Here is a 141,598-nt window from a genome sequence, read left to right on the forward strand (position 1 = left end):
AAAGTATCTGTGGTTGTACGATTGATACTAGATAGTATGTCACAATGAACTTGTCCTTATACGACCGATGCAACTGTCTCCCATAAAAAATGCCACACATACGAACCTTGCTCCTAAGGCAATCCCACACCCGTGGGGTATCTTACTCACCCTCATCAAATCAAACTTTAGAGTTTCATTATCATCGCTACTTTTAATACTCTCACACCACCAAGCACAAACATCATTTCACACTTTTCGCAATAACATGATTGACACAAGTAATTATCATGATTCGTCATTTATGTGTGGCAATCCTAAGCATACTAGTAGTCACAACAATCATCCAAACAATCATATTGTTGATGTTGGGGACCTTCTATTGTTTCAACAGAATTTAGGTAAATCAATTCATGGCATGTCATATACAAGCGTGAAAGTGCATCTAGCCTCTAAGTGTGATTTTGGTAATTAATGATAATACCTATGAACTAACAATGTTGTTGAGAATTGTTAGTAAGTTGTTTCATAGGTGATGCATGAAGAAGAGATATGCATCAAGATGAATGAGCTCTAGGTGATGTTCGGATAAATTAATGATAATACCTATGGACTAACAATATTATTGAGGATTTTTAGTAGGTTATTCCATAGGAGATGCATAAGTGATAAGACATGAATTTATTGAGGAATATCATGAAGCTAAAGATATGCATCAATATAAATGTGCTCTAGGTGATGCTCATGAAAAGAAGAAGAAGCTCAAGAAGATTGACAATAAGCGTGAAGGCTAAATTACTTGTGAAGATCAAGTAACTTAAGGTATAAAGTTGTTAATAAAGTTTTATGGACTAACTCATGTGTTTTATGCTTGATAGTGAGTTGTGGTTAGGATCCATAAGAAGGCATGAGTTGAATTGAGATATCCAATATGCCAAGAGTGAAGAATAAATATTGGATTCCATATATGATAAAGTGAATTCATTGAAGATACCAGATACAAAGTGATTTTCTATGGTAAGACGGTGAAAGGAAAGTAATGCTCGGTTGCGATGGACCATCTAGTGGTGAAGGGCAAGCAAAAGGCTTGGCGCTGAAGGACCAAGGCAGTGGAAAAGGGCGAGTGAAGATTTTGTGCCAATAGACCGTGTGAGGTCATGTGAAGCTATGGGTGATTCACATCAATCACATGAAGAATCAAGAAGAGATGGAGTGAATATTATATGAATGTTGACAACCCTCATGGTTTGAAAGAAAGAAGTGGTACTTGAAGGTATTCAATGGCTCAAAGTGGTTCAAACGAGTTTTTCATTTGAATTTGAGTATAGGTATGCCACACTATTAAGAGGGATGCAACATAAAATATTTTAACGTGTCTCAGTTCTCAAGAGTATCTAACCAACACAAAAGTGAGAGACACAAAACACCCACGAACACCGGTAACCTGTTTCAACTTGAGTTTATGTTGAGAGTTCGCTTTAGGAGTCCAGTGCTGAAAGTGTGAGTGTCCGAATCAGGTTTTAGAGTATTCCTAGTTTTATCCAATGTGTTTGAGATCGTGTTTTCTGGTGGTATAGGTAGCCCTTTGAATAAGCTTTTCGTAGTGTCCAAAATCGTCCAAATCGGACATCGGGATCAAAAGTTATCGCTGTTTTGTAAGGGTTAGTTGTGCTGATTCCGGAAGTTCCAGATTGGCCACAAGTTCCGGATGACATATGATTTGGGGGTTCTCTATCATGGTTTGAAGTTTCAATCTGGAAGTTCCGGATTGAACCCGGAAGTTCCGGATTTTGTGGTCAGTTTGGAGGTTCCGAACTTGATCCAGACAGGGGTCCTCGGGTGGGTCTAACATAAGTAATCTGGAAGTTCCGGATTGAACCCAGAAGTTATGTATTGAACTCGAAAGTTCTGTATTGTACTATCTGTTAGCTTTAACGACTTGTTTTTGGGGGTTGGGTATAAATACCCCCTCACACCTTATTTGTTGTGCTGCTGGTGCCTCCACAAAAATACTCAAAGCCAAAGCTATTAGAGCTCTCCCCTATCTGATTTAGTCTGAGATTTGAGAAGAAAAGTGAGTTGGGTTGAGAGATTAAAAGATTGAGTGCAAGTGAGTTAAACTCCATTCTTAAGCACTTGAGTTCATTGGCAAGAAGTTTGTCGTCGCGTTTGTTACTCTTGGAGCTTGAAGCTCCTAGATGGCTAGGTGTCGCTGGGGAGCACCCAAGGTTATGGTGTGTCGTGTGAAGTTTATGAAGGTTTGGATTTCACCTTCGCAAGGGAAGAAATCAAGAGTGAAAGCCCAAACTGAAGTGTGATCGACCTTGGTGAGGAAAAGGGTTGAAAGAGACCAAACTCAAGTGTGACTGAGCCACTCAACGGAGACGTAGGAACCTCAAGTGGGGGTGTCCGAACTTCAGGGAACAAATCGACGTGTCTCCTCTCTTGGTTTGCTTGTTCTTTGTGTTCTTGAGCTCATTAACCTTCATACTTGTTTTTGCTCGATCTTTGTGCTCGTACTTGTTTGACTGCAGGTGATTTGTGGAATAGCTATGGAATACTTCATGGAACGTGTGGTAACTTTTGGTTTGAGCTCAAACTCATTAGGAGTAGCTAGATCTTATTTTGTTGCTTTGTATAGTCAAAAGTTACGGATTGAACCCGGAAGTTTCAGTGAACAGTAATTTCAGAACTTTCGATTAGAGTTTTATTGCATATCTTTCTAGATTTGAATAATCTTTGTCGCACTCTAGGATTGTAACATTCACACTTATTTAAGGTGATTGTGCACTAGTTGAGCCTAGCAGATTTAGGATTTTCACTTGTGAAAAAATCGTTAGTTTATTTTTCGCTACAAGTTTAGACCAACGGTAAAAGGGGCCTTTTTTTTTTTTTGAAAAAACACATATTCACTCCCCTCTATGTGACATTATTATCCTTTCAAAATGAGGTTATAACTATCTTAGCATTTAAATTTAATATCCTAAGCGTGTATAATATTATAGTTTAAATTTGTCTCTATTGGTTGTGTTTGAAAACCTAGGTAGAATATGATCGAGAGGTGTAGAACTTGCCTTCATTGAAGTCTTTTTCTGCTCCTTCCACGTAGTTTGGGTCCTCATGTTCCTCCTCTAATGCTTCTTCCTCTAACATACATAAATTAACATCAATTAATTGTTTAATTGAATAATCCTACATGAACTCCAAGCATGGGATGAACACTAAGAGAGTTGAATCTGGTTGCTCTAGAGGGATAAACTCTCATGTTTATCTACTGCTATGTGAATCTAAATTATGACGACTAAGTGTGGTTAGCCGGCAAAAAACAGATTAAGTTATTATTCTATAATATTATGTGAATCTAAAGTATGAATACTAGGTGCAGTTATCTGGCAAAAACAAGATCAAGTTATTATGCTACACTATTAGATAGGTTTGAGAGAAAGTCTGATCAAATCATTATAACTAATTTAAAGTGTGCATGTCTGTCACTCTTCCTAGTTTATGATTATTTGACATTTTTACCTAATCATCAAGTATTTATTTATTAACTACACCAATTAAGTTACTATTTATCCTACTGAAGCTACTTATAGACTGACAACATGATTAATCACCTTCATCTACCTCCGAGTCTATCTAAGGAAATAAGCTAAAAGCTATAGATATCTATATGGTAAAATAAACTCAAATTTAATTCAATTCAATTAAAATTCAAATGAGCTTTAAAAATTATGAAATGGGTACGGTCGGATAGGTCTTGAATTTAGATGAATTTCAGTAGAAGAATCGTCGAAATTGTAGTTGAAACGGAGTAGTAATGGGATTGAAAAGGTTTGTGGGAAGGTTAATTCCAGAAAAAAAGAAAAATTGGAGAATATTCCTAAAATATGCTCTGAAAAAGGATTTTTGAATTTAATAAATATTTTTGAAAAACAAAAAATGGCTGAGACACTTACAGATGGGACCCACAATCAACAATCATGTTGACTAGGTCAATAGTCAACGGGTGGCACTGTTCTGTGGATCGGTTCACGGTTCTGTGGACTACAGGGGCTAGGGGGTTTTGGTGTGTGGTCCACAGTGAACTGTAGGGGGCACTTTTTGTTGAATGTCCGTAGACGAAGAGCGGTCCCTAAACCCATCACCCGTAGATATACCGATTACCTGCTGGCTATAGAGATTTTCGACACAGATAGACATATTCTAGTATACAACAGATACACTAGTAGACTAGTAGTTCAACATTGATTACCATCCACCTGGTGCGTCCTGTAAGGCTGTAACTGTATGTTTTCATATCTACTGAACTAGCAAGCCACTATCATAATATGTGAGTCTACTATAACAAGCAACAGCAATTTTTTTAAAAATGGGGAAAGTCCAAGATTCAGGAGCTTCTACGTATACATCAGGACACACTAGTCTATAATAAAATGCGTTAATTACAGAAAAGAAACATTTGATTCATGGATGGGGATTGGAATAAAGATGAAGCCAACCATCACTGGTAAAAAAAGGCGCTGTCCCAAGCCAAGCTCTTGTGGAGGTTCATGCCCAAAGCGTCCCGGGTTATTTCTAGTGCTTAAAACTTTATTTTTACTAGTCTCTAGATCAGTCATCGGTTCATATAAGTCTTACAACAAGTGACATTATAGTCATACAATAAAGAGGATGGTAAAGTAACTCCAGCAAACTAGTAATACATAAAGGATTATACTAAGGCATGCGAGAAACACAGTCCACAACACCAATGAGCACAATAGGACCAGCATGGTGAACAAGCCACTCTATAGGCAACTCGGGTGCGGATACGATCGAGACCTATTGGTCAGCCTCGCCGTCGGCGTCGATGAAGTCTGGATCTTCCTCTGAAATCATAAGCAAAGGTGAGTACAAACGTACTCAGCAAGTCCTAACCCTGACCCTACATCAAGGGGTATAATTACATACAATAATGACAAGGGTGAGGCAATAGGTTTAACTTTTGCGGAAAAACCAAGTTTATACATGCAAGAGTTTATTTTTATAAGGCAAGTTTTGTGAAAACATCATATCATCAATATTAAATGAAGGGGGTTTCGGCCGTGGTGGTAAGTCACCAGGACCCAAGTTTTAATATTGCCAGACCACTACTACAGAACAAGTTAAAAGTAGTGGCACATGAGTGCCGACTGTACTGGAACCAGAACTGAAGATGTATCCGTGTCGGTTCTTAAGCTTCCACGCGCGAACAATGAGCGAGCCGCAAAGAACCGGCACTGAAGCCATTTATCAGTGCCGGTTTTAGCCACGAATCGACACTGATAGTAAGTATCAGTATCAGTTCGAGCCACGAACTGACACTGATGATTGCTACTGTCGCGGCTTATTTTAAAAAAATTATAACTTTTTCACACGAAGTCGGATGGGGAAAAACTTTATATGAAAATTGTAGATCTCGACGAGATCTACAACTTTGTAGTTGATAAATTTTTAATTTGAGGTCATTAAATGCCCAAATAATCTTAACAGAGTTTCAGCTGTGTTCGATGACAACTCATCTTAAAAAATTCATAACATTTTCATACGAAGTCGGATGGAGACAAACTTTATATAAAAATTATAGCTCTTGATGAGATCTACAACTTTATAGTTGATCATTTTTTTATTTGAGGTCATTTAGAAGTCCATATAGTCATTCAAACGTTCGGTCAGAAGATGTCAAAAGGATTGATTTTGCTATTATAACCAAGAACGAACGATAGCTGAGATGGTTAGAGCGGTCACGTGCGAGGGTCTGCTGTGAGGTCGTGAGTTCGAGTCCTGGTTGCCGCATGCGAGAAAAAATTGTGTGATTTGTGCAGTCGGGAGAGCAGCGTGGCTGGTTGGGTGCCTCTAGTTGCAAAAAAAAATTCTTGCTTTTTTCGGCCCCAAAAAGTTTGAATCTGGGAAAACCATATCAGTACCGGTTGGTGGCTCCAACCAGCAGTGATATGGTTTTTAGTGCTGGTTCTAGACCCGACACTGATAGTCACTGACTATCAGTGCCGAGTAATCAGTGGCGGTTCAAAATCCATCACTGATGGTGATTTTGAACCGCCACTGATGTCGTGTTCTGCTGTAGTGGACACTCTATCCACAACAACTCACGGCAACTGTCATACCTATTTTTCCCAAAAATAGGCACACCTTGCCCACTCACACTTTAAGGAAACGCACACAACCCATGCTAGTTGTTGTGATCACATCATAGTTCGTCCATGATCGTGGACACAACAATTCGAATAGTTTTACCTCTATCAAGTGGTACACTTTACCCACAAGTTGAGTTTGGCACAAACTACCGTCGTGGCAGTGCGACTCAATAAAGTCATTACCCACCACAGCATCATCCCATTAGCTACCTACATAAGCTAACCAAGGGTTCCTGACCTTTACTAGGCCTACAACTGGGTCGACAAGTCTGCACATACTTGCATCTGCTCCATGGCCTCCCATTGCACTCCTGCCTCTGAATGACCAGTAGACTAGTTGGTGGGTTTAGACTAAGCCCTGCCTCATATATGGTCGAGTGACTGTACTGTGAAGACTAGGTAGATGTCACACCATCTCGGTCCTTAATTGAGCGAAAACATCTCCACAATAAGTTTGCCACACAAGCATCACTTAAACTCCCAAGACGTTTCTTATGGGAACCCTGATTTGCCCCAACTCTAACAGGTCATCTCTTATTAACATTATTCGATAAGCCTTTCCATTCCAACAACTCACACAACCCCAAGTCACCGTTTTCACATATTTCGCAACACTAATTAAGATTAAGCATGAAGTAACAATAAGGTACACAATCCTAAGCATACTAGTAACAAGGTTTTCGTTTAGCATAATAAAAGTTGCCGAGACGTCTATCCTAGGGATGCCAAGATTATATCCAAGTCAAAACCAATCAGGTTGGCTATTCTAATCAGGATGTAACTAGCTCAACATTTCAAATTATGCTGATAAATAATATTCTATGCAATTATCTGGTGGAAAAATAGCTGCTACGGGTTGTGGTGATAAAATCTAGGTTCAAAATCAGTAACAAGGGAAAGAGATTGATACTTGCCTCCGTTGAAGTCATTGAGGGGGTCCTACTCGAAGTTTTGCATTCCCGGCTCCTCCTCCTCCTCCTCGAACTCTCCAGTCTTTAAAAGCACGGCACACAAGCAACACAAACAAATAAAAATAAAATATAAATAAATTTGAAATAAATATAAAACTGTGGAAAATGATAGGATTTGATTTTAAATGAATATCGGTGAAAAAATTGTCGAAATCAGAGTTGAAACAGAGAAGAAACGAGTTTCTAAAAAATTAATCTTGGAAAAGGAAAAAGGTATTTTGCTAGCACTGTTCATATGAGCTATAACTGTACTACTGGGCTAGTACTGTGCTCTTGGGTTGGCTTGGGTTGATGGGTTGTGGCTGGGTTGCTATTGGATTGAGGTGGCCCAGCTCGGCCCAAGGAAGGGGGGCGACGACCGGAGGAGACCGTGTCAACGCCCAGGCCCACCTGTTAGGTTAACACAGAGAGAGAGAGAGATGACGATGGGGAGACGATGGAGGACAGCGCCAACGGCCAAAACGGCACCGGGTGGCACCGCCGCTCGGCCTCTGGCCCACGACGGTGAGCTCACCGGAGACTCACCGGAACAACCTTCTGGCCACCATTTATGACTACGAAAGCACTGGGAGAGAGAGAGGAGCACGGGGATCTTGTTTTGAACGGTGGCTGGACGAAAGAGGGGATGGGGAGGGCTGGTGATGAGCCGCCATGGCTGCGGCCTGCCGAGCTTGTGGGGAGCTCGGTAGGGGGCGAGGGAGAGGGAGTGGGTTGAGGGGGTGCTCTGGGTAGCTTGGCGGCGGCGAAGCTCGACCGATTGAAGAGATTGGGAGGGAGGGGCGGTCGGAGCTTGGTGGTGGAGAAAAGAGAGAGGAAGGGAGCACCTGTTCAGGATTGATGGTGAGCTACGAGGGGAGGAGGTGGCTCAAGCTGGCCTTTATATAGGCGGAGAGGGGAAGAGGATAGGCACGGCAATCAGCCGGCAATCGGGGAGACACTGGTCGTGGCATCCGGCTTTGGCTCTGCGGCGGGGTAGGCATCAACTTGCGCCAGTGTGCATGCATCCGAGCACAGAGGGAGCGAGGGAGAGAGAGAGAGAGAGAGGTGGGAGGGGAGACAAAATCATGGCCGTCGGTGACTTGCTACACACCCGTACGTGGCTCTATTCGCACGGAGGCTATGCGCTCGCCGCTGGCCTCTGTGCGTGGCGACCGTGTAGAGCGGGGAGGGGAGATAGGGAGGCAGAGGCGGTACGACAATTTGCCACAGCGGTCAGCAGCTGTCGGGGCTCGGGTGCGTGGAGGCGAGAGGAGGAAGAAGGGGCGCGGGCGGGCTGACACGAGTGGGCCACAGGAAGGAGGAAGAGAAGGAAAGGGAGAGTGGGCCGTGAGGTGAGCTAGACCGGATTGAAAGGAGAGAGGGAGAGAAGGAAAAAGAGAGGGCCAGTTGGATTGAGCCCATGCGGAGGAGGAAAGATAAAAGGTTTTGCAAATTGATTTGAAATAGGTTTCTTTTGAAGGATTTTTGGATTTGGAAGTTTCTAAAATTTGGGATGTTACAACGCCCGTCTTGATCTTCCACTACTTCGGAGACTCTGTTCATTGGGGGCATGCTCCTCCATCACACCATCGAAATCCATGGCCATGCCCGCCACCGCCGGAGGACAGCCGGTAGGCTCCAAATCAGAAGTTTTAGCATCCACACTAGCCCCTAGAAATCACGAGCATAGCCCTGTCAGAACCCCAAATCGTGGCCACGCCGCGCACCAATCAACGCCCAAACGCCGCGATTCCCCTCCCAAAAGGAAACCAAATTCGAAATAGGGCTAGGAGTAGAGATGGGGCGGCAAGGGCGGGGAGGCGGGGTGTGGTCTGGAGGTGGAGGCAGCGGGGCTGGTAGGCTGGAAGCGGGGTGCGGGGCTGTGTGTGGGTACAGTCTGGAGTCTCTGGAGGTGGTGGTCGGTTGGGCTGGCGGTCTGGACTCCAGAGACGGCGGGGCTAACGGGCTGGACTGGAGACACCGAGGCGGGTCGTGGGGTGTGTTTTGGAATCAAGAGGCGGTGTCGGGTGTGGCGAATGAGTGGCTGACTTGCTGAGCCGATGAGGTTTTATGGATGAGGGAAACTAGGGTTTGGAGGGTTAGGGCCCACCTGGCCACCTGTCAGAAAACTACATGAGTATACAAGTTTTGTGGGTATGTGTATGTCTTATCTATACCCGTACGTGTCTACCCATCATATAGTATTTTTCACCTACAAACATATTTGTGAGTAACAAATGATATCCGTACTCTATCCTATTCGGATATTTCTCCATGAATAATAGGATAAATTGCCATCCGTAGGCCCTGCATGTACTTCAGTACTGCAGCACTGTAGAAACGTGAGCATGCAGACATCTCTATCGATGCCATGCAGTCTCACCTAACTCGACTCCTTTAACACGATCTTTTGTTCCTACCTTGGTGCAAGTGCAAGCTCCGCGGGAGAATATAATGCGGTGGAGCATGCTGATTGAGTACAAGCACACGCATGGCGCTCTTTGGAGACGTCCATCCATGCATATGTCCGGCTCTTCCAATCTCGTGTTACGCTCAGGTTCGGTTCTAATATTTTGGTGATTCAGAACGAGATTAAAAATAGGATTTTATTATTAAATATAAATTATACAGATCTAATTTTTTTCAGTTTACTTTTGAACCGATATACACAATATATATATACATATGAGATCTTTGAATTTTGGAGACCCGAAGCGGTCGCACCGCTGGACCCCCCTCCGGACCAGCCCTGGTTACGCTGTTGTGCTAGCTAGCTAGTAGCTACCGACCACACGATCGAATGCTTGGGCCGCGCGCTGCTTTGCTTGCTCGATCGTTTCCTGATCGATATGAGCTGTTCGCGAATGCTTATACCAAAGATAGATAAGCAAAGCTTAGAATAATTTAGTTTTCTCAGCCTTTCTATATCCGTTATATATATACATGTCATCATGCATGCAGCCTCGTTAGCTCGATCGTTTACGTTACCTACCTTTCCTTGGCGCAAAAAGCGGCAGACGACGCCCCCGTTTTCTTGGGAGGAAAAGAGATAAGGGCAGTGACGCTGGGGTTTACGTAGCACGCAGGAGGTCGCGCGTCAAGATTCCAAGCCGGGGTCGCGGGGGCGTTCTCTTGCGGAGCACGGCCCAATCACCCCCGCTCCCTCGTCCGGCTGCGCGCTTATCTTGGCTGCACGCAGCCAGGCCCGGTCCCTCGTTCCCATTCCAGCAGCTCGCTCCCTTTCGACCGTTTTCTTGTTCTTTTCCCGTCGCCATCGGTAGTACGCTGATATTTTGGCGGCCGGCTGGAAGCTGGCAACAAAAAACGTGTCCAACTTGACTTGCACGTACGTGGACATCTCTATTCCTTTCTCTGTTTTCACGCGGTAAGGCCGCGTGCGTCAAATTTTCCAGTTTCTTCCCTTTTCATTTAGAAGGACAGCGATCGATCACGTTATAATAATGTTTCTGCTGGTTACCCTATCATAGTACACAAGTTTCAGGCTTATAACAGCTAGTATTCCTCTAGAATATCGTGGAACAAACATTCCAGCTACAATAATGGTTAGGTAAAGAATGGTCGACTTACGATCTTAAGATGTACTTCTAGAGCTAACAGATCTATAGTTGTTGGGTTTAGGTGATGCCAAATGGTAACAATGTGTACTATCAAGAATGATTATTAGAGGATATAAATAGCGTTTTACCAATTTCTTATAAAATAGATGTTTTTCTCCTTTTATCACCTAACTCACTAAAAAACCTAATAGCAGAAGCAAAACCAGAGAGAATAAAGTTGCTAAAAAAATATCTAAAAAAGCACATGGCTCTCATGGATATATAAGAATCTTAGGTTACATTAAAACTCATCTCACGGGTCATCGCCACAAAAGATAACAACCTAAGGAAAGAAACATTCGAAAAAAAGAAAAGATCACCGGTAAAAGAAATTATCTAAGTTGATAATCTAAAGGCAAAAAATTCAAGATCTATTTGTGTGTGTGTGTGTATATATATATGTGTGTGTGAATTTATACCTCTAGCAAGAAGAACAACTTTTCAAGGTGAATTTTTTTTAACTCAACAACCGGAATCAAAACACAACAGAAAAGATAAAAACTTTCAAACTTGCAAGGGAACTAATAGAGACAAACTAGAAGGAGATGGATACAAGCATAAGAGTAAATATAAATTTTATTGCTTGCAGATGTCAACCCTATTTTAGATGAATTACGAAGAATTTTTCTCACACAGTATAACGAAAATGATTATATTAGGTTATGATTGTGATTTTGGTGATTAATGATAATATAGTTATTTGGACTAACATATTTGTGAAGAATATATGTTAGTAGGTCTCATGGATGGAATACGTAAAGAAGTCACCGAAGTCGGGATAAAGTTTGGACTGAATTGGACAAGTCATAGAGATATTGTTCTCACCGAATAGTCCAGTGCAAAAAAGTTTGCACTCACCGGAGTATTTTATCTAGAGGTTGTTGAACTCACTGGATGATCCGGTGATCAGAAGGTTATACACGCGTGAGTGTTTTTACTCAGAAGAGGAAAATGAAGACCTCACCAAAAGGTCTGGTGTTCAAGGATTGTATACACCAGAGCATTTGTTGCAGAGGAGGTTGCAACTGTTGAAGACAGAAGATTAAGGCATCGGATGGTCTGGCGATGAAGCAAGTATGCACACTGGAGCATTTTACAGAGTGTATGAGAATTCCCAGAAGATGGTTGTCGGTGTATCAGGAACCGGGGGTCCCCGAATAGCGAGGCCAGGCCAGCCATCCGCCACATGGCGCCATCCAGCGAGGTCTCTCTTGTGGGATGAGAAAATCTCAAGTCCCGAGAAAATGTGCTCGGGGCCACAGTCAGTGGTCCCCGAGCACCCCAGTTCCCTGATGATCCACGAAGTCTAAGTACCGGGAAGAAAGTGTTCGGGGAAGTGCACAGTCACCCCCGAGCACCCTAGTCCTCCGATGATCAGAAGAGCTAAGTTCCGGGAGAGAGTGCTCGGGGCCGCAAGCGGCGGCCCCCGAGCACTCAGTTCCCCGAGGGACCGTACAAGAGTATTCGGGAGAGAGTGCTCGGGGCTGCACGTGGCAGCCCCCGAGCACTCGGTCCTCCGAGGGTCCATGCAAAAGTGCTCGGGGAGGCGAACGGTACCCCCGAGCACCCGGCACCCCGAGGACAAGGATAGGCATTCTCGGGAGAGAGTGCTCGAGGATGTGAACAGTACCCCCGAGCACTCGGTACCCCGACGACTCAGAAAGGCCCCCGAGGAGCCTGCCGATGAGGTGTCAACCAGCCAGAGGTCCGAGGCCGCATTTAATGAGCGTGCGTGGCCTGTCGCCTCCAACTGCTCCCGCCGCGCTCAGCGTCAGTTCCTGCCACGTTTTGGCAGAGAGGCGTGGGGTCATTAATTGCACAGGTCCCGTGCCATCCGGCTTGTCTCGGGATAACGTCGTGAGGATCAAGGCGTTCCATCTACCGCACTGCTGTGGCAGGGGAACAAGACAGGGCGAGCACGCCGGGTTGCTCTGCGGTTGCCCGGTGGGCCCTCTCCACGGCGCCCGTTGCCAGGGCATTTATGGTGACGGGCAACCGGGCGTGCGACGCATTTTCCACCCCCGGTCACTTCACCCAGAAGAAATGATGACGCCCTTTCCATTTATGACATCTCGGAACTCGAGCCCCCTCCTTTCCGTTCGGGGCATGTCGTGGCCAACAAGTACTTAAAATAGCCGGCAACACAGAAGCAAGAGGGACTCTCTCGGAGAAGACCAACAACGGCGAAAGAACACCAACCCCACAACGAACCAGACCAACGAAGAGAGACATTGTGAGCAAGGTTGAGCACAGTTCCAGCCGAAGAACAAGGAGCCTCAAGCTCTTAGTTAGGCCAATATTCTTGTAACCAGCAACATCCTTGAGGGACTTTATTAGGATAGTTATTGCATCCATACAGAAGTAGGGTATTACGCCCCCATGCGGCCCGAACCTGTCTAAATTCCGGTGCATTTATTTCTTCTTGCACTAGGTCGCTTCACCCCCACCACCGGCCGTTGCATTCATTCCCATTTATTTCTCCGACGAACTTATTCAGGATCATCCCCCCGGCCGAATCTCTAAAAAGGGGTCTCTCGGGATCCCTGTAACAGGAGTTAATCCTCCGGCAATTGTGTTGTACACATTGGAAGGTTCGGCGATGAAGGAATGACAACACCGGAGTATTTTCTAGAAGTGAAGAGATTGTCTCGGTCAGGCTCAAGTTTACTCACCGGATAGTCTGGTGATAGAAGTAAAGGATACATCGAACAATCCGGTGTTCAGAATATATTTGAGTTAGGTTCCAATAGCTAGTTACTAATGGTATACTCACCAGATGGTCCGATGCTTGAACTACTATTGTCACCAGATCATCCGGTATTCAGAGTAAAGTTGAGCCGTTGGAGCAATAGCTAGTTGGCGAGTTTGAGGCTACAAATAGTCACTGACTCGGCCATTTCGAGGGGCTGGAGTCCAGAAAATCTCATACACACCTGAGAAGATATCTAAGCTATCCAAGTTCTTAAAGTGTCCATCCAAAGTGATTAAGCACACCATTAAAGAGTGATTAGTATTTATAGGCCTAGATAAAAGTATTGCTAGGTACTGCAACCTAGAGAGTGGATCAAGGAGTGATCCAACCGTGTAACAAGAGGTACACCAGCATCTTGAAGTCTTGGTGACTTGCTGGTAACTTGTTGACCCTCCGATTTGGTGTGGAGTGGCCGCAAGAAGATTGTATGGGGATGCAGATACCCTTATCTTTGTGATTAAAGCTCTGAAGTGAAGACGGCGCACAAGTAACCGAAAGAGAGGTTAGTAGTGAGATCTTATCTTGGTGGCTTGGTGGCTCATCGTATTTTAGGCCTTGTCTTGGTGACTTGATAGCTCAAGAGCCGTGATCGGAAACGACTTGGCGACCGGGAGCATATTCTTTATGAAATTCTAACGTGGACTAGAGGTGGCTTATATGCCACCGATACCACAGGATACAAACCTCTGGTACCGAGTTTATCTCTCTACCTTATTTATATTTCTATATTTACATACCTGCAATTTACCTTGCTAAAATAGGTTGCAATCTTCTTGAGCAGTAGAGTAGACACACTAGATAAACCTAGAGCACATTTAAATAGAAAATTGAGATAGGTTTATCTTATGAAGTGTTTGGAGCCATTAGTTTTTAAGTATCATAATTTATCCCCCTCTTAGGATGTCACAGTTACTCACAATTAGTATCGGAGCCTCGTGCTCTTGATAGACTTAACATCCTAGAGAGTTGTGACGTCCGGAGTTGGGATGGATACTCATAGTGCTCACTTTTCGACGACACTAATTTCCTCTGTTAGAAAAGTCTAATAACTTGTTATTTGTAAGATAAAGATTTAGATGTGTGGAGAGTCGCCGAAAAAAGGAATGGGACCATGTGTCACCAACAAGAAGAAGCAATTAGATGCATTGGCAAAGAGTATTCTTTTATCATCTTTATGCGTTGATGCAGTTAATCATGTTTATTCTCTCACAAATGCATATAATATTTGTACTAATATTATTGAAATACATGAATGCATAAAGGATGTGCGCAATGAGAAATATTATGTGTTAGTCACTAATATCAATGACATCAAACAATTTTCCCACGAAAGTGCTAATGACATGTACTCACGTTTGAATATTCTTGTCAATGAGATTAATGTGCTAGGTTTGACGTAAATTGGAGATGATCAAGTGGTGAGAAGAATATTTCAAACTCTTCTTCCAAAGTACAAGTTGATAGTATTCATCATCTACGATAACCATGATATGAACAAGATGACTCCAAGCCAAGTTCTCGGCAAGATTACCGCTCATGAACTGACCATCAATATGGGGGTTGAAGCTTCTATCACATCCAGCACCAAGATCATTGCTCTCACAAGTAAGTAAGGTCAATACCAACACATAAAGCTAAGGATGAGGAGACAAGAGTAAGAGTCAAACTCAAGTGAAGATGATGATCAAGATGAAGAGAGTAATGAAAAGGATGATCAAACCACATGAAGTGATGAAGAAATCGATTTCAAGATGGCCAAGCTTTTCTCACAACTGAAGAAGAACATCACGAGGATTAATGCCAAGATTGATAATCCAATCTCCTTGAAAGACTTGATCAAAAAATTGATCATATCAAGAAAAATAAGAAGACCAAGCACAAGAAGGAGTCAAAAGGAAGAAGCAAAGCACTTGCAAGCATGAGAAGATGGATGAACGATAATAAAGAGTCAAGCTCAAGTGATGAAAGCCTCACCATCCTCTCTTCCAAGAGAAGCTCTTCTTTAAGATCATCATCATGCAAGTCAATACGCAGATCATCACATAAGTACCTTATGGCCAAATGTATGTAAAGCGATGTATGTGATGATGAATTTAATTAGGATTCACCCTCTCAAGAAGAACTTCTTGATTTGATCAATGATCAACAAAAGGCCTTAAAGAAACAATATAAAGAGCTAAATAAATTCAATACCCTTAATGATATGCATACTACCTTTGTGTCTAATTATGAATAATTATTGAGCAAATTCGAATTGCTAAACAAGAAGCATGAATAGCTTAAGGCAAAATTTGAGGGAATCGAATCTCAACCTAAGGTCACTTTGAAGCAATCTACCTCACTCTTTAATTTCAAACCTAAGGTAGATGCTTTCGCTTCTTTGTGAGGATTTAATTGATTTTTATAGCTCACCCCATTTGTAATGAGACATGTATTGAGAATGTTGTTGTATAACCATCTAATGAACTTATTGTACAAGAGAATGATGAGCTCAAGCAAGAAGTGAAGAAGCTCAAGTAAGACTTGGCAAGATTAAAGGGCAAGGTTCATGTTCAACCTCCTCAATATAACCATACTACCATAGTGAAGAAGCTGGCAGAGGGGTATACCGTGACATGCTTCAAGTAAAAAAAAAAACACAAGTCCTTCCAATCCAAGAAAGTCAAGAATGAGATCAAGGAGAATAAGAAGATGATGAATCTATCCAACAAGACCTCCAACATCTACACAATCCCAACTACAAGACTAAGACTAAAATTAACCACTACAAGCTCAAGAAGAAGAACAATGGCAAAGTAGTTGCACACATAGTTAGGAGAAAGGACCGGGGGTGGAACCAACCTATTTATGTGCCCAAATAAGTCATCAACAATATGAAGGGGCCCAATCAATTTGGGTTCCAAAGAAGACTTAAAGTCTACAAGTTGGCTCTGGGATTTGGAGACTTGACTCACAAGATGAAGTGAAGGTTCAAGCAAAGAAGTCAAGTATATAAAATTAAGCGTATTGATGAAGATCATGATCATCATATACCAAAATTCTCATCCAAAGGTAAACAAGGAAAATATAATAGATGCTAAATCCTCTAAATTAATGAATTCACTTGACTTGTCTAGAATTGCATGCTCTCAATTCAATTTATTATAATGCCTAGTGTAGGTTTTTCATATGATTGATTGTTTATGTTTCTCTCTTTTTTATGAACAATCTGCATGGTTTATTAGTTGTAGATTTCTTACATGGCACTAGTTTTATAATTGGTATTCTTTATGTGCCATAAACCAATATATAGGGTATTCTCCACATTATTATCAATAACAAGTGCATATCTCTCATAAGTATTTACCACTTGTGTGTACATTTAGGGGAAGCATATTGTATTTACCACTTGTGTGTACATTTAGGGGAAGCATATTCTATGAGTTATGATATTAAGACTAACATGTGTTACAAGTAATATCTTTTGTAGTCTCATGGAGTGATCAACAAGTCCTTGGAGATACTCAATGCTTAAAGGTTTAAATTGGTATCATTATCAATTCATTTCTATATTTAAGCTACCTCCATGCATGATATGATTTAAACTTTTTACCTCTACTTATTATCTAGTTGTGCATATATCGCTACTTTACTACAAGTGGTATTCACAAATGAATCTCATTATATGTATACACACATATAGGGGAGTTTAGGTTATATCATGTGAGCTTAATGAATTATGATACTTATTTATGTTTTTCAATTGATATCAATATTTTATATCCTTACAATTAGTATATCTTTTCAATTGGTATTAATTTCTCATAATTCTTCATAAGTAGTATCATTCATATGGATCATGTTTTATTAAGCTCTCTCCCAAATTCTCTAATGTTTTCTCTTGAGTTCAACATGTGTTTGTAGCCTTTTTGAGATTGTTGATAAAGAGGGAGAATTTTGAGACTAAAGATTATTGATAAAAGGGTATGCATCTCGGGTTGATAAAGGTGGAGAAACTCTTGGATGGGTCAATCAAAGGAGATAGTGACAATAGAGAAGAAGAAATAACTACCTACATGGCAGCCACAACAAAAAGGGGACATAATGTTGAGGAAAATTGTAGCAAAAAAAGAGATATAATGTTGGTAAGAACATGATTGTACTTACAATTGATATCATAATTTGGTCTTAACATGCATTTAAGAAAAGAGGTATGGGCTTATGAACTTTTGAAATCATGTATTATCTTAATTAGTATTATTTGCATTTTGCTTTGGTTGTGTAGCGAAAATGGCCCTATTAGGCCATGATTGTGATTTTGGTGATTAATGATAACATAGTCATTGAGACTAACATATTTATCAAGAATATATGTTAGTAGGTCTCATGGATGCAATACATGAAAAAACTACCGAAGCTGGGACAAAGTTTGGACTGAATTGGACAAGTCCTTGAGAAATTATTCTCATCCGATAGTCTGGTGCAGAGAGTTTGCACTCACCAGAGCATTTTGTCTAGAGGCTATTGAACTCACCGGATGTTCTGGTGATCAGAAGGTTATACACACCGAAGTATTTTTACTCAGAAAAGGAAAATGAAGACCTCACCGGAAGGTCTGTTGTTCAAGGATTGTATACGCCAGAGAATTTATTGCAGAGAAGGTTGCAACTATTGAAGATAGAAGATTAAAGCACCAGGTAGTCCGGCGATTAAGCAAGTATGCACATTGAAGCATTTAACAGAGTGCATGAGAATTCCCAGAAGATGGTGTTGTACACACCGGAAGGTCCGATGATGAAAGAATGATAACACCAGAATATTTTCTAGAAGTGAAGAGATTGACTCGGTCAGGCTCAAGTTTACTCACCAGATAGTTCGGTGATGGAAGTAAAGAATACATCGGATAATCTGGTATTTAGAATGTATTTTAGTGGGGTTCTAACGGCTAGTTGCTGATGGTGTACTCATCGGATAGTCTGATGTTTGTACTGCTGTTGTCACCGGATCATCCGATGTTCACAATAAAGTTGAGCCGTTAGAGCAATGGCTAGTTGGCGAGTTTGAGGCTATAAACACTCACCCACTCGGCCATTTGAAGGGGCTGGAGTCCAGCGAACCTCATACACACCTGAGAAGACATCCAAGCCATCTAAGTGCTTAAAATGTTTATCCAAAACGATTTAAGCATACCATTTGACAGTGATTCATGCTTATAGGAATAGAGAAAAGTGTTGCTAGGTGCTGCAACCTAAAGAGTGGATCAAGTAGTGATCTAACCGTGTACCAAAAGGTACGCCGGCACCTTAGAGTCTTGGTGATTCGCTGGTAACTTGTTGACCCTCCAACTTGGTGTGGAGCGACGACAAGAAGATTGTGCAGGGACATAGAGACATTTGTCTTTATGACTAAAGCTCCAAAGTGAAGACGACGCACAAGTGACCAGAAGAGATGTTAGTGGTGAGACATTGCCTTAGTGACTCATCGTGCTTGAGGCTTTATCTTGGTGACTTGGTAGCTCAAGAACTGTGATCGGAAGAGACTTAGCGGCTGAGAGTATATCCTTTGTGAAGCTCTAACGTGGACTATGTGTGGCTTGTGTGCCACTGATACCACAGGATAAAAATCCCTTAGGCCGAGTTTGTCTCTCTACCTTATTTACATTTTCATGTTTACATATTTGCAATTTATCCTACGAGAGTAGTGTCGGTGTATCAGGAACCGGGGGTCCTTGAGTCCCGAGGCCAGGCCAGCCGTCCGCCATGCGTCACCATCCTGCGAGGTCCCTCCTGCGGGATGAGGAAAACCTAAGTTCCGGAAGAAGGTGCTCGGGGCCACAGCCTCTGGTCCCCGAGCACCCCAGTTCCCCGATGACCCGCAGAGTCCAAGTACCGGGGAGAAAGTGCTCGGGGAGGTGCCCGCTCGCCCCCGAGTACCCTAGTCCCCCGATGGGCAGAAGAGCTAAGTACCGGGAGAGAGTGCTCAGGGCTGCACGTGGCAGCCCCCGAGCGCTCGGTTCCCCGAAGGTTCTACAGAAGTGCTCGGGAGAGAGTGCTCGGGGCTGCACGTGGCAGCCTCCGAGCACTCGGTTCCCCGAAGGTGCGTGCAAAGGTGCTCGGGAGAGGGTACTCGGGGTTGCACGTGGCTGCCCCCAAGAACTCGATTTCCCGAAGGTTCGCGCGAGGGCACCCGATGCCCCGACAACCCAGAAGGGCCCCCGAGGGGCCCGCCGACGAGGTGTCAACCAGTCAGAGGTCCAAGGCCACATTTAATGGGCATCTGCGGCCCGACATCCTGACATCCCCAAATGCTCCCACCGCAGTGTCAGTCCCTGCCATGCTTTGGCAGAGGGGCGTGGGTCCATTAATTGCACGGGTCCCGTCCCGTGTCATCCGGTGTATCTCGGGATAACGTTGCCAGGATCAAAGCGTTCCGCCTGCCACCCTGTCCTGGCAGAGGAACAAGACAGGGTGGGCGCGCCGGGTGCCTCTGTGGCTGCCCGGTGGGCCCTCTCAACGGCGCCCGGCGCCAGGGCGTCCACAGTGACGGGTGGTCGGACGCGCGCCGCATTTTTCCACCGCCCCTGTCACTTCGCCCAGAGGAAATGATGACGCCTTTCTCAGTCGTGGCGTCTTGGAACATGTGCCCCTTCTTTCCCGTTTGGGGTATGTCGTGGCCGGCGAGTGCATAAAAGGATGGGCGGATAGAAAAAAGAAGATCATCGAAGGTAGACCCGAACACACGAGAAAACATCCGAAGACAGATCGAGATGATCGAAGACATCATCCGAAGAACACCGCAAGCAAGCTTGAGCAGAGCTAGAACAAGGGAGCCTCAAGCTCTCAGTTAGATAATATATTCTTATAACCAGACATATCCCTGAGGGATCCTCTTCGGGGAAGGATATTGCATCCACACAAGAGTAGGGTATTACGCCCCCGTGCGGCCCGAACCTGTCTAAACTCCGGTGCATTTATTTCTCTTTGCACTAGGTTGATCTTCCCCCACCACCGGCCGTTGCATTTATTTCCACTTCCATTTATTTCTCCGACGAACTCATTCAGGATCATCCCCCCGGCCGAATCTCTAAAAAGGGGTCTCTCGGGATCCCTGTGACAGGAGTTCATCCTCCGATAAGTAGGTTGCAATCTTCTTGAGCGGTAGAGTAGACACACTAGATAAATTTAGAGCACATTTAGAGAGAAATTGAGATGAGTTTATCTTATGAAATTTTTAGAGCCATTAGTCTCTAAGTATCCTAATTCACCTCCTATTAGGATGTCATCGTTCCTCACATATAGCTCTCACCTAATGCATAAAATAATCACTCTTCTTCCTCTTCTCTAAAACCCTAATACAAAACTCTTATATGAATGACCCAAGAGGCTCAAGTGGCTGATTCAAAGGGCTCAACTAGCCATATCCCTCTATTTATAGTCTAAGTTCCTTGACTCCTAAGCTTCCTAGCTTGTTATCAAAATATCCATCTCTTGTAGTACACTACTATCTAACACCGAGAGTATTTTGGTCTATTTTCTCCTCCATCAATCGGAAGACCAAGATACCTTCATGACTTAGCTTTGTCTCGACGCAAGCTTCACGATGATGTCATGTGCACTTCCATTCTTCCCACAGTTTTAAGGTCAAACCGCAAAACCCCTTGCATGCTTCTCAAAGCGTAACTCACTGCCACTTGCTTGACTTCAAGCAAGCCTCTTGATGTCGACACGTGTACTCAGTCTTGCGATCTTGACCGCTGACAAGTCTCTCCTGCTCTCGATCTATCGGGCCGTCTTATCACTTGCACCGATATCCCTTTCGCTTGACTTTGTCAACACACCATTTTTATCCATCTTTCATGCTTTGCTTGACCTCCACGTGTACAGCTAGAATCACCTTTGACTCCGTCCAGCCTCCTTGATTGTCTAGCACAAGCACACCGCTTGGCCCCGATCGTCCTACTGTCGGCCATCAAGTTGCATCCATCACCTGTACAAAATAAGACAAGCAAACATATACTTCCAACTCCATTACGGATTAGTCAAAATCAACATCCTTAGTTGATCAGCGCATCACAAACAATTCATGAATGCCGGATGATCCAGCGTACACATCTCCTGAGCATTGGACCATCTAACGTGCTCAACCTCTCTATACTTGTTCTGCAACCTCTCTGCAAGAAATACCCCAGTGAAACATCTGGCATGTACTGCTCGAGCGCCAGACCATCCGGTGAGTATAAGTCACCAAGAGCCGATTTTCAGCCTCTCTGCAAGAGATGCTCCAGTGTGTATACTATTGAAGCGCCGAACCATCCGGTAGGTATACCAACTTTTGCTTCTAAGTTGGAAATGCTCCGACGTGAATCATATCTGAATGCTGGACCTTCTAGCGTTTCAATTTCTAAAGTGTCAAACCATTCAGCATGTACAATTTTCCTGAACTTAGAGACAAACACACTAACTCTAATTTTCTCTGCAACTTTGGTTAGTCATGATCATATTTGCAATACATAGACAAGTTATGCAATCTCACAAATCGACAAACTAAAGTAACAATTTTGTCGATCACTCATCACATATAAATCAAGACATATTTCCACTTTGTTTCTCATAATGCCACGATGGTAGTCATATAAACCCAATTCTTAATTTATGGACACCCTCTACTTCCAAAACCACAAATAGATACACTGTCAACATCTGGCTCCATACTTCCTCCGATCATCATCACTTCTCCACGTTCTAAATTTCTCTATTGTTGCTGCTGAAGCGTCTCTAAGAAGTTGCTAGCATTAGAGCTCCCCTTCCCTCCCTCCTTCGACATGGCATGCTAGCCTTCCCTCTCTCCCACCATTACAACATGCTCTTCTTTCCCTCGCTCCTCATTGTGCCACACTCGCCAGAATCCGTGGCTACTATACTCATGAGTTTAAGGTTGCCACGATGGTGCCCAATGTGCCCTGCACTCCCTGCATGCACGCCGATTCCCACTACAAAATGTACTGATGTCGATCAACCACCTCTACTCCTTGGGTTCAAAGTCAATTCAAAGCTTTGTTCCTAGGTGTAGACTTCTCCTGCGATGTGGTTGAAAGTTGATTTTAGCCAAATTATTACCACATTTGGTTGAACGTCCGAGCATAAATTGTGTGTTGGAAGCATGTCTTTGATTTCTAATCGATTTGATAATTGTAAAGTTCAAACTCAAGTTAATAGTGTAGTGAAAATGGCTCCATTAGGCAATGATTATGATTTTGATGATTAATGATAATATAGTCATTGGGAGTAACATGTTTGTCAAGAATATATATAATTAGTAGGTCTCATGGATGCAATGCATAAAGCAGCCATCGAAACCGGGATAAAGTTTGATTGAATTGGAGAAGTCTCATGGAAAATGACTACACCAGATAGTCCAGTGATTCCAAAGGTATACACACTAGAGCTTTCCCAGAAGGGTGAAAAACTGAGATAAAATCAGTTTGTTCACACCGGAAGGTTCAGTGCTAAGGAGTTTGCACACACCAGAATATTTTCACTCAGAGGAGGAAAGAAATGACTTCACCGGATAGTCTGGTAATCTTTATGCTCTACACACCGGAGCATTTATTCCAGAGAAGACTGGAACTCTACGAGGCTGAAGATCAATACACCGGAAGGTCTGGTGACTAGATGACAGTGCACACTGAAGTGTTTTATAGAGAGTTGCAAAGAGATGGAAATTAACACACCGGAAGGTCAGGTGATCAGAAGATGTACACATCGGATAATTTAATATTGAAGAAGTTGGCTCTGTCAGGCTCATGTATACATGATAGTCAAGTGATGGAGATGAAGTATTTACCAGATAATCCGTTGTTCAGAAGAAATTTGAGTGGAATTTCAATGTCTAGTATCTACTGATATACATACCGGATAATCCAATGCTTGTACTACTATTGTCATCGGATTATCCGTTGTTCATAGTAAAGTTGAGCCGTTGGAGCAACGGCTAGTCCGTGAGGTTGAGGCTATATATACCCCTCCACTCGTCCATTTGAAGGTGCCGGAGTCCAGATAATCCTTTATACACTTGAGAAGATATTCAAGCCATCAAAGTGCTAAATGTGATCATCCAATGCAATTTAGCACACCATTAGAGAGTTATTAGTGTTATTAGAACTAGAGAGAAGTGTTGCTAGGTGTTGCAACCTACATAGTGAATCAAGGAGAGATCCAACTGTATATCTAGAGGTACGTCGATACCTTAGAGTCTTGGTGACTCGCCGGTTTCCCGTGAACATGTCCCTCGCTGAGATGCATTTCTTTCCAAATGACCCTGATATCGATATACCGTACCGCAACATACTTATATGTTTAAGTATGCATTAGATTACTCTTAAAAAAGTATGCATTAGATTCCATATGAGACGAAGCTATGGCTCCTGTCCTGGCCGCTTCCTGAGGGGCAATTTCGAAGTTAAACATTCGCGGATGCAAAGGTGAGGCGGCGCCAGCGCCATAGGCGAGCTAAGCTGGAGTCCATCCCTCCCTCCCATAAAAGCCCAATCCCTCCACCCCACCTGCATATAAACGCTCGTGCTCGCAAACAAGCCGCGAGTTCGAGGCGTGGCGGCCCCTTCCGCATGTGGCATGCCGTAGCTCTGGTGTTGTAGTCCTCTTCCTCCGCCTGTCCATCTCGCGGTTCGAATCAGGCACCCCATTGCGAGCGAGCGACACAGCTGTTGCTAGACTCGAAGGAAGGGATCGGGCCTCCAGGGCTCGGGTTCCCAGGGGGGAGAGGAAGGGAGCGGCGGGCGATCGATCGTAGAGGCGGCTCGGGATCGGGTGAGTCCTCGTCTGATCTTTGTTCGAACTCCCCGTCCCTGAGTGATGGGCCTGCTTGCCTCCGCCTGTTGCCCCCGCGCCGCACCCGTCGTCGTCGTCGCTCACCGCGCACGTCCGCCTAATGCTGCAGGTCCCGGGGCCGGGGCGGCGTCTCGCGGCGGGGAAGTCGCGGTGGCGCATGAGCTCTGACGCCGCGGGCAGCCAGCGCAGAAGCAGCAGCAACCGCACGAGGGCCCAAGCAGCGATGCCGACCTCCTCGCCCTTCACCAGCGACGGCGGCGGCGGCGCGGGCTCCCCGACCCGCATCGAGCGCATGCTCCAGGAGCACAGCCGCCGCCACCTCTTCTCGTCGGCGTCGCCGGACGCGATGGACACCGACGCCGCCGAGCCCGCGTCCGCCTCCGCGGGGGCCTTCGCCGCGGACGGCGTGCAGTCGCCTGGAACTGCGTCGCCCGCCAACATGGACGACGCCGGCAGCGCGTCCGCGGGGTACGCCGCGCGCCCGCCGCTCGCCGGCTCCCGCAGCGGCTTCCGCCGCCTCGGCCTCCGCGGCATGAAGCAGCGCCTCCTTGTCGTCGCCAACCGCCTACCCGTCTCCGCCAACCGGCGCGGCGAGGACCAGTGGTCACTGGAGATCAGTGCCGGCGGCCTCGTCAGCGCCCTCCTCGGTAATTCCAAAATCTCGCCCTCCTCCCAAATGCGATGTGACGGAGAGATGCATGCATTACAATTCTGCACTAACAGCTGCCTATGTTGATACACAAATTTTCTGACGCTGCAGGCGTGAAGGACGTCGACGCCAAGTGGATCGGCTGGGCGGGCGTCAACGTCCCCGACGAGGTTGGCCAGCGAGCTCTCACCAGAGCACTCGCCGAGAAGGTTGGTTACAATTTGGGACAAATTCCATGTCGTCTGGACCAATAGAACAGTGACTTTTGTTATCACTCTAATAATTTGAGACATTTTTGTGGATTGATTGAACAAAGCAGAGGTGCATACCAGTGTTCCTGGATGAGGAGATTGTGCACCAGTACTACAATGGGTACTGCAACAACATCCTGTGGCCGCTGTTCCACTATCTAGGACTACCACAGGAGGACAGGCTGGCAACAACAAGGAACTTCGAGTCACAGTTCGACGCGTACAAGCGTGCTAACCAGATGTTCGCGGATGTTGTGTACCAGCACTACCAGGAAGGGGATGTAATTTGGTGCCATGACTACCACCTCATGTTCCTGCCCAAGTGCCTCAAGGACCACGACATCAACATGAAGGTCGGGTGGTTCCTGCACACGCCATTCCCATCATCAGAGATCTACCGGACGCTGCCATCCCGCTTGGAACTGCTTCGTTCCGTGCTATGTGCTGATTTAGTCGGGTGAGCATGCCATTCTATTTTGTGTCCGTTGTGCCTCTTGTTGAATTTTATTGTCAAAGCTGAGGAGCTTAGCTGAGCACCCCTTTTTTTCATGCTTGATTTAAGTCATCAAGTAACTTTTATGACTTTGACTATGCTTTTGTGCATGTAAGTGCTAATGGGTCTTAAAACATTCTTGTGGAATTGGTTATTTTTTTGTCCATAATAAAGTTACTTTCAGAGCAGTGTAGAATTAAATCCATTGAATTTTTCGTTCAGACAGTCATAGTGCCTAGGTATAAAAGCAAGTGAAAATGAAGTTTAAATTGGACAGACATGAAATTGCCGGTTCATTGATTGTATAACAGAGAGAAAGCAGTACTATAGATTGCGATACTTTTGTGATGTCTTACTATCGTGTAATAGGAATGTATCAGTGACAATATCGGTGATATATTTACCCTTTTATAGGTTTATTTGTTTTTGCTTTCAACTAACCTGACTAGTCACCCTTGAAGTTTGGATGCAGAACTGTTACCCATTTATCTTTCATTTTTCGCTAAACTTTAAAGGAATTTATTCCAGAAAGGCTAAAATAAAAAAAAAAACAAGAAAATGGATATGAAGTGATCTCTGTAGATGAAGTTATCAAATTGCAATTACTTCATGAATTATTTCATGGTGTTCTTACATAATTTCTTCTTCAGATTTCATACATATGACTATGCAAGGCATTTTGTGAGTGCATGCACTAGAATACTTGGACTTGAGGGTACCCCTGAGGGTGTGGAAGACCAAGGAAGACTAACCAGGGTTGCAGCGGTAAACATCGAAACTAATGTTTTTATGAGCTATGTTATATATGTGCTTAAAGTGTCCTATAAGCTTATTTCCACTCCCACAATAGTCTCTCAACTGTTTTACTCGCTATCTGTACAAAAAATGAACAACAGGATTCATATGCATCTTTTTTTCTTCTCATTTGATCATTTATGAGTTATCCAAAACATATTTGCGAAATGAATGATTCTTTTCACTCATTTGGCTGAAATCTTCAGTTTCCTATTGGGATAGACTCTGATCGTTTCAAGCGAGCATTGGAGCTTCCAGCAGTTCAAAGGCACATCAATGAATTAATGCATCGTTTTGCTGGTCGAAAGGTATGAAAACACTTGTCCTATACTTGCTCAGGGTCCAATTTAAAATTCATTATATAAATCAGACATGGAAATGAGTTCATTAATATATCTAGGTTCCATCTGATTAACTTGCCAAAATACATACTGCAAGATCCATCATCCAATTTTCGATTTATAGAATTGTGAATATGATATTTCTCTTTATGTGAGCTCCTTTGAAAATGTTTGCTTTGCAGCAGGGCGACCATTCCCTGTGCTGTCTACATCCAACTCTGTGTGATTTCTTTCTAAGCTAGAATAGACTTTATGGCTTTTTACTTTGTAATATTGTCAGCTAGCATGAGCAATTCACAGTAATCCTATGCCAGTTGCAGAATAGATGCATCTCTAGTTATGGCTTGTCTTCAGGATAAGAATTTGTTACACACGTTACACACGAATACAGGAAAAAGAGAGCATGTAGTACACGGTGTGCTTAAATTGTCTGCACTTTTGAATTGTTGCAGTTTACTTCTAGGTGATTATCTTGTTCATGAAAACTCATAACTCTTTGACTCTGATGAATAAATTCCATATCATTGTGCCTGAAACTTTACATTGAAATGGCTTTAATGAAAATAGACAATATTTGCCTGTCAATCAAATTACCTACAGAGCAATGGCTGGTTAATAATCTGTGGTTATAGTTGTGTGGTGGTACATTTCTCTGCATTTTATACAACAACACCACCAGTAGCCTTTTCTCCCAAAATCCAACTAAAAAGATGATGTGAAAACAATAATGATAATAAAGGTACTAGTAATAGTAACAAAATAAAAGTAATAACGGCATAAGGAGACTGACGCACAAGTTATGGTTCTGACACGTGGATTGCTAATTTCCACACGCTTCTATCCGTGGATAGTTCTTTAAGGATATTCCATTCCTTCAAATCTCTCTTTACAAACTCCTCCCATGTTAGGTTTGATCGACCTCTGCCTCTCTTCACATTATCAGCGCGCCTCAGTATCCCGCTATGCACATGTGACCCTGGAGGGCTCCGTTGGATATGTCCAAACCATCTCAACCGATGTTGGACAAGCTTTTTCTTCAATTGGTGCTACCCTTACCCTATCACGTATATCATTATTTCGGATCCGATCCTTTCTTGTATGGCCGCAAATCCATAGCAACATACGCATTTCTCTGCATTTTATCATAGTGATAAATTGATAAGCAGGGCAGTATTTCTGTTGTGCTTACTAAAACATGTATTATGTATTCACTGGTTGAACATTCCATGCACTTCAACAAAAAAGAGGCTACAGTACTGTAGGTGCTGAATGCCCTGGAAATCTCAGTTTTTCTTTTCTAATGTTAGCTGTGCACCACCTTCTCTTGGTGATAGGACACTGCTACTGAATTTTCCAATTTTGCTTCAGTTCTACCTGGTGCCTTTTAGTAGGTGTAAGTAATTGCCAGTCTCTACTTTTGTTTTTGTACATTTGCTATCACTAAAACTCCTTTTTTATTTTTTTTACTGATGTACCTTATCGTTTACCTTTGTAACGCCTTTAATTTTGGACTTTATTATTCTTGTTGGCATTAGATGATATCTCGATGTTCCTTATAGTTTTCTGCTGTTTGCTGATGTGATAGGTAATGCTTGGTGTTGATAGACTTGACATGATCAAGGGAATTCCACAAAAGATTTTGGCCTTTGAAAAGTTTCTTGAGGAAAACCCGGATTGGAATAATAGAGTTGTTCTACTGCAGATTGCTGTGCCAACAAGAACTGACGTCCCTGAGTGTATGAGCCCTTTCTGTGTTCTCCCCTTATCTTTTTATACTTGATGCAACTCTGCAGGCATGTGTACAGTATATAAGATGTATGAATATGATTTGTTTACTTTCATTCGTTCTTAATTTATCAGCCAGGTTTCTTCTTTATTGAATAAAATTCCTTATACAAGTTAACTGAAATGATCAGTTTTAGTAACATGTTCTTGTTCGGAGTAGGAGACTTTGTTAGGGTACTTGTTACATTTTCTCTAACAATGTTGCGAGTGTCTCTCGACCCCTTATTTTTGGCGGTGTTGGATGCTTTAAAGTATTGGGTGTAAAATTATTCACATTTTAGACCCTTTTACTGTTCTCTTTATCTTAATGAGCCCATATGTTTGTTTCTGGTTGATTATTATCGATAAGAAAATACGTCCTATACTCCTATTAGTAATCACTAGTCTCTTGTTTGTCGGAATTTGCTAGAGAGCATATATACCATGCATGAATGACTCATAGCGCCCACTTGTTGATTTGAAAGCGGGTTTAACATTCTTATGAGGGCCTTGCTTTTGCTCAAATGGATAAAACGAATTGTTTTATAACCTTATTTGCTAGTTTTGGCCATACTCCATATAACTGTTCTGCAAGTCTAACCTGATTGTTTCTGGTCACTGACTAACTGGTTTGCTATGATCTGCAGATCAAAAGCTTACAAGCCAAGTGCATGAAATTGTTGGGCGCATAAACGGTCGATTTGGAACATTGACTGCTGTCCCTATTCATCATCTGGTAGTTTTCGCAGTTTTCATTGCTACCTCCATAGCTGTCTTATGACCTAACTATACCTAAGCATTATGTTCACATCTTCTGTTGAGTAGGCACTAGCTACTAGTACCAAATACCCAACATATTGTTCTAATTTCGTAGAACTCATACTATCTATTTGGCTGTATGAAGTATTACAAATAAAGCATCAAGATTTCAGCAACTTGCATCAGAAAGGCTTCGAGCAAGGTTTTTTTTTTAAATCTGAAATAATGTGTTCCTTGCAGGACCGATCTCTTGATTTCCCTGCCTTGTGTGCTCTGTATGCAGTCACTGGTAATTGTTACAATTCTCTTGATACTGACATTTGGACCAATGAGATTGCTTCCACCCCATTATGCCGATTGTACGTTCCATCAGTAGTTTAGTGCCTTTTGTCATACTTGTCAATATTCTCTGTTTTTGTTTAGATGTGGCTCTTGTAACATCACTGAGAGATGGGATGAATCTTGTGAGCTATGAGTATGTTGCATGCCAAGAATCAAAGAAAGGAGTTCTGATACTGAGTGAGGTAACTGATCAATATCCATGTTGTATGTTGTCTTTTTGGGGAAATATTGTATTATATAAATGTGCTGCTATTACTGTGATTTCAGTTTGCTGGGGCAGCACAATCACTTGGAGCTGGTGCCATTCTAGTAAACCCTTGGAATATTACAGAAGTTGCAGACTCAATACATCATGCCTTGGAAATGGCATCCGATGAGAGAGAGAAACGGCACAGGCATAACTATGCTCATGTGACAACTCACACGGCTCAAGATTGGGCTGAAAATTTTGTATGGTGAGGTGCTCGTTTCCAATAGCTTGGTTTGTAGTTTGGTGGACCAAGTCTCTTTGGTTGTAAAGTTTGTTTGCAACTCAGACTTTCTGATGATTATCTCTCCCTTTTTCATGTAGTGAGCTAAATGATACGGTTGCTGAAGCACAACTGAGAACAAGACAAGTTCCTCCCAGTCTCCCCAGTCAAACAGCAATCCAACAATATCTGCGTTCCAAAAATCGTCTGCTCATATTGGTAATACTGTATTTTTTTTTCTTTCCTACTTGATAGGTGCAGGGTAATTGTGCATTCTAGTGTTATTTGGATATTCAAATTCAAAAACTGCTCGCTTGTTAGCTGATAGCAATTTCTCTCCATAATGTCACTTTGAGCAGTCACATATTTTGCTCTTATGCAATTATTGTCTTCACTCTGGCTGTAGCCTTACATTTTTTGCTAGACTAGATCATCATGACACATTTATGACATATTCAATTGTCCAGTGAAGTCCAGTGAAATTTTCACTTGGCATAAAAAGGCTTTCTGCACCGTTGCACTTTCAACTACTTCATGAATCACACACGCAAATGATGGATAATGTTTTTAGTTGCAATGAATGACCTTCATTGCACCTTAACAATAGCAACTGATATTCCTGTTATTTATCCATGTGATATGCAGGGTTTCAATTCAACATTGATTGAGCCAGTTGAATCATCCGGGAGAAGGGGTGGTGACCAAATCAAGGAAATGGAACTCAAGTTGCATCCTGACTTAAAGGTTCCTTTGAAAGCCCTCTGTGAGGACGAGCGTACTACAGTTATTGTTCTCAGTGGAAGTGACAGGAGTGTTCTTGATGAAGTAATACTCAGACCAGACCTGTTCCTTATCTAGATGTGATCGATTGACCACTATATTTCTCATCAGAACCAACATATCACTCCCTGTGTGCAGAATTTTGGAGAATTTGACATGTGGTTAGCGGCAGAGCATGGGATGTTTTTACGCCCAACCCACGGACAATGGATGACAACAATGCCTGAACATCTGAACATGGACTGGGTTGACAGTGTAAAGGTGCACCTATTTCTTGAATAATGTCCCGTTGTAACTTGTAACCATTTAATATACACCTTCTGATATCATTTTTCCCCAGCATGTTTTTGAATACTTCACAGAAAGAACCCCAAGATCTCATTTCGAGCACCGTGAAACGTCATTTGTGTGGAATTACAAGTATGCTGGTAAGTGTTTACTTCCATGTGTATTTTTTAAAATAAAAAGTGTTTGCGCCATAACATATTTAATATTATTTCTTCTTGCCTATTGCATAGATGTTGAATTTGGAAGACTACAAGCAAGAGATATGCTACAGCACTTGTGGACAGGTCCGATCTCAAATGCAGCTGTTGATGTTGTTCAAGGGAGTCGATCGGTTGAAGTTCGGTCTGTTGGAGTTACAAAGGTCAGTGGTTCAGTATGATGGTTCATGATGATGGATAGTTTTCTCCATATTTTGCTAGTTGAGGTTTTACACATTATTTGTTTTCTTTCTACAGGGTGCTGCAATTGATCGTATTCTAGGGGAGATAGTTCACAGCAAAAGCATGGTTACTCCAATTGACTATGTCCTATGTATAGGACACTTCCTTGGAAAGGTAATTCTGCAGTAAGTTCATGTTTGTGTTCCCATTTCTTAGTTCAGTAGATGGGATAATGAAAGCATCATAAACTTTTGAATGAAGAAATGAAAGGTAGAGAACTTTCGAATTGACATTTTCTTTTACACGTCCCAGAAATTTCAGTATTGTGTTTTTCAGAGAAAGTTATACTTACCTTTTTTATAGCAAAATGAAGGAAGATCAAAGGAAATTTGTATTGGCTGTATTTAATACTTGGGAAATGCTTCAAGCACAACCATTTGAGTGCAACTCGAGTACTCGAATGGTTTGTCCTTCTTTTTTTCTCTCTCTTTAGGCCTCTTGAGGCTTTGTATGTGGACTAGTTTTTTTCTTCTATCTTAATACAAAGGCGCGCAGATCTCATGCGTGTTCGAGAAGGGGGGGGGGGCAATACATAGGTATGGAAAAATAGAGATGGGAGTGGGTCAAAGTCAAACTGTCAAAGGGGAATATATCTTTCCTTTCTTTTACCTACTGGAACAATGGTAAAATCGTAAAATATCCTGTTACCTATATAAATCATTTTTAGGTTCACATATGAACCATTTTACGTCTTAAGGAGAATCATCAGTGTTCATAACAAATATTAAGTTTGATATTGTTATGTACATCAAAATATTGAGGGCCTCTTTATTCTAGCTTCTGCTTCTGGCTTCTCTGTTGTCAGAAGTCAGAACAAACGGGGTTTCTGAAAACTTGCTTTTATAGAAGTCGGAAGCCTGTTTCTAGGGAAAATGAACTAGAAACTGAGAAGCTAGCTGAGAGTAACTTTTCTGAGAAGTTGTGTACTGAGAAGTTAAAAATTTATTGTAAACGTCAACAACTAAAATCCAAAAATAGTTTTTCAGAAAAGCCACAAGCAGAAGTAGCAAACAAACGGGCCTTGAGTCCCTAATGGACCAATAGAAGCATCCTTGTCAATCAGCTGATGCAACAATGCAAAATGAGTCTAGCAATGCAAAAGTCAAAATCAATCAACAAAGTCCTTATGGATATGCTTCAGATCAAAATTGTTTTGCAAAGTAAACAATTTGCAATTGTATGAACTATTTGTTATGGAAATAACAATTCTAAGAAATGGTGGGACTTTCTGCATAGATCATGCATGTTTCCTACGTTCGTTTAAGAAGCGTTGGATAATTTCCATGTTCTACTGTAGGAATTCATTTATTTTAGGTCATTCATGTACTATCCTGATTCTTGATGAATTTCTACTTTAAGTTGTGGGGGGGGGGGGGGGGCGCTATTATCTTTGGCTTCATTTGGTAACATTCGCTTCCTCTTTTCAGGATGAGGACATCTATGTCTTTTTCGATCCTGAGTACCCTTCTGAATCAAAAGTAAAACCAGACGGTGGCTCAGCATCTCTAGACAGGAGGCCGAACGGAAGGCCGTCGAATGGCAGGAGCAATTCCAGGAACTCGCAATACAGGATACAGAAGGCACAGGCTGCATCTGAGAGGTCGTCTTCATCAAGTCACAGTACAAGTAGCAATCATGATTGGCGCGAAGGGTCTTCGGTTCTAGATCTGAAGGGTGAGAATTATTTCTCCTGCGCTGTTGGAAGGAAGCGGTCCAATGCCCGTTACCTGCTTAACTCATCAGAAGAGGTTGTCTCCTTCCTCAAGGAATTGGCAACAGCAACAGCTGGCTTCCAGTCTAACACTGCTGATTACATGTTCTTGGATAGAAAGTAAATATCTAGTCTCCAGGCTTCACCATCGAAGTATTAACTCTCAAAAATATCCATTTCTTATATGCACGACAGAGTTACACCGGTAGCTGGTCAGCATGTTGTACAATTCTGTACAAAATTTAAGCTCATGATAAAACTGCGAGAGGGCATCAAAGGAAAAAGGGATTAGAGTTTCTTTGGTTCTGGTATGATCTGCAATCGTTGGTATCTTTAATTGACGCAATTTTCAACTGAATGCTCTGTCAGATATGAAGATGCACCTGCTGAGAACCAAACAATTGTTTTGGTTACATATTAACGCTGACGCTTTCTACTTTTTCAAGATGGTGATTGTGCTGGCGCTTTTGAATTTTCGGTTAAAAAAATAGATTCCTTTTATTGAATTTGATTTGATTTGTGATGGCGCCGATTGACTTCAGCTGCAATACACCTGCATCATGATTCGTGAGGCCACATCCATGTTCCTCCTCTTAGAAAGATATAACACGCCATGCGAATTTAGCTACTTACTGGGCGTCAAAAGTTTGTACTGGATGCATGTTCAGGAAACAAGAAAGTTGAGACTGAAGGGAGGCTTAGAGCAAGGTGAGACTGAGGCAGGTTCGGTGCAGCCCCTGACGGAGTCAACTTGCATAGGCAGAGAAAGCTACATATATACTACTGCAGTTTGCAGGGCATGCAAGCAACAAACCATCCCCATCAGGGGAGCCCAAGCTGGGATGACTTGATCCCTGGGGCTCCTCCCCAATCCTAACCACATTCCTGCATTACTTGGTCAAGCAACGGGCCTTCATGATTGCTGATCCATTTGAGTAATGCAGTTTAGCATTTGTTATGTGCTCGCTTCCGTCACTCGACGATCTCCACCCCAAGCCCCAACCTCTCCAATCAAGCACCTCCCAAAAAAAACAGGTATAATATATAAAATCATTCTTGCAAACCAAGAATTTTCCAGAGTCCAAATGAAGCACCTCCCCGAAAAATAGGTATAAAACCATGCTTGCAAACCAAGAACTCCCCCAAGTCCAAAATTCTGGTACTAGTTTAATGAATTCCTCGTAATATCAGAGAAATTCTTCGTGACACTGATATTTCTTAGTTAACACAAACTGTACATGATTAAGTTGACAAAGTCTCATTAAAATCCAGAGTCGTCACATAATTTGCCATTTTGCAAGCATGAAAAAAATCATTTTGAATCGAAATGAAATGAAGAGTGCCCCGTACGTCACGTCAGGGGGCCCAAGCAAGCTCGCTGACGTGGTTATCTTACAAACATAAAATGTTCGGCTATTAGCGTGACTACATTCCTCACCCCCAAAGCAGATGGAGGAGCTCCAAGAAGCTGACATCTTGTGGCCGTGGACGGAGACGACGCCGTCGCTGGAGGAGGAGGACTACTTACCGGATCCCGAGCTGTACGAGTACGATGCCACCGTCGTCGACTTCTCGTGCGAGCTGTTCAGTGAGACAGCTGCCTCGTCGAGCTCAAACTTGACGATGAGCGCGCCGTTGTCTGACTGGTCGTCATCGGACGGCTTCTTCCTCTCCGGCTCGTCCATGGTTTCCGTCGGGCTTGAGCTCGACGCGACGGTCGAGTTCCAGGAGGCGGACGTGCTGTGGCCGGACACCGCCGATGCGGTGGATGACGACGCGGCGGAGTTTTGGTGGCGTTCTTGCCGTCGTGTCGAGGAGGCGGCTGCCGCTGCCGCTGCTGCTGCTGCTTGCGGCAAAAGTGAAGGGCGGAAACCTGTGGTGTCGTCCCCGATCGATATACCCACCAGAGTTGAAGTTGCAGCCGCGCGTCGCCGCCCGGCGGCCGTGTTGTTTCATCATCGTCGGTAGCATTCGTGGCCGCGCGTTCAGCTCATCGGTGTGCTTTGTGTATTTGGTCGTGATATGGGACTATGGAGATCTCTTTGCTTGTACGTAGTTCGCTTGTTTTTGATGGTGTTGTGTAGGAATGTTTGCACCGTGCGTTTGAAGCTGCAGATAAATTGAATCGGTAGCAAGAGAAGCTGAGATCCGGAGTACAGTGATATTTTTCTTTCGCGACGAAATTTAAATTTTGTTGCCTAGCTTTTTCTTCGTTTCATTTTGACGATAAGTTGCAGAGAATGTTGTTGAAGTTTTGAGTAGGGAATGTAATTAAAATCTTCCAAAAGAACTGAAGAACTAAATCTGTGATGATACGAACGAAATGCATGCTATTCTTGGGCTCCTTTGGTGTATGGTTGGCTCAAAAGCGTAAGACGCATTTGGCAAGTGCATGGTGCAATACTGCAATGGATTAGCTGCTTTTTGTTGGTCCATATGTAAAGCTCGTAATAATATTATTTTTCATACTTGTTCATTTTTAAAAACATTGGCAGATCTGCTTAATGAAATGAGTAAGGAGGATTTCCTGCGTGGAGCCCAGCTGCTGGAGACGGTGAACCAGCTTCTGGCAAGGTGGCAGCTGGTTCGTCATCCCCCAATGACAGCCAGCTATGACGGCCAGCTGCGGATGCTCCCCAACCCACCTCAGGAGGATGATGACCAGCAGCAGACGGAATATCACGAGGATTGACTGATCGAGTTGTTTGTTCGAACCTGAAGTCTTCATCTGCTATGCATACTTTTGGCTGGATGCCCTTGTGACGAACTTTGTTCTTCCTCTCCCTGATACTCCGGTTAAGTTTGGTTGAAGTCTTGATATCTGCTAGGTTTCTAGTTGCGCCTCTATTATATGCTGGCTGTAACGAACTCCTTTTCCGCTCCCTTTGCTTCCTAGACCTACAGTCTCTATATTCTGGTTGTAAGACACAATTATTCCGTTATCTGAAGTAATGGAAATAGGGCTCCCCGTTGTAACAAAAAAACGGTGCAATGGCCGCGTGCTTGGAATTTGCTAAGCTTTCTCGAGTAACGACCTGCAATATCAACGCATTAGGCATGAGGACATGATATGACGACGTCATTTTGTACGCGTGCTAGTACTTTGAAGATTAACAAGGATGTATCAACTTGGATATAATGCAGGTTAGGCGAACTGATGAAACTGGGAAATCGTGTGCCAGAAGTCGCCGTCTGGAGGTTGGGCGCAGCCTCGGGAGGAAGGAGGAGACACGTACCGCTGTTGATGTTGTCTCGAAGGAGACCCGTCGCTAGAGGCTACGGGAGTGCGTGGCGCTCGGCGGAGGCCGAGGAAGGCACGCTTGAAGGCGCCGGGCGCGTTGATGTTGGCCGACGCCGCCGCCAATGTGGTGATGAGTCCCGGCCGCCATTGTGAGATACACCACTAATGAGGTAAGAAGACTTCGGTGTTTATCTTCTTACCGTTCTGTTTTTGTGGATTTGGCCGATTAGCGTCGATGTAGAACCAACGTGCTGATAACATATTTAAGTCAATAGTAATCGAGAGATTAAAGAGTAATTAGAGTCAACTCATTGATCCATTGCATTAACTATTGTACCAATATATATGTACAAGATGACACTAATACAAAAACAATTTGTAGAGATGGGTGGTAATCCATTTACCAACCGTCTTTGATCGAAGTTCTATGAAAATAGACAATTTTTTCGGATGTAAAAGAGATCGCATGTGAAAACCGATTATTAGAGATAGTTCACTTAAGAAACTATATGTGGTAGTCAATCCTTGAGTCGAAGTTTTTTGGCTTGAAAAAACCGAATTTTTTCGCCCAACCAGGCACCCTCGCTGCCGCGTCGTCGTAAGTCACAAGTCACGTGAGTTTTCACACACGTACGGTTTGTGGCACTCGAATCCAAGATCTATTAGCTCACGTGATAATCCTTACCATCTCACTGCATGAGTATTTATTATACTAACAGCATATTCAATCATTTTGATATCTTTTGTTTAAAACTTCAAATAATTATTTAAACATCTAAATGACTTCAAATAAAAAAAATTTAACTACTAAGTTGTAGATCTCGTCGAGTGTTATATTTTTCATATAAATTTTGTCCCCATCCAATTTTGTATGAAAAAATTATAAATTTTTAAGATAAACTATCATACATTATCATATGCGGCTTCTTATGTGGCCTGCCTGTAGTAATCATCTGTAACATCCTAAATTCCAAGAAAACTTGAAATAAAAAATTCGAAAATAATTCTAAACAAAATTCAAACCTTTTCCATTCTCTCCCCCTCCTTGGACTCAATCTGGCCTGGCTCCTTCTCCTCAGCCCGCTCTCTCTTTCTTTCTTTTCTTTCCCACGACCCAGCCAGCCAGTCATCCCTCCCATTCCTTCTTCTTCCTCTCACTCCCACCGCCCGCGCCCGCGCCCGTGCCCGAGCGTTGTAGCCGTTGGACCCTGCCAACGAGTCATGACAATGCCGCTTGCCTAACTCCGCCACCGCCACACCATATCGCCAACGGAGTCGCCATCCACACCGCCCCTGCATTTTTGCTCCTCTCTGATGGTCACCGCGCACCGTGTCCCACGCCCAGAAACCTTTCCCGCACCACATGACTGCCGAGCTCGTCCTTTCTCACACCACGCGTAGTCCACAACGCCACACCGCCGACATTGTCGCCCTTTGACAAATCATCGCGCCATACCACCGCCGAACCCCACCGTCGACACTGTCACCCTCTGCCCGGCTATAAAAGCCCCGCCGCCCGCTCCTCCGCTCCTCACCGCCTTCTATCACGCATGTTAAGGCAAGCTCTGGCACTATTTCTCTCTCTCTCTCTCTCTCTCTCTCTCTCTCTCTCTCTCTCTCTCTCTCTCTCTCTCTCTCTCTCTCTCTCTCCCCCCCCCCCCCCCCCCGTTTATCACTATCTTCCCTCCGATGGCCACCACCGTCGATCCACTCCCTGGAGCCACCGTTGTCCAATTGGACCCCATGGAGAGCTTTAACGCACTACCACCGTTGTCCACTACCCTCTACCTCCCTCGCCCCTCCGCTCAACCCTTTTCCCTCTCCCTCGAGCTACCACCAAGCCGCCATGGCCGCTGACCTTCGCCTACGTTGTCGGCCGCTGTTGATACCCCACCGGTCAAGCCGAGAATAGAGTACACTCCCTCACACCCCGTGCATGCTCTCGACACCCTAAACCTCTGTCCAGATCGCCTCCCCACCTGTTTCCCCTTTCTGCTGCCACCTTCCCCAGCTATGGCGTGCTGTTGGCACTGTCCCGGCTGCCTTCCGTCGTTGAGGTGCCCGCCACTGGCTTCACCGTGCTATGCTGGTCCTTGTGGGCCAATGTAGCAAATATGACCCTCTTAGGGCATATATGTGATTTTAATAACTAATGATAATATTGTCAATGGGACTAACATGTTTGTCAAGTACATGTCTTAGTATGTCTCATAGATATAATACATGAAGAAGTCACCACAGTCGGGACAAAGATTGATTGAATTGGAGAAGTCCTAGGAAAAGTGTTAACGCTAGATGGTCTGGTACTCGCTAGAGCTTTTTCCCTGGGTGTTTTGAACACGCCGGATGGTCCAATGATATAAAGATGGTGCATGGTGGAGCATTTCCAGAGGAAGGAATTGAAGATGCTACGCGCCAGATGGTCTGGTGTTTTGAATGGTACACGCCGGAGTATTTATTTCAGAGAAGGTGTCAACGGCTTGTTTGACGTGGTTGAATATGCCGAATGGTCTGTCAATGAAGATTGGCTACGCCAAAGTATTTTGCACAGAGAGAAGTGCGCGCGGGTTGGCTCGAGTTACACGTCGGATGGTCTGACGATGAAGCTAGTCATCACACCGGAATATCATGTGTTCAGAATTCTTTTGAGTGGGGTTTCAATGACTAGTTTGTGGAGGATATACATGCCGGATGGTACGGTGAGTACAATCTATTTACACTGGATCATCTGACGTATACAGAAAAGTTGAGTTATTGGGGCAATAGCTAGTCCATGGGGTTCAGGCTATAAAAACGCCTCTGCTCGGTCATTTGAAGTGGCTGGAGTCTAGAGAAGCTCATAGACACTTGACAAGTACTTAAAGTGATAACCATGGTAATTAAGCACAAGATTAGAGAGAGATTAGTGCTAATAGGCTTAGAGAGAGTTGTTGTTAGATGTTGCTGCCTAGAGAGTGGATCAAGGAGTGATCCTACATTGTACCACATGGTAAGCCAACACCTTGGAGTCATAGTGACTCTTCGGCACCGTGAGCCTTGGTGGCTCATACTTGTTGACCCTCCAACTTCGTGTGCAGCGGCGGCAAGACTCTTGTATAGGGACGCAGAGACCCTTGCCTTAGTGTCTCAAGCTCTAAAGTGAAGACGATGATAAGTGACTAGAAGAGAGACTTGTGGTGATATCTTGCCTTGGAGGTTTAGTGGCTCTACCCACTTGAGGCCTTGGTAGCACAAGGGTCGTGACCCGGTGCCATTCGGGAGCTATAGCCTATGTGGCTGCTCTAATATGGACTATGGGTGGTATTTATATCATCGATATCACAGGATAAAAATTCTTTGTGTCGAGTTTGCTCTCTTTAACATCTTTACGATTCTGTATTTACTTCTTACAATCTATCCTTGCATGTTTACCTTCATATAGTAATTTGCTAGGATTGACTATATGTTGCAAACTTTTGAATGGTAGAGTAGACACACTAGATAAACATAGAGTATTTAGATAGAAATTGATATCGATTTATCTTGTGAAGTTTTTTGGAGCCGAATAGTTCCAATTTACCCTTTCTTAAGACATCACCGATCCTCTATAGCCGGTTCTTGGTCCAATCCGAGGCTAGGAGCCACCGACAACGAGCTCTCCGGTGAGCCCCCGCTTGGAATTCCTGGTGTCGCCGTCCCAACGCTGCCCTGACGACTGCCGCTCTTGTGATGGCACGTGTCGTTCATGTCGGCGCCATGTCAGCACTACCTCAGCATCGGCCCCACCCCTTTAAGCCCAATCAATTGCCACGCCATCCGGTCCACACCCCCGGATCACCATAGACCATAGGCTAGAGTTCCTCCGTTCACAGCTCTGCGAATCCAGTCCACAGAACAGTAACCTTTTTCTATTTTTTGAAAATCCTTTTTCCAGATAATATTCCTCCCCTTTTTTCTGAATTTATTTTGCTAGCAACTTCTTAAGCCCATATCACCTCCATTTTAACTCCGATTTCGGCGATTCTCTGTTCTTTCATCAATATTCATCTAAATTCAAACTCTATCCATTCCCATCAGTTTCATAAATTTTGGAATTTAATTTGTATTTTTTATATTTATTTGTGTGTTTGTGTTGTTTGTATGTCACGCTTTAGAGACCGGAGAATTCAAGGAGAAGGAGGAGGAGTCGGGAACGTAGAACTTCGAGCAGGACCCCATCGAGGACTTCAACAGAGGCAAGTCTCAATACATTTTCCTCGTTGATCATATTGAACCCAAATTTGTCACCACAACCCATAGCAGCCGTTTTCTACTAAATAATTGCATAAAGTATTACTTATCAGCATAATTTGAATTATTGAGCTAGTTATGTCCTATTATAGATTAGCTAGCCTGATTTTTATCATTCTATATAAAATCTTGATAACCCTAGGATTTTCGTCGCGGCAATATCAAATACGCTAAGATGAATCCCTTGATATGCTTAGGATTATCACTATGCCAGAGCAGCACATTAGTGAGGGATTGTAGCGAAAATAGCCTTATTAGGCCATGATTGTGATTTTAGTGATTAGTGATAATATAGTCATTGGGACTAATATGTTTGTCAAGAATATATGTTAGTAGGTCTCATGGATGCAATACATGAAGAAGTCACCAAAGCCGGGACAAAGTTTGGTTGAATTAGAGAGAATCTCAGGAGAAATGGTTACACTGAATAGTCCGGTGCTCCAGATATTTGCACTCACCAGAGCAACAGGAGACAGAGGTATGAAAGCCTCATCGGATAGTCCGGTGATGAAGCAAGGAAACACCGGACAATACACCGGATAATGAACAGTGCAAAGATGAAAAAGAAGCAGAAGACCCCACCGGATAGTCTGGTGGTTGATTTGAACACACTGGAGGAATGCACCAGAGCATTGTTGACAAAAGGAAGAATGCAGTGACCTCACCGGAAAATCCGGTGCTCTGAAGATTTGTACATCGAAGCATATTTTCCAGAGAGGGTTACATTGGCTCAGCTGGCTGAGGGTAACGCACCAGATGGTCCGATGATGAAGTAATGTGCATCGGAGAATACACAAGAGAAGTTCATATACATTAGAGAATCCAACGGCTAGTTTGTGAGAGTGTACTCACCGGATGATCCGGTGTTAGTACTACTATTTTCACCAGATCATCTGATATTAACAGCTTTTTAGAGCCATTGGGTTAACGGCTAGTGCGCGGATTTGAGGCTATAAATACCCCTCCACTCAGTCATTTGAGTGTGTTGGAGTCCAGAGAAGTTCATATACACTTGAGAAGACATTCAAGCCACCAAAGTGCTTAAAGTGATCATCCAAGGTGATTAAGCACAAAATTAGTGAGTGATTAGTGCTTATATGCCTAGAGTGAGTTATTAGGTAATTGTTGCCTAGATAGTGGATCAAGGAGTGATCCAACAGTGTACTTCTTGGTACGCCGGCACCTTGGAGTCTTGGTGACTTACTGGCAAGCTCGTTGACCCTCCGACTTGGTGTGGATCGGCGGCAAGGCGATTATGCGGGGATGCGGAGACCCGTGCCTTTGTGCCTCAAGCTCCGAAGTGATTACGGCAGTAAGGAACCGGAAGAGAGGCTAGTGGTGAGACTTTGCCTTGGTGGCTTCGTGGCTCATCCGGGTGGAGGCCTTGATGTATATTTATCTTATGTTGTTTTTGGATAGAAATTGATATATATTTATCTTGTGTTATTTTTAGAGCCGAAATAGTTTTAAACTTCCTAATTCATCCCCCTTCTTAGGACGTCATCGATCCCCTACAATTGGTATCAGAGCCTCGTGCTCTCGATAGGCTTAAAATCCTAGAGTTGTGATGTCCGGGGTTGGGATGGATTCTCATAGTGCTCTACTTTTCGATGGCACAAAATTCTCGTGTTGAAAAATTCTAATGTCTCGTTATTTGCAAGCTAGAGGCTTAGATGTTTGGAGAGTCACCAAGAAAGGGATGAAACCTCGCATCACCAACGAGGAGAGGCAATTAGATGCATTGGCGAAAAGTATCTTTTTATCATCTATATATGTTAATGCATTTAATCGTGTTTATTCTCTCACTAATGCACATGATATTTGGAATAGTCTCATTGAAATACATGAAGACACAAATGATATGTGCAATGAGAAATATCATGTGCTTGTTACTAAGCTTAATGGTATCAAGCAACTACCCCATAAAAGTGCTAATGACATGTACTCACGTTTGAATATTCTTGTTAATGAGATCAATAGTTTATGTTTGACGCCAATTGAAGATGATCAAGTGGTGAGAAGAATACTTCAAACTTTTCTTCCAAAGTATAAGTTGATTGTCTCCATCATCTATGACAACAATGACATCAAAAAGATGACTCCAAGTCAAGTGCTCGGTAAGATCACTGCCTATGAGATGACAATAAACATGTGGTTAGAAGCTTCTTCCTCATCCAACACCAAAAACATTGCTCTCACAATCAAGCAAGCTAAATGTCAACACATGAAGGCAAGGATGAGAAGACAAGAGCAAGAATCAAGCTCAAGTAAAGATAATAAAAATGAAGATGAAGAGAGTTATGAAGAAGATGAGCAAAGCACCTCAAGTGATGAAGAGATGGATCCCGAAGTCGCCAAGCTCATCTCATAAGTAGAGAAGAACATCAAGAAGATCAATGCCAAGATTGATCACCCAATTTCCATGAAATAATTTGTCAAAACAATTGATCATATTAAGAAGGAGAAGAAAAAGACCAAGAACAAGAAAGAGACAAGGGGAAGAGCCAAAGTATTTGCAAGCATATGAAGATGGGTGAGTGATGATGAAGATTCAAGCTCAAGTGATGAGAGCATCACCATCCACTCCTCCAAGAGAAGCTCTTCCTCAAGATCATCATCACGCAAGTCATCTCGTAAACCACCTCACAAGTGTCTTATGGCCAAAGGTATGGATAGCAATGTAAGTGATGATGAATCCGTTGAGGATTCTTCCTCCTATGATGAACTCCTTCATTTGATCAATAAGCAACAAAGAGTCCTTAAGAAACAATCAAAATAGCTTAAAAAATTCAATCAACTTAATAACATTCATGCTACCTTTGTTTTTAATTATGAACAATTATTATGCAAATTCAATTTACTAAACAAGAAGCATAAAGATCTTAAAGATAAATTTGAGTGCATTGAATCTCAAACTAAGATCCTTTTGATGTAATCTACCTCTTTTTTTAATTACAATCCTAAGGTACATGTTTCCACTTTTTGTGATAATTTATATATTTTATCTAGCTCACCCATTTGCAATGAGATTTGTGGAGAATGTTTTTTAAGAATAATCTAATAAACTCATTTCACAAGAGAATGATAAGCTCAAGTAAGAAGTGGAGAAGCTCAAGAAGGACTTGGCGAAATTGAAGGGCAAAGGACATATCCAACCTCCTCAAGATAATCGTGCTTTCATGGTGAAGAAACTTACGGAGGGGTTAACCATGACATGCTTCAAATGCTATCAAGAAGGCTACAAGTCCTTCCATTGCAAGCAAATGAAGAAGGAGACTAAGGAAAAGAAGAAGATAGCGAACTTCTCAAATAAGATCTTCAACCTCTACACCAAGTTCAACTACAAGAACAAGATAAAGAGTAACCACTACAAGCTCAAGAAGAAGAAAAATGGCAAGGTGGTTGCACACATGAGAGGTAAGTGTAGATATATTCTTGTTCATGCATTTTGTTTTGCTTCTTGCGCATTTGACTTGTCTAGTATTGCTTGTGCTTATTTCAATTTATTGCAATATCTAGTGTAGATTTTCATATGGTAGGTTGGTTGTATTTCTCTCTTATCCATGAGCAACCTACATAGTCTATTAGTTGTATGTTTCTTTTATGGTACTAATTTTACATTTAATATCCTATAGGTTGTGATTTTGAGACTAACATGTATTTCTAATTGTATCTCTTGTAGTCTCATGGAGCAATCAACATATCTCAGGAGGTATGCAATGCTCAAACCCTTCAAATTGGTACCATTGTCAAATCTTTGTTCATTTAAGCTACTTCTATACATAATATAGCTTAAAATTTCTATCTTCACATATTATCTAGTTGTACATATATTTTCTTTCTCATCATATGTATGCACACATATAGGGGGAGTTTAGACTATATTATGTGAGTTTCATGAGTTATGATCCATGTGCTTTCATCCTTTTCATTTGGTATCATTCTTTTGTAGTGAGATTTCTACAATTGGTATCATTACAATTAGTATCATTTTTTAATTGGATCATGATTTGTGAAGCTCTCTCCCATGTGCTCTAATATTTTTCCCTTTAAGTTCAATATGTGCATATAGTCCTTTTTAGGAGATTGTTGATAAAGGAGGAGAAGTTTGACGACCAAAGCAAGGAATACAAGATGAATAAAAAGGAGAGATTGTAGCAAGTACAAGATACATGAAGGTTAACAAAGGTGGAGAAGCTCTTGCTTAAGTATTTAAGGGATAAAATGACAATGGAGAAAGGGGGAGGCACAACAAAGGGGGACTAAGTGGTAAGAACATGCATCCAAGCAATATGGTAAGACTTTATGTTTATTTATGATCTTTACATTTAGAATTATTTGTTATTTAGTCCAGAGGAAGGAGGACTTTCACAGAAAAACAATCCACTCTCACATGTAGGCGGAGATGGAGACTCGTTCAAACTGCATGTAACACACAACATAGAATCCGCAGGAGTTGCCCGATGGTTGTGTGGTGATACTGGAGATGGAAAAAACTGTCAATTCAAAAGGAAAAAAATATAGTAGTAGAGTATTTGTAAATATGTTTGCTGACACTTACCGTGAAGACGGTATTATATATCAGTGTGCATAGTCAGGACGTATCGAGACCGTATGTAACACTGGATATTTGGATGCACCTGGCCCTTTGTATCCTCAATATAGTAGCCTCCAGGTCTTATGACCAGCGAGCACGGTGTGGGCCCATCGAGAAGGTCTATGGTATCGGGCTCCACAGATGGAGAGAAGATAGGTTGTTCAACCTCCCTGGAGGCTTGACTATTCCTGTGTCCAGTAATGGGGCTACCACCCACTGGTGCACTAGGAATTACGACTCCCTATGCCGCAAACCTTTGCAGGATCTCTTAATAAATGATCTCCCTGATTGACTGGGTCAATGCTTCCACTTCTATTGGGACCGACCTCTTCCTCTTCTTATACACCCCAACGTGTTCGGGAAAGCCTAACTTTCATCCCTGGGAACTGGACACGCCTCGAACGCGACCTGGGTGCTCAGGGTTTCCCAGCGTAGTGGAGAGCATGTCATGTTCTCTGACCCCGGTGAATGAAACTTCGGGGGAGCGGGTTGCTATTTCTTTCACCGTTTGAGCGATTGTCTCGATTTTACTAGATTTGAAGGTGATATCTCCACTATCTAACAGCATACCACTCGCACGCAAATACGATTGCAACCAAGGATTCTTGCGACCTTCGTTGGCTAACTTTGCATCATCCGCCTTCCATTTATCCCTTTTCCCCATGTATCCGCATGTGCCCATGTTGTGATTCTGCTTGTTCTTTGCCCAAAGCTGCTTCTTTGCTGAACTCTTTGTTTGGAACGTCTCAGAGCTCTTCAACGTCACAAAAGCTTCCCAATCCTCTCTTTTAATATATAGGTACTTTTTCTGAAGGGCTCCAACTCTTTTTCCATATACTCGTTCACAAGCGATGCAGCAATCTGAAGGCTGTCACCACTGCCGATGTGCTGTTGGCGACTGCTCTGATGTTCGTATGCATACATTGTCTACATCTGCAACTTGTCTTCCACGAAGTACCGTATCCTGTCACGGCTCTACGTCGATCCGAGAAGACCTCACCGATGGCGTCACCAAATCAAGATCCGATGATTATTTATGTGTTCATGTGTTGAACTATGCGATCTAAGGGAATTGATCAAATATGAATCTGCCTCAACTTTCACTTGACCTCCATCCAGCTCGTCGTGATTTGAGCTTTTTTATTTTAATATGTTTAAATAAAAAATTATAAATATATCCATATGTTTTGAAAAATTTCAACTCAAGTAATTACTTGTGTAATGAGAAACAAAAAATAACAAACTTCATATCATATTTTTGTCTGAATTTTTTTAGAGCTAGATGATATCATCCTCTACACACCACATAATTTTTTAATGACTTTTTCGATAGTGTTTTGAATTTTGAAGCATTGAAACAAAATACTTTTTTATTTTTAAACCTATCATCATTTCAACGAATGGCAAGATTCTATATTTACAATTTTTCAAAACCAATGTATATATTTGCAATTTATTTAGAAATATAAAAATTCATCACGATTTACTTGCTGGCCTATCCTGGAGGCTGAAGTGACCATCCGGCGTGGGCTGCGCGGCAAGCCCGTCCGTGCCACTAGCCCAACACCACGTCCGGTCGAACAGGCCGCAAGCGCCCGCGACTTTCGCTTAAAATCTCGGCAAAGCATTAGTATTTCAGCCCATCTAGAGCGAGAGCGCGAAATGGTCCGCCCAACCTGGCACCTCCGGCCCACCCACCTGCCGAGCGGCGGCGAGCCCTTCTTGCCCGTCTCGACTCCCGAGCCGAGCGGGCGCGTCGCACACCTTTTTTATTCCGCCCGCCGCATCGCCACGGGAGAGGAGAGCCGCCGGCCCGGGAAGCTTCTTCGCGGCGTTTTTCGTCGCCGGCTCGCGGTGAGTGACCGGCCCCCTCTCGCCCGGCTCCGCTATCACCCAGCCTCCATCTCCCCCCTGCGCGCGTCCCTCTCGTTCCTCCAGCTGTAGCCAAATCCCGACACTCGGTGGGTGGATTTGCGTGGCTGTGGTTTGCGATTTGGTTTCACGGTGGGCTGTTCTGGGTTTGAATCGCGGGCTTGTGGCGTGGGTCATGGGATTTCAGGTTGCTTTTCATGTTTGAGCTGAGTTTGTGTACGAAGTCGTGGTGATTCTGAGAGCGGCATGGTTCGGTGTTGTGGTGTTCGGAGGTCACATCGATGAGTGTGGTTTCTAGGGTTCCGATGGCTCGTTTGGTCTAGAGACCCGGACTATGGAATTGTTCTGACCTTGTAGCTTGTTGGTTTGGTTGGTCGTCAAACAGGGAAGTCACTTGCTCAGCTCATTGCTGATTGCAACTTGCAACTCCTATTCCCCTTAACCTAGGAAAAAAAAGAGCTTCCAGCTTTAATTTTGTGAATTCAGGGGTCCTCATGGACATCTGCAGACTGTGGAAGTAGATGCCTACCGGTAGCACATTCTGGAAATGTGTAGCAGCTAAACAATGCGGGTAGATTTGGGACCAGTTGGATGGTTCTGGAAGTGGTTCACGTTTAGAACAATTGACCTATCTTGGCAGTAGGAAAAAGTTCCAGCGCCTTTGTGAAATACTGCTATAGGGAAATGTGCAAATTGCTTCTAGGCTTCACGCCATGTTCAAGATATCTAGTATGCATCGGAGATCACATTGGTGTGTGGAATGGATATATGGTACTTGCTCTGACATTTTTTCCTTACAAACTAGATGCACTTGGTTGTGCTATTTTATTTTTCAAATAAAAAGGATCGTTGACGAGTCTAATTTTGAATCCTAGGGAACAAATCCAATCTGGTTCAAACCAGGGATTTATAAGACTTTAATAGGCTATATCCCTTGGCTCCTGAGTCCATGCAATCATCATTAATGCTTCTCCTTTATTTACTTGTTGTAGGTTGCCAGTTGCTGGTGAATCTGGCTCAGCTATATAGAGCTTCCTGTTTCATTGTGCTCCTCAGGGATACAGTTTTGTGAGGTTGAGTTTTTCTTTGGTTACTGTAAATTGACGAATTTTGGCTACCATACTATGGAAAAAAATACAGCTCCTTGTCCTGTTGATGGCAATGGTGGGATTGGAAATGTTGCGAGCTCTAGTCAGAATCCTGAGACCCTTGAGCATCAAGTTTTGCCACCTACATCTCAAATAGTGGAAAATACCATGGGAATAAGGAAAAATTATAAAAGGGCAGCAAACAGGGGTAAAAAAGGCTCCCAAGTACCAACAGGTACAAGGAATACTTTGAGGTCATCTGGTAATAATGCCAGAGCTCTTAGCTCCAGGTCAAATTCAAAGACAACACCCACTGAACATGTACAGACTCCATTACAACCCGCTGCCAAAAGAAGAAAAGGGGGCAGACCCTCAAACAAAAGCCTGACAAATGAGTTCTCACAAATTCGTAAACGGGTTAGATACATTTTGAATCGAATGAACTATGAACAAAGCCTGATTGAAGCTTATGCTAGTGAAGGCTGGAAAAATCAAAGGTGTGTCACCTCTAAATTGTTGTGTTGAATTTGATTTGCTGGCATCTTCTGAAATCGACTTCTTTTTCTCTTGTAATGTTTCATAGGTTTTTCATTTTTCTTTACTCGAAGTATTGATTTTTTTCATTCCCTATGTGTAATCAGGGGTACTGAATATTGTTGCAAGGCTGTGTGTTACGTGCTAACTAAAATACTCTTGTTTGTCCACCATGTGTAATTAATGAACCACAATAGTGTTGTGTTCTACAGAACTGACTAATAGGTTTTGCTGCCTGGACTTTTTAGTTTGCAAAATACACTTGTCAGGTGGCTGACATTCCTTAACTCGTCATTTTGGAGCCTAATTTCCCCCTCAACTTGTACCTTTTGTTTTTTAAGGATGGGGCTTATGTGCTCAAAAACAGTCTAGAAGTAACCTAACCTAGCGTACCCTTCTATGACAATCCACACATGTTCCATCAATGAAATTATTATGATTTCACCCTTTTCGATATCTTCCTGCCCTCACTGGTTATGTTCCCTTTACATACAATTATTATTCTGCCTCTTTTCGCTGCCAACCATGATGTACATGTTTGGTTCAATAAACTTTATGTGTCCTATTTGACTCAGTAGTTGATCAGATGTACAGGAGTTGTATTGTTTCCTTTGAGCTTTGTGTTGAACAGAAGGCGTCTTGCGGTGTTTGCTACTGCTATGGTTCTTGTTGAGCTGTTGAAGTCATTGCAGTTTTAATTGCAATATAAAATATCTGTCACTCATGTACAAGCATGCAGTTTGGACAAGATAAGACCTGAGAAGGAGCTTGAACGAGCCAAGGCGGAAATCTTGCGATGCAAGTTGAGAATACGGGAAGTCTTCCAGAATCTTGATTATCTCCTCTCTAAGGGGAAGATTGATGAATCTTTATTTGATTCTGAAGGAGGGATATCTTGTGAAGATGTACGGTAGCATGCTATTGTGATTCCATCAATTTATCTATATTCTCTAATAATTTTATTCCGTTTTGTTCCGCAATTTAATTAGTGACAATGTTTCCTATATTGCAGATTTTTTGTGCCAGTTGTGGTTCGAAGGATGTTACATTGGGTAACGACATCATTCTCTGTGATGGAGCTTGCGACAGAGGGTTCCACCAAAACTGTTTAAATCCTCCTTTGCTTACTGAAGATAGTAATATCCATTATCCTCTAGTTTTTCATGTATCTAAAGTAATTCCTGTTTGTGCATTCCTTCATGAGCACCATTCGTTTGTAGTCCCCATGGGAGATGAAGGATGGCTCTGCCCTGCATGTGATTGCAAGATAGATTGTATAGATGTAATAAATGAACTCCAAGGGAGCGATCTCTCCATTGGCGACTCTTGGGAGGTTAAAGTCCCCTTTTGAGAATAGTAATAATTTACTGTCCTTGCCACCAGTGAATCTGGATTACATTTCACCTCACTACTACATCTATTTTTGTAGAAAGTTTTTCCAGAGGCAGCTGCTTCAACAAATGGCTCTAAGCAAGATGACGCATTTGATCTTCCATCAGATGATTCAGAAGACAATGACTTTGACCCCAATGTGGCCGAAGAGCATGTGGCTAGTAAGGAAGAAGAATCATCTGAAGAGGATGAGGATGGAGGATCAGACTCAGATGACTCAAACTTTTTGACCTCTTCTGATGATTCCGAACCTTTGATGGACAAGAAGGTTGATGACCTTGGATTACCTTCTGAGGACTCAGAGGATGATGACTATGATCCAGCTGGTCCTGATTCGGATAAAGATATCCAAAAGAAGCAATCAAGTTTAGATGAGTCAGACTTCACATCTGACTCTGATGATTTCTGTGCGGAGATTGCAAAATCTGGTGCTCATGATGAGATTTCAAAACCTTCGTCACCCGATGCTAAGGCTGGAGGCAGTACCTTTGACATGGAAGGAATCACTGCTCAGGCTAACACAACAAATTCTAATCTCAGCTCTATGGAGACTGAAATGGACCAGAACGTCGTTTTACCGGTTTCACGGAGACGACAGGCTGAGCGGTTGGACTACAAAAAACTGTATGATGTATGCCCCCAATCTCCATGCGCATTTAACACTATTTTTTAAATGTTTTAAGCCTTGAAGAAAGCCAATGTGATGTATGTTTGTCATCCAGGAGTGCTCTAGTGTAATGCAGGAAACCTAGGAAAATTCAAAAGTGCACTTGTAGATCAGGAATGTAGTCATGGAGACAAACAACATTATTGGCATGCGATTTTAGACGCACATGCATAACCTGGCCTTCTGTGTCTTGAATTTAGCTACTTCTGTAGTGCTCTTGCCTGAGCCCACTGTAACTGTTGAACAGATGCTAAACTGCTGTGTTCAATCTTGATGCTTATTTGTGTATCTATAGCCAGTAGCCTATTTCCTTAAAAAAAATCAACTGTCGCTCGTATGTGTACATACATGTGTTTTAATGTGTGACCTTGACATATTTCCTGTTCTTGCTGGAATCAAAAGCAAGCTTATGGTAAAGCATCATCTGATTCAAGTGATGATGAAGAATGGTCTGGGAAGAGCACACCAGAAAAAGGCAATGAAGAACAGAGTGAAGCAGATTCATCTGCAGGGAAAGTCTCTAGATCAATTAGTATTGTGCACCATTGCGATGAATTCACTCCACTTAGCTCTCAAAAAAGTTTGCACCATGATTCTCTTCATGGTTCAGTAGATCAGAAACATGGAGACCTTACCTCTAATGGCAGCGATAGCACAGCAAGGAAAGGACAATTTGGTCCAATAATTAATCAGGTACAGTGAAAAATCATTCTTGTATCATTGTAATTCATTAGATTCAGCTGAACAAAATTCACCAGTCTAGATTGCTATATCTCATCTATTTAGTTGCAATCACATCATTTTCTTGCAGAGGCTACATGAGCATTTTAAGACAGAACAGTACCCTAGCCGCACTGTTAAAGAAAGTCTGGCAGAGGAACTAGGGTTAACATTCCGTCAGGTTTGCACCTCATTATCTTGATTTTTCTAATTCCATGCTTGTCGTGGTTATTTTGGCATTGGATCTATACCTCACTGTGCATTGGGTCTAATCCTCAGTGTGCATTCTGGTAACAGGTTAGCAAATGGTTCGAAAGTAGGCGTCATTTCACAAAAACAGCTTCTGCCAAGAAAGGCATCCATCTAGATTATCATAGCACTGAGAAAACTAATAGCCCAGTCATAGCTAGCACGCCGGTTAAAGAGTCTGAGGGGACAATGATGGAAAAACCCAATGGATGTAGAAATGATGTTGCGAATGAGGAGATAACGTCTGGTAATCTGGATGAAGGCTGCAAAATAGAGAGTGCATTGGGAAAAGATATCAACTGTGGGCGGAGAATGACTGTTACTCCTCCAGAAAGCAAACAAGGTTATGCTACCATCTTGAGAAAAGTGGGCTCTCCAAAAGGTGGATCTGGAAAGAACCATCACAAGAATGCCTCCGTAAGTGATGTTAGAGGGTCACAAGGTGATTCCGCAGAGGATCACTTTCGGGGGCTCGACCTTGTAGCCGAAGCAAGGAAAAAAGCAATACAGCGGGAGATGAAGAAGAAGAAAATGGGCAGATGAAGTTTGTAGCTAAAGACAGGAGCTAGAGTTTGTGCTGCTCCAGAAACTTGCAAGCCGGGTCATGATTACAGTGTCACACTAACGCCTTGGAACTTCGGTGTTGTATGGCTCTACATTTGGTGCCAAAAACCAATGGTAGACAATTTTATTTCAGCTTAGCTCTCTTTAGAGTTTAGATCAGCATTCAATTTTTGGGCTATTGATTCCTGTTCTTAGCCCACGGAGAGCTTGCTTCGATAGTTTGATTTCTGGGGCTCTCGCTATGAATTCGTTATCCTGAGTACTGACATTGCTGGAAGGTTACAAAACCGAATGCTCCGAAACAACAGCAGTGTACTGTTGTGACAGGATGGAAAATATTGTTGTTCTTGTAAGACGGGACGTAGTATCAAACCTTCTGTAATGTGAGCTGAGGACTTTGTTCTGCTCCGGTGTTACAGCCATGAGTTTGTACTTGTCTAAATCATTGCCATCCACCTTAAAGCAACTCTTGACTATGTGATAGAACAAGATTGTTTAGCTTTTCATGCTCTGTCAGTGGCCTGGCGCTGCTTGACATGCATGTTCATGAGGAGTATGCTACTTCTTTCTTGTTACCCTTTCTTTGTCATGCTTTCCACTTGTTTTTTTTTATTTGCATCAATTTCCCCTTGCATTGTAAGGTATGTTTGCTGCGACTTCTCCCATCCATGATATCTTGGTCGAACGATGAGCATAGATACACTGCTGTGCAGCATAACCTTTTGGTAGCAACACTTCTGGACAGTTATAGCTAAATTCATGTAATGTAATAGGGTAGCAAGTTCTGAAGAATCTAATACTACTGCACTATTTGGATTGGAAGACCTGCAAATACGACCCAGGGTGCTAGGGTAATCGAGTCGTTTGCTCGTGGAATGCCTGTTTCAGGTAATCGGTGCCTTTTTCAGTCAGTAACGTAGACCCTTTCCTGACCCCATGCATCTTCTAACGATGCTTTCTTCCCCGATGGCCTGTTCCTTCTGTCAATGGAGGGAGGTGAATCCCATTCCACAAATCCCAGTATCCCACAAGACATGGAGTTCCACAAAATTGCCCGGTCAATTTTTGAACGAGAAAACATCAATCCCAGTGAAAACCTGCCTTTCTCGACACTGGAATTACCGCATCTTAATGCCGGTGAAGCCCTCACGCAGTCACGCGTATCAGCGTGTGGTCATCAAGATTCAGGTCTCTTTCAAGGACTCGAGCCACGCAGTACAGTTTCAGACGAAGGACACGCTGCCCAGTTACTACGGCAGCATCTTCCCCGGCGAGGGCGCGCGTCGCCCGGCAGACGAGACGGTGGTGGCCCGTGATGTGGCCGCACGAAACCGCGCGCCCGCCACGGCGCCGGGGCACGGCTTGGCTTGTGGATGTCAGTCTAGACTACGTATTCTACCTTAAGCATAATAACTATAGTTGTGAAGATTTGTTTTCAGCTTGTACAGCTTTTGGTAGCTTTTTTCTTAACGTCTTTAGTTTGTTTTATTTTTTGTTTTATAGTTATGTGCATCTTTAAGTTAAAAATAACAGTAACGATAAGAGTTAATAAAACTTAAAAAAATCGCACGAGAAGATAGATGATAGATCGTCGTGCGTTTCATGGAATTTCAAGTGCTAGCTGCTACTCCGTACAAAAGGTTGACCTGCTTCATGAAGTCGCGTGTGCAAACATTGACGCGTCGGATGGCCGAGTCCACACGACCGCACACTCGTCGCGTCTCGACCGGACATGCCAAGAAATATTTCTTTATCCTGTCGTGGCCAGCAACATCATTTTTCGTTCCCCTTCTTTTCGGCCGCACGCAATTGGTTCGCGCCTTTTCGTGTGCCGTGGACCGTAGGTATACTGGAGCAAGGACCGGCCGGCCGCGCAGGCGCCCATTTTTGCATGCTCTCTCGTGGCCACTGGAACAGGAACTGGATGCCCGCTTTCTGTGTTCATCTTTCCATCGTGCATCTAGAATTTTCTGCGTTCATTTTTTTTTTGTACAGCTCCTTTTTGTGCTGGTCGTGATTGTGTCAAGATTTGTTCGGTTTTCTTTGGAATAGACTCTTCAAGTTGATTACGTGTAGCAGCAAGGCTGCTTCTAATTTTCATTTCAGGGAGGAGTGAGGCTGCATGGCTTGATGGCATGTTTATATCCAGAGCATGTCCTGAATGGAGACTCGGAGGTTCAGCACGAACAGTGCACTATCGCATATCGATGGAACGTGGTAGTGCATCGCTGGCTCTCTGCAATTGGGATCCCTAACTTCACTGTCCGTGACTTTATTTTATTTTGAGCCATTCGATCTTAAATAGATAGATGCTATTAGTACTACAGTATTTGATAATAAATTACTATAACGCCTCTTATGTGCCACTGTTCACCCTGACTTCGCACTAGTTAGGGATCCGGATTCAGCTCTCTACTGTTATAGGTACTGGTTGCATTTATGCTGTTGTTATTGTTATGGGTTGTCCTCACTAGCGCGTTAAGACAGGGATTAAGATGGACTTAATTCGGGAAGAGATGTCTGGAAGGTAATCAATACGATACGACCGTTACCAGCCTCGCAAAAGGATCTTTCCAGAGACGAAAGTGAATACAGTGTGACTGAATCTGAACGGAGTTAGTCAATCTTCAACATATATTTTAGAAATTTATCAATATAACATTAATACAGTACCATTTAATATTATTATAATATTTCTTATTTTTCATCTCTAACAATTATTCTATTTTTAATTTATATTGCTTTCATCCTCCCTTCAAACCCACTATTATCTACCGTAAATAGTATTACCGCATCCCTACGACACCCCGTGACCCCGCACTACAGTGACACCCGTACGCTTCACTATTGCTACAGTGATGCCCGTAGCGCCTGATACAGCTTCCGCTGGACAATGGCTTACTCCAGATTGCTCTAAACTTTGTCTTCTGCCTGCGCCATAGATAGTTCAGCATTGTACGTTGATTGAGTCAGGATCAGATCGAAGCCCTATGGGGACAACTAAGCCACAAGCAGGTTTCTTTTTTATTTCTCTTTTTTTTTTTTTTGAAATGGCCGGTGCATGGACGCAACAAAATCAGCGGAACTGATCTTTTTCTTCCTCCACCACCTCATATCTCTCTTCTCATTCTTTCCTTGTAAAAAGCGGAGAAAGACTTGAAGGATATAGGGGAGTGATAGCCGGTATGAGGGCTTGAGCCCATCCCCTGAAGATCCGCCATTGGAAATGGCCATAAGGTCATTATGGTAAGTTAATATGGTTTGTTATTAAACTATGGGTTTGATTCACCAAATCTATCTTTATTGTATTTTTTTTTTATAGATATAGCGTAAATGTTCAGTGGCTCTAATTATACAAGAAACCCTGCAGGAAGCCCAACACTGCAGAGTGAGAGCAAAATTATAACACCCTACCTAACAACATGTATGCACTACTACAACAAAAGTTAGCTCTTAATACCATATATAACATTATGTCTCCAAAATTCATTTACACTCTAATCCACTCGTGAAGCGAGCCGCATATACATAGCACATCTCTTATATTTTTATCATCACTTTTGTTTAAAAGAATTAACATAGAGATACTATATTTAAAATACACGGACTTATAAGCTAATTTCAACCTACCTAAACTATGTGATATTAAATCTATAACACCATAACACTTAAACTATACAGATTAAAACCATAAATACTAATAGGCTAGGTATTACAACAATAAGTGTGTGCAGTTACCTATTAGGTCGAATCATAGTTGTGTCTATTTTCTAGTTTTTTATTTTCAAAAATGTGTTAGTATGTAATAATTTTACTTAATTATTAATAAAGCTCTCTTAAAAAATGACGCAAAGCAGACGCGGAGTTATGCGGAGGCCAACGAGGGCAAGTACGAGATGGGCGGGCAACAGGAGGAAGCATCTACGGTGCGGCCATCGATGGAAAGGGGAAACAAATTTTACAGTATATTTTTACAAAAGATTTCTATGAGACTTTAATTTAATCATATATTTTTTGATTTAATAATTAGATTAAAAAAAAGGATACGTATTATTACAGATAAGAAGATCTTTCGTACATCCAATACTATAAAATTTATTTTCATAAAAAATACGGCTGCTTTGGAGGGTCAAGGCTGTCCAAGTCAAATCAATGCCTGCCACATTTTATTTCCTTTCCTTTTCTAACCAAAGCATCTTTGGACTCTTCCAACCTTGTGACCAATTAAATTTGTATTTGTTTACTTTTTTCCGGTTTACTCCGCGAGAAGCAAAATTTGACAGTTTCTAATGTGAATTCCCAACGATTAAATTTGACGTGGTCAGTTTTAATTCCTAAAAAGTATTTATTTCTGCAAGGAGAAATAAAACAAGACTACTGGAGTAGAGTAGAGGAGGCTGGACTGGACATGTAGGGTATGGCCCTAGTAACTGGAAACTTCATCATACAGAGAGAAACTGCAAAACCACCATCCCCAGCGAAATCCCAGAGGAAACTGCACATTAGAACAGTGCGCAGAGGGCGGTCAGTGATGAGAGAGAAACTAGAAACCGGAAAACAAAGCATGAAAAATCTGTGTGATAGAGAACTTGTCTCCTAGAGAGATAACCTCCCTTCTCTCTCTCCTCCTCCTTCTTATTCCCACTCCCTCTCCTCTCTCTCCACTGACCCCCTTCCTCCTCTCCCTCCGTGAAACCAACGCCCAACACGCACACACGAGACCGCAATGGAAGTTGCTGCAGCCAAGCAACTCCTCCCCATGGCGCGGGGCCCCAACTCCCCGTCCTCCTCCACATCCTCTTCGTCTCCCTCCTCCGTCGCCTCCCCGTCCCGCCAGTCCCAGCCCGTCTGCCCGTCCCCCAAGCCCGTGCCGCGCGTCATAGACACCACGCCCTTCCCCACCACCTTCGTCCAGGCCGACACCACCTCCTTCAAGCAGGTCGTCCAGATGCTCACCGGCTCCGACACGACGTCGTCGTCGTATCAGAAGCCCGCCAAGAACCACCATCACGGCGGCGTCGCCGGCGTTCCGTGCCGGCCCAAGAAGCCGGCTTTCAAGCTGTACCAGCGCCGGAGCGGGCTCAAGAACCTGAAGATGATCGCCCCGCTGGCGATGTCCGCGACCGCGGGGGCGTCTCCGAGGAAGACGCCGGAGATTCTGTCGCCGAGTGTGCTCGACTTCCCGTCCCTGGCGCTCGGGAGCCCTGTCACGCCGCTGGTGGCCGACCCCTTCAACCGGTCGGCGTCCCCGGGGGAGGAGGAGGCCGTCGAGCGCGCGGCCATTGCGCGGAAGGGGTTCTTCCTTCACCCCTCCCCAAGGGGCGCCGAGCCGCCGCGGCTGCTGCCGCTGTTCCCCGTCACGTCCCCCAGGATGGCATCCTCCGCCGCCGCGGCGCCGTCGTCCCAGTGATCGGGCCCTGCGCGCCGTGCTGCCGGAGTATTCTTAGTACCGTGAGATACTACTTATTGTTCAACTCGCTCTTGGCGCGTGATGTATTTTTTGCTCATGTCCTGAGCGATCGCGAAGTAACGGAAAGAAGAATCACACTCTTGAACTTCTTGTTCTGCGGACGGGCTTGTAGTCCGGTGGCAAACCTCCGGTCGGGGGCCTCGAGCCCCCTGTCTCGTACGTTTCGTCGAGAAGTCTCCAAGTGAAGTTAGTCTTGAGTGAATAGTATTTTGCAGTTGGTTACTGTAGTATAGATGCTGTTTATCAATACTATACCACGATTTTACTGTTTGCCAAATACTGTAGCTCTAGATCTAAACTATTCATATGTGATGAATGGCTCAGATCCATTAAAATCACTGACTTCACGTATGAGTGAAGTCATATGATCTCCCACGACCTTGCTTGTTAGTAGAAAATGGCGAGGGCATTTCCATCGCGAAGACCGAAATGAGGCCCGGGGTTAAAAAAAATTCTTTCGGTTCTGGTCCTCTCTGTTCTAATTTTGCGATAGGTATTTTCCGTCATTGACACTTCTCATTTCTTTCGGTTATTACTTCGCAAAAATTCTTCCTTTTTTGAGGGAAAAACACCGCATCACCGATCTTGCTTCACTTGTTACGGTATGAGCCCAAGGCCAATTCTGGTTGAGATCCCATCAAATTCCTGCAGTTTTAGACGTCTCCCTGATCTAGCAGTCTGACTGACACAGGAAGGGACGTTACCATACACAGCAAGCAGTAACCACAGGAATGAAGTTTCTGCAGAGTAATTGTAGTTTTTCGAGTCACAGACCAAAATACTGAACAGAGCTGAAAGAAGACAACGTTGGATGATATGTAAAACTTAATTTACGTTTCCAGTTAACACCGAGCAAATCTTTTGAAAAAAGTTTACAGGACTACCAGTATAAAAATTCAGTCAACAGATCATTATTCTGCACAAGGGAATCACATTTCCACCCTAGCTCCATCAGCCAGCAGTGGTAGGATGGTCCGGTTGACTATGTTGCCTTGGGAGGAGTGGTGCGCCGGCGGCTCGCGACCGATGGCCGGCACACCAACCATCTGGCACGCGTTAGTGGAACAGTCGCTCGGTGGTGTGTCCGTGTGTGTATGGCCATAGTCTCTCTCAGTGTAAGTGAAATGGAGGAAAGGGAAAAACGAAACGGAGAGAGATGGAGACCGTTCCTCTAACTACGTTTATTTCGGTTTCTATCGTGGCTTCCAGTTTTTACTATCTAAAATTGAAGTAAACAGATAATTTCTCTGCAATAACTTTTTACAATAAGTTTGTTGGATTGTGAGATTAAAAAATTATTTTCTTAGTTTTTTAATAGATGGTAAATGTTTATTTTACTGAACTGATTATTTTTTTAAAAATTCACAATTAAAAAAATATAATGTTGATGACAAAATTTAGTATTTATAGTGGCTATTACAGCAACGACTGATTTAATGAGCGATCAGATAAACAGTACCACGACAAGATGAACAGTATCACGACCAGATGAACAGTAATTTTCGACTAGTGAATAATAATTTTAAACCAATGAACACGATCGGTGGTCATGACCAATGACCAGTGATCATGATTTGTTCCCGCAATTGGTCTTTGGATAGACAGAAGAGTTAGGCGAATCTAAGAAGGCTGAAGTACATTAAAACCTATTCGGGTAGATGTATGAGAGTTTTACCTGTTCAAATAGGAAATATATATTTGTTATAGAAAGTTTGGAGATTAGGTAGGCGTAGCCGAATCATATCTATAAGTCTTGTTCAATTTTAATTATGAGTCCTAATCTCTTATGGCTAAGACCTGCTATCTTTTAAATATGAAAGGGCCATGATCGATTGAGGACATCAACCAATCGATCAAACACAATTTACAATATCTTTTATCTTTTACCTAGCTCTCGTAGTTCCATTCTTTTTTCTATCTATATTGCTTCATATTCTTAATCTCGACGATCAAGGACAAGCCACCGGTCACCCGCACTCCGACGGTGTCCCTCCCGAGCATGGGTGAGGACGAAGGTCCAACGACGTAGCACCACAACCAGAGCATCTTGGATACTACTGGCCGGATATTGCATACGAGGTGCTCGAAATGTTTGGCATGATAATTTTCGTGTCAATAATAATTTATTTTTTTTATAATCCACATTTTGCAAACTTCGTTAGACTGAGGGTCACAGGGCCCACTCGGTCGGTCGCTTGGACCACCTGTTCGGAGTAGAATGGACGCCAAGGAGAGTGGCAGGAATGCATCCATCCACTCCACAGTTTCTCACATCTCGTTTTCGCTCCCTCCCCTTTCTTCCTCACACTCCACTCGACTCTTTCCGACGACCCGTGACCGGCCGTGAGCGGAGCCCTCCTGCCATGGGGGCCAACTTGCAGTCTCTAGATGCAGACCTGCAATAGCCGTAGCAGCCATGGCGTACTTCTTCATCTTGTTGATGTTGCCTCGTGTATGAGTGTACAATCGTCTCTCAGTTTCAGTTCATTCCTTTGGGCACACTATGAGCGTCGTTTTCAGAAGGGACATGAAACTTTACCTTCCAACGTTCGTGTAGATTAGTCACTAAGGTAAACGGTAAGCAGTGGAAGTTTTTGTAATCTTTCCAAGATGCTCGAGCTGCTTCTGTTGACTTGCGTGCACATTAATCGTTTGATCGCTGTGCATTATAGTGAAGGATTAGGGGTTTGTTTGGTTTGACGCCGTAAGTTGTCACAACTAAGGTTAGGCGTACGTCGAAGTTTTGATATGACTAATTTTGTGGTAAAACATTGTTGTTTGGTTGGCTGCCAAACTTAGCCTTAGTTATGAAAAACTGAATGCGGCTACCATTTGGATTGCAACCATAAGATATGCCATAAGTTTGACAAATATATGTGACAATTGTTTGGTTTGCAGCCAAACTTTGATATAAACACAATTGTTTGGTTTGTAGCCAAAGTTTGATATAAACACCTCAATCTATGAAGAGGTGGGGTTACCACTCCAAATTCATAACATGCAACCACAAACAATATAGCTGATATTGCAAGTACAGGAGGATAGCTAATTACATTACATTACAAATACTATGCTTAGCGTAATACAGATTCACGATAAACGCAAATGCATAATTTTACACCGACGATATACAGTTTAGATAAAGCATCGTTGGAAGTGAGAAGATTAGACCATAGAATAACCATAAATACGATGACAAGATCTCAACAACCCATTGTCCCTATGCTTGCATTTGAAAAGCTAAAATAGAAGTTAGTATCAACACTGGAAAATAAGGAAAATAAAAAGTATGGGAGTAGATGCTTACTTGAAGGAGCTTGTAACAAAGTTCTCATCCACCATAATAATATGATTGGTTTCATCCCAATCAACATAATATTATTGGTTATGCGAATAGCACATCTCTCCATTGTCCAAAAGATAGCATGGATGACTATATTAGTATACACAAAAGCAGCTCAATTTCTCTGATTTCAATATAGCAAAGAAGGTCACCACATAGTAGGAAAAGCAGGTCACCACATGCAGTAGGAAAAGCAGGTCGCCACATGCAATAGCAAAAGAAGGTCACCAAAACACTTCAACAGAATTCCAACTAACATTAGTGACCATCTTGTCACATAAGAGCAGGTACACCTAAGATCCCAGAGTTGTGTCACTAGAACTATCAAGCCAACCATGAATACCCTCATTTTCAAAGAGTGCCAAGTAAACACCAACACTGATTTTATCATTTGTACGAATAGGCAAAGCCTCTAACTTCTTCCACAATGCAGCATATGGGTTATCAATCTTTCAGACTAGGGGTGGAGGAGGTGGCTCGGTAAAAGACTTTGCAATTACCTTTTGTAGTGGTGTTGATTTCTTCAGTGGCATCTGACAAACGGCTCTTAGACTTTGATGGCTTCTTACTAGGGGACTTAACTCCTCTTGATCGCTTTATACAGATCGAGGTGTGCTAGAAGAGCTATTATCTCCTGCATAATTAGGACTAATTTTGTCACCTTTAGGTGATGGTAATGTGTTGGAGTCATCACCTTCAAGCTCAACAGGGCATGCATAACTAGATAGATCATTGACCCCTGCACTATCATCACTAGCAGAATCCTTACCACATCCAAGCATGTTTCTTGGTCCATGGCAAGAGAACCATCTGCATGACTACCCTGGAAGAGCTCTTCCATCTCATGAAAGAATTTGATGGGCTTAGAAAGCAAGCGTCTTGCTGTGAGGAACCGTCCAAATTATATTCTAATTAATCATCATGAATGATCTATAACATAATCACATCCATAACGAGTAACCAGAATCCAATTTCGGTAGTCCTGTTACGTGTTTTGTGCCCATGTTTGGAACACTTGCTTTTCCAATATATAACATCACAACAAAACTTAAGAAAGAGCGAGTAATTAAATTATATTACAAGTTATTAAGCACTTGATCATTGACATAATTTACAATAAAAGGAATCTAGGAGGGTAAAGAACATATCACCTCCTAACCAAAACTAGAAACTATGCGACGGATGATAACACCTATTAACATCAAAAGCTAAGCCATATGCTCTTAGGCTCCACCCAAAAACACGCCACATGAGTAGTTTGCACTACTCATTCCCGTTACCTACATTGACGGGCATGAAGTGGCCAAACATGAGCTCATCCTCACCAGCAGGACTTAATACATAATCGGTACATATAATAACCCGACTCCAAGGATTATGCATTTAAGTCATTAGCAAGGAGTGGGTCGTAAGGTTAAGTAAATTTATAAACTTAAGTAACCTAACATCTATGTGTGAGCATCTATACTTAGCTCAAAGCACATCTATCCTGCAACATCAACCTGCACATAAATCTAAAAGGAACCATCTCATATAATCAATAATCCTCAACAACCAAACCAAAAAGCACACAACATGAGTAGTTTGCACTACTCATTCCCGCCACCAACACTGTTAGGCGTGAAGTAGCCAAACACGAGCTCCTCCTTACCCGCAGAACCTGAAAGAGCAGTATGAGTACGAAGATACTCACAAGACTTAATCTATAATGGGTACATATAATAACCCGACTCTAAGGATTATGCATTTAAGTCATTAGCAAGGGGTAGGCCACAAGATTAAGTAAATTTATAAGTGTAAGTAACCTAACATCTATGTGTGAGCATCTATACTTAACTCAAAGCATATCTATCCTGCAATATCAATCTGCACATAAATATAAAAGGAACCATCTCATATAAGCAATAATCCTCAACAACCAAACCCAACATACTATGTCATATCTCCAAATTCGGAAACTCTACGACCGATACGGATGGACAAAAGCATGCTCATGACCGAGAGCGTGGTAATTTGAATTGTTCTTATACCTTGAATGGGGGGACAACTTTACCCACGCGACCCGGGTCCATCCTCTTGACCCCTAAGATAAACTTTCTCATACCCGAAACTATCCACTTGCACATGCCTCTATGGCACCGGGGTTACCGTAAGTGTGTCCCAGACACTTTCGGCTCCCTGCTACCTTACTTCTCCTTTATTTTTCTTATGCGTCGTAGAGACGCACGGCAAGCGTCAGCACGATGTATGATACTTGACTCATTCATCTATTATCCGAATATATTGTTGTACGGAAAGTGTTAAAGCCAACGGCACCAACGGATGATGCTTAAACAACGCAAGCAGTCTATATCATCCGGGTTCCACCCCCGACCTACCCCTAGCACCGACCACATCTCGCCTCATCTCATATCTCATAGATCACATATCATTATCATTTTAATTATGAATATGTGGAGAATCATCCAAATAATATTCTAATTAATCACCAGGATGATCATTATTCATAATCACAACATCGATGATTAACCAGAATATCATCCTAGTCGTCCCGGCACGTGTATTGTGCCCAAGGATCGGAACACATGCCTTCCAACGTATACATCACAACATAGCTTAGTAAAGAGCGAGTAATAAATATTTATATTACAAGTATTAAGCATGCAATTGATTTCAACAATTTACAACAAAAGCGATCTAGGAGGAGACAAAACCCCTCAACTCCTAACCACAAAAGAACTACACAGCGAAAAGTTAAACTTATAATCAACAAAAGAGAACGACGCCACATGCCCTTAGACATCGTCTCAACACGCCACCTTTAGAGTAGGATGCACTACTCTTGCCCGCCACCCTGATCGGTAGGCACGAAGTAACCAAAGACAGCATCTTCCTCGATGGTAGCAATACCTGCATCAACTTAAGGGCAGCATCCTGAGTACGAAGGTACTCGCAAGACTTACACAATATGGGTATATAATATTTTGACTCCAAGAATTATGCATTGAGCCGTTAGTAAGGACAGGCCATAAGGTTAAGTAAAACATATGCGGTATGTAACCTAGACATATATATGTGAGCAACTATACTTAACTAAACATGTCATTCTACACTGCAATAACTAACTGAACATAAATGAAACTGTAACATAAATGTAACATACGTACTTGAACATATAAGTAAACTGAACCAACTCATCCACCCCCATAATAGCCGAACCATCAACCACATATTCGGACCATCAACCACATACGAGAACTCTATGACCGGGTGCAAATAAAACAATAGCATGCTCATTACCGAGAGCGTAGCAGTTCGAACTGTTTATACACACTGCAGGGGATACTCCTGGACACACACGACATGAGGACCGTACGGCTTGTGCCACCCACTAAAGTGCACACAAGGGGGTACTCGCGACAACTTTCCCAACCAGCCCCAACTGTGTGGATCATGCATCGCTCGGCGCAGCGGTACTAGAACTATTCCCGGAGCAAACTAGTACCACTTACAAGCCCGTCCGCTCACACCATCGATGTTCAGGCCCACAAAGCCACAGCTGCGAAGGTATTCAGCTTGCCTTACCATTAGATCAGCATGTGGTGAGTAAGGTAAGTGTTAAAGCCAACTACCCCAACGATCGTCCTTAAACGATAAAAGCGGTCTACGATGCCCGGGTTCCTCTCCCGAACTACCCCTAGGACTTTCCTTTGAGGAAGGCGTCACCCCTAACACCTCCCACATCTCATCTCAGACTCACCATTCATCCAACCAACATCCACATAACCATATACGTGAACAAGTAGTAAGCTACGCGAACAATGATCGAACCATTGCTCGTCTTCTACCGAGGACCTATGCATTGCTAAGCATTTCGATCGACTCTTAGACATTTACCACGTTACCAAGGCTATAAGGATATAGAGGAACAATTCAAGGTAGGGATTATGCAATCAACATAGGTTCTACCCATAAAAAACCGATATCGACTCCCTATACATACAAACCTATACATAAGCATAGTTTATCAATATTTAGATTTTTTTTCAATTTGACAAAGGTGCAATATGATATATGCTTGCCTTGCTGCTCAGGTAGCTTCCTATAGTTACACACGCAACACTCGCAGAAATCCGAAAGATTGGAGTCGTCTTCGACCACGGTCGCTTCCCGCTCTGGCTCCTTGTTAGCTAAACAAGAACGCGTACAATGATGAGCATAAATAAATGCAAAAAGGTATGCCACAATGCTTAACAACATGCTAGAAGTATAAGATATGTGAGTCAATGCAATACTAAACGATCTAAATGAAAACCAGAAAATAACAGTCATCCAGAGTATCTAGATTGGTTCGGAGTATCTGGGTTCGGACCCTCTGGGTGACTCTCCAAAAGAGGTGCTTGGTTACTGCCTTTTTTATTTGACTGGCCCGGAGTATTCGGTGAATCCGGAATATCTGGGTTCCTGAGTATCCGGGCCATCCTTCGGTAAAGGCTCTCGATTAGCTACTGTTCTAATTTAACCCGAAAACTCCGGGTTGGTCCGGACTATCCGGGATATGCCGGACACTCCGAGTGAGGCTTCGAACGAAGCTCTCGGTTACTCGATAATGCAACTACCCGAAGTCACTAGGCTTAACCGAATTATTCGGGTGATACAGACTTGGGTTCTTCACAACTTTTCCCGCGGGTGATTCGACTCACTTTATAAATTTGTGCTACACAAACGTGCATATACCCCATCCAAAAGATTCTAAACCAATCGCGCACCCTAAACCCTAACCAATTTTGAACACAATTCAACGAACCATTTCTGCTGAACCCAGAGTATCCAGGTGAGTCCGGAATGTCCGAGTCAGCCTAGAAAAGCTGTTCTCGAGTGGATTTTTGGTCGATTCGAGTTGCGATATTTTCCAAGCCTAAAAGGAACATGTTAGGGGTAGTCCAAGGGTCCTGGAACTTACTCATCAACTAGCAACGCGACTCTAGAGCTCATTTTCGACCAAAACTCCATTTTTCTCCAAAAAGCTCAAGAACGTCAAGAACATCAAGAACTACTTGATTCTTCCACACAAAAAAAAATGGATTGGATAGATGAGTAGCTCATGAGCTATAGAATGCAAGGGTATCACATGCATACCTTGAATCCTCCACTTGAGCTCGGATTTTGGGAGAAAGGAGAGAGTGAGCTTGAGTGGGAGAGTGAGAGGGGAGCTGCTGCTGCTGCTGCAACTTGGGTGGGGACGTGGGGAGTGAGAGGAGGAGAGAGAGAGGGCAGGTACGGTGCTGCTGTCGGAGGGTGAACTCCTAAAGCAAGGATCCGGAGAGACCCCCTTTGAGATTCGGCCGGGGGGATGATTCTGAATCTGTTTGCGGGAGAAATAAATGGGCGTAAATGCGATGGCAGGTGGAATGGAATGATCGAATGCAAAATGCAGTAAATGCACTGGAGGTTTTTAGACAGGTTCGGGCCGCACTGAGCGTAATACCCTACTCCTGTGTGGATGCTATAAATGCACTGAGAATGTCTCTCAGGGATGTTGCTGGTTACAAGAATGTTTGTCTATCCTAGAGCTTCTGGCTCCTTGTTCTTCGGGGGTCTCAACTTCTGTGCTTGTACTGAACCTCTGTCTTGGATCTTCGTCCGAGTCGGAGAGCCCGAGTTTCTGTGTCCATCGGCTCCTCTTAAAAACTCGCCGGCGGTAGCGTGCCCCGAAAGGGATGGCACGCGTTCCAAGGCACTATAAATGGAAAAGCAACCATCATGGGCTGCTACGCGAAGTGACGGGGTTGGAAACACGCCCCCGCCCGGTCTCGGTCGTCATGATGTCGTGCCCGCTCGGTCTTGTACGCCTGACACAGCAGGGCGGCAGACGGGGCGCCTTGGGCCTCGCGATGCTATCCCGAGGCGCGCCGGATGACACGGGATGGGACCCGTGCATTAAATGTCCCCACACCCTCCTGCCAGAATATGGCAGGGACTGACACCGAGCATGACAGGAGTAGTTGGAAGTGACAGGCCATGCGCCCTCTTAAATGTGGCATCGGACCTTCACTGGTTGACACCTCTCCGTTGGACCTCTGTGGGGGCCACCGACGAACGGCTTCTTAGGCCGTCGGGGAACCGAATGCTCAGGGGCCATTGTTCACAGCCCCGAGCACTTTCTCCTGGATATACCTTTTCTTGGTCCTCGGGGAACCGAGTGCTCGGGGGCCACTGTTCATGATCCCGAGCACTCTCTCCCGGAATTCACTATTTAGGTCCTCGGGGAACCGAGTGCTCGGGGACCATTGATCTCAGCCCCGTGCACTCTCTCCCGGAACTATCTTCCTTGGGTCCTCAGGGTACTCGGGTGCTCGGGGGTCACTGTTCGTAGCCTCGAGCACGCCCTTCCCGGTACTCGGCTTTTCTGGTCGTCGGGGGACTTGGGTGCTCGGGGGGCCACTGTTCATAGCCCCGAGCACTTTCTTCTCGACACTTAGTCTTCGCGGATCATCGGGGAACTCGGGTACTCAGGGACCACTGTTCATGGCCCCGAGCACCCTCTCCCGGGACTTAGTCTTCTCGTACATCGCGGAGATGATCCCCACGGGAAGGGCGCCATGTGGAAAATTGCGGATCTGGCCTCGGGACTCAGGGACCCCTGGTTCCTGATTCACCAACAGTTTCCCACTTGAGAGAGGGAGTGGGAGGTGTGGGACCCATGTGTTAGAGAAAATAGGTATTTCCAATGCAATTTCTATCCTTTTCTCTCCCAATTTTCTTTCTCTTATCCAAATGATATCAAACGAATTGCCCTAATGCGCCAAATAATTCCTCTAGAATTTAATTATGATGCTAATGACATATGATTAAACTTAATCATGTGATTACGGAATTTGGGACGTGACAGAATAATATGTAATCCCTAAGCTCGCGAATAATAGTTGAATCATTGCTCGTCTTCTACAGATGACCTATACGTTGCTAAGCATTTCGAATAATTTGTAAGTTAGACATTAACCATGTGATCAAGGCTACAGGGATATGTAAAATCAATAACTCAAGGTAGAGATAATGCAAATCAATATAGGTTCTACTCATATAAGCCTGACATCAACTTGCTAACCATGCAATATACATAAGCGACAACTTATCAATTTAGACTCCATTCAATTCAAACAAGGTGCAATATGCTTAGTTGCTTGCCTTGCTACTCTAGTAGTTGCCTGATACTTCCCACACAGCACTTACAAAACTCCGGTAGCTCGATGTCAGCTTCACTCGCTTGGACCGTCGTTGCAACGCTCTCTAAACGAATCAAGAACGCATTGCATAAACAAATAAATGATGGAAAAATGTGTAAATGATGCATACTTGGATAATACTAGAGTGTCGTGTTTCAAAAACATTTGCAAAATACCACCAAATGATTAGGGTTTCAAAGTTTGAAACCCCGGATAAGTTAACATAAGTACACATAGCCTTGAATGGCTGGCGGTCAGACTGATATGCAAGTGGCAGTCAGATACCGAGCGTGTAGAGAGTTTAGGGCCCTTTCGGTCAGACCGAAGGTATGGTGGCGGTCAAACCACCGACCAGCGATCATACTGGCCATAGTGGTGATTTGACTCATAAATTCAGATATTTTGAACCGATCTACTGGCGGTCAGACCGACTCTAGTGGCGGTCAGACCGCCAGACCCTAGTGTTAGCACCTTCACAGGGTCATCGGTGAGGACTCCGGTGAAACCTTCGATGACAAAGGGTGCCAAAGTACTTCATAGGACCAAGAGAACGTATTCTATGATTGTTTGGATGACATGCATAGTCCGAACATGTAAAACCCCAAAAATGAGATCTAGACCTAGTATTCACCAGTGTTTCACGATGAAAATCGAAACGACCATCGCCTAGGGCTAGGAAACAATGGGAAAATGGTAAAGGGATGTTTACCTCGATATAGAGGAACTTTGTATTGCATCAGAATCCTCTGGGGAAGCTTCGATCCACCGATTAGACTCCCGGAAGGTGAATGAGCTCACGAAGGAAGAAACGGCGAGGAAACCCCTCCAGCGGGGAGGAAAGGGGGAAGAAGCTCGGGAAAGTCCTCCGGGAAGCTCGTGGGAGTCCCCACCTCCAATCTCTGGTCGTCAACACGTCAATTTGGAGCTATCTCTCTCTCTCTAGTGTTTGTTGGAGTGAGAGAGTGATTGAGAGGGAGAAAGAGAGGTAAATGAGAGAAAGAATGAGTGAGAGAAGCGATCGACCAATTAAGGGAGTCTCTATGTGCTGGCAGTCAGAACGTGGGAAGGGTTGGTCAGAACGTGGGAAGCCCACGTGGAAAGCCTACGTGGTTGTCCACCTAGCGGTCAGACTGCGGTTGAGCCCGGTCAAACCACGAGAAGGGTTTTTGCTGAATTTTATTCTAATTTCCCCTATTTTCTTTCTTCTTTCTTTTCTTCTTTTCTCCAAAGTATTTAGGGTCTTCCTATCTCTTTCTATACCATTTTCACTCCCAAAATATCCAAAATAATAACTAATCACATAAAACATACCGCCATGATGATTATGCATGCTTAGTCTCATACTTAGCGTTTTGGGATGTGACACTCGCCTTATCCTACATGTGAATACAAGACAAGAGTTATACTGTGAAATTTGTAATGTCAACAAAAATTATGAGATATACATCGAGCTGTACTTATTCAGATTCAGAAATAGTTATCTTGCACTTAGTGACATCAGATCCATTTCCACTCTTATTTAAAGTTGTCTCAATTATCTTCTATTTCTCCTTGTAGTCTATATAGTGACGATCAACTTGTGCAATAGTTACACCCATACCAAACTCTTTGTTTAAGGCATCAGCACACTTTGTATGGTGTGGCTTTTTCCACACAAAGACTGAATGCTGGGTTTTCTTATGCTCAATATAAAAAATTTAGCATGAAATTGGTGTGTTCCTCATCCCAAGTGATGGTTCTCTCACGGACAAACCCATCAACATCCACCTTTCCCTTTCTCTTCACCATTTCTTGCCTAATTAAAAAGTTCATATCATCAGCATAATAAATATTTGAATACAATGATGTATTCAGCATAAACAAATAGCAAACGCATGGTCACAACCAGAAATTACAGTACATAGAATATTTGAATAATGGTCTCAAAGCATGATCACAACCAGAAATTACAGTACATAGAATATTTGAATAATGGTCTCAAACAAAAAATGCAATACATGGAATATTTAAATAATGGTCTCAAATAGAAATTTGAGTACATGGAATACAATCATGAGTAGAACCACTACATGACACATTCAATAGTTATATTCACGGTGGTCTGATTTGCTTCTAAACTGGAATTGCCTACTTTATCTCGCCACATGCTACGCGCTAGCTGATCTCTTTTAAGTATCCAAGCCTGACTCTCAGTACGTATGTCAAGATAGGACCGATTGCTCCTTGGAAGGGCTCTGTACCAGGAATCATCATCATAGACATACTCATCATCACTATCCTCTAGTATCCAATTATGAAGTGCACAGCATGCAACCATAAGCTTTACTTGAATTTTCAAAGGAAAATTTGGTTGACTTTTAAGGATGCTAAACCGATTCTTCAAGGTACCAAAAGCTCACTCAACTGTTGTCCTAAGTGAGGAGTGGCGGGGGTTGAATAATTTCTTATAATATTCTGGTTCTCTAGTGCCTTTGTATTCTTTAAGATGATAACAAACACCACATTATGGAGGAAGTATACCAGGTCTTTCTACATATCCAGCATCAGCTAGAAAGAATTTTCCTACAACGTGAACATGTTCCCTACATTAGTGATGAACGTTTGTGTTGTTTAATTAGTCTATAATGTGAATTACTACCTTTTGGTATTTTTAGGCCAATGGGGCGACTTAGAGCATCTTGAAGGACATGAGAATCATGTGTTGATTCCTCTCATCTAGCAAGAACATAGATAAATTGCAAGTCAAAACAACAGCTGCAAGGACATTCTGAGTTGGAATGGACTTTGTACCCCTAAACCTGTCCTGCATGAGTGCAGGGACAAATGCCAGCGTATAAGGACCATCCAAGGCTCAAATGCAACCCTAAGACAAGACAAATGATGTTTCATTAGACTAACACACCACTCACCTAAATTTGAGAAAGCTAGCTGAAGGAGTTTCATGATTATTGTACCTCAAAGTAAGGGTGGAACCTACCTAGATTACTTGTGATCTTTGGATGTGTGTAAATAGTTTTGATGTATATGAGTTCTCTAGCAAGTAGCTCAAGTGCATCTAGAATGGCATTGAAGTTCCTATTAACTATCTCACCCGATCGAATGAACTCAAAATCAACAGCTCTATTAGACCATTTTCGACCTACTACTTGCATGAACATAGCAACTTGTTCTTCCACCATGACGTTCAATGTGTCCACTAAAAGACCACAAGGTCTTAGGTTTCCACAAAGCCTATGAAAAATTGATTTTCGCATGCACAACTCAGAAATACAATGGGCTTCAATTCCATTATATAAACGTTGTAGCTGTATTTCTCGTGAAATGTCTCTACCCAATATGGGGCCATATATAACACCTTCGCACTCCCTCTTTCAGTCAAATACGAGTAACTGGCTAGGCACAAGGCAAGAGCAGCGAGTAACATTTTCCTCCACATGTAGTAGCAACAATAGTAACTAAAGTAATAATCTAAGCATAACTGCTTTCTTCGCTCCATCTAGAAATAGAAAATGTTACGCCAAAAAATGAATCAACATTGTTTCGCATAGCAATTAAACAAAAATAAATAAACGGCAACATTCCATCAGCTTCTCTAAGCAACAGACACGTGCATTTTGTCACCTAGCTATAGGCTTTTATGCATAAAAAATTGATGCATCTATGAACAATTAAGAGAAACTAGAAAAGGGGGTACAATTTATTTACCTCAGAGCCACAATGATTTGGCAACTAAAATAGATATGACAAAGAAACAACACTAACAACAGCAAATATGGGAATACACAGGCTATACAGATCATGATTCAACATTAGACACCTCAAACATTCGACAACAAGCAACGAAACAAAAAAATATATAGTTTTTACCTCATATCTGCTAGACCAAGAGAGACAAAATGGAGTCACCCCTTGTAGCAGCTAATTGACCTGTGGAATCGTCATGGGGATTAGAAAGGGAGGTTAAGAAAACTAATAAGAAGCAGAAATTGATAAAATGGAGTCACCCCTTGTAGCAGCTAATTGACCTGTGGAATCGCCATGGGGATTAGAAAGGGAGGTTTAGGAAACTAATAAGAAGCAGAAATTGTTCGTTTCACTCACACCTAGTGTTTGGATCTGTAAATACTTTGGAGGAGACGCCCAGCCCTAGCATGAGCTGCGTACAGATGAGATCACAGAGTTGAACACCGGTAGTGTCGTTGTAAAGAATATGCCCCCCCCCCCGCCAAGATGGCCAACAATGACCAGTTTTTGCAGGACTAATTCTTTTTCTCTAAACAAGGTCCACCGCACGACCACACCCCCGACCTACGTTGGACTTACCGTGACCAATCTCTAATGGTCGCGGGGCAAGCGCACCACTCCGACTCCAGCCGAGGCGACCATGGCCGGCACAGAGCTTTCGTGTTCCATCCCGCAACATTAATTGTTACGAGATGGGCTTGCAGACGAACAGAGGGCATGGCAGGCGCGCATGGGCAACCAGCGATGGAACAGGGCAAACCGGGCAACCCAGACTTGATAAGCGGGGAAGCGAGTGAGAGATGAGACTAGCATCATAGCGCTCCAGGGTAGGCACAACGCATGCGTGCTCAGCAATGATAGCCTATGTTGACCGTCTAGATATGTGTCGGAGAGTGAACTCCTGTCGCAGGGATCCCGAGAGACCCCTCTTTAGAGATTCGGCCGGGGGGATGATCCTAGAAAAGCTTGTACGGGAAAAAAGCGGGAACGGAAGTAAATGCGCTGGCTTGCGGGTACACCGGGTTTTTGAACAGGTTCGGGCCGCGCGGGGGCGTAACACCCTACTCCTGTATGAGTGTTATATCTATCCTTGAAGGGGATCCTTCAAGGATATATCTGGTTCTCCAAGGAGAGCTGTTTACAAAGAGCTGGAGGCTCTTATGTTCTAGCTAGCTGGTCTCTTGATCGTCTTGCGATCGGGGGCTGTTGTTTTCTTGTTCTTCGACTGACTCTCTTCTTCTTTTTTTGTTCGGTGTCCTCCATCCTTTCCTTTTATAGATGCGCCGACCTCGACATATCCTGAATGGGAAAGAGGGGACGCGAATGCCCAGGTGCCACGGAGAAAGGCGTAATCATTTCATTTTGGCGAAGTGACAGGGGCGGTGGAGGAAGGCGGCGTGCATTCGACCACCAGCCGCTGCGGAAGCTTCGGGGTGCTCTGAAAAGGGCCCACCGGACAGCCTCAGAGGTGCCCGGTGCGCCCACCCTGTCTTGTTCTCCTGCCAGGGCAGGGTGGCAGGCCGAGCGCTTCGATTCTGGCGACGTTATCCCGAGGCGCGCAGGCGAAAACGGGACGGGACCCGTGCATTTAATGGACCCACGCCCCCCTGCCATTGCATGGCAGGGTCTGACACTGGGGCGTGGGCAGCCGAGAATGTCAGGATGTCAGAATGTCAGGCCACGCGCGCCTATTAAATGCGGCATCGGGCCCTTGACTGGATGACACCCTGACGACGGGGCCCTTCGAGTCTTTGAACGAGCTTGCGCGAACCTTCGGGGGACCGAGTCTTCGGGGGCTGCCACGTGCAGCCCCGAGCACTCTCTCCCGAGCACTTCAGCGGGACCTTCGGGGCACCGAGTCCTCGGGGGCTGCCACGTGCAGCCCCGAGCACTCTCTCCCGAGCACTTCAGCGGGACCTTCGGGGCACCGAGTCCTCGGGGGCTGCCACGTGCAGCCCCGAGCACTCTCTCCCGAGCACTTCAGCGGGACCTTCGGGGCACCGAGTCCTCGGGGGCTGCCACGTGCAGCCCCGAGCACTCTCTCCCGAGCACTTCAGCGGGACCTTCGGGGCACCGAGTCCTCGGGGGCTGCCACGTGCAGCCCCGAGCACTCTCTCCCGAGCACTTCAGCGGGACCTTCGGGGCACCGAGTCCTCGGGGGCTGCCACGTGCAGCCCCGAGCACTCTCTCCCGAGCACTTCAGCGGGACCTTCGGGGCACCGAGTCCTCGGGGGCTGCCACGTGCAGCCCCGAGCACTCTCTCCCGAGCACTTCAGCGGGACCTTCGGGGCACCGAGTCCTCGGGGGCTGCCACGTGCAGCCCCGAGCACTCTCTCCCGAGCACTCTGTTTCTACCTATCTTGCAGGGTGGTGATATGTGGTGGACGGCCGGTCTGGCCTCGGGACTTAGGGACCCCTGGTTCTAAATACACCGACAATATGTATGGGTCTATTTGATGGGCTCACGTGTAAGACTCCTTTCCTACTGGGCTAAGGGGAAGGGAATCCACCTTAGGGAAGGGGGGGGGGGCAAAAAAAACACAAAGAAGAAACCATACTTAATGAGAAGAATACATATGATGTATGGCTATTACCTTAAGGGGGTCTGAACCTGGATAAACTCTGGTATTCTTAGATTAGCATAGGCACATCTCCCAGAACACAGATCATGCACCCCTCGTCCGATACATCCTGGAATCACTGTCAGGGATCCACCCCTTACAGGTAGCTAGCGATCCCTCCGATTCAGGACCAGCAGCACAGAAAAGCAGAGAAGATGTCCTGTAGTTATGGCTATAAGGACCAGAAGGACCGAGCATAGCAGCCATGGGAGATGAGAAAGATAGATCAACACATACCTTGAGTTAGTGCAGATCGAATTGCCTGAGTGAAGTGGCAATCACCGCAGCTCACACGATGGGCTCAGCACTATCCAAACATAGTGATGAGGAAGGAAGCAGATCTAGGGATGGATTTGCAGCGGATTGATCGATTGAGATAAAATATTGGTTAGAATGGAGAAGAAGAAATTTTAGGAGAAACTGTAGAGGGAGAGAGTGAGATGTGGAGAAGACTAAGTGGAAGAGGAACTTGCTGTAAAGATGAGGCACGAGAGAGAGTACTTGTGAATTTTCTTTCTCCATTGTGAGAAGCTTTCTGCTTCACTCTAGCTTTTCGTGCCACTAGGACGGTGACCACAACGTGTACTTTTTTCGGTACGTGCGTTGCACCGAAGTGCTGGCGAGCAAATTGATCGCTAGATTTTTGGCGAGATTTGCTGTGACGAAGAATGTAGTAGCCATCTAACTTTGTTTGGCATGCCACAGTCTAGTAGAGAAACAAACAGCAGACTAACATAGTGTGGCACACCTAACTTGTGGCATGGCAAGTTGCGGCCGTCAACCAAACAAGCCTAGTACCTGCTTAACATTACGAAGAAAGATACCTAAATTAGTCTGTCAGTAACGTCGTCAGTCTGTTCCTTTCGTAAGCCTGTCATTCAACGAGCAGTCGCTAAGCTGAGTTTAAAGGTTAAGCTAGGTGAGATGTCTTGCCATCAACTCAATCAAAAACTATGGATTTCGTAGAAGTGAAGAGAGTTACACTTGCATCCATCTATTTGACTGTTGTATGGGATCTGCTTTGTGATCGTCGTCATCGACTGTAACTCCTAGCTCCGAGTGAATTTATTAGGGAACGACTCGATCGCAACTTGAATGGGCTTCTTCTTACTCTCAGTCAAGAGATGATCAGTAACTCCACGGAGCGTTCCTCGTGCTTGGTTAGGCTAAATTATGAACGTTCTTGTAGTGAACTGAAAGGTCAGCAATGGCTGCACGCACGCCATAGACCAACGTCAGAAACAAAGATAAGGCCGGACGGAATCGTTACAATTATGATCTGATGGTGACACATACAGTGTGGAACTTGGATACTGGCTGCCAATCCAATGGCAATGCCAAGGCAATAATCTTGAAGGCTGCATTGGTGTCATTGTCTTTGAACCAGGGTTCAGCAACTTGCTGCCATATCAAAATACGCGGAGCCAGATTATATTCTCATATATACTGCAAGGTCAAGCTAAAGGTACTGAATGATTATGGATATGTGGTTTTGATACGGTCGAACTGAAGAGTTCGATGATGCGTCAGGTGCAATGTACTAAGTCTGTATTGAATTGGTGTAACTCAGAGTCAACTGAGCACAACCAAGATTATTTCTAACTCAGACGTAAGGGGGTGAGGTATGAGTCTCTATTGAATTGGCATGCTAATTTAGAGTCAACTGAACATGGCAAAGATTATATCAAACTCTGTGTTTAAATAAGCTTCTTGTTTCGGCAGCGGCATGTCCGAAGAACGCATGCATCAGTAGCTATTTGGTTTTGTCACGTCATTTTTTCCGCAGAAAATTGGCAAGCAATTACCATGTCAATTGCCCAATGATCTCTCAACTCCTCAGAATTTACCAGAGTAATTAATCTCTCAAATCGGTCAAATCTTCCTCGGGGAACATGGAGGGAATGCATGTTTCCTATCGAACTTCAAGTTGGGAGCGTATATTGCAAGGCCACTTTAAGCTTATTTTAGACCGTAAATAGTCAATACGTTCACAACGATTCTCGTCGTATCGAACTGGCAAGCAGTACGTCTCAATCAGAGAAATTGTTTGCATTCTGAAACTCCACGACTTTTTAAAAAGAAATTCTGGTTTCCACGACGGACAACAGCTAACAGAAACTTGCAAATGTTTGAGGTCCTGTCTAGTTGTTAATCTCTCAACTTCCGCTCCTACTGACAAACAAAAAACAGTGTTAATCTAAGTCCTCCATTGGAATGTGAGATTTTTTTTTTAATCCTGTGTTTTTCCTGCGAAATTATTCTTGTATGATTCCTGTAAAATTTCTGCGTTGCAAAGGAGGCCTAAAGCTTTGTTGTTATTAATTGTCGGGTGCAAATCAGTTTTTCTTCAGTTGCAAACTACCGGCCAGCTCCTCATCCGTTTATCTACAGTCTACTGATCACTACTCAATAAAACTATGAATCGCAGCTAGGATTAGACCACCTGAAAATCAGTAGGTTGCATGCAAGGTAGAGGGAGCTTCCTGCCACAATCTTTGGAGTCCCATAGCCTCCAAAGGAAGCTGCAGGGAAGGTGACAATTGGCTTTGGTCCCTGCCAGTCCACTGGTTCTTCTCCTACTGCAATGCAAGCTGTCCGGTTGCATTGCAAGCCTGAAAGTCCAAAATGTCGGTTAGACGGACACTTGGATCACGCGCCTTTAACAACGAAATCATGCCCAAACTTTGGCGCACATTAGGGACCGGATTAGTTAATCACGAGCAGATAAATTGCCGGATTCGCAGCCGTAGGGAATTGACGGCACCTGTGCAGCTAGCTGCAGCTTCCTTCTTTTGGGTGAGCGCTGAGGTATGCAATAATGCTTCCAAATCCGCACATGTTACTTCTCACATGATCAGTTGGACGGACTTCAGACCCTGGACCCTAACGAAGGTCAAATTTAGGCCCTAAATAAAAGAAGTTTTTCGTTCAAAAAAGGGGGGAAATTGTTGTGCTGAACGCTAGAGGCATTAGATCCGGCGGTGTGAGTGTGACGATGCGCATGCAAATCCAGAGCCATACAGTTTAATCCATGAGAATTGTACCGATGATCTCATTCCGCCCAGCATTCCGATCTGCCGAGCAGCCTATTACCGCAGGCCCATGAGCCGCACAGGCCAGGCACGGGTCACGCAGCCCACGCGGTGACTGGGTTGGCGCTTGGCGAAAGCGGCTCAGCCCATCCCACTCCTGTTCCGTTCAGCTCACCGTTGTGCACACAACGGAAAATAATCATACTAACCTTATACCTTTAAGGTCTGAACCTAATTCATGCGTAATATATAATAATTTATTTCTTTGTTTGTCTCCTCACTTATGATTTTATTTGTCTGTACCATAAATTTTATAATATTTTTTATTATATATTATGCTATAAATTAGATATATATTATAAATACGTAAGATCAGATCCCGTAGAATTATTTTTCTCACATAACCGCATTGCTAGCAAATCGTGATGCATAGATACATATCATAAATATATAAGATCAGATTTTGTAGAATATTTTTCTCACCAACCGTATTGCTAGCAAATCACGATGCATAGATACATATTATATATATAAGATCAGATCTTGTAGAATTATTTTTCGCACGCAACCGCAGTCTGGCAAATCGCGATGCAAACACATGGCCCGCATCGCCAAGGGCCCGACCTGGGCGCGTGCTCCCACCACCGCTAAGCAGTGATCCGCGTGCGCGCGATAAGATGGAGCCGGTGGGTTTTGTCCCGTAGTTGTTGGGTCAAGCGCGTGAGGTCACCCACGCACGCCTCCCTGGCCAGCTGGGCCTATGCCACTTGCCGCCGCGAGGCCCACTACGGCCACGCACCAACAACGGGAGGAGCCGAGGAGGTGCCCGACGCAACGCAATGAAAAGACTTTTTATTTATATATCTTTTATTTTTTAAATTTGTAAATATATGTTAGTTTTAAAATTTACAGATCTATATAATTGTGGCTAGTTGGATAGACAACATAGACCCATTCAATAAGTTTTTTCGTCTGACCTATTCGATAAGTTATAAGTTCACGTGACATCTAATCATTACTATGAGTCTATAGATTCATGTGAAAATTAGTAGTTACTTTCTATCTACATTTAAAAAATTGTCCAATCAAACTTGTCTCGAGCCAAGTAAACATGTTATTTATTGGATAAGCGATAGGTCCCTATCCCTCAAAGGGCGACTATGGTATAGATTTGTAAACTTTCAAAATAAACAGATATATTTGTGAATTAATAAATATATATATAATTAAAAAAATCGCCAACGAGCCATCTGATACGGTACACCACCGCTACCTAAAGTCGCCGCGAATAATTGACGAATATACAAAAGCGGCGGCGGGCCCCACCGACTTCCCCACCGTACAACTTGCACGCATACGGCCGTACTTGCTTCTACTGCCGGAAGGGAACGCATCTCCACGCAATCGCGCGTGCGCCTCGTCGTCCGTGATGAGGATGCGCATCTGCTCTGCATCTGCGCCCGCCAGGTGACGACCGACGAGGGCAGACTTCTCCATTAGGCAAGTGATCAAACCGCCCGTGCTCCAGCTCCGACTCCCGCAATTCCGTTCACATCGCCTGCCTTTCCCGTCTCTCTCTCCCTACTTCCTTCGAGTTCTTCGCGGCTCTAGATGTTCAGTTATTTCCCTCTGCATGTTCTTGATTCGTGAGCTGTGATGGTTCTCTGTTCTTGAGATGAGCCGAGTCTGGTTCTCGGCTTGATTGGGAGGTATAATTCCTTGTGTCTGTCATTTTGGATTTGATTTGGACATGGGTTGTTGCTGCGTCACAGAGCAGAAGCGTGGCGTGGAATGAGCTTTGAATCCCGGGCGGTAGCCGCCAGGAAGTCTGCGTCTGCTTGGGAGCGACGTCTCTCGCTTTCCCTTTCGTGTGCGCTGTGTGTAAATGACGCTCTCCGCACTCTCTCCTCACCAGTCACACCCCCGGTTGCTCAAACATGCACGGCCCATCGCTTGGTCCACACCTTTTCCATTCCCCAAACCAAACCGATTGCGCTGAGCGATTAGACTGTAGTCCTTTTTGTTGGTGGAGAGCATGGTGAGGTCGCGATGCGAAAGCGGCTATTTTTATGCATCTTGCGTCTTCAATTGCACTGATTGATTTTGGGGTGCTTGCTTGTCGCTTGATTCAGGAGGAGGAGGAGGAGGCAACTGACGCGCTCTGATCGGATGGCGTGTCGGATTGGAGCAGTCGAGCTTGGAGGATTTCAAGTCCCTCTGGAAGGGATCAAACGCGGCGCCTGCTCAGTGGTTCGTGGGGAGCTCTAGTGTCAGTCAGTGTTCTTGGCGCCTGCCTCATATATGTTCCCCTGATTCAGATCTTGCTTTAAGTTGCTACTCCGCCGTACTGCGTTCTGGGTTCCGTTTGACTTGAGATTCTGAGGAGATGGATGAGGAAGACTACTCGTGGGTGCGGCGCACCAGATTCTCGCAATCTATCGTCAGGTCCAGCTCCGGCAGGGAGCGGTTGGGTGCGTTCGCTGAGCAGTTCAGTCTTGGCACTGAACTGAGGCAAAATAGATTCGGGATAGGGCGCAATCTTCCTCGCCAGAATCTACAGATCATAGCAAAGGGATCCGTGATCTCGCACCCAGCAAGGCTGCCGATCCCGAGGGCGAAATCAGCAGCTTCTCAGTCAGAACGGAAGCTGAAGCATACGTCTTCAGATGGTCAACTGAACCAAGAGAGGAGAACTAGTGATCGCTCAAGGCAAGAAGCATCGGCGAAGCAGGACCGGCAGGGAAACGGACTGAGCTTCGACATTCCCCAGCGGCATGTGGTTCGGACACCCGAGGATGAGAGCCCAGACGCGCTGGAATTCTCTTTCCACTCCGATGAGCAAAGCTTGAGGCTTCAGAGAGTGTGCTCCAGCCCAGCTCCTTTCTATTTACAGGATGCAACAGCACCAATTGATGATTCCATAATGCGAATTGCATCTGTGAAGGTCACGGGAGAGGTGTTGGAGCCGCCGCCGAAGCCGAAGCGCAGATCAAAGTCCCCCATCCCCACGCGTGTCATCTCCGACGTTTTCAAGGAGGCGAAGGCTGCCACCAAGAGGTTCTCCAGCCCGCAGCGGCAGAGGAAGCCCAGCTCGCCACGGTCACTGGATGACAGCCCACCCTTTGGCTTCGCTTCGCTGAGAACACCGAGCAAACTGAAAATTGCTAGGAGGACCTCCTCCTGGCCAACAAGGAACCTTGACAATGAGATGACAAAGGTTGCTGCACTGGAGATACTTGAGAGATGGACGGTCGACCGCTCGCAGTTGCTCATTGGCCATAGATTTGCGTCGGGGGCCTATAGTCGTTTGTTCCATGGGATCTATAAGGAGGAGCCTGTTGCTGTGAAGTTTATCAGGCAGCCTGATGATGGTGAGGATGAAGAGTTGTCTTCTCGACTTCAGAAGCAGTTCACTGCAGAAGTTACCATTCTTGCAAGGCTCCAACACCGTAATGTCATTAAAGTAACTACATGAACTTCCACGTTACATTTTTGTTCTGATGCTTGCCCTCTGCATCGGCTTGGCAGTGAGTTAGTGCCTGCCTCTTTGGTAAATGCAATTGCTATACTTGCTACATTATTGTTTAGTTATGCTTGTCTATCTATTCCTGCAACAATCCAATATCCATATATACTAGGACTTGCTTATTTTATGGTTGTTGATTCAGTATGGAGCACGCCTGAAATAATTTACATCGCAGCATGCGTCATCATTACATTGTATTGGCACGCCATTAGAACAGCAATCATGTGAGGCAAACACTTATCTGTTTCTTTTTTGTTCTACAAATATGATCTTTCCTACCACAAGATTCTGATTGTTTTTCCCAGAGGAATAAGGTGTATGCTTAGCACAGTGCAAGCATCTTGACCTAGGGATGTCAAGTATATTAGAGGAATATTCTTGTTAATGGATTGACTTTGACTCGTTTGTCTAACTACTCCTATTTCAATTTTAAACAAGGTTGTCATATTTGTCAATCACATGGCATACAGAGGTAGAGATTGTTGATGTGCATGTATCCTCAGAAATATTTCAGGAAAAAAAGCCAACGCATTTTTATTGTTTCCTGTCAGAATTACCTAACGCAGGCTATGCCATCAGATAGCAGCAATATTTCAGCACATGCTTCTCTAGATATCATCCAATATTACAACAAAAGCTGTTTCTTAATTCATTCCCGTTGTTTTGTTTAGCTTGTCGGAGCATGTAATTGTCCACCGGTCTTTTGTGTCATCACTGAGTTCCTGTCTGGGGGTTCTTTGAGGGCTTTCTTGCGCAAGCTGGAGCGTAAAACTCTTCCCTTGGAGAAGGTCATTTCTATTGCTTTGGATATTGTGCGCGGCCTGGAATACATTCATTCGCAAGGAATTATCCACCGTGATGTGAAACCTGAGAACATTTTATTTGATGGAGAACTCTGTGCTAAGGTCGTCGATTTTGGAGTGGCCTGTGAAGAAGCATACTGCAATATATTGGAGGATGACCCGGGTACTTATAGATGGATGGCACCAGAGATGTATAAGCACAAGCCATATGGTCGGAAGGTTGATGTTTATAGCTTTGGACTTCTCTTGTGGGAATTAGTTACCGGAACAATCCCTTATGAAGATATGACTCCGATCCAAGCTGCTTTTGCAGTAGTTAATAAGGTGTGTGCTCTTCTAACTCCTTATCTTCCCTATACAGGTTACATCAATTTATTTTGTTCATATATAGTGTGGTGGTCTTCTGTAAGAACTAAGAGACAATCAGTTTACTCTTTGCTATTTGGATTTAGTTTGTGATGACTAACTTTGATATCCAGAATTCCCATAAAAAAAATTCATGTCCGGTATTGTTACTACTCTTGTTTTGATGAACTGTTTGGAAATGAAAATGACAAATTTCTCATTTCAGAACTTGAGACCGGTTATACCTTCGAGCTGCCCGGCACCACTACAACTTCTGATTGTGCAATGTTGGTCCTCTCAACCAGAGAAGAGGCCTGAGTTTCGGCAGATAGTTCAAATCCTTGAAAATCTGAAGACAGTTCTTGATAGAGATGGAACACTCGACAAGATCCCAAGCTCCATCTGCCAGGCCCAGGAATGCAACGATCAAAGTAAGAAGAAGCTTGCCAACTGGATCCAGAAGCTCTCATACAGTCCACCTGATTTCTCCGGTCCTCCGCCCCCAAAATTATTGTAATTATGTGTCTTCTTGTTCTTGTCTAGTAGTGTGTTGTTTTGTAGATAGCAACTCTGTAAAATGATTTCTTCTTCCTTTTTCTGTTGAGAGATCAGAAGTTTCTTCATGGTATATACTCGGGAACAGTACAGACATTTTTAGGGAACACAATAAACAGTTTGGCTAGCTTAACAGATTTTGTCTTGATGATACTTTTTTTTAAGAAATTGTCTTCATGATACTTGGGAGCAATAGTGGACAAAACTTGGAATTAGTATTTGGTTTATAATTGGGCCATGCTACAGGCCGGACGGAATAATGAGAAAGGAATTATTTATTTATATATTTTAATTTAAGAAGTTGTAGAAATATGCGGTCAATTTTAGAAATTTGCAAAACTAGACGCTTCTCGCCCATTTAGCGGATGGGAAGTAAAAATCACTCATTGAACGGATGATAGGTTAATATGGAAGCCAACATGGACAGGGGCAGCAGAGACACTTCTCTCCTGTACAGTGAGAGAGAAGTATTTCTTGCCCACTGGATGGTTGAGAAGTATTTCTCTCCCATCCATGGCTAGAAGTGGTATTTTTTTAAAAAAAATTGCACGCGTGTTTACAGATAAAAATGTCAGGTTCTACTTTGTTCTTCATAAAACTTAAATTCCTTGAAGTAGTTCGATTCCTCACCAGGTTGCAGGGCCTATCTACGTAGTGTCGGGATCATAGGGATGTGCAATTTTTTTTAAAAAAAATACTTCGAGAAATTTTTTGAATTATCATCATAGAACTACAGTTTAATGGATGTGTAATTTTTTCAAAAAAATACCACTTCTAGCCCCTTAGATAAGAGAGAAAGTACTACTTCTCTCCAATTCAGTGGACGAGAAGTACTTATGAGATAGAAGTGCCTCTATTGCCTTCCTATCTATGTTGGCTTTCATGTTAACTTATTTCTGTCTAGTTTAAAAATCACCTACTGAGCGAGCGAGAAGTGACTAGTTTTGAATTTTTCTAAAATGCCTGTATATTTCTGCAATTTTTAAATTAAAATTATATCAATAAAAAATTATTTCGGTCTCTTTTGGGCCCGAAACTGATATACAGGCCCAGCTCAGTAAAGCTGCCTCACGCCCCTCCACTGCATTGAGAGAATTTTTATTTTTTTATTTTTTAATATTTACAAAAATGTATGTCTATTTTAAAGTATTGCACATTTAGGATACCGTCGTCCGTTGGTAGGACGACAACAAGTTATTGCTCATTCAACATGTGACACTTTTAAAAAAATAAAAAATTCAAAAACATTGTGTTCTATTGCTCTCAAAACTCAAAAGACTATCGAAATACTCATTAAAAATTCTGAAAAAAAATATATATTGTAGAGGGTACTATGATGTAGCTCCTAAAAAATTAGACAAAAATAATATGATTTGTACAATAAAAAATAAATAAGACAAATTTCATTGTACACAATATTGTGTACAATGAAATTTGTCTTATTTATTTTCCATTGTACATGTAACTGCTTGAGTTAAATTTTTTAGAGAGATGGATTGTAATATCCTCTACAACATACTTTTTTCTAGAATTTTTTATAACTATTTCAATAGTATTGAATTTTAAGAGTAATGAAAAATAGTGCTATTTATTTTTTAAGCTATCACCCGTTGGAATAGCAATATCTTTATATTTTTTAAAGGTGTCACCCGTTCCTAAGGGCAAATGTAGTTTAGATGTGCAATATTTTGAAATTGACATGTTTTTTGTAAATATTAAAAAAATCTAAAAATTTCTACATTGAGATATGAACATAAGTCTAGTGTTATAATATTTCAAAATGGGTGTATGTATTTGCAAATTTTTAATTTAAAAATAAAAAATTCTAGCGAATCTGCTGAGGCCTTCCAAATAGCAGGCTTTGAAATGACCAAATGAGGCCCGTTAAACCCATAAGGACTATATTTTGGACAGGTTACCACAGAACTGCCACACCTGAACCGACATGACAACAAAAACTCTACACTCGGTGCCATAGCCTACAGCCACCGGGTCATTATTCATTAGATTGAGGTTTCAATGAACCAACCCATACGTGTACGGGAGTGTGCGGGATCTAAACATGTCTAGCTATTTGCTTCATCAAATTATACCATTTTATTCAGAGTGAGATGGTTTAGATTATTAAAATATATTGAGAAGATGTTGTACTGAGTCGTGTGACAAAATCAGCCGAACAAATAGGTTCTGTCAACTCTGTAAATTACTTACGGTTAGTGATGATTAGTGACTATTAGTGTTTATTAAGGATTTTTAGTTAAATATTATTTACAATTAGATGTTATTAATCATAACTAATTATTATTGTAGGTATTTAGTGATGATTGTTGATAGCTTAAATTATGATTAACTGAAATTAGTAATAATTAATATTAATTAACATAGTTTGTTGATAATAACCATACAAAAATTATTATTTCTATAAAAAAAAATTAAATTCTATATAGATATAATACATAGATTTTAAGTAACTAAATACGTTCTCATATCATCCTATATATCCAACTAAATATATTCTCATACTATCTTATACAACTAATCAAACAACTTATTTATAGCATCTCATCCAGAACCATCCTATTCATTCAGAATGATCTTACCTCATTTAACTTCATTCAACTAACCAAACACACCTTAAGTTCTAGCAATTTTTTTCTTAAGTTACTTACATACGAAGCACTAGAAATAAAGGGAGAATTTGTTATTAAAAAACCGGGGCGTCCCAGTTGGCTATCCATGTTATGATCAATTTTATCTTCAGAAAAATAAATAGACAAACAAGATAGAACACAAGCCTACCAGAAATCTGTATGCCTTCACCGACCACGCCACAAACATCTCCTTCACCAACCACGCCACAAACATCTCTTTCACCAACCACGCCAGATATGCCTTCTACCTCCACCCCAGTCCCACCGCCAACCACGCCACCAGCTCCTCCGCTTGTCCCGCGTCGTCGGCTCCTCCTCTTTGCCCCGCGCCGCCAGCTGCTCCACTTGTGACTTGCCCCGCACCGTCGGCTTCTCCTCTTGCCCCACATCCTCGCCCCCCCCCCCATGGTTGCCCGTGCCGTCGGTCCCCTTGACCGTCCGCGTCATCGCCTTAGGTCCTCCAGTGCCCCCGCCCCTAGATTTAAGCGAGAGAGGGTTGGAGGAGAGGAAGGCCAATTGCGAGAGAGAGGGCTGGCACAGAGGGAGGCCGGCTGGAGAGAGAAGGAGGCCAGTTGAGAGAGAAGAAGAGGGAAACCGACTAGGAGAGAGAGGGGGTCGGCACAGAGGGAGGCCGACTGGAGAGAAGAAGAGGGAGGGTCAGCCAACAACATCATTTTAATACTAGAAATTGGTTAACTATATATTTTATAATACTAGAAATGCTGCTACTCCATAAGTTAGCATCCTAAATGTTGTGGTTATCTTTTGCAAAGGATATAACCCAAAATGTCCGTTGCATAAAATAATTATCATGTTGTTCTACAACTTGTAGTATGTGAAGAAATAGATAATGAGCCATTCTAAACCTAAATAAAGAAATAAGAATTAGTTGAACCCAAGAGGATAAACAAAAATGATGAACAAACAAAATCAGACCATTACAAACCTATGATGAAAGAATGTTGGATCATAGGTAGAAGCATCTGAAAAGTAGTCTTCGTATAGCTTTCAATGCTCGGCTTCTCTGTTGTGGTTGATATAATGGCGTCCAAGCATGGAACCACCAGGTCGTGCAGTATTCATAAGCTCATATTGAGTTCGTGCTTGGTGTAGTGTAGCAAGAATGAGTTCGTCGTCATCCTCCTCCTCTGACAATGATGAATCTAAGAGAAAACGATAACTTATTTCGGCCTGGGGGAACTGCACGAGAGTAAGACTTGATGAATGTCAACTAGGGTACTCGCATGTTATATGTAGAGTTGAAAGAAGTAGTCGTTAGAAAAAAAAAGTAGATGTTAGAAAAAAATAGTCGAGGAAACAAAGAGTAGCCATTAGAAAAAAAAATCTATTGGAACAAAGTAGCCGTCAGAAAAAATAGTCATAGGAAAAAATCATTAGAAATATAACTATTAGAATTAATTTGATAGTTATATGATAGTAGTAAAATACAGATAGGTGAAATATAAAGATCAAATTTTAAAGACTGATTGGAAAATATAGAAAAAAAATCAGTTTGGATAAAAAAAACCCTTATATAAAACTATAAAGGTTAAATATAAGTACTAGTCGGAGATAGCATGTGTGGAGTTTTCCACTCCATCCACGGTGCACCCTGTAAAAATCGAATGTTCGCATGCTCCAGTGCTTGTTCGGTTCGTGGGACCCACAAATGAATAGAAAAAATCCACGGCGTCTCTTGTGGTTCTTCTTTCCCTCGCCCTCATCTTTCTCTCTCTCGTTGTAAAGAAACTACAGCGCCTCCATCCATTGCCGCCGGATCCGGCATTCTCGCTCGCCGCCGACCACCAAAACGAGCTCCTCTCGTGCCCCTCTGCCAGTTTTCTCTGGTCCTCCCACCGCCGGCCTGCACTCTCGTCAATCGCGTGTCTCCGAATTAATACAAAAATTCTGCTGATACATCCGAATAATTAAACGTCGTCCCGGTTGCCCTCGGTTCAAACCGAAAACTCGGTTCGACTTGAGGAATTTCCCCTCTTTTTTCGATACTGGAGCAGTGTATAAATCGAACCAAACGACCTTCTCGGTTCGTTTTGGGACTACACTGGAGGTGCTCTTAAATGGCCGGCATAAGGAAGAGTGCGGTATCTTCCAAACCACGGCATTCAGCAACTGACATTGTCACGTCGCCGAGAACTTGTGCTCGTCAAGCTGTACATTGTTGGCACGCTTGTTTTTTAAAAAAATATTGGCACGATTTAGAAAGCTCAGCTTTCTTGATAGTAGAAAGCTCAGCTTTCTTTCCTCGCAAAAAAATGAGAGTAGAAAGCCTACCTGTTGATTGCGTGTGTTCCAACCTACGCGTGGAAATATATTTTAACGAAAGAGAGATGAGTTAAATAATGGAGCGAAAGAGTCAAGAGTAGGACCAAAGAAAAGAAAACAAATACATTTGCTTTTACTTCTAGACGTTACTTAGAACGCATAAATTTCGTAAGAATTTTATAGAAAACGGTATAATTTCCGTAGAATTCTAGGAATTATTTCCACATGCCTTTTTAAATTCAGAGTTTCTCAGAGTGTATTATATTCAGAAACTCTTCGGCCAAATTTCTCAGACCGCCATTTCACTGCCCAGTGCCCGGCCCAAGCGAAGGGTATATGCGGAACTTGAAAAAAATTCCTGGGAAGCCCGTGCACCCCAGCACCGTAGCTCGATCCGCCCCTGCCCCGAAGGCGGTGGCGGCATGAGCGGCGGGGCGTCGCTGGGGCTCAGGTCGTCGGGGAGCTATGGATCGCTGCAGCAGTCAGGCTGCCAGTCGCCCACTCCGTCGCCGCCACTCGCCGCGCGGAAGCCCGCGAAGATGTCCCTCAGCGGCGCCGGCCGCGGCATCCTCTGCGCCCGGATCTGCAAGCTCGCCGGCCGTCGACAGCGGATGCTGCTCCTCTTCCTCGTCACCGTCGCCGTGGCATTCTGCTTCCTCTTCTCATCACTTGTCAATAGAGGTGGTCGTTGTCTTTTGCCTCATGCTCCATTTCTAATCCATGTGACTGTTGCAGTGGGGAACTAGATCAGATATTTTGACCAGTAATTGTTATTTTTTTCCGTTTTACATTGTGTAGTCAGTGAGTTCAGAAGAATGATGCAATGGGTGTTTTACGTAGAAATACTTTCTTTTTTTTTTTTGCTTATTTTGACGATCCACAATACAGAAATGCAACTTGCAAGTGATGTTATCCTATGATTCACATAAATGTACCTTATGCACATTTTAAATTTTTTCACATGGGTTTATCGACTTTAGTGAGTGTTAATGTGCATTCTTTATTTTCCATCATCTTTGACTTTAGCTGACTGATATGATGCAAAGGGGATTAGTATATTATTCTCTAGCAATTCAGGTCACCCCGTGCAGTGTTATTGTTTATGTAATAGTCAAACTGGGCGATTTGCATTGGGTGATTAAATAATAATATTAGGGTACGATCTGAAGTTTTGAATTCTTGGTTATGACTGTACATCAGCCAGTTTTCTGGAACTGAAGTACCCTGATATTGAAATCTATTGTGTTTGATCTAGTTGATGTAGCTTAGCTATTTCTGAAAGCTTATACCCAGTAATTAGCTTGAAGGATGGAACTGCCAGCGGTGATTGTGCTGTCAAATTTGTGCATTTGTGGTAACAGCTAGGTAGATGGATTCATGTTGCTAGAATTGTTTATTGTAAATCATTTGGTCAACTGCATGCTTGTGTTTACGCCTGGCCCTTCACCTTTTCAATATGCATTTCATTTCACTATAACTGACTAACGTATCGACATTTAACAATTCACTAGAATATGTTGGTCCTTCATTTTTAGCAGTGTCGATCTGCACATTTTGTCATGGTTACAATAACAATAGGTTGGTTTGGACTTTGGATCTAATTACTCCAGTGTCCTATTTAGGACTTAAAAGTGAGGACCTTATACCCCTCCTGGAGCTAAAGCATCACAGGCTTGAAAATTCGTCAAGGTCCTAACTGCTGAAATGTTCTATGTATTGCCAAATTAATGTTTCATAAATTTAAATTTTAGAGGGTGTCTTTTAGATGTCTTGTAGTAATTCATTTTATATGCTTGCTAGATTCTTGCCTCCGGTTTTGATTAACCTATTCCGTCACCATTACAAACTTATTGAAGGAGATAATGATCGACTTTAACCTTCATTTTTTGTGTATTTTTTAATAGTTTTCTAGTAATATGTCAGAAAAGAAATTTATCTGCTATTCTAGCTAACGCCAATAACATATTATTAAGCTTGCAGTTTCAGACTTTCAGTTAAAGTCCATGTTGGTGATTCTATTGAATAGCTGTTGTCTAAGTGTCTAACCATGATAGTGTAGCATGATCTCATGTTTCTTGGCCAATATTGTGTGCTAAACATTATTATTTTGAATGGTAACTGAACCAAACTAATTTATTGTTCAAAGACGACATATCAAAGTATGGTGTAATCTTTAGTTGTAAGTAATGTCTTGCCCAATGTTTTGTTTTACTTTTTCACCATCATAAGTTTCTTGCAACACTGAACTACAAAATCTTCTCTCTTTTTTTTTGTCTATTTTAGATGAAGATGCACCACCTGGTACTGAGACCATGTTTGGATTTTCTGATCATGTCCGGAGTTTTGTGAATCCTGCTTGGACATCTTCGAGCAGACCAGTAGCCCAGAAAGATTCTTTGAGTGGGAATGGTCTGAATTCTTCATCACAGACAGAAAAGCAGTCTAACAACGGTCACGGAAAAGTTCAGGGTCTCTTGTCGAGTTTCCCACCAGCAGTTGTTCTGGATCACCATGCTTGTGAAAATTTCTCATTTTCTCCTCCACCTATTGATAGGAAACGCACTGGAGCACGACGTAAGCTTACAGTCTTGACTAATCCACTCAATGTTACAGAAGTTCTGAATCTAACTGAAGTATTTTAAACTTGTAGCCTGTCCGGTTTGTTATTTGCCTGTTGAGCAGGCCCTGACATTGAGACCAAGTGAACCATCAGCGTCACCTGTCCTTCAAAGCTTAAATTATTTGTTTGAGGAGAATTTGATTTTTGAAGAGTCAAATGGTGGTTCTTTGTTTGGAGGTTATCCATCCCAGGAGGAACGAGATAAGTCTTATGACATAAAAGAATCGATGACAGTACGTTGTGGGTACGTCCATAAATCTCATCTGCTTTAACTCTAGTATCAGTATCGCTGTTTACTGTAGCTACCCGTTTGTTTATCTTCAGATTTGTAAGAGGAAAGATACCTGGTCGCAATACTGGGTTTGATATAGATGAAGCTGATCTTTCTGAGATGCAGCAGTGCCAGAGGACTGTTGTTGCTTCTGCTATTTTTGGTAACCGCTTCTTCTATATATTTCAGTTCTAGTTACAAATCTCTTGTAAACTTTCTTCTTGTGCCTTTTCAGGAAATTATGATATAATGCAACAACCGGAAAGCATTAATGAATTTTCAAAGAATACTGTTTGCTTCTTCATGTTTCTCGATGAAGAAACAGAAGCTGCAATAAAGAACTTCACTACTATTGATCATACTAAAAGAATTGGGCTGTGGCGGGTGGTTGTCGTTCACAACCTTCCATACTCTGATGCAAGGCGCAATGGAAAGGTACCTGTACATTTGGTTATTTTGATTTTTCTCAGTAAACCTGTGGAGTATCAGGTACTCATGTCATGGATATGTATAGGCTAATATTATGTTTAGTGGCCAATGCAAATTATCAGTTATTTCTGTAACCAACATAATTATATGCAATGTACACATATGATGTTTATTTAGTATTATAGAACAAAACACATCTTGATCTAGATGGGTTGACTGTTGAGGTATGAGCAAGTCATGTGAATCTTCATTGTATGATGCTGAGTTGCTCATTATAAATGGTGGACTATTGCTCATGCTTTGAAGATGAATACATTTTTCATTCTTCTCCAAGTGAATATGTGAAAACGAGGCTGCTGACCCCCCATCATCCTTATCATCCCAAGTTCCCAACATATGCCTGACTTGAAATCCATTTTCTGTTGTTTTGTAAAAATGCGAAAAGCACCATGCTTATTGTGAATCAGCATCAACATTTTTTGCTGGGTTAGATTATATCATTTAAGGTGCCTGTGCTCTTTTCGTCAAACAGGTTCCAAAACTACTACTTCATCGGCTTTTTCCTAATGCGCGATATTCAATTTGGATTGATGGGAAACTTAAACTAGTGAGGGATCCTTATCAGGTATTAGAGAGGTAAAAATCTTGTTTTAACCGCACTCTTGACTCTCACATAGCTTAGGAAACATTTAGGTATGCCTGTCAGAAAGTAAGTTTGCTAGTTGCCAGTGGCACTAATGCTCCATTTGTTGTATCCATATTTAAGCTGCATTACAAGTTTATTTCGCTATAGTTTGTTTGATTGATCAAAGTCCTGCTTAATCTTTTGAGATCCACTCTCTTATTTCTAAATACACTATTATGTTACAGATTCTTGTGGAGGAAGAATGTTAGCTTTGCGATTTCCAGGCACTACAAACGCTTCGATGTCTTTGAGGAAGCTGAGGCCAACAAGGCTGGTGGAAAATATGATAACGCTTCAATTGATTACCAAATTGAGTTTTATAAAAGAGAAGGTTTAACCCATTATTCATCAGCTAAGCTTCCCATAACGAGTGGTAATTGCTTCTTGCCCCTAATTTCTGAGCTAATAATATTATAAGACTTCCGACATTATGCCTGCCTGCTATCAATATACTATGATTGACAGATGTCCCTGAGGGTTGTGTAATAATAAGGGAGCACATCCCCATAACCAACCTGTTCACATGCCTTTGGTTCAATGAAGTTGATCGTTTCACATCCAGAGATCAGCTAAGCTTTAGCACAGTTCGGGATAAAATAAGGTCGAGAGTTAATTGGACTGCAGACATGTTCCTGGATTGTGAAAGGCGCGATTTTGTTGTTCAGGTATTTTTAGTTAATCTTTTGTCTGGATTTCTGTACACTGTGTTGCTGTGATATACATTACTGATAGACAATAGTACTAGGATTTTGGCTCAGAGATAAATGAAAAGGGAAAACAAAACATGCTTTCCGATGATGTGTTTATTCAAGAACGCCTAACATGCCATTGTTCTTGTTACTGAGAACTTATTTTTTGTGTACAACGTTCTTACTTTTACAGACATACCACAGAGAACTGTTGGAACAAAGGCAGGCTGCCTTAAGAAGTCAGCCTCCCCCGCGGCCTCCTGCGGCGCTCATGCAACCTAGAAAGATGCTTCCAGACAATGCAGCAGAGGAACCTGGGAAATCTCCTGCAACTAAGAAGTTACCAGCAAAGCATACACGTGATAGGAAATCAAGCTCGAAACGAACTCATCGAACTAAAGTCGCCGGTGGGAAGGAATCGGTTCAACTGTAAATCTCATGGCAATTTTGCTCGTATACAATTGCGGATCCGACAAGCAGCATTCCTACATGGTTTTACTATTTAACCTCTATTCATGCTCTCTCCCAAAGGCTCAAAATTTTTGTTAGGAACTGTTGATAGAGAACTAAAATTCTTTGTTGTAAATAAACATTTTTGTCAAATATCTAACTAAGGTATATACACATAAGGAGTATACTATATAAGTACGAGGTATGCCGTGTGTATATTTAACAACTTCGGATATTACGGAATCGAATCTGCGGTACCTATTACTTTCGGAATCTAGAAGGCCTCGGTTGCTTACTCAACTCGAGAAAACTAGTATTCATAACAGATTTATATATTCCGATGATAAAGACTCTTTATTAATTGTGGATGAATATGAGGCGGTATATCATCTCTATATAAGACGGGGATCTAGATCTCTGAGGAGAGCACTTTTTTCCGGTTACTTGAGGTAAGCATCATGATCTTGACACAGAAGGAACTTGGCTATTTTAGTTCTAGGTTAAGCTATATCTAATCTACTCCTTATAATAGATCAGTTATATTGTCTATACTCGAGGGAATACATATGCATAATCATCCACACATGACGTAAGATATTACTCCAACCGGGAGTCCGAACCTGTATATATCGCGTGTGCCTTGCTTCGTGTTCGATTTTTGATTCACAAAGATAACCTCGTTATTTTTCGGATACATTGTCAGGAACAAATCCATGACAGTTGGTGCGCCAAGTAGGGGGTCTTCTGTTTTTTAGATCTGACTATGTCTCAAGTGCACATCGGCACTGGATTCTCCAACAACGGCTTCTACGATCACTTTGGGCCAACAACGATCACCCTTGAATCGCCCTAGCTAGATTGGAGATCACATTCGAAACTATTGTCTTCTGTTGGGATCATCAAAGTGAACTGATCCACATTGGTATTATCGAGTCTAGACCATTGGACGCATATCGCGAAGTGGGACATCTCGAGTGGGATCCTAGGGAGCCCAATGTTCTCTAGTGCATGGACACCGACAATGACGAGGATGGTGACGACGACTTCGTCGCTAGCCAGAGCAGCAAAACAGATCGACTCGTGTTCATGACTAGGGGAGTTGGTATCCCACATGCTGACCCAATGGCGGTAGATCCAAATGCCGTGGTGAACAATGACGCAGAGATTTTCGAGGAGCCAGCAGCGGTAGTCGCCTCTCATGGTACCAGCATTGCTGGCGATATGCTACCAGAGATATCTGCAATTGGAGCCTTACGTGTCATTGACACAACTCTCCATCGACGGATCGTAAGAGGTCAAGTACCTCCTAGTCTTCAACGATGACATCCGATGGGCACACCTCCATCGCCACTAGCTCAAACATCGAGGGACGAGCTCCCTCGGAATAGCAACCGCGTGGCAGCATCATCTCGACCACAGCCAAGTCTGGGCACTCTGGATGCTAATGTCCAGGGAGCCCAACTGATTCTGAGATATCTTCCGAAGTTGGATCCAGCGAATCCTTTAACCCCTATGGTTAATCAGGTCAGGACCCTACTCGATGCAGCCCAGATCCAAGCTACTCGAGCGAACAATTCTAATAACTCTAGACGCCCTAGCCAGCAAGATGCCAGCTCGAGGAGCCACAGACGCGAGTATCTCCAAGTCGAGGGATCCCAGGCAGGAAGCTCGGGTGATCAAGTCTGAGCACCACTTTGCGAGCCCAACTTTAACAGCCCTATCCATAGGCGTAGGAACCAGGGAGACCTGAGGAATTGTATTCTCCACAATCGACATGATCTACGTATAGTGATAGACAACCGTCATGAGGAACGCCGCGATGACGACCATTGTCATTATGATCACCGATCTCCATGATAAGATGGTCGACGTGACTCCCCTGCTCGAAGGAATAGGTGTGATAGTCCTCCCCCACCTCATCCTAAAGAATTTAATGGAGGCTGCGAAACTTTCGTACACTACCTTAGGTCGATACGATGGTTTGAGAAGTTCAAGTCAGGCCCAATCTAGAAGTATGATAGAAGATCAATCCCAACGAGTGGTTACAGTTCTATACCACGATTATTCGAGCAACAGGCGGTGATAATAAGGTAATGGATAATTATCTGTTGATCGCGCTCAATAGATGTGCCAGGTCCTAGTTGTTGAACCTACCTCCTAACTTGATACGATCGTGGACCGAGTTGAAGGCTCAGTTCATAGTCCACTTCTAAAGCATATTCGAGTGACCAGGAATGGAGAACGATCTCCATCAGCTGAACCAAGGTGAGGATGAATCACTCCAAGATTTCATTCATCGGTTAAATGATAGACATAGTTCGATCCCAGACATCTCCGACGAGTTAGCCATCATCGTCTTCAAGCGAGCCGTTCAGGACATAGATTTGCTCGGGAAGATGGCTACTGGGAAGATTCACAAAGACAAAGAGCTATTCGAGTTGGCCAACAAGTGTGCAAAGCGAGCGGAAGCCCAGGTACACACTAAAAATCCTTGATCTGGCAAGGACAAGTCCGAGTCCTCGAAGAACGGGGGGAAGAACAAACCTAGTGACAAGCGCAAGGGTCCAGATATGACAATAGCTGTGGTCAAAAGGAGCAAGTTGTGCAACACTAGGGCAACAAAAGCCTGAGTCAAGGTGGTAGGAAGTGGTTTCCCGTCCATCGGACCAGCCAACATGACTTCGACGAATGCCATATCATCAAAAAGAAGGTCGACAAAAAGCTCAAGGCTGTTGTTACTAAGCATAACAAAAAATAGGCCAAGCTGAACGTTAACGCTGACGAGCTCGAATTCCACAAGGCTGACCAAAGTATAGCACACATATTTGAAAGATCCACATCGTATGAATCTAAAAGGCAGTATAAGGCAGTCGAACGAGAGGTCAATTCGGCTCTAACTGGACCTATTTGATACCTCAAGTGGTTGGAGGTTCCGATCACCTTTAATCAAGTTGACCACCTAGCCGCGGTTCCACACCCTAGTCGATACCCGGTTGTGGTTCAATTGACTATCCTCAACATCAAAGTCGACCAAACTTTGGTCAATGGGGTAGTTTGGTTAACCTCATCTTCGCCAAAATCCTAGACAAGATGGGAGTTCAGACATCAGAGCTTAAGGTGGGAGTCAAGCCTTTCCATGGCATAACCCCCAACTCATCGACCATGCCCCTAGACCAGATTGAGTTGCCGGTTATATTTGGCACGCCCGACAACATCCGAACAGAGAAACTTACCTTCAATGTCGCGAACTTCGAGACAACGTACAACGTGATCCTGGGGCGCCTAATGCTAGGCAAGTTTATAGCCATGGTGCACTATACATACAAGACACTCAAGATTCCAGGTCCCAAAGGGGGTCATAACTTTCAGGAGAGACCAACGCGCGTCAGTCAAGTTTGACAAGCAAAGCCTGTACATGGTCGAACACTTCAGTCAAGTGGCAACCACTTATAAATGCGTGAATTCTAAGCGTCAGAAGTATCAAACCACCGTTGAGATCAAGGGCTCCAAGCTTGTAAGTCTTGCTGACACCTCCAAGTCTAACGATGCCGTCAAGGGTAAGACCAACGACAGTGCTAGCAACAAAAAGACTGATGGTAGCATCAAGGCGATGCCTCTCGACCCTTCTGAACCAGCCAAGACGATTAAGGTTGGGGTTAACCTCAACCCCAAATAGGAATTCGAGCTCATCACTTCCCTTCAGGAACCAAGATGTGTTCGTGTGGCAATTGTCTGGTATGCCTGGAGTCCCTAGGGAAGTGATCGAGCATCGACTAGCTGTTAAGCCCGACTCCAAACCTGTGATGCAGAAACAATGAAGATTTGCGGAGGATAGGAAGCAAGCTATCCGGGAGGAGATCGACAAACTTCTTAAAGTTTGTCACCCTACATGGCTCGCAAATTTTGTCCTCGTCAAAAAGCTAATGGTGGATGGAGAATGTGCGTCAACTTCATCGACCTCAACAAAGCTTGTTCAAAAGATCATTTTCCTCTTCCAAGCATCGACCAAATCGTTGACTCTATGGTGGGTTGTACATTGCTATGTTTTCTAGATGCCTATTCGGGGTATCACCAAATTAGCATGGGAATAGAGGATGAGTAGAAAACTACTTTTACTACTCCTTTCAATGTATTTTGCTATGTAAAGATGTCATTCGGTTTAAAAAACACTAGTGCTACTTATCAACAGTATATTCAAAACTGTCTACAACCCCAAATTAGACGCAATGTGAAAGCTTATGTCGATGATAATGTAGTCAAGTCGAGAACCGGAGATGCTTTGATTGATGATCTCAAGGAGACGTTCGACAACCTCAAGAAGTATTGTATGATGCTCAATCAGAAGAAGTGCATGTTAGGCATTCTGTTTGGCAAACTTCTCGACTTCCTGGTGTTGAGTCGAGGCATTGAGGCCAATCCACGTAAAATCGAGGCTCTCAACCAGATGTGGTCGCCTCGAACACTGAAGGAGGTTAAAAAATTAACATGATACATTGGAGCTCTTAGTCGATTTATTTTCAGGATGGGCGAGCGAGGGATGCTTTTCTTCAAGTTGTTGAAGAAGCATGACCGGTTCGAGTGAACGAAAGAAGCGTAGCACGCCTTACAGGACTTAAAAAGGTATTTTGTTCACATATAACCATGAGACAAAGGTATGCATACGTTGCCAAACCAGCATTCCCTACTTGTCCACAAATCATGCAGCATTTTCCAGTTACCACGTTGTGACCTATCTGCAAGAGAAATTGTCAATCAATTGGAAAGGGGGGGAGGGGGGGAAGCGCAATAACCTAAAGCAGAACTGCAGAAGGGACAATTCCTGAACCAAATTATCAATCTTGGTATGATGTCCAATCACTGTCTATCTCCAACTGCAGTCAATAAATGTTGATCAAAGTTTTTCAGCAAAAGTCGGTTGCGGTCGAACATATAATCAGATGGAAAGGGCTGATAGTCCATATGTTAGGTACTTCGGTATATGGAAAATCATGGACCAACCAACACATAAACTGCCTTAACCAAGCTGCACACTCTCTGGATATCAGCAGCAGCAGTGACTCGAATAACTTGCAATTGTCCAATATTAAAGGAGCTTGGAAAGGATTGTAAGACCATTCCCAACCGAGGGTCCACAATTTCTTCACGAATGGATTTTCGTTTCCTGCAGCGCTTCAACAGTTTTCCTTCATGGTTCCCGTTACGAAGGGATTCCTAAGGTTATTCCCTTCAGGACGAAATTCTCTCTCATTTTCATTCACGAATCCCTTCGAAGGGAAGCTGCTAGAGATAAGAGAAAATAAAAAAAAATTGAGAACGGAAAGGAGAATTAGGAAGAGAACGAAATGAAGGAAATATGGTTTGGATGGTATAAGACTGACAAGTTACACGTCTCTGTAGGATCATGAATGCCAAAAAAGTTCTCCCATTTTGTAGGATCAGGAACATTATAGAACCTATATAAATACATGGATTTGGCTCACAATTAGGATACGGGTTGCAAACTTCTTCTGCTCTCCTTTCTCTTGACATGGCATCAGAGCCACCTCTTCCATCTACAACGTCCAATTCGTCAACCTCGTGAGCCAACAACATGCCGGCACTCACCGCCAGTCTGCTTTCGACTCCGTCGTTTGGTCACTTGATCAACGTGAAGTTGAGTCAGGACAATCACCTCCTTTGGAAGGCCCAGATGATGGCGTATCTCAGGATCCAACAACTACTGGGCTATGTTGACGGATCCATCGGTGCACCAGATAAGATGGTCACCACCACCACCGACATCGGAACTACGCACATCCCCAACCTGACGTATGTGATCTGGCTGCAACACGACCAGACGGTACTCAGTACCATACTCTCCTCACTGTCTCCTGAGGTTCTCTCCTAGGTGATGCTTCTTGAGACATCGCATGAAGTATGGAGTGCACTAGAGAGCCGGTTCGTGTCCCAGTCAAGGTTGCAGATCATGAACATTCGTCGACAACTCGTTGTGATCCAAAAGAAGGACATGACGATGACAAGCTACCTCGGCAAGGTGAAATCACTCGCTGATCAGCTGAGCACCTATGGTGTTCCTCTGTTAGAAGAGGAGGTCATCCAGTACATGCTCACCGGCCTTGACTCTAACTATGACTCTATCGTGACATCGCTCACCACCAAAACTGAGCTGGTCAGCCTCAATGACGCCTACTCACACCTGCTCTCCTTCAAAATGTGTCATGAACAAAATCACACGGTGATGCAAGTAAACCTTGCTAATCATGGTGGTCGCAGGAATGGGCGCGACCATGTCAACAGGCGTGGGCGTGACCGCCAGAACCAAGGCCGTGACAACTCAACTCCCAGCCAAGATGGACGCGCACGTCAGGATTTTGGATCAACCAACAGTAGACCAGTGTGTCAGGTATGCTTCAAGGTTGGACATTCTGCTCTTAAGTGCTATCACAGATTTGATCACTTGTATCAAGTCGAGGATACGAACGTAGCAGCCACAACTCAAGCTAGCCCGGGATACACAGTTGATACCAACTAGTATTCTGACACTGGAGCTACGGACCACGTAACCGGAGAACTTGATCGCCTAACTGTACGAGAGAAGTATGGGGGCAAATACCAAGTGTAGACGGACAGTGGTTCAGGTATGCACATCACTCATATTGCTCATTCACAGATTCATACCCCTAATCAAATCATCCATCTAAATAATGTGTTACACGTCCAAAAAGCATCCAAAAATCTATTGTCAGTACATCATTTTGCAACTGACAATGATGTCATGTTTGAATTTCACCCCGATCACTTTGTTGTTAAGGATCTAGCCACGAGAAGGATCCTTCTTCAAGGTCGCAGTAGGAGAGGTATGTATCCACTGCCGTCTAGTGTTGCTTCCAAATCAAAATGTGCCTTCTCAAGCATCAAAACCTCATATGAGCAATGGCACTGTCGACTTGGTCATCCATCTCCTGCAGTCGTCCGACAAGTAGTGCAATTGAATAAGCTTCCTTCGTCCAGCAAAACTAACATTGATTCAGTATGTGATGCTTGTCAGTATGCTAAAAGCCACCAGCTTCCTTTTCCTTTATCAAATAATATTTCCACTGTTCCAGTAGAACTTGTGTCCTTTGATGTATGGGGCCCTGCCCTTACCTCTACTGGTGGGCATAAGTATTATGTAAGCTTCATTGGCAATTTCAGTAAATTTGTTTGGTTTTATCCTCTAAAGAGCAAATCAGCAGTTGCTGATGTCTTTGTTTAGTATCAAACTCATGTGGAGAGAATGCTAAATAGAAAAATCTTGTGTATCCAATCTGACTGGGGAGGTAGTATAGAAAATTGCATCTATATTTGAACCAACAAGGCATAGCTCATAGAGTCTCATGTCCTCACACTCACCAGCAGAATGCAACTGCAGAGAGAAAACACAGACACATAGTGGAGGTTGGTCTTTCACTCTTATCATCAGCCTCAAAGCCTTTAAGGTTCTGGAATGAAGCCTTCCAAATTGTGGTTTATCTCAAAATCATCTGCCTAGTAGGGTCACAAACTCTGACACACCTCTAGAACATCTCCTTGGTGCCAAGCCTGCTGAAAACTTTTGGATGTGCCTGCTGGCCCAACATCAAACCATATAATTCACATAAGTTCCAGTACATATCCAAAAGATGTGTTTTCTTAGGCTATAGTCACCTACACAAAGGATACAAATGTCTTGATTCTAGTAGTGGTAGAGTGTATGTGTATAGGGATGTAGTCTTTGATGAGAAGATTTTCCCTTTCTCTGAAAATGCACTGAATTTAGCTACAGACTATACAGCTGACAAAATCCTGTTGCCAAACATCTCTCCAATCCAGCCTACACTTTCAAATGAACCTATGATTGATCAATTGACAAATGTGCATATTCCTACTCCCACTAACACTGTCTTGCAGCATCAACACCCCCCTAGAATCTCATCATAGTCATTGGGAGCAGAAGCTGAAAATATTGTACATAGTCAGGCGGCTGTCAATGAAGGTTCAAAGGTTGTTTCAGTGGATCTGCCTAGGCACACTTCAGATCTAGGAGGAAATCCACTACAACCAAGTCGTACCACCTCACAACATCATATAAGAACTAGGCTTAGGGATGGAATTCGCAAGGAGAAGCAATATACAGATGGTACACTAAGATATGCAGGAACTGCTGTCTCTATTGTTTCTAAACCTGACAGTTATACTGAAGCACTAAAACATTTAGAGTGGAGGCAAGCCATGGAAGTTGAGTACCTTGCACTAAAGAGGAAAACTTGGCATTTGGTGAAGCCACAAAGAGGTATGAACCTGATTGGTTGCAAATGGGTCTTCAAATTGAAGAAAAAGGCAGATGGCTCTATTGATAGATATAAAGCCTGTCTGGTTGCCAAGGGATTCAAGCAAAGGTATGGAATACATTTAGTCCAGTTATCAAATCCGTTACTGTCAGGCTTGTGTTATCCTTGGTAATTTCCAGAGGTTGGAGTTTGAAACAATTGGATGTTCAGAATGCGTTTCTTCATGGCATTCTTGAAGAGGAGGTTTACATGAAGCAACCACCTAGGTTTAAGGATTCTAATCAACCACAGCTAGTATGCAAGCTGGATAAAGCACTCTATGGGTTAAAGCAAGCTCCAAAGGCCTAGTATTCAAGTCTGAGTTCCAAGCTATGTGAGTTAGGGTTCATATCTTTCAAAGATGATACTTCCCTATTCATCTATAACAAAGGTGGAGTGATAATATACATGTTGGTATATGTCGATGACGTAATTGTGACTGGGTCATCTAATCAAGCTATAAAGCAATTGATTCAGCAATTGCAGGGTGATTTTGCCATGAAGGACCTAGGAGAATTACACTATTTCTTAGGAATAGAAGTAAAGAAAATAGCAGCTGGAATTGTTCTCACTCAGTCCAAGTATACAGAAGATCTTTTGAGAAGAATGAATATGCAAGATTGCAAACCAGTGACTACTCCAATGACTGTTACAGAGAAGTTGTCAAGAACTGAAGGTGAGCCATTGTCATCCGAGGAAATCATACAATATAGAAGCATTGTGGGTACCTTGTAGTATGTGACCTTAACAAGACCTGACATTTCATTTTCTGTCAATAGAGTATGTCAATTTCTTCAGGCACCTACCACTCAACACAAAACAACTGTAAAAAGAATTATGAGATACCTTAGATACATAGCCAGATATGGACTGAAAATAGACAAGTCAAATTCTAACTTGGTGAGCATGTTCATTGATGCTGATTGGGCTGGGGATATAGATCATAGAAGGTACATCAATGGCTTTGCTTTGTTCTTTGGATCCAATTTGATATCATCGAGCTCTAAGAAATAGACTATTGCCTCTAGATCGAGCACTGAAGCTGAATACAAAGCAATGGCGAATGGTACAGCCGAAATTATCTGGATTCAGTCATTACTCAAGGAATAAGGTGTGTTGCAGTCAAGAGCTCCCTGTATGTGGTGTGACAACTTAGGGGCTACCTATTTATCGATGAATCCTGTGTTACATGTGAGAACTAAGCATATAGAAGTGGATTATCACTTTGTTTGAGAGAAGGTAGCTCTACAGGCATCGGAAATCAGACATATTACAAGCCAAGATCAACTCGCAGATGTGTTCACGAAGCCGGTAACAGCAAGACAACTGACGACATTACGTACCAATCTCAATCTCATGAATTGTGATTGAGGGGGGCTGTGAAAGAATACATGTAATTGTCAGATCTAGTCTTCAGGTCCTAGTCTTCAGGGTAGTGCTGTTGTTGGCCATTGCCTGGTGGTCACGTTCGCCCAGAATACCGGCAACGTTCTCCCATTTTGTAGGATCATGAACATTGTACAACCTGTATAAATTCATGGATGCGGCTCACAATTGGGGTACGGGTTGCAAACTTCTTCTGCTCTCCTTTCTCTCGACAAGAACGTCAAGTTTTCAACCTAAAAGTTTGAAGAAAGGAAAATCTTTAATAATCTAAACGCGGTCGTGTTCTCTCTTTTTGGGTTGTGACACATTGCTTTTTTTAACTGATTTCGTCCGATCTATAAGCATCGTTAGTGATTTACTATTGTCGCCTAAGCAATGAAACTCTCTAGAAGGCCAAGGCACTCGGGTCTAGTTGACCCCTTCATCTCCCACATGGGCCCCACCAACAGCAGGTGCTCCCCACCCTACTGTTGCACACCACCGGCAAAGAACTAGCTGATGATGATACCACGCACCAAACGTGGCACGCATGCCACACACACGCACATGCATGGCACGAAGGCCGCACACACGCACACGCACGAAACGAAGGCCAACATCACAGAAAACACGACGGCTCCTTCCGTGGCTCTATCCCCACCAGCGAGCCTCGTCACCCTATACCCGAGAGCGTCCCTTCCCATGTACGTTCTTGGCCAAATGGAACTGCACCTGTCGATGTAAAGAATATAGTGGTCCCCCCATCGAGATGGCCCGCAACGACCAGTTTTGGCAGTATCAGCTTTCTTTCTCTAGTCCTGGCCCACCGCGCGACCAGTCGGTGCCAGCACGACCACGACCCTGACCTTCGGGGGATTTCCCATGACCATCCCTTGCTGGTCGCGGAGCAGGTACTCGTCTGGCCAGTCAAACCTCATTTAATGCCGCTATTCATGTTATTTTTCCTTCCCCAAATGGTTCGCTCTGGTGGAGACGGCATGGCCGGCGTAGGGTTATCGTGTCCCATCCTGCAACATTAATTGTTACAGGACGGGCTCGCAGACGCAACAGGGGACAAGGCAGGCATGCATGAGAAATCGGCGGTGGGACAGGACAGGCCAGACAACCCAGGCGCGACAAGCGGGAAGGCGGCCAATGGATGGGACGGGCATCGCAATGATCCAGGGCAGGCATAATGCATGTGTATCCTGTAATGATAGCCTATATTGATCATCTAGGCAAGCATGGGTCTTTTGTTAGGCCCACATGTAAGGCTCATAGCCCTCTAGAAAATAAAGGGGGATATCTTTTGAGAAAGGTAAGAAGAAGAGGAAGACACATGATGTAGGGCTATTACCCCACGGGGGCCTGAACCTGGATATCTCTGGTGTTCTTGAGCAACACTGCACACACACATTCTGCAGACACACCCAGAATGCAGATCACGCACCCGTCATCCGATACACCCTGGAATCATTGTCAGGAATTAACCCTCGACATTTGGTGCGCTAGGTAGGGGGCGCATTTTCGAGTTCTGGTAAGTGCTGTTAAATTATTTCGATCTACCATGTTTGAGTCCCTGATGACCAACGAGTCCCGCTCCAAGGATTCGAGTCACGGCGAGGTGTTCTTCGTTGGATACGACCCAGACGAACCCGATATGTTCCAGATTCAGGACATTGGATCAGGATCCGAAGGCTTCGGGATTCGACGGAGGGCAACAGAGGCATCCATGTTCTCGACGCCGAGGGGAGCTCACGAACTGCAAGCCCTCGGGAAACCAGCCTCATCAATGGCAGCCTCACCCGGAAGAGCGCTCACCGTGTTGGAACAACCAACACCCAGCCCTGTGGTGCAGACCGAAACCATCGGCCAGGTATGATCCGATCAGGAAAAGAGTACCCAAAAACTAATCGGGTGTGTTGTTTCTTTGAGCAGATTCAACCCGAGGACGAGCATAAGGGTATACACTTTGCACTTCTGACATGAGTAACGACCACTTCTCGTGGGATACCAGAAAGGGAGGTAACCTACCAGGATCTCAGAAAGGTAACCCTCTTCTCCCCCGATACTGACCACCCATCGATCAGAAGGGGGAATCCTTGTCCTACCTTGCAGGATTTCAAGGGGTCACGGGCGTGGTACTGGCCGCTGAGCGAGGCACACTTCCCCTGACCAGGAACGATTGAGCACAGGACCCTGCATCATCAGGTACATGGTTAAGTTATGTTTTTCCAATTAATAATAGTATTATGGAGTATGCTGGCCTTTTATTTGGAACGCGAGCAGCACTCGCGCGGAGGAAGAAACGCCTACTAGCGATGAGGGACCTGCTACTAGGTGTGACCCTAGTGCTAAAGGGTTTTCCAGTGCTCGAACCAGGCGATGGCGACATACCACTCCAAAGTGAGAAAGTTAGAGCGACGCGCCATCGATCAGGATGTCACGCACGTCCCTCGCAAGGACTACTTCTTTGGCCGATAGACTAGTCCATCTGGACTCTTCTTGCGAACCTCCTCGATCCGAGTCTTTGAAAAAAGATTCACACAACCACCCACCACGGCCTTGGGCCAACATGAAAGAGATGCTCCGCTGGGAAATGAAGCAGCAGAGGCAACACCTTTGGAGGCTCCCACGGTGCCATCGACCTCAGGTGGGCATCATGTGGTCGCCCTACTCGATTCGGGTGCAACCTGGATGGATCAGATCTCGGACGACCTTCAAAAGAAGGCAGCCCCTGACGACAATGTGTCAATTGAAAGGGTCACGCGGGCAGACCACACAAATCCTCCTTTGTAGAGGGACGGATCTACCATCAAGGGGGCAACGACTCCTTACTCAAATACATCGCTCGAGATGCGGGGAGCACAACATTCCCTAACATCCTCAGAGGCATACGTGGAGGCCGAACTTCACACCGCCCTCTAGGATGCTTGTGAGCAGGTGGAACGATGCGAGTCGTGCTAGTACCACGGCTAAAATACTAACCTACTAGCCCAGACACTACAAACCATACCACTCTCTTGACCTTTCACTGTCTGGGGGCTCGACATCATTGAGTCGTCCCTAAAGCCTCAGGCGGTGTTAAATTCCTACTCGTGGCAATCAAGAAATTAACGAGGTGGATCGAAACCGAGCCCGTTAGGAATATCACCGCCACAGTGGCGATTAAAGTCCATACAAGGGCTAGTAGTGCGGCCTGACAGTCTAAGTCGCATAAATACGGACAACGGAACTCGATTCGTCAGTTGGGAATCATACACTGGTCACCTTGAATGACCAGCCATCCGGGCCTAACCAGGTGGCTGGGTGAGGACAACGATAAAAACTCGAGCGAAGAGTTCCACGAACGAGCTCAAAGGCTCGAGCAGCACGGTCCAACAAGGCCTCAGGTGCCGCCGCGACCACTTGACGGGGGAATGACAATGGTCATGAGCGACCTCGACCTGGGTTCAGTCCAAGGCTGGGCAGGTCATAATAGGCTCCTCTCGGGGAGGGAGGGATACTCCAAAGCGACCTACAGTTCCCTGACCTAACGGGGTCAGGTTAGCCAAGAAGGTCGACCGCAAATTACACAACCCGTGAAACACCAGTTCTGTGTATGAGGTTGCTCGGCGACGAGCATGTTCTTCTATTTTGCAGGATCTTCCGGACGAGCGTGGACCCACCAAATTGTAAGCATTTCCGTTTCAAGAACTTGACCACCTGGTCCGTAGTTTCTTCCACTGACTAGATAGTCGGGGGCTAGAACTATTAGGATATACAATTAGTTTTTTTTAGCCAGGTTTGTTTAGCCCACTGACTCATGTTGATGGGACGAGATCCAAAGTTGACCGCTCGCATGTTGTCAGGGGGGAGGTGCCCGAGGGTTAAAGACCACTATGCCACAAGCCCTAACTCAGGTCGAGCGCTGGTCACCACCGAATTTCATCCTTAGTGTCGGGAACTTAGCTAGCGAGCGGGTTGACGCGATCCTCCCTAGGCATTACGAGCACTTTGAGGCTACTCGCCACCCAAGCACAGAAAAAAAATCCACATAAGGACAAGCATTCTTCATTACAAAGCAATCACTCGAATAAGACCTAGGGGCTAGTTCTTGATGACCTCGAGACAATACTCCTAAGACACAAAGAAACCCCTAAGCGGGTCGAACTGGACGGTCCAAAGGCAGGAACGAACGGTATACAAAAGTGAGTCGGCTTAGGCGCCGAGCTCCTCCGTGGTCATCCGAGTACCTTCAAAACCGTCACTGACTACCGGCAAGAGGTTCAGGTCAAGAAAGTGGTCGCGGACACAGGCAAGGGTAAGTCAGGCGCCAGAGACTCCGACCTCAAAAAGGTGGTCACCGACGGTCTCGCGAATCCTCTGCTCGAGGCCACCTGCCTCCTTGGAGGCTGCCAGAAACCACTCAATGTGACCGGTCACGATGTTCCAAGGTGTCGGGTGAACCTGAAGGCCGACGGAACGAAACAATGAGTCGGAGGGGGTAGAAGCATGGCTGAGATGATCGTAGAATGTCACTCGCCACTCGTCGCTCTCCTTGGTCACCTGCTCTAGGTCTTTCCGCGCCGCAAACAGATCCTCCCAACAACGGCAAAGGCGATCGTAGAATTCCTCTCTCTACAGGATGTTGTCCCTGGTCACCCGCTCTAGATCCCTCAGCACCGCGAGTAGCTCCTCCTGGCAGGCTGGTCAAAAAATAGGTCATAAGCCACACAGGAGTCAGCTGATCAAGTCTTGCATGGGTAATCTAGGACCAGCAAGTGGCTCAGATGGTCGGAATGACACACCTTGAAAATCGCTCGACGTACTTGCCTGCTCGATCGCAAACCCCAGCTCACATTCGGTCGCCACCTCCAAAATACGCCGGTCGGCGGGATCGTCGGTGGGAATGGACAGGGATTCAGCAAGAGCTTGGGGGCTGGTCGGCATAGGTGGGGGCTCAGTACGGGCGGATGGTTCGGACACTCCATAAAATCTAAGACCACAACAACACAAACTCATTAGAGAACAAAAAGAAAGGGGCTTCATTCAAATATATTACAGAACAAAAGTTACAATCAGATTCTTTACTCCTCAATGGCCTCCACCCGGAAGACAGATGTCACGCAATCCACCGCTCCTTGACACTCCTGCTAAAGTCTCTCCTCAACTTCGGGTCCGGCGACCACGGCTCGCTCCTGGACAAGGTCTAGGCTAAAGTTGTGGTCATGACTACGGCAACACCGGAAAATGTACTCCGCAAACGACCTCACCGCCTACGCCACGTCCTCTACCCCACTCAACGCCAGGGTTGCTGAGAGCTCAGAAATTTTTTCTGCCAAGACCTTGATGGCATAGGCCCAGGTCCAAACCATGCAGTTGTCCTTTGACTCAGTGGCTCCCACCCCGAGGCTCCCAAGGGGATCCGCCAGCGCTTTGAAAGCGTCCTAAAGAATGCTGAGGGTATTATGTTCATCCTCCTTGAGCTAGAAGTGCTCGACGGAAAGCGCAGCCTTCTCGCTAGAGCTTGCCACACCTTTGCTGCAGCAAGCGCCCGAGCTCTCTTTCGTGAGCCAGCTGTTTCTCCAACTCGACACACCTGTTGGCCATCGCTTCCTTCTCCTTGACCAATCTACGAACAGAAGCAAGGATACGGTTGATCAGAGCGAGCAAGTCGGAGGCCAGTAGGCCGTTTACCTTTTGCTTCTTTTTTTCCAAGGCTCTGGACATCCACGAGGAACACAGACCTGGCGAGCATATGCAGCTTAAGCTCATCAGAGATGCACACTAGTCGATCATATGGCACAGGCTCAGCAGCAGAAATATGCAACACTGGTGGATATGACATAGATGTGAAAAATATCAATTTCCAGACACTAGCAACTAGTGCATCGAGAACACATCAAGTTATCATTTTGCTCGTTTATAACAATGTCTCCCAAGGAGATCTTTGCTAACAAAATTGGTGGGTAATATTTCTTTTAATTGGGGATGCACATGCCATCCCTGATACAACGAGGAAAAATTACAAACAAAAGGCACCATCCATCCATGTCCAACATATTTAGATCCCTATGACAAAACTGCCAAAAGTCCCACCGGACTCAGCTCAACTTTAGCCTGATAATCAATCAAGTTGCTTAAGTATATTGAGCACAGCAGCCACTTACCACGTCATTAAGCAAGAATGCACATCCAGGGCAAAAGGGTTGACAGATAAACCTCAGCTGCTGAACTTCTCCATGCTCACGTCCTCGCCCGGGTTTGCAAACACATGCATACCTTCTGTGGAGATTGCAATCATGGAGATCCACAAAGATGTACTCACTGAACTCAGCATTTCTCAACACAGCCTAATTCTTTGTACCAGCAGAGCACAAATATTTCAACAAGTACTCATTAGAAGAGCAAGTGTCTGCCAAATCTTGATGTAGTCTTGTTATAGACTTATGCAACGATTTCAGAGCGGGAAGCAAGGTTCTGGAGTTCTGTTGAATATAGTGCCCATGAACCTTACATAGCTCCTGTGACAAAAAGAAAAGAATTTAACAAATACGGTATGTTAACCAAAACATCAGCTTCAATAGAGGGGATAAAAAATAAAATGAGGATAATACCTGAGACCACAGGAGGATAAATTCCAGATGGGGGCAACTTTCCAAAAGGTCAGCAAATGCATCAATCAATCTTTGGAGATACTTATAAGGTATCGCCGAACAAATTGCTCGTATATTGGATGGATCCACAGCGAATATGCACTTCTTAATTAAGGAGTCCTCATTTAATCGGAGGCCAAGTATAAGGGCTCTCTGATGTTGGTTTTCTGCAAGAGCTTCCTCTACTTTCTATAGAAACATCAAATACAGAAGTTTGTTGCAAATTGATGAGTATAATTTTGAGAAGGCAATACTCAAATAAGAAAAGGCATGAAGTAAATACCTCAGGTGTAACATCAATGTCAAGATCTGTTGGATCAAAAATAAATGATTCATCAACTGAGTACAATAGAACGCCATCAATGGTTGCTGCAGCAAAAGATCTTCCAGTTGGAGCAAATTTAACACATTTTGTCCGAGCTATGGGTCTTCCCCTATTTGCCATTGATCCAGGTAAACCAAGCCCCAAGTTTCCTCTTGTTTGTTGATCAATTCCTTCTTCAACATCACTATCTTCATCATCAATGAGATCTAGCGCACCAGCATCTGTCATCCTTTTTGAGTTCAGAAAATCAAGAACTCCATCCAATGAGAGATTGCGAGTGATCTGGAATCTACGCAACAGTACCTGCTCAAACAAAAACATAACAAAAAGGGTGATTACTTATGTGCCATTGAATACCTCCATATGTCCCCTATATGCCACCAATGTCTTGATGACACGTGGACTGGTCACACATGTCAGCCTCGCATTGAATGATTTGTGACCGTGTAGTTATTCAGCGGTGTATAATGGATTTTCTCTAAAAACAATAAATGATTTCCAGCACTATCGCGGACTAAGACGTGCTTAAAAGTCAAATTTTGACCTCAAATGTGATATTTAGCTGTCACCGTAGCAAATGGAGAAAATTCAGGCATTGGCTTCAGATTTGGGTTGCTAACTGTTGATGTCTTACAGTTCATGACACCACCAGGTAAATATTTCTGACACTTAGTAGCAAGATAAAGTGCGCTGGGTAGCAATTGGTACTAGATAACAGTATAATACCCAGCAAGTTTGTAGAGAGTGTGCAAAATGCATAAACAAAACTGGTGACACTCTTAAGATAGTTAACATAAAATATGCAACAAAGTTGCAATTATCACAAGAAAGATTTCCTGACCTGTTCTCCAACGTCATACATGCATATATATTTGCTGTTACCTCCAGCTAAAATACAACTCCCATCAGCAGAATAGCACAATGTAGTGAAGTACTTCCCTATAGTTGTATTAGCTGAAGATCTTCTATCAGTCATGAGGCGGCCCCCAGCAATATCCCTGCGGCCCTCGATTGTATACATCAACAAGCCATCGAATGGATCCCAAAAATGGATTAGGCCATCTAATGTGCTGCATGCTATCTGTCTTCCATCAGGACGATAAGCCAAAGTAAGAACATCATGTGAATGTTGAAAAGTTTCCACTGCCCCCTTGCTCTCAAAAACATCCCAAAGGCGAACAGTTTTGTCCCATGATGATGAAGCCAGAATAGCCTGTCAAACAGTACCAAGTCACTGTTCTGTTGAATTAATGAAACATACAGAACAGATAAATACAGTAAATGGAACAAAAGTGTGCTTGTGCACGGTTATAAAGTGTTTTGCTTGTAACAAATTATAGTTCTAAAAACCAGAAAAGAAACAAGAAAACAGCAAGGGATGCTCTCTTACATTGATCGGTGAAAACATTAGACCATGAACTGGTCCTTGGTGGCCACTGAGTATATCCAACAATCGACCGGTTTTCATTGACCAAACAAATATCTGCAGAAAATGTTTCATAGTAACCAGAAGTTAAGCATAAGCCACGCGGAAATTATCAGGGAAGGAGAGGATGGCTGCATAAACAAACCTCAAATGAATCAAGTGTTCCAGCGCATATCACTTCTCCACTTGGGTCTGCTGTTAAAGAAACAAACTGTCTGGGTGAAGGGGTGGTAAATGTTCTGAAGTTGCGATAGCGGAACAAATCCCAAGCTCGGATAGTCCCGTCAAGGGAGGCACTTAGAAGAGAATGGTTATTGGCCATAAAATGAACTGCAGTAACAGCATTTGTATGCTCCGAAAATGTTATGAAACCGAACCCAGAAGAAACTGTCCAGACCTGCAGCACATCGGTAACATTATCAATCTTGCTGTGCAGGTTATTAACACTAACTAAATAAGTATCCAAAATATTAAAAAAAAATTATTCTTCACTTAGCACGCACCTTGACTTTGTTATCATCAGCTCCAGTGGCCAATAACTGAGAATCTGGTGAGTATGCAATGCAATTCACATCGAAGTAGTGCCCCTGCTGCTTCAAAATGTAGCTCTCCGACCGCCACTCCCACACCAGCAGCTGCCCAAGTTTGGCGCATCCAAAAACCAGCCAATTCCCCAAACTGTTGAAAATAGCAGTGGTGATCTTCTCCCTTGATATTGACAGCAAGTGGAGGCACACAAAGTCTGGCATCTGGTAAAGCCCAAATACTCCATTAGAGAATCCAACCACCACCATGTCGAGCTCCCGGTGGTAATCACATGCTGTTAACTTAGCCGGTGATTGCATGAAGAAGTGTTTTTCCTGCAACTCCCATTTTGCCAAATGCAGCGGAGTGGTGTCCAGTTCTCCCAAACTCTTCCTTTTCCTCCTCCCACCATCCAATTCCATGGCATCATTCTGTTCCGATTCCTGCTCTGGCGTCCCCGGTGAAGGTGGAGGTGAAGCATCGTTTCCTTCCACCAAATTCCATGTAAAGATAGCTCCGTCCTTGGAAATTGTGTAAGCCCTGTTGACGCTCCCTGTCTTCTTATCCGTCGCGAAGAAGGCACCAACGACAGCAGCGCGGTGGCCGAGGAACAGGAAGGGCTTACCTCCTAGGCCCTTCTTGACGGGACAGAGGCGGGCTGTAAGGTCCTTGCAGGACGCAAGGAGAAACGCGGAGTCAGGGGACCAGTCGAAGGCTGTGACGCCGGCGGCGAAGCCAGGAAACGTGCGGAGGAGGTGGAAGGGGAAGAACTCCCTGCGGAACGCCGGCGAGCGCCAGATCTGGACGACCTTCCCGACGGCCACAGCGATGAGCTCGCCGTCGGGGCTGAAGCGGACGGCGGAGGGCGCGCCCTTGAAGGAGACGCGGTGGAGGACGGCGCGGCGGCGGAGGTTGGCGTAGAGCGCGCGGCCGTGGTCGTCCGCGGCGAGGAGGAAATCACCCGAGGGGGAGGCGGCGAGGCGGGTGACGTTGGAGGAGGACTCGAAGGGGAGCGTGAGGGAGGAGGAGGCGGCGAGGTCGGTGGACGCGACGCGGTTGCCGACCGCCGAGAGGAGGACGGGGGAGTCACCGGCGAAGACGGCGTCGCCTCCGCGGTACGGCGCGCCGAGGAGGTTCTGGAAGCGGTAGTTCATGGCGGGAGGTGAGCACTGGACAGGGGGAGGCGGGATGGGAGGAGGCTAGGGTTTTGGGGAAGGAGGGGAACCAGCTCGTTGACCAAGATGAGAGGGTTTTGACTTGGGCTTGTGACTTCTGATGGGCCTGTGACCTTCATTGACAGTTTCACCCCGAGTTTTTTTTATATATTTTTTCGAGTTTAAATTTAAATAAATAGATTCTCGGCGAAAAGATTTGCAAAAGTAGGCGTCCACCGCCCTCTCAGAGGGCTGCAAGGGCTGCAGCCCTCTCAGAGGGCGGGTACGGGTGCTAGCCGCCCTCTGAGAGGGCGGTTAGGGGCTTTTTTCATGTAAAATTAATTTTTTTCTATTTTATTCTATAAAAATGTATTATTTTTTAATTGAAGGAAAAAAAGAAGGGGTGTAAGGAAATTAAGAAATTAAATTTGGAGTAGGTTATGTAATAACGGGAGGAAAAAATCAGTAATTAGTAGTTGCAGCATTTTACGTGGGTATGGGGTGTGAACGAGGATAAACATAGTATTGAACACATGGTGAAAACATTACAATACACTGTAACCGCGACGACACGATGAGGAAACAAAGGTGGCATGTACGGTTCGCACTAAGACCTTATTAGTGCGCCGATCCTAATCATAACATGCCTTAGGGAAGGAAAGTATGTCGGGTTACATTAGGTACTCTCTACTGCGTGCATCTAGGATACTTTCCTTTTTGGAGGGCATCGGGACCTGCCGCCTTAGCACGGCGGGCTCTCTCCCGCTTCCTTTCCCTCTCAGCCTCTCGAGCCTGAGCCACGGTACGGTCGTGCGCCGCCTTCCTCATGCGCTCTTCTTCCTCCCGCTTGAGACGAAGTTCCTCTTGCTGTTGCTCGTACTCCCGACGTGCGTACGCTTCCCTTCTCCACCTCATGTTCATGTCGACCCACAGCTTCTGTGAGTCATTTTGCTCATTGTCGAGCCACTGAATAAAATCACAGAGCGGTGGAGGGGACTGAACAAATGGAACAAGATGAGCGGTTAGTAAAAGAGGGTGCGTAATCGGAAGAGATGAGGCGGACATCTGTTACCGTACCGGTCGATAACCAGTTGTTGCATTGCGAGGCTTGTCATACTCGTAGTTGGCACACATGAAGAAGCGTAGTCCATAGGTGTATGAGATGTCCTGCGACTCGCGGAGCTTACAAAGGTCACCACAGAAGCACATTGGTGGTTCGAGACCTTCAGGTACGGTAGTCCCCCAATGTTTCTTTGGTGGGATCGATGGAGCTGAGGAAGATATTGCACTTGAGATATTTGAGAAATGAGCGATGCTTCTCCGTAAGGAGGTTTGGCTACATATAGTTGGGAGAGGCAGGAGCATTGGATTCGCTCTTAAAGAAAGGAATTAGGGCATGGGCGTAGCTGGCGGGAGGAGCATCGGATTCCATCTTGAAGAATAGGACAGTTTTGTCGTTGCCCATGGTCAGAGATTCCACGTTTATTGGTACCCGTGTTGTCATTTACTGATTTGAAAAAGCTGGGTAGTGTTGTCACATCTTGTTTAAAGCCTGCGGCAGGAGGCATGTGTTGTCAAGTCATGGTTAAAGTTTAGTGCTGTGGTCACTTCTTCATTGAACGTGTCTGAATATGAAATGCATTTACGAAATGCTAAGTCGACCATACAAAGTGAACGTGTCTTAATACATATGAGCACATCACGAAGCGAATACGCATATGTTAGTTACAAAAAATGTAAAATGCTACTCATGCCTCCCTCGTTGCCATCGTCCGTGCGCCCCATCGTGGTCCCGATGCCGCTGGTTAACCCTTACGTGACCCCTGGAGTAGGTGAGGGGGTCAGGTGGGCCGACGTGTCTGCTAGGCCTAGTAGGGACCACCGGTGTTGAGGGCTCGTCATGCGTGGGCTGGGTCCGAAGCGGTGCACTGGAAACCTGGGACCGCTGAAGGACGTCGTAGTCAGGTGTGCCCCCGAAGAAGTCACGGACGATGTCGTATGCGGTGTCGGGGCCAGCCTCATCCTCCTGACTAGGGTAGGAGGACTATGAAGGCTCGGCAGGCGTCCATGTGTACTGGCTGGAGGGGCCTGTGAACAAATAATCACGTTAGATCTCGCCGTACCACTCCTCTGGGTACGGGGAGCGATCCACCACCGGCCTACCTATGGCGAAATGCTCGTACGACCATAGCTGAAGAAGAAGTGGACACCCGGCAAAAGTGGCTAGCGCCTCCTTCTTCATGCATGCGTCGCAGAGCGCCCGATACGTCGCAGCAAGAACAGCTAATGCCCAGCTGAACTGCGGTACATCCTCTGCATGCGCGTCCGCTATCGACCGGGCGTACGGCACAAGGGTCCTCGTAACCAGGTGGCCTTGGCCACTAGTGAACATCACCCACCCAAACAACCAAAGGAGGTAGGCCTCCAAATGTCTCGAGACCGCGTATGCGTTGGCTTGTGGGTGGATGTACGTCGGCTGCATATATGACTGGTGTCAGAAATAATCATTACGACATAATTTGTTAGAAATCGATAGGTTGCATGTTACCATACCTGGAACTGTAGGATCCACTTCTTCGTTGGCCCTCGTGCATCGGCTAAGAACTCAGGCACGTACGGGGGTGCATCCGCCTTTCGCTCCACCGGCCCAAATCGCTGATGCATGTCGTTCATCCAGTCAGCCTGCATATCGATCACCCCAACCGCAGCTCCCGCGCAAGGAAGGCCTAAGAGGTAGGAGACGTCCTGCAGGGTCGGGGTCATCTCTCCGCACGGTAGGTGGAACGTATGTGTCTCCGGCCTCCAACGGTCGACCAGTGCTGCTATCAGCGACCGATCGAAGTAGAAACGACGAGCCGCAACCTCGGGGTCTTCCGTCGTTCGGGCCTCGACCAACCGGCAAAGCGGTAGGAGTCCGGCCGCTCCCAACCTATAAGTATTGCAGTACATCAATAATATGTAACAACAGCAGCGAAATGATATGTAACACCATCAGCTTTTCTAAGTACCTGTGGATCCAGCGCTCGTCTACCGTCAGCAGCTCTCTAGGGCCTCGTGGGCGAAACACTCCTAGGTCCGTCTGGTGCTCGGCGGATAAAAAGCTGCGATGCTTCTTGTCCACGGCAGGGTCCAAAAGCTCTGGGGTCGAAGGCTGAGCCATCTCTGCATTTGAAAGACATGTACATTAGTACATTGAGAAATAAATACAAGAACAACAAACTTCGAATGCAAATTAACCGTACGCAAAATTAACACATATTAATACAAAGTACAAAACTAGCTGACCTAGACAACAGGTGCATCACCGCCTGCACTTTTGGGACAATATTTGTAAGTGTGACCTACTTCATTGCACTAATTGCATCGCTGCATCCTAGGGCCAGCCTCGGATTCATCCATATCGTTACGAATCTGCCGAGATTGTCTTCGGCCCGGTGCGTTCTTCATCTTTCCCAAATCAGGCACATATATTCTTGAAGGCCCTGGGTTACTTGTAAAAGTGTCAACAATGCCGTAACCATACAGCTCCTGGTTCCAGGTGTTCAGTACTTGATCTTTCATAAAATATTGTGACACATATTGCCTTGGAAGCATATGGTGCTCCGCGCACGCAGCTATGACATGTGTACAAGGTTTGTGGAGTAATTGTGGCTTCTGACAACTACATATGCATGTCCCACTCCTTAGCACACACTCTTGAACATGCCGCTCACGTCTACCCCCCCCCCCCCTTCGACCCTTATCCCGACACAGGACACTGAACCTGTGCTCTGCTGTGCCCTCTTGATTTGCGCGATGCATGTGGGCCTTCCTATTTGCCTTCTCCATGTACTCACATAGCATCCGGCCATAAAGCATACGATTGTCCTCCATTACAACCTTAACAGCTGCAAACCGATCAATGAAGTACTTGCAGGTGCCATGCAAAATGCCTTCTACAATTCCAACTAGTGGTAGGGACCTCATTCCTCGCATGACCCAGTTATAAACCTCTGCAAGGTTTGTAGTCATTACTCCATACCTGGCACCACCACTGTCGTACAGCAGAGCCCATTTTTCATTGGGCTCATTGCGTATCCACTGTGAAAAGCTCCTAATAGATGAGCCAGATCTCCGTACAATCTGCGGAGTATCGGTTGGGAGCCGACCGAGAGCTATTGGTTCCTCACGGTTAGGTGCGGCCTCCGCAGTTTGTTTAAGAGTCAGTTCATCAAGTCTTGCCCATAATGCATTGAACTTACGTTGTTGGTTCTGACTGCACAACTTCTTGAAGAGCTTCATTAACTCTTTGTTTTTAAACTGTCTGTAGAAGTTCGCACCCATATGGCGCATGCACCACCTGCTTTTGAGATCTGGCCACTGTACTGGTACACCCCGTCGCACGCTACCGTGTTGCATATCCAGCAAAGCCTGCAACAATCCTGCATGTCTATCATGAATGAGACACACATCTGGTCGGTCAAGAACAATTGCATGCTTCACCCGCTCTAGGAACCAATACCAGCTGTCCCCATTCTCACTCTCCATGAACGCAAACCCTAGTGGCAGCACTTGGTTGTTACCGTTGACCCCTATTGCAGATAATATCTGCCCTTTGTACTTCCCAGTTAGGAATGTTCCATCTAGGCATATGATGGGTCGGCAATATCTAAATGCTTTGATAGTTGCACCGAATGCAAAGAAAGCACGCTGCAACACTCTTTTTCCGTTGTACTCCACATCAGTAGAGGGGTAATGCTTGATATCATAGTAGCTGCCTGGATTTCTTGCACAAATTGTGGCTAATTGACGAGGTAGATTGTGATACGAATCTTCATATGTACCGAACCTAATCTCAATAGCCTTTTGTTTCGCCCTCCATGCCTTCGCATAATTTATTGTGTACTGGAACCTTTGCTCAATAGCACGGATTATTGATCGTGGCTCATACCTTAGGTTGTCCACAATCTCTCCGTACATAACATTTGCAATGAAAGCAGAAGACAGGTTCCGATGGGCGAACTCTATTTCCTCAATATGACAATTATGTTCCTTAACTATTGAGCATTGCCAGTAGTCTGCCCATTTCCCTCTAAATGCGTGCACCCGCCAAGGGCACTCAGGAACCAAGCACTTCACATCGTACTCTCTTTTACTTGATTTAACAACCTTGAATTGCCTACGAAGAGACAACGAACAGAATTTCACAGCATCAATAACTGCCTCTTTTGTAGGGTACATAGCACCCTGTGACACCTCATTCTCATGGTATGGCCACGGTGTCTGGTTAGCCTCGCTAACCACCAACTTCGAAAATTCTTGATCCCGCCACTCCGCAGGAACTGCAGTATTACCCTCCTCATCAGAAGAATCCCTATCGGCAAGGCCTTCCTCCAACTCTTCATCCTCCAAATCCATATCTTCAATAATGCTAGGGATGTGCTCCCCTTCATCAGCTACACCCATCGGCTCCAGGTCTGGAACATCACCAACCTCCTCTCTGGACCCTACATTAGCCGCCTCTGACTCATCTTCCACTGCCTCACTTGGTCCTGCTACTGCTTCTTCAGAGTTCACCTCATTTTGATCTTTCAGGTACGCCGCAGCTAATAAAACAAGCGGCATGCCACGTTCACAGCATATATCTACATACTGCCTCCAAGTTGATGTGGCTTCGATGGGAACAAGCTCACCAAAGTATCCATGACTAGCACGGCTCAGAACACTTTTCAATTTCAGCTCATATTGCTGCGGATCCAGTTGGAAAAACCGCATGAGCCATTTGCACACCCCCACAATAGTCCTCTCATTAGCCTTACTAAGCCCCTTCATAACATGGCGAAATCCAGAGAGATCTACACCGTTGGGACCGTACATAATTTCACCCTCACCATAATATATCTGAAAAATTAATTTATCTTCCATTCCTGAAAACACCCGCAAACATAACACATGTTAAGACAACAAACTATATTTCTGATTATCGGATAAAATAGTTTTTAAATGCTACCCTAGGTTCGCAAATTATCATCTACTGTTGACTCATACGTCTGCATGTACAAGTAATATACTATAAACTATATACTACAAACAACATACTAAAAATAATATACTACAAATGATATACTACAGGTAACAAATTGAAAATAATGTACTAAAAATAATATTCTATATTCAACTATTATCGTGCAATTTTCTAACTAAATTTTACAATTTTCTAAACCCTAGATCTAACTATCTAAAATCTATGTCATATACTACTACTGCACTAATTAACAACAATAAAAAGGATAAAAAGATTGACCTGAAATTTTTTTCCAAATCCGCAGAGGGCTTCGCCGATCTCTCTTCCTCCCCTCTCCTCTCCTCTCTTCTCCTCTCTCTTCTCAACTTTTCTTTTTTTCCGAATTTTCTGGTTTTTTCTCCAATTTTCGGGGTTTTTATAGACTCAGGGCGCAGGGGGCCGGCGCGGGGCGGCGGGCGGGCGGTAAGGACCTCTACCCGCCCCCTGAGGGGGCGGTAAGCTGTGGGGCCCGGGCGGTTAGGCCTACCGCCCTCTCAGGGGGCGGTTAGCACCCGTACCCGCCCTCTGAGAGGGCTGCAGCCCTCTGAGAGGGCTGTGGGCGCCTACTTTTGCAAATCTTTTCGCCGGGAATCTATTTATTTAAATTTAAACTCGAAAAAATATATTAAAAAAAAACTCGTTTCACCCCAACTGCAATTTGCAACCAGTCAAGCCCAGACTGTGATACCTGTGACCTTCCCTTGTATCTCATTGATTCCAGCAGCAGCTGCTTCTCAAAATAAAGAATGAACAGATCCATTGGATTACGCTTGATTCATTTCAGAACGTGGAGCTGAGGGGCTGTTTGGTTTTTGTTCTTATAAGAAGCTAAGTTAAAATTAGGTCACATCTCCAAAATTTGACCTCCGTTTAGATCAAGGCTAAAATTTGGTCATATTTTTTAAAAATTAGCTGACTAAATTTTTTCTATAGTAAAACTAGTTAAGATTTTAGTATCCAAAATGATTGCTCTAATTTTTAGCCGATTAAAATTCTGATTTAACCTCAAATCAAATACTGGATATGATCAAATTTTAGTATGATCTTAATTTTTATATGGCCAAATTTTGACTTGGCTGCACTAGGACTAGAACTAAATAGCCCCTGAATGTTGAGCAACTATTTTCCAAGAGACAAGCGGGAGGAACATTGAAAGCTAAAATACTCTCCACCATTGCCAGCCCTCACATAAAGTCTTCACGAATTAGTTTCTTACTAATCGTAACAGTAGAAAATGATATGGCAAAAAAAAAACTAAAATTAGATAACATACGTGATCGTACTTATCGAAATAGATAATATATTATCGTATTTATAATTTTAACATCCGTATTCGACATCTTATTTATCGAAAACTGACTTTTAGTACATCGTATGCCGAAAAAATATGGATCCGGTCATATTCGGCATACAAGGTGTCGAATATGGTACTGTAGCCCATATTCGGCACCTCATGTGCCAAATATGGCATGTACCTGATTTTCAGCACATGAGGTGCCGAATATAAGCTACAATGTTATATTTGGCATCTCATGTGCCGAATATGGCCTGTACTGACTGTTGCACTTTGATGCTATCATTTTATGCCAGAAAGTATTGCATCACGTAACACTTCGTATTTGTTATTTTATGTCGGGACTGGCTACGTCATGTAACGTCCCCGACAGAGACAGAAACGGACGTGTTGTCATTTCATACTTGAAGCTATGTCATGTGGTCGTCGGACTCAAAGGTGCTAGCGAGACTTACGAGCATGGAGTTTTTGGCATCGACGACATCTTGGTGCCTTTGACGCTTAGAATTTGCATCCTTAGGGATGATAGCCACTCGACTGAAGTCTTTGACCATATCCAGGCTTTGCTTGTCGCATTTGACCGCTGCGCGCTGATCCCCTTTAACTATAATGCCCCCCTTAGGACCCAAGATCTTGAGCATTTGGTAAGCATAGTGAACCACCACCATGAACTTGCCCAGCATTGGCCAGCTTAGAATCACATTGTACGCCATCTCGAAGTTCACGATATCAAAGGTTAACTTTTATGTGCAGAAATTGCCGGGCGTGCCAAACATGACCGGCAGCTCGATCCGGTCGAGAGGCATGGTCGATGAGTTGGGAGTTATGTCGTGGAAAGGCTCGACTCTGTTTTAAGCTTTGATCTCTGAATTCCCATCTTGTCCAAGGTTTTGGAGAAAACGAGGTTGAGTGAACTAACCACCATCGACCAGAGTTCTAGAAACTTTATTATTGAGTATGGTCGGCTGAACCATGACTGGGTATCGACCAGGATGTGGTATCGCGACCGGATGAACGGTTTGACCAAAGGTGGTCGACTGTTCCGACCACCTGAGATACCGGGTGGGCCCAGTTAGGGCCAAGTTAACTTCTTGCTCGACCGTCTTGTACTGCCTTTTGCACTCGTACGTGGAGGATCCTCCGAAGATGTGCGCCAAGCTGTGGTCTGCCTCATGGAACAGGGGCTTACTGCCCTAAACATTCGACTTAGCCTGCTTGTTACCACACTCAGCGTTTGCCTTGATCTTTTCGTCAAGCTTTTTCTTGGATACATAGCACTCGTCGAAGTCGTGCTGGTTGCTCCGATGGATGGGACACCACTTCCCGCCACCTCGACTGAGGCCTTTGTTGTCCCCGTTGCTGCGCGATTTGTTCCTGTCGACTGTAGCTATAGCCGTATCAGGTCCCTTGCGCTTGTCACCAGGTTGGGTTTTCTTTCCTCCACTCTTCGAGGACTCGGGTTTGTCCTTGCTAGATTGAAGGTTTTTAGCATGTACATGCGCTTCTGCTCGTTTTGCGCACTTGTCGGCTAACTTGAAAAACTCTTTGACCGTACGGATCTTCCGAGTAGCCATCTTTCCACGTAAATCTGTGTCCTGAACACCTCATTTGAAGGCAATGATTACCGACTAGTCGGAGATGTTGGGGATCGTGTTACGTTTGTTGTTAAACCGGTGGATAAAATTTCGAAGAGATTCACTGTCGCCTTGGTGTAGCTAGTAAAGATCGTTCTCCGTTCCTGATCGCTCGAATGTGCCTTGGAAATTAGCTATGAACTGAGCCTTGAGTTCTGCCCACGAACTAATCGAGTTGGGTGGCAAGTTTAGCAACCAGGATCTTGCGGGTCCATCGAGGACAGTTAACAGGTAATTGGCCATTACTCGATTGTCACCACTAGCTGTTTGAATAACAGTGGTATAAATCTGCAACCACTCGTTGGGATTTATTTTCCCGTCATATTTCTGGATCGGGCCCGCTTTGAACTTCTCGGGCCACCGAATTGACCCAAGTTCGTGTACGAAAGCCTCGTAGTCTCCGTCGAACTCATCAGGAGGAGGTGGTGGAGAACATTTACACCTGCCTCTTCGAGCAAGGGAATCATGTCAACCATCCCGTCCTATAGACCTGCGGTCATAGTAGCAGCGATCATCTTCACGACATTCTTCATGGTGGTTTTCGATCACCGTCCTCAGGTCCTCCTAATTTCCGCGCCTATGGATGGGGCAGTTACAGTTTGACCCATATTGTTGTGTTCGAGCTCGACCACCTGAGCTTCCTGTCTGAGATTCCCCTACTCGAGAGCGTTCCCGCCCATGGCTCCTCGAGCCAATACCGTACCGATTGGGGGGCTGGAATTGCTGGGATTATTTGCTCGAGCAACTTGGATCTGAGCTGCATCGAGTAAGGTCTTGACTTCATTGACCATAGGGGTTAGCGGATTTGCCGAATCTAACTCTGAAAGGGATCGAAGAATCAGATGTGCTCCTCGTATGTTAGCATATAGAGTATTGAACACGTCGTTACCAAGGCTCGGTGGTGGTTTAGCCGAGGAAGCCTCATGGTGACTGTTCGAAGGGAGCTTCTTCCTCGAGCCATGAGTTGTCACAAGCAGAGGCGTACCCACCGGAAGTCACCGGGAGAGGCCAGGAGGTATCTGTTCTCCCGTGGTCCGCCAGTGAAGGATCGTGTCGGGTGCATGCAAGGCTTCAGCTGCAGATGTTTTTGGTGGTAACTCGACGCTAGTACCATTAGGGGCGACAGCTATCGTCGGATCTTTTGAAATTTCCGTTCTGTGATCGACTACGGCCTCTGGATCTATCGTCATTGGGTCAGTCGATGGGGGGTCGTTGCTTCTAGCCATATACACGAATCGATTTGTTCGGCTTCTCTGGCTACTGTTAGAATCACAGTCGCCACCCTCGTTGCTGTTGGTGCCTATGCAGTGGAGAACATTAGGCTCCGCAGGATCCCACTCGAGATGTCCCACCTCACAGTAACCGAGGTCAAGGATTAACACATGTGATCAATTAGCCACTAATTGTCATTGCAGTTAATCTCTGTAATTAGTGTAACTGATGAAGTGACACCCATTGGGAAAATCGATTTCCCCACAAGTATATTTGTCATCCCTTCATATATATATATATATATATATATATATAGGGCGCTGCTATTCTTAGCGCTGCGCGTTGAATAGCTATTTAGCGCCCCACGATACCCCGCGCCCCGATCGTAGATTCGCTCGGGAAATCCGCTCGAAGCCGTAAAACTTTCGACCGCAGCCGTATATTTTGCTTCCGTAACCGTATGAAGAGCATATTTGGTCCGTTTCGATCGGGAAAATATTTTTTAGCCGTAAAACTTTCGATCGCAGCCGTAAATTTGCTTCCGCAACCGTATGAAGATGTCCTTTGGTCAGGGAACCGTATAACCATAAAATAATTTTTGTTGAGAACGAGTTGATTTCCAGATTTTTAATCGTACACAAAACAATCAGGGGACCGTATAACTTAGATTGGCCTGTAGTAAAATATACATTTATGAACCATATATGAATCATACAGAGAGCCGTAAATCATATTGTTATGAAGCGTAAAATTTAATTTTATGGTAACGAGTGATCTTTCGTACACATAAACATATTCAAAATATCTATGTAACCATAAATCAATTATGATTAAATCATTCGTGCTTTTATTTTTCGGAACAATCGTGTTTTAACGCTCTAAACATGATTGAGTAAAAGTTTTAATGTTAAAACATGAATGACAAAACCGACAGGGCAACATTTTTTTTGTAAATTGTCCTGTCGTGAATAAATAACGTATATACGGTTAAAACAAATGAGTAAATACGAATAGGTAAGGTTATGTGCCGCAAGGGGGACCGTGAAAGAATAAAATATATATGGTTATATTATCTAGTTCAGTACGGTTATGTGCGGGTTCGGCGTCAACATGACTGTCAAAGGTATGTTAGACGTATACGACCATATATAATATAAAATTACAGTTGGGAATCGATACAGTTAATTGCCACGTCGAATCGTTAAATAAGAAAGAAATATACGGTTGAAATATGAATGGAACACGGTTGCGATTGTTTTGATCTGGTTGCTATATGGTTACGGTTATAAAGATTAAATAATTACGGTAAAGATATAATACATAAACGGTCGTAATAACATAAAATTTTATGGTCGTAATAATTGCTGGATTACGATTGCGGGTTGGTTGGCGGGGTTTCGCGAGTTTGGTCTGGGTCGGGGGGGGGGGGGTGGGGGCGGGGCGCGGGGTGGTTCGGGGCTGGTCTGGGTCTGGGGGGGGGGGCGGTGCGACCGGTGCGTTGAATAGCTATTTTTAGCGCAGGGAGTAGAATAGAGAATATATATATATATTATATATATATAAACATCATCATCAATAGAACAAAGATTTTTTTTCGATCTACTGTCTATCTGCAATTACTCAAACAAATTGGTCTACTATCCCCAGGCTAGTAGCGCATGGTCGATCCAACGGCCCAGCATTGACAGCGTGCAGAAACAACATCAAATCTGCGCCGTAGGCCACCAAGCCCACCAGATCCGGTCTCACGCCCAGCCGACTCCTCCCACCACCGCGGCCGTGCACAGCGCCACTGCCGCACCCGGGAGCGGCAATTCGTCGAACAGTTGCTGCGCGCGCTCCTCCCCTGCGGCCGCCAGCTCGCCATGGCGTCCGCCGCGCGGGCCCTGGGCGCGATGCTCCACAGGGCCTCGTCTCTGTCCGCCTCGGCCACCGCTCTCCGAATCGCCCCACTCCTCCAGGGTATCCCGCCCGTCCTCGCTCGGCATCGCTCGCTCTCCTTCGCCGGTCCAGTTCACTTGAAAAGTTTGGCCCTTCGATTGATTTGTTTGTCTCGTCAGGGAATGGCGCTATTGGGAACGCCGGTTTGTTCCAGAGGCACGCGGCGAGGCGGAGGATTTCGACGTTCCATCCGCTCTGCATGGGACGGCGCTCTTGCAAGATTGCCGGAAGGAAGGTGATGTACTCTTGGCATGTTCTACTACACCGTGTTCCAGTAGTTCAAGATTAGTGCTAACTCACAATGCAAGTATGGCTGGCTCTAGCTTATTTCGCATAGAGGAAGTGGATGCAGTGCAGCAAGGAATATCATGTTTAATTTGTCACTGGACTAGCTGTGCTGCTAGGAATTAATGTACCTTGCATGAGGAGAAACAGCTAAAAAAATTAATAGGAAGCAACATTCATTGCTTGCTGAATGTAGTTAACTTCAATTTCTCAATAGGTATCCTTACACCAGTTGTTTCTTTTGCTCAGGATGCCCAGAATTTGAAGAAGATGAAGCGCAACAGCAAAATCGGAAAAGAAATTGTTGCTGCGTGGGTGTTTCTTTTGATATTTTGTTGATTTTAGTGATTAAGATTGCCTGGAGTACTGCGTTAATCCAACATGTTGTCATCTGCTAATGTCTGCTGATATGTACTCTTTGAAAAGCATAGCGTGTTTTACTATATTTATTGATTTCGTAGTTTAAGTTATCTGGAGTTTAGGATTAGTTCAACACGCTGTCGTCAGCTAATATGCAATATATTCACTGTGAGTAGCATAGCGTGTTTTACTTATATGTATGTCTTGTTAGGGAATTGCACTTGTGTTATTTAACTGATTACCTGCTTAGTCCCTACACTGAATGTCACTATTTCCTTGCAAAAGATAGGTCTTGTTAAAATGGCATGACAAGACCAGGCGCCAGACTTTAAGGTGCCATTCTTTTAACTAATCTTGCTCTTTTTACTGATATCACACAGCATCAAGAAAGGTGGTCCGAGTCCTTCATCGAACACAGCTTTAGCAGCAATATTGGAGAAAGCAAGGGAACTTGATATCCCCAAAGAAATATTGGAGCGTAACATAAAAAGGGCATCTGAAAAGGGCCAAGATACTTACACAGAAAAGGTTTATGAGGTAATTATGGTCTGCACTCTAAATGGATAGTATGACATACGATAACGCATGCCTAAGGGCAATACCATATTTGCATGTACGGAGTTAAATTGGTCAGGGCAGATCTAGAGTAGGATTGTGTGCACGGAGTTATTTAGGGTGCAGACCATCTTTTTGTGTGTTTTATAAAGGTTTTTAAGCATATGAATATATGATGCATTTTTCACAGGTCTATGGTTTTGGTGGAGTAGGTATGGTCGTTGAGGTCCTCACAGACAAAATTACAAGATCTGTTGCCGGTATTAGAAATGTGGTAAAGGATTGCGGAGCAAAATTGGCTGACCCTGGGTCTGTTACCTTTAGATTCAGACAAGCTCGAGTGGTGAACATAAAAGTTACTGATGCTGATAAGGACCAACTGCTTTCTGTTGCTTTGGATGCTGGTGCTGATGATGTCATTGAACCAGATTTTGATGATGGTTATGATGACTCTGAAGATGTTTCAGAAAGGTACCAGCTCATATTCAGTCGCATGGGATTTTATTTGATGCAACAGTATTCACTGAAACAACAATGAAATTTAAGTTCAAGTCCATCAGATTTGATCTACATGCATCCTATAACTGGCAGTTAACACAAATAGGTGCTGTAGTAACTTTTCAAAAGACACTGCATATAGATACGCTTTCTTAAACTTCTGGTTACCATCAACAAGTGAAATCACTACTCGATGTTCTTAGCATGACCAGATTCTCAAAGCATGGTCACGGTGGTGGGTCTCTAGATAGTGGCCAATTTGCATGTAATATTCCTGGGAATTTGCTTTCTGATTGACTGCATTTAGCCGCAAATATTTCTGCAGAAAAATTCAAAGATACATGTACCCCTTTAATTTTAAAACTGCCTTTTCGCTCATTCTAGGTTTTACAAGGTAGTTACTACATCAGAAAACTATCCGGTCGTGCTATCAAAGCTACAAGAGGAAGGACTAAAGTTTGAAACTGATAATGGCTACGAACTTCTGCCTCTGAACCTGATTGAGGTATGCGGTTTTCCTTTTTCTCATGGTCAATTCTGTTGGAAAGCCTGCTCAAGAACACACACACGAGCAGGAAACCCCGGGAATTTTTGTGCTGCGACATAGTGCAGCTTTTCCTTTGATTGAACAGCAATTTAAAGGGAAATTACAAACTAACAAAGACAGGCCATGAAGGCCGAAATAACTACGGCATGAAGGAAGATCGTGTGCCATCCCACACGACCGTTTTCTCCTGTCATGCTGCCACTAACCGAACTACTTGATTGTTGAATTAAAACTCCTTTACTAACGCACCCATTACTACCATAACGGGCCCAAAACTGAACATGCAAGGATTAATTATTTGTCATTATGCCCCCCTAAGACTTGCCCGGTTCACCTGGAATCTCGACGACGCCGATCTTCGTGCGCTGTTCCAAGAACTTGACGTGGCCGAGTGGCTTCGTGAGAATGTCCGCGAGCTGATCCTCTGTACGAGTGTGCCCGAGGACAATTTTTCCTCCATCAACGCACTCCCTGATGAAGTGAAATCAAGTGTCGATATGCTTGCTCCGGTCGTGGAAGACGGTTTTCTTGATCAAAGCAATCGCGGACATGCTGTCCACCTTGAGCATCGGTGCGCCGGACTCTGAGCTGAGGAGGTCGCTCAGCAGTCGTGCCAACCAAACACCCTGACACGCCGCTGTAGCCACAGCGATGTACTCCGCCTCGCAGGACGACAGTGCTACCACCCGCTGTTTCTATGATTGCTAGGTGATGGGGTTGCCTCCAAGGAAGAAGAACACTTGTGTGGTGCTCCTCCTGTTGTCGACATCCCCGGCCATATCACTATCATTGAAGCCGATCAGTACCGGCCCGTCGTCTCCCTTCTTTGTGTAGTGAGCGCCATAGTTGTGCGTCCCGGCGACATACCGTAGTATGTGCTTCACCGTAGTCAGGTGTTCTTCATGCGGTTCCTTCATGAATCGGCTAACGTAGCTCACTGCGTAAGCAATGTCCGGGCGCGTGTTTACCAGGTAGCGAAGACTACCGATGATGCTCCGGTAGAACGTGGTGTCCACCAACGGGCTTGAGCTTGACTTGCTGAGCTTCAAACGAGCCTTCGTGGGCGTCAGACAGCTGTTGCAGTCGGTCATCCTACTCTTCTCAAGCACCTTGAGTGCATAGGCCAATTGGCACAGTGAGATGCTGCTCGGTTCTTGCTTCACTTCAGTGCCGAGGTAGTAGGACAACAACTCGAGGTCGCTCATCTTGAATTTGTTCATCTAGGCCTTGAACGCGCGAATGTCGTCGACCTCGATGCCTGTGATGATAAGATCGTCGACGTACACTCCGATGACCACCCGTCACGTGCCATTGTCGCGAGTGTACACCGCATGCTCAGAGGCGCTCCTAGAGAACCCAAGAGCAGCAAGGGTGGCGTCGAGCTTGGCGTTCCACGCCTTGGGTGCTTGACGCAGGCCGTACAGCGCATTGCCAGGTCAAAGTGCCTTGCGGGGTCGAAGCGCCTTGTTCTCGCTGCTGTCGATGATGAACCCAGACGGCTGAGCCACATACACCTCCTCGATCAGGGTCCTGTTCAGGAACGCGCTCTTTATGTCCATGTGATGAACCTATCAGCCCTTGTGCGCCGCCACATCAAGCAGTGCACTAACCGACTCCATGCACGCCACTGGAGCGAAGATTTCATCAAAGTCGATGCCGGCTCGCTACACGTACCCCTTGGCGGCAAGTCGTGCCTTGTGCTTGATGATGGTGCCATGTTCATCACGCTTGACCAAAGACCCACTTGAGCTCGATCGGTCGATGGCCAGCAGGAGGGTCGATAAGCTCCCATGTGCAATTGTCCTCGATTGATTTCATCTCTTCAAGCATCGCCTTTCTCCAACACTCCTCCTGTTCAGCCTCCTGGAACGAGGCTGGCTCATCTGCCGTTGTGAAGAGCAGCTCGCGTGGTGCAAGCTCGCGGGGTGAGACTGGCCCGAGGACGTTGTCGATGGTGCGAAACCGAAGTGGAGCGTCGTCATGGTCGACATCGAGGTACTCCTCAGGGTTTGCCGGTGGCGATGCGAACTCAATTACACTTGACGCCGCATGTGTTGACGTGTTCACCGCGCTTGGTGTTGTTGCACGCACGTTGTCTGGCGCCTGTGGAGACTCCTGGTGGCTAGCCATGTCATCGATCTTTACCGCCCTTGGTGCGTACACCGTAGTGTACTCCACGGTGAATGGCTCCCCTGTGCTCACCGCATCAACCTCAACATGGCCGCTCCAGTCCCACTGTGCCGCCTCGTCGAAGATGACATCGTGTATCACGTGCACGCGCTTGCTGACGGGGTCGTACACCCGGTACGCCTTGGAGCCACTCTCGTAGCCGACGAAGACCATCGGGTTGCTACGGTCGTCCAGTTTCTTCAGGTGGGGCTTCATGTTTTTGACATGCGCGATGCAGCCAAAAGTGCGAAGGAAGTGCACCGCTGGCCGCACGCCGTGCCATGCCTCGTATGAAGTCTTGCCATCGATGCTTCGAGTTGGTGCACGGTTGACGATGAAGACAGCGGTGGAGACGGCCTCACCCCAATATGTTCCGGGGAGGCACTTCGCCTTCAGCATGCTTCGGGCTATGGCGACCACCATCTGATTGCGGCGCTCAACGACTCCGTTTTGTTGCGGAGAATAGGGAGTCGTGAGCTGTCGTTGCACGCCGTGCTCGGCGCAGTATTCGTCGAATTCCACTGAAGTGAATTCGCCGCTGCGGTCGGTGCGGAGTACCTTTAGCTTCCTTCCCGACTCCACCTCTGTCATGGCCTGGAACTGCTTGATTGCCGCTGGAGCTTGGTCCTTGCTCGCGAGGAGACTGAGCCACATGCAGCGGCTCAAGTCATCCACCAGCAGCAGAAAGTAGCAGTTGCCGCTAGGCGTCGTTGGCATGATCGGCCTGCAGAGGTCGCCGTGCACAAGGTCGAGGATGTGCTCCGCGCGATACTTCGCCAGCTTGGGGAAGGATGCTCGCCTCTGCTTTTCGGCGAGGCAGCCATCGCAGACTTGACCAATGTGATCAATCCGTGGCAGCCCTCGCACCATGGCCTGCTTGGAGAGCTTGCGCAGGGACTGGAAGCTGAGGTGCCCGTACCTCGCGTGCCAGCACCATGCCTCCTCTGAGCTTCTTGCCGACAAACACACCGATCGCGCAATGTCAAGGCTGAGCATGTACAGCCTGCTGGGGGAGCGCCTCACCCTCGCCAGCAGTCATCAATCTGTGTCCCAGATCTACAGGACGCCGCCGTCGACCAGCACTTGGCAGCTGTTCTCGTCAAGCTGGCCGATGCTGATGATGTTGGTGGTGAGCCGGGGAATGATGTACACCCCCGTGAGCGCGCGGTGCTCGCCGGTCTTGCAGGCGAACAAGATCGTGCCACGCCCCTCGATGTCGACGATGGAGCCTCGGATTCCAGAGTCAATCTCGGAGAAGGCAGCGTGCGACCCGGTCATGTGGTTCGTGGCACCGGTGTCGAGGTACCACATCCGATCGTCACGGTCCTCCTCTCGATCCAACTGTGCGAATACCTTCGCCTCGACCAGCTGCGGAGTGGATGTGGCGGGCGATGCGACACAAGCCTTGGCCATCAAAAGCGTGGGCTCATCGTCATCGCCCTGTGTCAAGTGGGCCTCAGCCTGCTTCGGCTTGCTGCAGCAATCCTTGGCCCAATGACCAAATTTGCCATAGTTCCGACATTTGTCCCGATCACCTCCTGGGCTGGACGTGATGGCGTTGCCGTCACGCGGCCCGTTGCCGTGGCCGCGCCCACGGTTCTTGCCATGACGATGATGGGAGCTGCCATTGTCGTTGCTACTGGATCCTCCCTCGCCATCGCGCTTCTTCATGCAAGCTAGCCACTCCTCCTCAGTGAGGAATAGCTTCTTCCCGCCATTGCCGCTCGAAGAGCTGAGCTTGTACCTCTGCTCCACAGCGCACAAGCGATCAGTCACCTCCTCAATCGAGATTGTGCTCAGATCAAGGAGGGTCTCGATGGAGATGGTGACCTGCTGGAGACGTTCTGGAATGACCTGCAGAAATTTTTGCACCACCTCAACATCAGTGACTTCGTCCCCCAGTACTTGGAGGTTGTTGGCGAGGCTCGTGATCCTCATGGCGAAGTCGTCGACAGACTCGCCATCTTTGAACTCGATCTCGCCGAGCTCACGTCGCAGCTTCTGTGCGTTCGCCTCTCTAACATGCTCGATGCCGATGCGCATCGTCTTGATCGCGTCCCAGGCATCCTTGGCGGTGTCCTTGACGGCGAGAGTGGACAGCATCTCCGACGGCACGGCGCGGAGAATGGCGGGCAGCGCTAGCCTATTGTCGTGGTAGTCACCACCGCCGAGTTCGATTGCCTCCCAAAGGTCTTGCGCCTGCAGGTTCACCTACATCACGAGCGCCCACTCGGTGTAGTTTGTCCGTGTGAGCGTGGGGTAGACCACCGAGCCCGATGCCTCCTTGACGACGCGCTGCACGACCATCTCGCGGCCACCGTTGTCACGGTGTCATGGCCGACGCGGAGGAGGTGTCGGTGAGCTACGGTGGCCTCGGCACGGAGGAGTCCTCGACTGCACGCCCATATGAGCCCACGACGACATAGCTGCACTAGGATTGACAACTCAGGCTCTAGTACCAAATGTTGGAAAGCTTGCTCAAGAACACACACACGAGCAGCAAAACCCCGAGAATTTTTGTGTTGCGACACAGTGCAGCTTTTCCTTTGATTGAACAGCAATTTAAAGGGAAATTACAAACTAACAAAGACAGGCTAGGCTATGAAGGCCGAAATAACTACGGCATGAAGGAAGATTGTGTGCCATCCCACACGGCCGTTTTCTCCTGTCATGCTACCACTAACCGAACTGCTTGATTGCTGAATTAAAACTCCTTTACTGACGCGCCCATTACTACCATAACGGGCCCAAAACTGAACATGCAAGGATTAATTATTTGTCAAATTCTGTATGAGTTGTACACAATGAATCGATCCTATCATAGTTTTTTCTCAGATCTTAAGGTTTCAGCCACATTTTAAACAAATGGTTTATATAAATACCCCCAAGTTTCTCAAACATTATAGTTTGGTAGTTTATTTTGTATATAGCATGGGCCAGCCAATGTAATCGTGTAAACAAATGATAGTGAAGACACTAGGGTGGGAATATTCTTTGTTATGATCTCAAGTATGCATTGCATTCTTAACAAGGCAGCCCGTTGATCATGGCATCTTGTTATCCCTGTGGATTCTTTTGTTGCATGATGTCCGTTTATTAAAATTTCCCGGAGCCTCATAGTATCTGGAGGAGTTCTGACGCTTTCTGTATTGTCATCGCAGGTGGATGATGAGGCCATGGAACTAAACAAGGAGCTTGTGTCAAAATTGCTTGAACTCGATGACGTTGACGCCGTCTATACAGACCAAAAGTGATAGTGAATTCAGGAGCCTACAGTTCTCAACTCAAGACACTCGATGGCTCTTGGGTCGTCGATAGAGCGTGTTCACTTCTCATTCTTGATTGGATAAATGTTGATAGGGCTGCTTATGATGCCTGCAGCTTAGTTGAGCATCACCATTTTAAGTTCCCAGAAATTGAAGTGATGATACAGCAATTTTCTGTACTTTGGCATACTGGCATTCCTGTTATGTTCACTTTTTCAGTGAATTGCTATATGTTCAGATAGCGGATTTGAGAAATCCTTGTAAAATAATACATAACACTGACCTACTTATGAGTCTTGACGAGGACTGTAACGAAGAAGTTTGGGAGAATTCCCTCAGTGCCATCAAATTTTTTTAAAGTTCCCTCACATCGCTTTTATCTTTTTTCCCTATGTGCCATTCCCTGGCCACATCCTGTCAAATTTCACTGTATATCGATACTGTTTATGGGTCTTCTATTTCTTCAAAAGTCCTAGAATTTTTTTACGGTTTCATAATCCATGTGCAATACATTTTAATTGGATTCACTCAAAAAACATGTGCAGAATTTAAACTAAAATTCTTTTAAAAAGCTACTTTTTATAATTTTTAACAATTGTTAGTGTCTCAAATAAAATCTTAAAAATCTGAAAAAATCACTAATATTTTTTTAATGTAATGGACTAATTTTTAAAATTATTTACAACTCTAGTTTATATGGTGAAAAAGTAAGTTAATTTATAATGCTCTATTTATATGCAATTTGTAATAGAGCATTATAAAAGAACTCATTTTTTGTCATATCACATAGGGTTGAAAATAATTTTAAAAATTATTTTATTATATAATAAGAATATTAGTGATTTTTTAAGATTTTTGAGATTTTATTTGAGACTCTAACAATTATTAGAAGTTATAAAAATAGTCTTTTAAAAAATTTTAGTATAAATTTTAAACATGGTTTTTTTGAATCGAATTAAAATGGATTGCATATGATTATGGAATACATACAAAAAGTTTTAGAATTTTTGAAAAATAGAAGACCGCTGATTTTCAGAGGTAAGTGAAGACCACTGGCTGTGAACAGTATGAACAGCGTCGATGTACAGTTAAATTTGACTAGAGTTCGGCCGAAGCGATGAGGGAACTTCAAAAAATTTAATGGCACTGAGGGAATTCTCCTAAAAAGTTTTAACAGACCGAAATGAATGGCGATGTGCTATTTGCTCCTTTACCTTGCAGGTCTGGAGGAGGGGATCTAAGAAAGGTAGAACGGATACAAATTATCCGTATTGCACAGAGAATAGTATTTGATAGGATATAAATATTCTAGTACATTTAAAGTAACTTGAAACTAAATATATGGCAAATTTGGTATCGGAACCAAATTCCACTAAAGTTTATGACGAATAGCCCACTCCAGAGGACCATACATCATGGCGACATCGTGTGTCGACTCATGGGCACCTCTGTGCGAGGCGCCAGTCATGAGCACCCAAGACAACAGCTTATATCATTACAATGCAAGTGTTTAGATAAAGTTACAGAAAAAACTAGATTTTTTTTCTTACCACGCAGATTAGTTAACCCATAGCATTGATGCTTAGCTGGTGCTTATAGATCTTAAGTTTGAGACTACATGGCATACTAATTACATTCTTGCGCATTTCTCATATTGTATGTACAGGGCCTTAGAATTTCTCACCAAGCTAAGCGACATGCCGGAACTCCCGATCACCCCAGCTCCTTGTAACAAAATTTGTGGACTCCACAAAACAGCAAGCACGCTGGTCTTTAACCAACTCCTATACTGAAGGTTTTCTCCAAGGAAAGAGTTGAACTGAAATTTCACGAAGTCTAATTCACCTCCAATTTCCAGAATTCAAAACAGTAGCAGATGTCTCTCTACATGTAATAAAACTAGTTCTATCGCAATAAGCATCGCCATATTGAGATCGTTCCAAACCACGCCTTCACTATATTATGAACTTACTCAGGTCTATAAAAAATTTCATCAGCACTCTGGCCGGTTCCAAGAAACATATGAGTCAAATACAACAGCAATGCAAATTTCTCTAATCTAGTTCTGTGATTTTCTAGTTCTCGAGTTTAGTGCAGTTGACCTAGCAATAGCGAGTTTCAAGTAAATGACACTATTGTGATCTTTAACTATTGCCACGGGTTCTTCTTTCGGCCTGCCGCAAGTGTGGAACTAGTTGTGGCACCCTGCAGGTACCGAAATAAGCATAGAATGTGTTTAGGATGGGCTCAGAAAGAATAAGACATGATAATTTGTAGGTTGTCGGACTTACAGATTTCAGCTTCTTCAACTTGCCTCGAACCCTGTTCTTCTGAGGTTTCAGTTTATAAATACGGACCATCCAGTGGTGAGTTGTGAAAACCTTTATTCAGCAGCAAGGGTAAACATCAAGCAAATGAGCGAGTTAGAAAAATAGGTGAACAATCAAGTTTTACTAATTAAAGAGGAGAGCAACATCATACTACCTCCTCAAAATGCGTTAGCTTGAAATGCTTCTTTCCTATTTCATACCCTCTTACTCTATCAAAACCTTTGCCATCAGTCTCGACAAACCTAGAGGGAGCAAAGGAAAGAAATATCAGAAGGGCATGCATGGTGATTTGTAATTCCAAATGAAATCTATTGGATCCAGTGTACCAAACCTGTAGTAGCAAAGCTTGTACATGAGGCAATTCAACATAGTTGGAGTGGCTTGAGCATCAACACGGTATTGACCATCCCTCTGGCAATAATATTTACTCGGAAATCAGAATAAAGATTCACTATTTCTTTCCCTTATGCTACCAAAATGGTGTGCATAGGGTACTGTTGAAGAAAGAAGTTCACAACTCACAAGATAATCCGGCTCCTTGATGTGAGGGAATACACCACCTCCTATGCGAACCATCCAAAGGAACTTATTAATATCATCACTAGGGTAGCCAACAAGCCCTGTAAAGGAAACTCCCAATGTCAGGGATCTGGGACACTAGTTCCAGGTATATTGAATTTATTTTTCTAAACGCATAAAGCATAAACCTCCAAAGACAACAAGGACATATTTGACATCTAACGAATTGAAGATTTCCCATGCTGCTTTCTCTGGGGACGACATTGCAGTCCCAACTGTTGCTATGTGAGTGTTATTCCAGGTATTATTGTCTACAATCACAGTCCTGTTAGCCATTGCGGTTGTTTGGTAACCATAGTCCCACCAGGAAGCAACCTGCATCGGAGCATCTTACTATAAGGACAAAAGCCAGTTCACGTAACAATAGAAGTCAAGGGGTGAGCATACCTTGTCATCTACATCTGTGTTATGGCTCAGCCATGCATAAGCTTCACGAAAATCATCAAAAACATGCAATCCATCGTGTGAACGAGATGTCAACACAATTGAAGGTGCAGAGTACGCTTCAGCTGCTGCCCATACACAATGGACCTACAAGTGGCACCGGTAACAGTAAGGTGGTACTCATTCTATAAAGAGACATTCTTTCTGGTAAGACTGACCAAGAACAGTGTACTTACCACGTACAAACCACCTAACACGATCAGCGACAAAATACCCATAATTGATAATTCGAAAGGCAGAACCAGAAGCTTCTTTTCCTTTTTAGGCTTTACAGGAACACTCTCTGCCACTTCCTTTTCCTTCTTCCGGTTCTTCTTTGATGGTTTTTCCTTTGGAGCTGTTTCAGATTTTCCAGTCCTATTTTCATTTTTTGTTGAATTTTCATTGACAGAACTAGCAGAAGAACTCTCTGGGGTGCCATCCCCTGACTTTAGTTTCAGAAGAAACAAGTTGTCAATAAGCTATTAAAGAGCACTAAGTACTTCAATTATTACAAAGCAATGAAAAACAATGAAAGAAGCAATCGTACAGCAGCAGGGCTATCCTCAAATAATTTTGATAGCTGAAATTTAATAGATCGAGTGAGGACACCAAAAGCTTCAGAGAGAGCAATCCCAGATAAAATGCAAGCTGCAGGAGCAAGGACAAGCATAAGCCGTACCTAGCAGAGCATGAATGTAACAGAAAGTTAATGAAAAATTAAAATAATATGGCACGATATATGCTTTCCACTACACAGATTCTTACCATTACTCCAGAAAAATACACTGCAGTGACCAAGTACAAGACCATGAAGGAGCTTGCATCAGATAAAGGCAAGAAGCATGACTGTGGATTATGTAAATATCAATTAGAACTAAGATTGGTGCTAATGTACTTTAAATCCAAAAGGTATATTTCTTACAATGATCCCAGCAGGAATCAGGAAGGCCAACACATTGATATCCATAAAATAAGAGGGCCAGGTAGGTGGTTGGTGTTCACTGACACTGGCAATGATGGGGATGTACTTGCTTGCATACGTTCTGTCAAAATAGCAAGAGTAAAGGTGTAGCGGTTAATACAGGAAGAGAACCAGAGAAAACACACTCTAACGGGATACTATATACAGAAGGAAGCAGACATAGGCAAAAAAGAGCATGTTGTAAATTAGCGATAAAAACAACTGTTCTTTGTCAAAAAAGACAAAACATGAAATGTTAACTTTGTTTCATTAGCTACAACAAAATGTAACAGCTGGTTATAACTAAGTATTATCTCATGTTTATCAGTTCCCAGCTCAGTTCATTAGCTTAATTGGCGAAATAAATGAGCGTTTAATTGATGATAAGAACTTACGGGTCAAGTAGGCTCAAACTGCGCCCACTCCAGCCTTTTGTTGGACTAGATGCCACCAATGCGACGAGTATGGCTACTACCGCAAAACAAACAGCTCTGCAGGAAGGATCTTGCTATCAGCATTTGGTGATTGCGAGGATACTAGTTCGACTTAACAAATAGTCAAATATTTATATTTTGAGGAGGTGCTTGTTTGTTCCAATGTCCAAAGAAATGGCTAGATGTCTAATAATATCATGTGTATTATAAGTTTATAATTGATTGGTAAGGTCACAGACTTACAAGCCAATAGTTATGACAAGAGTCATAGCAACTTTGAACAGCCTAGGAGTCAAAAGTCCTTTGATATAATACACAAGAGCAACCACATGTAGGATTATGAACACCTGCAATACAACTATACTGTCATCAATGAAATCAAGAGTGCAGTTTTACAACTTTTCCTCACTTCTAGTTCTGGCCAACCTTGTGAAGTTAAGAAGCAACAGCTGAGAGGTTAAAGCATTTCTTTAATAGGGTAGCATGATCTGGTCTTGTTACTCTTATATATATATATTCTATTAGCTTATGTGCACAGTACAGGGTATCTGGACAAACACTGTGAAATGGAAGGAGTATTTATCGTGCATATATTAAATATGATCTGCAATAGAAAAGGTCAATTCATGCTTCTATCCAGTTTCAACATCCAGAAAATGCATTTTATAACTCTAAGTGTTTTTCCAACTTTATCTTTTTTTGGAACTTGACAACTCATGGAACCTTCAAAATTTGAAAGATCAGCCTCAAGAAACAAAACAATTGCAATAGTTTGCAGCAATAGTGTTCTGATTTCTGAAGAATGGCAAAAATTTCCAGAAGTGGGAGAAGGTGTGCACAAGCACATGAATGTTGGTACCAGAAATGATGCAAAGTGCTCAGATGTCATGACTGCATTGAAGCCAACCACAGGTACTAAGGCTGCCAGAAGTGTTCCCAGTATAACCTGCAAAATGACCACTTGATCTGATAAGGTATATTTTCTGGAAAGAAGAGCATGGCAGCATGCTTGCATTCCTTTCATTTTTCTTTTTGGGCATCAAATTCAAGAAAGAAGAGCATAAGCTTATGTACTTACAAGGGGAGCATATGCAATGTAAAGTCGCGAAGAATAACGACCAGTTACAATGCACAAGAGCACGTGCATTGGAATAAGGTTGATAATGAATGTGTAGCCTCCCCAAGAACAGACCTGGTCAAAGGCTAGTACATGATTATAAAATTCAGTTGAAAAGATGGATCAAAATTAGCAAGTTTACCATGTAGAAATAGGAGAGAGCATTGAGCGTTGCATAAAAGAGTGATCCAGTGTTCAGTGTCTGTAAATCATTTGCATACGAGTCAGAGCATAGCGTTATGTCAAAAGATGCTGAATGGAAAACGCAAATCGTGAATCATCATTACCTTTACATATAGATAAAATGTAAATATCAAGGCGAATATTGCTACAGCTTCATTATCATAGCTGCCTGCAACGGATCTTGAGATATATGAGGGGACCTGTAATGATGTCAAGAGAACAACATTCTGATTAATATACAGTAATTATTATAGTAGGGAAGACTACATACATAGATGATACAGCATTCTTAGAAGTAGGCAAGTAGCTATAAATTGAACATCTAGCTTTTATCCTGCAGTGGTAATTCTAGGGCAAACAATAAAGAACCTGTAACAAATTTATTGCAAGCCAAATAACTGGATTGCTCAAATTGTTAAGTGTCGACAACTCAACATCACACAGATTCAGTCATTCAGGCTTCAGTAATTTCCAACAAGTTTAGAAACATTTGTTTAGCGTAAGAAAAATCAACAATAACAAATAGTATGTCAAATTGTTCTCACTCTTCTTTGTTACATCCATACATACAGATGGATAAAGCTAAAATGAACTAACAATGTCTGTAGCTTAATAAAAAATAAATCATATTTTCATTTCCATGTGACATATGAAAATGGATAAACATCTAATCGAGTAAATTAGTCTTGGTACTAATTTAGTCATTTCATGGCCAAAAGTGGTGGGGAAGTGGGTAGTGCAATGTACCATTGCCAAAATGGCTGCTGCCATCAATCCAGCTCCAGTGCCCTTTGCTTCCTATAGAATAAGTCCAAAGTAAGCACAGAATTTGCAGAAGTACAACTAGTGCGAGAACTCATGCTTCCATCAAGAAAACAACCTTTGTTAAGAGGTAAGTAGCCCATGAAGCATTTGCAGAGAAAATTGGAGCAGTGAACACACAAACTGTCTCCACCGACAATGGGATGTTCAGAGAGTTCAGCAACCTAGTAGACCAATCAAATACTTTAGGCACAATTGCAGTAATCAGAAGGAACATACGACCATTAGAGTGTGTTCATTTGATAACATACCACCAAATGGTCCCAGCGGTTAATGTCAAGCCAGGATACACAGTGCCACCAATCACACGGCCAAGGGGATACCTAAAACAGAAGCAGCAGCATAAAATCAGCCAACTATTTGTTTGGCAGATTCCATTTTACATAGAATTTGCATATAATTAAACGATTAAGAGGTTGGGACCGCTCTTACCATGTCCTATCATCAAACCAGTTCCAGAACTCGTAAATTCCATTCTTCGACAAAAACTGTGACAAGTAAGGGGAAACTTAGACCAAATACGTTGCATAAATGCACCAAGTCAGCACGACCTACTAACTATCGCTTGCTCTATACTTCCACGAATCGTCACACGGTAAACAAAATCTACCAGACAGCAGTCAATTCCAAAACCCAGAACCCTCCTTAACCAAAGCTCAGAATCAGCACAATATTGCAATATCATATGAACTGAGCTCAATTTCACAAACTCCGGGACAAAAAAAACTAAATAAATGGAACTACGCGATCCAACCTGAGTGACGCGGAAGTTGAAGTAGGGGTCGAACTCGTGGATCACGCTCTCGTACTTGATCACCTGCGCACCAGCAGTCATAACGCATGAACACACGCAGTTCCGGGAGCGCTATGCGAGCACCGAACTGGATCTGGAGACCTGGGAGCAAAACGGATCTTACGGAGAAGAGGCGGATCGAGAACGCGAGGACGCCGATGAGGAGGAGTGTGAATACGCAGAGCACGCCACCGAAGGCGTTGCGGAGTCGCCCGCCTCCGCCGGCCGCTGCGGAGGAGAACTCGGGCTCCGCCATTGCGGCGGCGGCGTTGGCAGCGGGTGGAGGGGAGGGGGCGCGGAAATCCCAGTGCTGGCAAAGGCGGAGACGAAGACCTCGCGATCGCGAACTGGGTGCCCGGAGCCCCGGACTCGGGATTTATTGCGGTTTTGCGGATAAGACCCTGAAAAAAGCGTTATTTGTTGGAACGGTGCCCTGCAGCAAAGTTCTCAATTCCTCTTTTCATCATTGTTGTTGCTAATTTTGTTGGGGAAATAGTACAACATTAGTTCTCTTTTTAACTTTAGTCAGCTTCAGTTAACCCTAGTTGTTGCTAATTTTGTTGGGGGAATGGTACAACATTAGTTCTCTTTTTAATTTTAGTCAGCTTCAGCTAGACAAGAAAGAATCAGTAATACTAACATACGAATTTTATTTTTGTTGGGGAATGGAGCCAAATTGGAGTTTATTTTAATGGAAATATCACTCTCTAATCTCTGTTGTCCCATCCAAATGATGGAATAGATGCTTTGGAGTGATAAAGTGCAACCACTGAAAAGCATGTCACTTTGACAAAGGCAAGGACTAATGTGATAATTCGAGGGAGGTTCATTGTTCGTGAAGGGTATGGCCGTACGAAGTGACAATCAAGACCGTCGGATTCTTTCATCCATGGACTAGGACTTCGTTTCTCTTTTGCTACCAGAAGGCTCCTCCTGATTGGTTGGATGACATGTTTCCAGGAAACTAGCCAATCAGAAGGCTGTAGCTTGGGACCGCAAGAAAAATCTTGGTGCACAAAATAGAAAGAAAAAAAGATCAACAATCCAAG

The 141,598-nt window shown here is 44.1% G+C and overlaps 10 protein-coding genes and 1 pseudogene across 15 annotated transcripts; 7 read left to right on the forward strand and 4 right to left on the reverse strand.

The window, feature by feature from the left end:
• Positions 1-23,924: 23,924 nt before the first annotated feature.
• On the forward strand, positions 23,925-33,679 carry LOC133929235 (alpha,alpha-trehalose-phosphate synthase [UDP-forming] 1-like). Of its 3 annotated transcripts, XM_062375913.1 has the most exons (18): positions 23,926-24,279; positions 24,410-24,947; positions 25,061-25,158; positions 25,269-25,657; positions 26,344-26,458; positions 26,695-26,796; positions 28,415-28,565; positions 29,241-29,329; positions 29,593-29,641; positions 29,776-29,876; positions 29,962-30,149; positions 30,266-30,383; positions 30,810-30,989; positions 31,083-31,205; positions 31,285-31,372; positions 31,463-31,593; positions 31,688-31,786; positions 33,100-33,679. In XM_062375913.1, exons 2-18 carry the CDS (start codon positions 24,458-24,460, stop codon positions 33,505-33,507), a joined length of 2,919 nt encoding a protein of 972 aa, XP_062231897.1. In that variant the 5' UTR covers positions 23,926-24,279; positions 24,410-24,457; the 3' UTR covers positions 33,508-33,679. The 3 variants fall into 3 exon arrangements, with proteins under 3 accessions (XP_062231896.1, XP_062231897.1, XP_062231898.1); XM_062375912.1 differs by having other exon boundaries at positions 23,925-24,947; XM_062375914.1 differs by lacking the exon at positions 23,926-24,279 and having other exon boundaries at positions 24,812-24,947; positions 25,024-25,158.
• Positions 33,680-33,814: 135 nt separating this feature from the next.
• LOC133929236 (uncharacterized) lies at positions 33,815-35,728 on the forward strand. 2 transcript variants are annotated; one of them, XM_062375915.1, is made up of 2 exons: positions 33,815-34,418; positions 34,830-35,728. In XM_062375915.1, the coding sequence occupies exons 1-2, from the start codon at positions 34,341-34,343 to the stop codon at positions 35,349-35,351; spliced, it is 600 nt and encodes a 199-aa protein (XP_062231899.1). In that variant the 5' UTR covers positions 33,815-34,340; the 3' UTR covers positions 35,352-35,728. The 2 variants fall into 2 exon arrangements, with proteins under 2 accessions (XP_062231899.1, XP_062231900.1); XM_062375916.1 differs by having other exon boundaries at positions 34,833-35,728.
• An 11,475-nt stretch (positions 35,729-47,203) lies between these two features.
• Positions 47,204-53,080, forward strand: LOC133929237 (homeobox protein HOX1A-like). Of its 2 annotated transcripts, XM_062375917.1 has the most exons (9): positions 47,204-47,344; positions 48,355-48,947; positions 49,724-49,889; positions 49,997-50,120; positions 50,205-50,317; positions 50,414-51,007; positions 51,446-51,736; positions 51,855-51,944; positions 52,061-53,080. In XM_062375917.1, exons 2-9 carry the CDS (start codon positions 48,487-48,489, stop codon positions 52,553-52,555), a joined length of 2,334 nt encoding a protein of 777 aa, XP_062231901.1. In that variant the 5' UTR covers positions 47,204-47,344; positions 48,355-48,486; the 3' UTR covers positions 52,556-53,080. The 2 variants fall into 2 exon arrangements, with proteins under 2 accessions (XP_062231901.1, XP_062231902.1); XM_062375918.1 differs by lacking the exon at positions 47,204-47,344 and having other exon boundaries at positions 48,767-48,947; positions 49,717-49,889.
• Positions 53,081-57,159: 4,079 nt separating this feature from the next.
• Positions 57,160-58,131, forward strand: LOC133929239 (VQ motif-containing protein 4-like). Its single transcript, XM_062375919.1, has one exon. It carries the CDS (start codon positions 57,303-57,305, stop codon positions 57,984-57,986), a length of 684 nt encoding a protein of 227 aa, XP_062231903.1. The 5' UTR covers positions 57,160-57,302; the 3' UTR covers positions 57,987-58,131.
• A 3,854-nt stretch (positions 58,132-61,985) lies between these two features.
• LOC133928166 (uncharacterized) lies at positions 61,986-75,427 on the reverse strand (annotated as a pseudogene).
• Positions 75,428-79,779: 4,352 nt separating this feature from the next.
• Positions 79,780-83,376, forward strand: LOC133929240 (serine/threonine/tyrosine-protein kinase HT1-like). The gene is made up of 4 exons (XM_062375920.1): positions 79,780-80,050; positions 80,145-81,475; positions 82,210-82,665; positions 82,913-83,376. Exons 2-4 carry the CDS (start codon positions 80,399-80,401, stop codon positions 83,201-83,203), a joined length of 1,824 nt encoding a protein of 607 aa, XP_062231904.1. The 5' UTR covers positions 79,780-80,050; positions 80,145-80,398; the 3' UTR covers positions 83,204-83,376.
• Positions 83,377-88,320: 4,944 nt separating this feature from the next.
• LOC133929241 (probable hexosyltransferase MUCI70) lies at positions 88,321-93,592 on the forward strand. Its single transcript, XM_062375923.1, has 9 exons — positions 88,321-88,856; positions 90,459-90,749; positions 90,826-91,039; positions 91,120-91,229; positions 91,302-91,501; positions 92,028-92,131; positions 92,366-92,553; positions 92,646-92,845; positions 93,063-93,592. Exons 1-9 carry the CDS (start codon positions 88,598-88,600, stop codon positions 93,300-93,302), a joined length of 1,806 nt encoding a protein of 601 aa, XP_062231907.1. The 5' UTR covers positions 88,321-88,597; the 3' UTR covers positions 93,303-93,592.
• A 14,443-nt stretch (positions 93,593-108,035) lies between these two features.
• Positions 108,036-113,192, reverse strand: LOC133929242 (periodic tryptophan protein 2-like). Of its 2 annotated transcripts, XR_009911578.1 has the most exons (8): positions 111,925-113,192; positions 111,567-111,818; positions 111,386-111,478; positions 110,837-111,208; positions 109,954-110,298; positions 109,632-109,859; positions 109,185-109,538; positions 108,036-108,761 (listed from the first exon to the last, which is right to left on the reverse strand). XR_009911578.1 is itself a non-coding variant. In XM_062375924.1 (7 exons), exons 1-7 carry the CDS (start codon positions 113,098-113,100, stop codon positions 109,368-109,370), a joined length of 2,637 nt encoding a protein of 878 aa, XP_062231908.1. In that variant the 5' UTR covers positions 113,101-113,192; the 3' UTR covers positions 108,838-109,367. The 2 variants fall into 2 exon arrangements, 1 of the variants encoding a protein (XP_062231908.1); XM_062375924.1 differs by lacking the exon at positions 108,036-108,761 and having other exon boundaries at positions 108,838-109,538.
• Positions 113,146-115,967, reverse strand: LOC133928167 (protein MAIN-LIKE 2-like). The gene is made up of 3 exons (XM_062374417.1): positions 115,654-115,967; positions 115,219-115,576; positions 113,146-113,234 (listed from the first exon to the last, which is right to left on the reverse strand). Exons 1-3 carry the CDS (start codon positions 115,861-115,863, stop codon positions 113,146-113,148), a joined length of 657 nt encoding a protein of 218 aa, XP_062230401.1. The 5' UTR covers positions 115,864-115,967.
• A 9,037-nt stretch (positions 115,968-125,004) lies between these two features.
• On the forward strand, positions 125,005-133,268 carry LOC133929243 (probable transcriptional regulatory protein At2g25830). The gene is made up of 7 exons (XM_062375925.1): positions 125,005-125,245; positions 125,344-125,459; positions 125,759-125,820; positions 126,250-126,406; positions 126,615-126,895; positions 127,307-127,427; positions 132,800-133,268. The coding sequence occupies exons 1-7, from the start codon at positions 125,149-125,151 to the stop codon at positions 132,890-132,892; spliced, it is 927 nt and encodes a 308-aa protein (XP_062231909.1). The 5' UTR covers positions 125,005-125,148; the 3' UTR covers positions 132,893-133,268.
• Positions 133,269-134,838: 1,570 nt separating this feature from the next.
• LOC133929244 (dolichyl-diphosphooligosaccharide--protein glycosyltransferase subunit STT3A) lies at positions 134,839-140,911 on the reverse strand. Its single transcript, XM_062375926.1, has 23 exons — positions 140,674-140,911; positions 140,511-140,573; positions 140,189-140,244; positions 140,008-140,079; positions 139,815-139,920; positions 139,682-139,732; positions 139,039-139,134; positions 138,894-138,953; positions 138,713-138,826; positions 138,494-138,580; positions 137,878-137,981; positions 137,596-137,691; positions 137,162-137,282; positions 137,005-137,085; positions 136,787-136,918; positions 136,434-136,685; positions 136,201-136,344; positions 135,942-136,128; positions 135,757-135,854; positions 135,566-135,645; positions 135,389-135,476; positions 135,196-135,285; positions 134,839-135,109 (listed from the first exon to the last, which is right to left on the reverse strand). The coding sequence occupies exons 1-23, from the start codon at positions 140,803-140,805 to the stop codon at positions 135,053-135,055; spliced, it is 2,367 nt and encodes a 788-aa protein (XP_062231910.1). The 5' UTR covers positions 140,806-140,911; the 3' UTR covers positions 134,839-135,052.
• Positions 140,912-141,598: the final 687 nt, after the last annotated feature.

This window comes from Phragmites australis, chromosome 9 (assembly GCF_958298935.1).
Source record: "Phragmites australis chromosome 9, lpPhrAust1.1, whole genome shotgun sequence".
Classification (NCBI taxonomy): domain Eukaryota; kingdom Viridiplantae; phylum Streptophyta; class Magnoliopsida; order Poales; family Poaceae; genus Phragmites; species Phragmites australis.

Excerpts from the sequence above, each read along its gene's own strand:
- LOC133929237 (XM_062375917.1), top strand. The coding sequence starts at position 48,487 with ATGGAAAAAAATACAGCTCCTTGTCCTGTTGATGGCAATGGTGGGATT. Across the intron at positions 51,008-51,445 it reads ACTACAAAAAACTGTATGAT|CAAGCTTATGGTAAAGCATC; the intron begins GTATGCCCCCAA and ends TGGAATCAAAAG. Across the intron at positions 51,737-51,854 it reads TTGGTCCAATAATTAATCAG|AGGCTACATGAGCATTTTAA; the intron begins GTACAGTGAAAA and ends ATTTTCTTGCAG.
- LOC133928167 (XM_062374417.1), bottom strand. The coding sequence starts at position 115,863 with ATGACCCCGACCCTGCAGGACGTCTCCTACCTCTTAGGCCTTCCTTGC. Across the intron at positions 115,577-115,653 it reads AGTGGATCCTACAGTTCCAG|CCGACGTACATCCACCCACA; the intron begins GTATGGTAACAT and ends TCATATATGCAG. Across the intron at positions 113,235-115,218 it reads GTACCCAGAGGAGTGGTACG|GTCACAGGCCCATCAGAAGT; the intron begins GCGAGATCTAAC and ends CTGTCAATGAAG.
- LOC133929239 (XM_062375919.1), top strand. The coding sequence starts at position 57,303 with ATGGAAGTTGCTGCAGCCAAGCAACTCCTCCCCATGGCGCGGGGCCCC.
- LOC133929235 (XM_062375912.1), top strand. The coding sequence starts at position 24,401 with ATGCTGCAGGTCCCGGGGCCGGGGCGGCGTCTCGCGGCGGGGAAGTCG. Across the intron at positions 25,159-25,268 it reads CCAGAGCACTCGCCGAGAAG|AGGTGCATACCAGTGTTCCT; the intron begins GTTGGTTACAAT and ends TGAACAAAGCAG. Across the intron at positions 28,566-29,240 it reads AAGAACTGACGTCCCTGAGT|ATCAAAAGCTTACAAGCCAA; the intron begins GTATGAGCCCTT and ends TATGATCTGCAG.
- LOC133929244 (XM_062375926.1), bottom strand. The coding sequence starts at position 140,805 with ATGGCGGAGCCCGAGTTCTCCTCCGCAGCGGCCGGCGGAGGCGGGCGA. Across the intron at positions 139,135-139,681 it reads CAGCAGCCATTTTGGCAATG|GTCCCCTCATATATCTCAAG; the intron begins GTACATTGCACT and ends ACATCATTACAG. Across the intron at positions 137,982-138,493 it reads AGCACTTTGCATCATTTCTG|GTGTTCATAATCCTACATGT; the intron begins GTACCAACATTC and ends GTTGTATTGCAG.
- LOC133929241 (XM_062375923.1), top strand. The coding sequence starts at position 88,598 with ATGAGCGGCGGGGCGTCGCTGGGGCTCAGGTCGTCGGGGAGCTATGGA. Across the intron at positions 88,857-90,458 it reads CTCATCACTTGTCAATAGAG|ATGAAGATGCACCACCTGGT; the intron begins GTGGTCGTTGTC and ends TGTCTATTTTAG. Across the intron at positions 92,554-92,645 it reads TAAGCTTCCCATAACGAGTG|ATGTCCCTGAGGGTTGTGTA; the intron begins GTAATTGCTTCT and ends TATGATTGACAG.
- LOC133929240 (XM_062375920.1), top strand. The coding sequence starts at position 80,399 with ATGGATGAGGAAGACTACTCGTGGGTGCGGCGCACCAGATTCTCGCAA. Across the intron at positions 81,476-82,209 it reads AACACCGTAATGTCATTAAA|CTTGTCGGAGCATGTAATTG; the intron begins GTAACTACATGA and ends TGTTTTGTTTAG. Across the intron at positions 82,666-82,912 it reads CTTTTGCAGTAGTTAATAAG|AACTTGAGACCGGTTATACC; the intron begins GTGTGTGCTCTT and ends TTCTCATTTCAG.
- LOC133929236 (XM_062375915.1), top strand. The coding sequence starts at position 34,341 with ATGTGCTCGCTTCCGTCACTCGACGATCTCCACCCCAAGCCCCAACCT. Across the intron at positions 34,419-34,829 it reads GCACCTCCCAAAAAAAACAG|CAGATGGAGGAGCTCCAAGA; the intron begins GTATAATATATA and ends TCACCCCCAAAG.
- LOC133929243 (XM_062375925.1), top strand. The coding sequence starts at position 125,149 with ATGGCGTCCGCCGCGCGGGCCCTGGGCGCGATGCTCCACAGGGCCTCG. Across the intron at positions 125,821-126,249 it reads GGAAAAGAAATTGTTGCTGC|CATCAAGAAAGGTGGTCCGA; the intron begins GTGGGTGTTTCT and ends GATATCACACAG. Across the intron at positions 126,407-126,614 it reads ACACAGAAAAGGTTTATGAG|GTCTATGGTTTTGGTGGAGT; the intron begins GTAATTATGGTC and ends CATTTTTCACAG.
- LOC133929242 (XM_062375924.1), bottom strand. The coding sequence starts at position 113,100 with ATGAACTACCGCTTCCAGAACCTCCTCGGCGCGCCGTACCGCGGAGGC. Across the intron at positions 111,819-111,924 it reads CTGATGATAACAAAGTCAAG|GTCTGGACAGTTTCTTCTGG; the intron begins GTGCGTGCTAAG and ends GATGTGCTGCAG. Across the intron at positions 111,479-111,566 it reads GAACACTTGATTCATTTGAG|ATATTTGTTTGGTCAATGAA; the intron begins GTTTGTTTATGC and ends CATTTTCTGCAG.